The sequence below is a fragment of the Talpa occidentalis genome, unplaced genomic scaffold, assembly GCF_014898055.3.
Source record: "Talpa occidentalis isolate TD23 unplaced genomic scaffold, MPIMG_talOcc4v2.1 talOcc4.13, whole genome shotgun sequence".
NCBI lineage: Eukaryota > Metazoa > Chordata > Mammalia > Eulipotyphla > Talpidae > Talpa > Talpa occidentalis.
Window position 1 is genome coordinate 49,050,458 of NW_023601322.1, and position 144,179 is coordinate 49,194,636.

Here is a 144,179-nt window from a genome sequence, read left to right on the forward strand (position 1 = left end):
GCCATAGGACATTAAAAACTTTCAGATATCGGGCCTTCCCGGTGGCACAGCGGTTGAGCACTGGGTTGCGAAGCTGCCCGCAGCCTCTGCAGCACTGGTTTGATTCCCGGCTGCTCCCTGGCCACCAGAGGAGGGTCCCACATGGTGCACAGACCTCTCCTGCCGCCCTCTGCTCCCCTCAGCAGTGTACTTCGGTCCTTCTGCCTGCTCTGCTCCCCTCTCTGGCTCTGGTGAATTCTCTCACCCTCCCGCACTTCTGACTGTACCCAGTGCTTGTATAAATTAATAAATAAACTTTAAAAAAAAACTTTTAGATATCGTACATATTTAAGGTGTTACTGTTATTTTATTCAGCTCAGAAAACTCGACTCATATTTACTAGAACTTATGTGTGAACTTCTCCCACCTTTTACGTTTAGAAGATTGTTTTTGAATTTACTGGGCTGAAATGTGTTTGTTTAAAACTTAGTTTCAAAAAAATAATAAAAACCAGAACAATATAAACCACCTTGATACTGCATTTTTTTTTTTTTACTTTCCAATATGATTGTATCCATTTGTCTCCTGTCAGTTAATTGCCATTTTATCAAATTAATTTTTCCTCAGGTGTATGTAGAGAACACACTGGAAATGTGAAACGTCTCTAAAAGTCCATTCAAGTGTTATTCTTCTAACCCTATTTTTCTCATAATTTAACCAGAATGTTGATGTTTTTCTAGAAGAAATCAAGGGAAGTAAAATAAAACTGCAGGGCAATTACCCAAAAATCTAGTGAAGCAAGAGGAACCAAAAAAAAATAACAAATTTTTGTAACTTTTCATAACTTAGTATCTACTATGGTCTCTGGCACCAACACACAGGGATTCCAGGAGTGGGCGATAAGAAAGAGCATCCCGGGAAAGCTATCAGGGAACTTTGTATTCTTAGAGACTCCTGGAACTCAAAGATACTGAAAGTGGATGATTTACTTAAAGGTCAATGAGGAAAGCAGCAAAAGGAAATTTTTCTCAGGAAGTCTCCACATATTCCTTTGTTGATTCTACATCTTCTTTTTACATTGATATATGTTGAGAATTCCCAGATTTATATGTTATACCCAGATTTCTCTCCTTGGCTTTATTCTTGCTAACTGAATAGTTCTACTTGGATTTCTATAAGCTCAAACTCAACATGTCAGTACTGAACTTACCCAAAGACCTATATCTCTCCACTTACTTCCTCCTGTTGTCCCTACTACCAACCATTGAGTCCTCAAGCTAAACGACCTACAAGTCCTCTTTGACTGCTCCTTTTTTATCCTTAATCTCCTGTATTTTTAGACCCCCATCCCCTCTACTCCCTCCTACATCTTACACCATTTTAACAGTGATTTCCTTTTTTAATTCCTTGTCTAATATCTTGTATATCCATTCTTCATGTACCACAATGTGCTGTAAGACCTTTTTAGTGATTCCTCTAATGTGTTTATATCTGTTCTATACCTTGCTAATGAAATACATTCTCTGGGCCTCCCTGGTGGCCTAGGGCTTAAGTTTCAGCACTATCACTGCTCTGACCTGAGTTGGATTCCCCCGCCAGAGAGCTAACCTCTGCTCTCTGGCCACCACTCCCCTAATCCAGTAGATCTGCCTGTTGTGCTCCCCACTCTGTTTCTGGTGAATCCTCTAACCTCCCCTACCCTCACCTCTGACTTGCACCCCACTTCTTCTATGTATAAATAAATAAATCTTTTTTAAAAATCTTCTAAAAAAATAAAATGTATCTCTGTAGTAAGTAATTTCCTTAGTCCTAATGTGCTCTTTTAATTTTCCTCAGAATTAAAACATTGTTTGCTGGAGTGTTCTAATATGGTTCATCCATTATGTTTCAAACCACTGAAATTGAGAAATAATGATCAGTTATATAATTTTTACTATACTATTTAATTCAGAGAACACTAGAATTTATGTTTTCAATGTTACGTACTAAAAAGGTCTTAATAGGACTAGCCCATTATTGTAAATAAAACCTAGTAATTTTAATTATGGGTTTTTTTTAAATTAGATTACACCGCCTCCTTCACTGTCAGATCCACTTAAAGAGCTTTTTCGACAACAGGAAGTTGTAAGGATGAAACTACGTTTGCAACACAGTATTGAAAGGGTAAGAATCGTTTAAATTTGCTTTTATACTTTAACTATTTCAATAATAGATTATAATGGCCTACAGTTTCTTATTAATAGATTTTTCTTAGAACCATTTTGGGAAATAGTTTGATTTTGCTATCTTCTGGTTATGTAATAGATGGAGAATTTTTAAGCCTGTTGTAGGATCGCTTCTCCCATGTTCTGTGGATACAGGTCTGTCTTAGATGTGGTTTCCAGTGATTAGTCTTGGTATAAAATGACAGGAAAAAATAACTTAAATCATTATTTAGAGAGAGCATAAAAAACATTTCGTTTGAATTGACAAATTGACACATTCTTAATCTTTGGGAAGGGCCAAAGGTTTTTGAAAATATGACCTAAGCTATTATCCTTCTTCATAGATATACACATATCCATCTATAAACAAAACCTTGTATTCAGTTTATTTAGTTCATATATGATTGATTCCCTAGGGCAGAGGTTCTTCAAGTTTTTTGTGCTATGAACCCTAAAACAATCTTGTAAATATGAAACTTTGAATGTTTTTAACTAAGTAAAATTATAACATGATAAAGAGAATAACAGATAAAAGAAAAATTCACTGGTAAAAAACTTACCATCAGTGACAGTTTAAGAGTAGTAAGAAGTTAAATGATATAATACATAGCAATAGCAATTGCAACCAACAGACATGTTTGAAGTTACCTGACATATATTCATTCATCTATGTAACTATCCATGTTCCAAAACTCTTACCCCCTTACAGTTAAGAGTACCCATTTGAACTTTGCTATTTGCAGAACTTTAACACAGAAAAAAAAATGACTCATTTCCTTCTAAATATTGACCAAATGAATTAAAATTGGAAACTAGTAGGAAGCAACTCTAATGTCTAACCAATGTGAAAACAAATTTACCATTTGGTGCTTATATAAACTACTAATTGCAGAATTGCTTGATAGTTGGCCAGCTGTATTGTACAAGTGTGTCTACATATACACACATATAAAACCCTACAGCTAAGTGTCATATAGCAGCAAGTCTAACAATCATTGGAATTTTAAAGAAGGTATTAGTATAAAAAATTGGAACAGGGCCTCCCCGGTGGTGCAGTGGTTGAGCGCTGGGTTGCAAAGCTGCCCGCAGCCTCTGCAGCGCCGTTTTGATCCTGGGCTGCTCCCCGGCCATTGGAGGAGGATCCCACGTGGCGCGCAGACCTCTCCTGCCGCCCGCTGCTCCCCTCAGCAGTGTACTTCGGTCCTTCTGCCTGCTCTGCTCCCCGCTCTGGCTCTGGTGAATTCTCTCACCCTCCCGCGCTTCTGATTGTACCCAGTGCTTTTATGTATCAATCAATCAATCAATAAATAAATCTTTAAAGAAAAAAAATTGGGACAATAGCTGTGACAACTGTAATGTAAATTGAAAATATGTGTAATTTTTCAATTCCAGTGACAGAGTTGCAGATGCTTCTGATATAACTGTGATTTGTGGCCTACATTCATAATTTAAACAAATGCCAGTAGGAGGTTAGTGAAAATAAAGATATATAATTTTTTCCTATCCAAGTTCACAGTCATTTAGTCCTCTGCCCCACTCTATCATAGGTTTCTGGGAGGATGAAGTCCTCAGGTTAAGGACCTCTGTCCAAGGGTACTTTTTCACAGAAAATTACAGCATTTGAATGAATGTGATAGAAAATAAATGTACCAGCCACAATCACTGCTTGGTTACCTCAGAACTATATAGTGACGCATTCTACCAATCCAAGGAGTAAGAGGAAGCAATACTTTGGGACTCCCATAACCCATTCTCAGAAGACATTGAGAGATTCTGTTATAGAAGTTCACAGACACAAGATAAAAAATTATGATCTAAAGTTTAATATTTGGACTCATTTTAGCAGCATATCTTATTAATTATTTTAGGGAGGACGTATATCATTTAAAAGTGTACTTTCTCAAATGGTGTTTGCTTTTTAAGGGATTTTTGATTATTGATGTTAATCTCTACAGGACTATAATCAATCAACTTTTTAGGAAAACTTTTCATCTTTTTTTTCCTAAAGTATATGATCATTTAAAGTTGCATTTTAAACTTGTACTTAAATTAATAAACAACAAGTATTAGACTTAGCACTTTGAAGTGTCATTTGTCACATAAGAATTTATAAGATGGACCTTCCCGGTGGCGCAGCAGTTGAGCACTGGGTTGCGAAGCTGCCCGCAGCCTCTGCAGTGCTGGTTCAATCCCCGGCTGCTCCCCAGCCACCAGAGGGGGGTCCCACATGGCACGCAGACCTCTCCTGATGCCCGCTGCTCCCCTCAGCAGTGTACTTCGGTCCTTCTGCCTGCTCTGCTCCCCGCTCTGGCTCTGGTGAATTCTCTCACCCTCCCGCGCTTCTGACTGTACCCAGTGCTTGTATAAATAAATAAATAAATAAATCTTAAAAGAAATTATAAGATTAAATAGGACAAGGTTTTTGACTTTTTACTATATTTACAATACAGCAAAATTGCAGTAACGCATGTTTGCATATGATGTGAACTGCATTCTCCATCAGGAAAAGAATAAAATTTTTGTCAGTTGAGGGCAAACTGGGAAACATGGTAGGCAAAAGAAGTCCATCTAAGGTCTCCCTGGTGGCCTAGGGGTTAAGTCTCAGGCGCTCCCGTGCTTTGGCCTATGTTCGATCCCCAGCCAGGAAGCTAACCCACATAAGGCATAGCAGACCTCTCCTGTCTCGCCTGTTGCTTCCCTTAGCAGTGTGTTTCAGTAAAGCTGCCTGTTCTGCTCTCCACTCTCTCTGGTGAGTTCTCTTACCACCACTTCCCAACTTCCACACCTCTGGCTTACAACCCAGTTATTCTATGCCAATAAAAAAAAAAGTCCAGTCACATCCTTGTATTCTCCTAGCCAAGCCTTCCATGCAAATTCAACAAAATGATAAACTTCATGTAACTAAGGGATTCCTGGAATCAATACCTTTGTGTTTGAAGTTCTAATGGTCATGGGTCTCAGGGTTGGTCTCCATTGATGTTTAAGCCAAAAAAGATAGTTACACCACCAGATGGCACAAGTCTAATAACTAGAATGAGGATAGACTGAGATCTGTAGCTGGACTCTAGGAATTCACAGTCTGCTAAATATTGAAGTTTGCCTAGATCATTGCATTAGCCTTATGATAGGGTGACTCTGTATATTACATAATTCAACGTTTTGGTCCTTACGTATAAAGGCAGGGTTGTCCTGTGATTATCAGAGGTTTACAGGTAGTTTGCATCAGAGTAGAGTGTGTTCGTTTCTATAAAAGCTGCTACCATATGAGAAATAAAAAAAAAATATCCAAACAAAAACTTGAGCATGAGTGTTCATTGCAGCATTATTCACGGAAGGCCAAAGGTACAAATAATCCATAAGTTCATCAGCTGGTAAATAGATAAATAAAATGTGGTATATAGACATACCTTGACATGTTATTCATCCATGAAAAGGAATGAACTATGAAATGTTCATAATAGGTCAATCCATAGTAACAAAAAATAAATTAGTGGTACGAGGGGAAAAGGTGGGAATTGAGGGGTTGACTGCTGAAGGGTGTGTAGTTCCTTTCTGGAATGATGAAAATGTTCTAGAACTAGAGGGCAGTAATGGTTGAACATCGTGATGAATATGCTAAAAACCACCATTGTACACTTCAAAATTTTTAAAGAGTGCCAATTTTAGATAGGGAATTTATTCTGTGACAATAGTTGGAGTTCTCAGATTTCTGAGGCTTACTGTAAAGAAAAAAACTGACATCTAGATTCTTTAGCACATTTTAAGTGATTTTTTTTTTTTATCTGAAAAGCAAGTGGTTGATGAATTGATTTTTTTTTTCCCCCCTCAATTCTTTGCTCAACCAGGAAAAACTCATTGTATCCAATGAACAGGAAGTTTTACGAGTTCATTACAGGGCTGCAAGAACGCTGGCAAATCAAACCCTGCCATTTAGCGCATGCACTGTTTTACTGGACGCGGAAGTATACAGTGTGCCACTGGATGCTCAGGTAAAGTGTTAGAGTTAGAATGCTCTTAAATGCAACTTGTGGGTGCTTTTGTAATCTATTTCCAAAGAAGAAACTTGAATTAAATCAGTAAGACTCAAAGAAGAGATCTCTTTCAGACCAATGATCACCTGGTCCTCTGTTTTCTGAAGTCCTCTAAACATTAGTTTTATATTATAAAAGCAGATAATCACAATATAGTTATATGTTTTAGATGACATAATTTGTTTCCAGAGTGGATGTTTGTCCATTCATTTCCAACCTGCAAGCAACTCGAAGTTACTATATAAGCTAGAAAACAGTACAGGTAAATTGAACCTAAGTTGCACCAGATTTTTATTTTGATTTTGAATGTTATTGAAATAGATTAATGTAAAAGTATAAATATAGATAATGAAGGATTATCACAAAAAATGAGAAGGAAGCAGTATTTTAAGTCACAAAGTAGTAACACAAAATAGTTTTTACTTTGTTCTCTCTTGGCTTTATTTTTTTCTTCTGTTAAAAAAAAAAGATATAAACTAGATCAGTAGATTCAAACTGTCTTAAGCCACTATATTCAAATAAAAGTATTCAGAAACATCTGAAGAGGCTGTTAAAATGAACAATTTGGGTCTTAAGAAAGAACTAGTTGAAATAGATATTGGAAAAGCCATAGAGAGATACTTCTAGAATTTCCAATTGTAGAGAAATAGATGCTGGAAAGGCCACAGAGACACTTCTAGAATTTCCAACGTTAAAGATTTTAAAATGAAGAATGAATTGTTCTTAATAACTGAAATGAGTATTTAAGCTATGTTATTAACAGTTGGACTAGATTATATAGTATCTTGTGTTTTTCAGTTTCGTGAAATTAATGAGATGAATTTTTGAATAGTATAAATGGAAGTCTACAGTGAAGCTACAAGAAAAATTTCTTGAAGATTTCTAGTTCAGCACGACTGAGTAACACCTATTGGGTTTTTTCTTCTTCCCAGAACTCATTGAAATGACAAAGACATGTAAAAATAAAAACAAATCCATAGCAGAGCTGGAAATTGAGGTGGAAAGTCACTAGATAAGAACATTAAGACATTTCTAATAAAAGACAGATGAGAACATATTGATAGTGATATTCAGTGGAGTTGAGAAATCCTTAACCCCAGGTGGACTATAGAAGACATCAAAAATAAGTGAATTTTCTGAGTGAACCCACAAAATGATCCCCAGCTCAGAGACTAAAGAGGATCAGGGGCCTCCCTGGTGGCGCAAGGGGTTAAGACGCAACCTATGAGGCAATCCACAGCCACTGCAGCACGAGTTTGATCCCCAGCCATGGAGATACCCACATGGCACAGCAGACCTCTCCTGACTAGCCCACTACTCCCCTCGGCAGTGTATTTCAGTCAGTCTGCCTGTTCTGTTCCCCACTCTGTCTCTGGTGAATCTCTCACCCCCCACACCTCCGGCCTGTACCCCAGTTCTTGTATGCATAAATAAATAAATCCTTAAAAAAAATAAAGAGGATCAGGCCACAGTCAGCCTAGTAATTAAAGAACAAGAACAACTTAGTCATTCTTTTGAGGAAAAATGTGGAATTGTTATCTACCCTTTTACAGCTGCCTTTACAGTAGGCAGTCTTCTGACTTAATAGCAGGCTTAGTTTGTATGAGAAGAGCTTCTGAGAAATTAAGGAAAAGAAAATAAATCTTTGTTATGAACTTGAATCATCCATTAGCCTACTCTCTACCATACCGCTTACTTTTTAAAATAAATAAACTTAAAATATTTTAAAAATTAAACAATAAAATCAGGGAGGAACTGATAACTACTAAAAATTTGGTAGTATGTTTGTAGGGCTACCTTACGCCCAGATGTCACTTCATTAGCACTGGTAGTAACAGTAGTAGGGGTAGGAGTAGTAGTCACGATGAATGTCTATTGGATTGAGGGCTTCCTGTATACCCAAGCATTTATTATAAGGGCTTTAAACTCTCAAAACAAAATGAAAAGAGGTATTCTTATCCATTTACAGAGTAGAAAATTGAAATTATATATAAAGTTTACATAGTAAGCTTCAAAGCTGAAATTTAAGGATAGCCTATCTTAACTCCAAAACTGGTATTCTAAAGAGTTGATAAAAAATTTCTTTATGAGGGCCTCCCCAGTGGCGCAGTGGTTGAGCGCTGGGCTGCGAAGCTGCCCACAGCTTCTGCAGCACTGGTTCAATCCCCAGCCCCCGGCGAGGGGTCCCACATGGCACACAGGCCTCTCCTGCCGCCCACTGCTCCCCTCAGCAGTGTACTTCATCAGTCTGCCTGTTCTGCTCTCTGCTCTGGCTCTGGTGAATTCTCTCACCCTCCCGTGCTTCTGACTGTACCCAGTGCTTATATAAATAAATAAATAAATAAATAAATCTTAAAAAAAAAAAAAAAGTTCATTCTTTGAAAAAAAAAAATTTCTTTATGAGTAAGTACTTAAGCGTATTGGCCTGAAAAAAATGTTGGCCTGTCTTCCATCTTTATGCTTTTTTTCCCTATATATGATAAATTTAACATTAACATTGATTATATGCTAACAAGAATGTCATAAGCATAGTACTTCATATGACTTGCCATTTTTGAGAAACATTCTTGACTCAACAAAGCAGCAGTAGAGTTATATTTAATAGCTAAACCCAGCATCTTAAGACTTCTAATAATTTATCTGTTTATTCAATATGGGAAAAACAGTATTCAACTTATATTTTGTCCTTATTTGAAATACATTTCCATGTTCCTTAGAGTATAACATAAAAATACAATGGCATACAGATTTTTAAATGGGTTAGTTTGTTTTATAATATTCAACTGTCAATGTTCTCTTTCAGTCTGATGACAGTAAAACTTCTGTGAGGGATCGTTTCAATGCAAGACAATTCATGTCTTGGTTACAAGATGTGGATGATAAATTTGACAAATTAAAGGTATGTATTCTTAGAAGCTCAATTTAAAAGGTTGCTTTCCCATTTATAAACAAAAGTTGATGCCATTATTAGAGATGGATGATTAAGAAATGTAGTATTTGACCCTTACACTGGATCGCAGCTAGAGAAGGTAAAGGAAAATAAAGCCATTTTCCAGAACTGTACTAATACAGAAAATGAAACAGTTTCTAGTAGTAATAGAGAAGATGAAGTAGTTTCTAATAGTGATCTGCATGTTTATTTTCCAATCTGCAAATCTGCTTATAATTCTAACATTTGAAGAATGGAAGAAAAATATAAGAAGGAATATATGTTATAAATACTGTTAAGAAAATTATATGGTTTGAAATATTGTGTCATTTCAAAAATCTCTTCTTAGATTTGCACAATTCTTTTGATCATTTAAATCTCATTATTCGAAAGAACAGTTTTGAATTAAAGTCTGTAAAATGGTTGTGAAGTTGCAGACCTGGCAATAGTTGGCATATAGATATAGACAAGGCAAAATAGAAATAGATGTGTATTTCAAAAGAAAAAAAATTAAAAAAGAAACGTGTATTTCAAAAACTTTTGTACCACTTATGTGTTTATCTTAATCCCTTTAAAAGCTATGGATGAGTTGAATTTTTAAAGAAAGCATATTTAATAGGATAATCAATTCTTCTCTTTTTAAAAATAGACCTGTCTTTTAATGAGGCAACAACATGAAGCTGCAGCTTTAAATGCTGTCCAGAGATTAGAATGGCAGCTCAAACTCCAGGAACTTGATCCCGCCACCTATAAGTCTATCAGCATTTATGAAATCCAAGAGTTTTATGTTCCCCTTGTTGATGTTAATGATGACTTTGAATTGACTCCTATATAGCAGCCATAATTTCCTGATGGTATCATTGTACAAATGATGAAGCTCAAGAGTGTTATATTATAGGAAACTGCCTTTTGACAAAAATACTGATATTATGCCTTTACAACTGTTAGTAAAGTTCAGCAAAAAGTTGGTTGTGTAGTAAACACTGTCATTTTATAAAAAATGAAAAAAGTTATTTTGGATCTTAGATCCAAATTGTTTCTAACTGAAAAACTATTATTTATATTGGTGAAATGTAACTTTACTTTAAAGCATGTTAGCAGACTGTGGTAGATATTTAAAAAGTTGAGAATCTGCTAACAGCGCTGGAAGTTGTTAGCTCTCTAAGAAAGAAAATAACCACTAGTATTCAAATCTTTCAAGTTTTATTAAAATATATCAGTAAACTAAAAGTTTCAATTCCTACCAAATAGTTTCTAATGTGGAAGAAAAACTTGGCACAAAATTTCTTCAGTTTATTATCTGTAAATTAATTGTATAGTTTTCTTTTCAAAAGTTTTAATATTGTCTTCCTTTTTAATAACTTATTTTATACATATTGTGCAGTTGTAAATCTTGTAATTAATGGTCAAAATGTATACAAAAGAATTGTTAGTCAAACATGTACAAAGAAATAATTGTAAAACTGTTTTGTCTAATGTTTTATTGGACCAAAGTTGTAGTTTGTATGAAGTGTAGTAGTAGTGTGTTCAGGAAGCAAAACTTTTAAATAAGGCATGCATGTGTTTGAGTTAGCTTGTTTTCATCACCATATCTATAAAGATTGTGACTTAGTTATATTGCATGCTTTCTATAATTTAACTCTCTCCATAATTGATGCCTAAAGTGGAGTGTAAGGTGTTTCATACTAGTCTCCTGGGATTGTACCTGTGACCTACTACGTTGGACATATTATTTAGAATTAATCATACAAAGAAACAGCTTTTTTCATCTCACAGTAGAATCTATTTCCCCTCTCCCCCCCAAAAATGCCTTTGAATGAAAATTCTGAAATGTAAATGTCTATTTTAATACTCAAGTATGAAAGAATCTGTGAATATATGTAAATATGTTTAATAAATTTTATTGGTCATGTTAAATCATTGTAAAACTTTTTTACATTGCTTAAATATAATGTTTTAAGCTTAATAACCTTTGCACTTTTAAAATAAAAACTGAGTACTCAAATCAAAAAAGAGGTATTTGGTAGTTAAAATAAGTAAAAGGAACAGACATTCTGATCAATCTGCAATGTTTATGAAAAAAATTGATCAATATGTTGTATTTTTTCTTGTATCATAATATAAAAAATATAATTTTCAGAATTTTGTAATTGAAATAAGATTTGGTATGCTGTTTTTAATAATTAGCTATGTGCTTAGAAAAAGTCCAGTTTCTCCTATAATATAGACCAAATAATCAGAAATATTTCAGATTCGAAACCAGTGACTGAACATATGAAACATTTTTGAAGGGAAAATTAGGTTAGTATAAGGTTGATCATCAGTGTATGAGATAAACATTTATAAAACTCTCCACAATAGTTTCTTGAATTATATTCTTGAAAGTTTTTTTATTGTGATAGAGAAAAGTACAAGGATTATATGAGGAATGAAATGTTTTAAATTCAGCTTGCACGCTGGAAATTATAACCAATGGGAGAGAATGTGAAAATTGAAACTTTTGAGTGCAAAGGTATATATTAAGCTTAGGGACTTTTGAATTTTTACACCAATTTATATTTTAATTCATACTGTACCTGGCATGCGCAATAAAGCAGCACTTGTTTAAAAAAAAAAAAAAACAGTGCAAGGACTTTATTATAAAAATTGGATGTAATATTCCTTAGAAATTTACATGAGAGATTTTGGCCTTTTATATTGGATAAATGGGGCCAAGAAAGGCAGGGTAGATTTTAAAGCACTGGTTTTGTTGAAGTTAGGTTTATTGTTAAGTCTGGGAACATTAAAAACTAATAAAAGCAATACTTTTTAATATGAAAAACTTAATGCAAATTTTGTTTATTCTTTTGCCTGAAAATGAAAAACCAGATTATTGAGCATTGAAGTTACAGAAAATAGGAGGATAAATTTGTACAACATTTGTTCTGATGGTCCAACCAGAAAGAAAGAGCAAAAAAAAAAACAAAAAACAATCACTGTTTGACCAAACAGAACAAGCTGCAGAAGAGAAAAAGCAAGCAATCAAGAATCTGGCATACTTTAGTCATCCCAACTTTGTAATACTAACCACAGTTCTCACCTTCTTCAATTGTATCTCAAGGAGCTGGACCCTCTCTGCCATGATTCTGCTTCTGCAGATTTTACTTTGTAAAGTAACTCAAAGCTAATTGGGATAGCTTAAAAAAAAAAAAAAGTGAATACCTTTTCAATGGGAATTTAAAGAGCTAAGGGCTTTTGATAGTACATTCTGAAGCTCTGAAATGATAGAAAAAGCTTAGATTGAGGTATTTGGCTTAAAAAGATGTAGGATTCTGAAAGAAGGATGGTTAGTTTAATCTGATTTTTTTTTTAACTATTCAAATATCATGAACAAGATACTAAATTGTACCGAAGGGATTTGTATTTCTTTAAATCTTGTTCTAAATCATATCTGTTTAATAAATGACTAGTTGAATATTTGTGCATGTTATTTAATAAAGAGTTATATTTTTATAGAAAAAATAAGAGTGAAATGTGTGCTAAATGTGTTTTTTAATTTCTCACTCCTATATGACTAAGCCAAACACCAATGTTTACTTGGCAAAATTGCAAAAATAATTTTGGGAAAATAGCAGAACTAACCTTTCAAGTTCAAATCTATTCAGTTATGAGGTCTCAAAAGTGAATTTTAAATATTAGACATGTAGCAAACTTCATAACTGTAAAAATCTCATGCAAAGACCCCATGAAGTTCATCTTAATTGAACTTAAGAATTGCATTGTTCTAGGAATTGAGAGAACTAGATATGTATTTCTATTAGTTATCCAAAATGTTAGTGATCTTTTATATTCGCTCTGATACCCTGACAGAGAAGAACACAAAATTTCATATAGAGGAAAATTACATTTAAAATTTCTTAGTCTTGAGCTTTTGTATATTAAAGAAAACATTTTCTTGATTTTTTTTTAAATATAGCTTTTCAAACATTTAAGTCAAAAATATTGTTACAAAAGATATTACTCTTGGGAAGTATTGAGAAGTGTAATTGGTTAAAAGATCTTGTAATTGATGATTTTCTTAGTGACTTCTTGGGACTGTCGTCTCCTTCATACCTAAAATGGAGTTTTCTTTTTGGCCTCCACTGAGGTGATTACCCCAAAATATTTCTAGTCAGTAAGAGCAGGATTCACAGAAAAACTTGAGACATTTAAACAATTCCATTAATCAAAATGTCTAAAATTCATCTAAAATTACAAGTATTAGCATAAAAACCACGAGAAACACATTTAGATTGAGTGATTAAATGTTAAATGCTACCCATATCTGCAAATAAATTTTTCACACGTGCAGTGTCTCCAAAGAAAAAGCATACTTACCTAAAGATAAACACAGTCTTTATTTGCATGGAGATTTCATTTTATTGGCTGGATTAGTTACTCAGAATTTAAGATTATATATGAACTAAATATTTAACAATTGATGAATTTTTAGAAGTATTTTTTAAAGAACTATGTTGTGTCTAAATATCTGAGTAGCAGTAGGTAAAAAAAAATCATCTAGATATTCCTGTGTTCCAAACTACTTAAAGAAGATTTTGCTGTTGATATATAGAAGGAGTCAAATACAGCATATGTTTGCAGGTTAAAAAAAGCCACCTGTGTGCCCATCACCCAGCTTAAAATATTATTACCTTTCTCTTCAGTTTTCTTTTAGGTGTATAATATTTTAGTTTGAGAAGGCCTAACCAATGCATACACTCATGTTACCATCACCCAATTCTAGATGTTATTAAACCTTTCCATCTCCTAGAAAGTCCCCTCTGCCCCTTTCAGTTATTACTCCTTACCCTACAGGCAACCACTGTGTTGATTCCCGTCGTGTATTTTAGTTGTACCTGTTCTTGGGCTTCATATAAATGAAATCAAACTATATCCTTTTTTGCGTCTGCCTTTTTTCCATTCACGGTCTGGAATTCATGTTGCATATCTCAGTAATCTGTTCTTTATTAACAAGTAGTATATTGTACAAACTTGTTTTATTCATTCTCCTGTTGGTAGACATTTGGATTGTTTCCAGCCTGAGGCTTTTGTGAATAAAACTACTATGAATAAGCAAGTCATTTTTTGTGGGCATAATTCATTTCTCTTGGGTACATGCCTTGAGGCATAATTACTAAGTTATAGGGTGTAAGTGTGTGCTTAACTTTATAGGAACTGATAGTTCTCCAAAGTGGTTGTACTATTTTATACCACTACTAGCAATCTAGGAAAGGCCCAGTTGCTCTGAATCCTCCTTTCATTTTGTTAATCTTTAATTTTGGCAATTTTGGTGAATTATAGTAAGTTGTGCTTTTAATTTGCATTTCTCTAAAGAGGTTGAGCATAACTTCATATACTTGTTACCCATTTGTATATCATATTTTGTGACATGTCTTCAAGTATTTTGCTCATTTTTTATTGGATTGTCTTTATTGATTTGTAGGAATTCTTTATTCTGCATACAGCTGTTTTGTTGGGTACTTGTATTTGTCAAGAACGTTTTACCCAGGTTGTTGCCTGTCTTCCCATTTTTCTAATGACTGGTTTCCTCACCTTTTAATAATACATTTACACTGTCATGACTTTCTCAGGGTGTTTAGTGGATTTCTGAACACCTACCCCCAACCCCAGTTTCTCTTACTCATATCTATGAGTTGACATGGGTATACAACCATAAATTTTTAAAACTAATTACCTCTGTTAGTTTTAATACCATTCAGTACTTCAAGAAATTTTGAAAGCCCTTTCCTGAATAATCTATTATTTTCTGGACATCCTTTATAATCTGGGTTGTGGAATTACTCTTTACGTAGTTTCTCATGCTGTTTGTTTCTTAAACAAGGTATAGTTGATCTTGGAAAATAACCTAGTACTGTAAGTGAATTTTCTGAACTATGTCTTGTGTACATAGTTTCCAGTTACTCTGCAGGGTCACATTTATCCATGAACTCACAGACAAGTGAGTACATGTGCTGAACCAAGGACTGTTTCATCTGGAGATTTACCCATGTCATTGGTTCTCAGACTCTTTGGTTGCAGGACCCCTATGGACTCTTAAAAGTACTTTGAAATATTTTGTTTTTGTGACTTACAGGTTGGCATAGTAGAGACGGATTTTTTAAAAAACATTTATTAATAGGCCCATTTTTTTTGGGCCTCCCCGGTGGTGCAGTGGCTGAGCGCTGAGCTGCAAAGCTGCCTGCAGCCTCTGCAATGCCGGGTTCAATCCCTGGCCACCGGCGAGGGTCCCACATGGCACGCAGACCTCTCCTGCCTTGCCTGCTGCTCCCCTCAGCAGTGTGTTTTGTCAGTCTGCCTGTTCTGTTCCCTGCTCTGGCTCTGGTGAATTCTCTCGCCCTCCTGCGCTTCTGACTGTACCCAGTGCTTGTATAAATAAATAATCTTTAAAAAAAAAAAAAAGGCCCATTTTTGTTTATTTTTATGAAGCTATGTATTTCCAAAAATGAAATTAAGAAAAATGCATTTATAATTTTTGCAACACATTTTCTGGCCAAATAGAAGACAGCTAGAATTTCACATTTGTTTCTATACTCAGTGGGTTGAATCTTATTTTTGGTTTTGGTTTGGTTTAGTTTAGTTTAAAGAAAGCCTGGTATTACATAAATATGGAGTAGGGAAAAAAGATCTCAATAAATTTCAGGTAATCTTATGCATTATTCTTTGATTCCACATCAAATCACAAGAACTAGTAACTTCTAGAAGTTTAGTTGCCTTACAGAATCTGAAAGTGCATCAGTGGACTTTTCCCACATTACATTAAAATCCATCGATCTGCTTTGCACCTTAAATGATTCAGTAATAAATGACTTTGTAACATTGATTATTTGGAAATTATTGGCCCATTGGGTTGTGTATGTCTTCCAAATGTTGACACATTTTACTATATAGTACAGGAAGTTCACACTAGCTAACATCATTGATTTCATCAGAAATGTCTCTTAACTGTGAAGAAACTGAGAAGCTCATTTCCAAAATTCTCATTTTAACCTGAAAGCTTAAATATTATTGGCAAAAGTTGTTTGTCTTAAAGAGACATATTCATTACAATGATAGAGAAAATATATGCTGAAGAGCCAAGTCTGAATATTGTCATTTTTTTTTCAAGTTAAAAGTGTTTCATAAAAAAAAAAAATCCCAGGCTTGCACCTCAATCCAAATACTTTTCCTCCAATCATTGTAGGCCTCCCTCAAAACTTTCTGATAGGCTTTTCCCAAAATAACCAGAGCAGGCTTTTTTCATTGGCTTGTGGAGCTAAGCTTAATCAAGGCCCTGCAGGCTTCAAAACCCAGATTTAAGGGTCCTCGCCAGAAGTAACCTTTTAATCAGAGAAACTGATTTTATGGCAGGGCAAACATCTGTTTTGGTTATGTGTGTCACCTTATCATGTGAAATCCCCTCGACACCCCAGATCCCTATCCCACTCTCAGTGTACTTTGACCTATTTACTCTAGAATTTACAGCCTTGTAATTTCTCCATATGTATATAATTAAACTTGTTCTTTTCTCATACCAATCTGTCTGATGTTAATTTGTTTGCTTGACCAGCCTGAAAAGAACCTCAGAGGGGCAAAGGAAATACTCTCCTGTACCCCTGCACAACAAAAGTGTATTATAATGCATTCTCCCAACAAGAGTTGAGATTTAATAAGATCTTTTTTTTTTTTTTTTTTTTTTTACAAATAACCCTATCAAAAAATGGGCAAAAGAACTAAACAGACACCTCTTCAAAGACAACATTAGAATGGCCAACAGGCACATGAAAAAAATGTTCACAATCATTTAGCAGAAAAATGCAAATCAATACCACAATGTGATGCCCTCTCATACCTGTGAGAATGGCCCCTATGGAAAAGACCAGAAACACCAAGTGGTGAGGACATGGAGAAAAGGGAAACCATCGATACTGCCGGTGGGAATGCAAACTGGTTTTTTTGGTGGTGGGTTTTTTTCCACTGCTTTATCAAGGACATTTTTAAGTGAAGGCAGCTTTTTTTTTTTTTTTTTTTAACTGCTTGGCAGTTACTACTAGTACAGTTGGGTACAGCTACCTCAATTTACACTAAGGAACCAATTACTATTGTTGCTTTAGTGCAAATGGCAACACAGTTAAAAAGGCAAATGATATCTCAACATTATGAAAGTGGTTTTGACCCCACAGGTCCCTTCGGGTCCCCTTGGACCACACTTTGAGAATGGTTCACCTATATTGAGACATCTATATAATAAAGGTGAGTTAAAAATGAATATGCTATACACTTGCACAATGATTTACTGTATGAATGTAATAGGAGGGAAAGCAACTAGAGTATGTGGTTGGCTGGTCTTTGCAAAATGAAAATAGAAACCTAAATTTACCCCATACCAATTCCCTGATGACTGCTGGTGTTTATATGAAAATTAAATCCACTTCTGAGTTTCTGACTTAAGAAATCTGTCTTTGCTTTAATGCTTTACATGTGGCACCCCATTCCTAAATTATTTCTGGACAGCTTTAGACTACTAAAAATCTTTTGAAAAAGCCTAACCACACCACCCCCAACCGACTCCTGATGTCAATACTATTCTCTGGATAAACACTTTTAGTAAGAGAATAGTCTGTGTTTCAGTGTTCTCTCTGATTTTCTGTGCTAACATCAAATTACTTTTATTTTCTGTAACATTTCAATACTATTAGAAAATGTTCTTAAATATTTAGACTGCAAGGTATTAAAATCAACTTGTAAAGGTTTAAAAAGCTACACTGGATTGATGAAAGTTCATAAGCAGCCTCCTCCTACAAAAAGAAATACAAATTTTACATGAAAATAAGAAAAATAAATAAATGAAGTGTTCCATCATAAATATAATAGTCATTCCTGAGAGTTAATGTAAAAGAAGAGAAGATACTTTTTCAAAAGAAAAAAAAAATTCTCTTTAACTTAATAAATATCTGAGCATTCAAGTCTATAGGATCTAAGTGTCAAATGAGAATAATGCAAAAGATACACACTTAGACCAATCCTGGTGACATTTTTTTTTTTCTTAAAAAAAAAAGATTTATTTTATTAATGCATATAATAGCTGGGGAGTAGGCCAGAGGTTTTGGGGGTGAGAGGATTCACCAGAGACAGAGTAGAGAGCAGAACAGGTAGATCTACTGAAATATGCTGCAGAGGGGAGCATCGGGCAAGACAGGAGAGGTCTGCTGTGCCATGTGAGTCAACTCCCTGGCGGGGAATGGGGGATCCAACTCATGCTGCAGTGGCTGTGGATAGCTTCATAGTTGTGGATTTCTTCATAGTTCTGAAAGTGGGGCCTCCCCAGTGGCGCAGCTGTTGAGCGCTGGGTTGCGAAGCTGCCTGCAGCCTCTGCAGCGCCGGTTCGATCCCTGGCCGCCGGGTGAGGGTCCCACATGGTGCGCAGACCTCTCCTGCCGCCCTCTGCTCCCCTCAGCAGTGTACTGCATTAGTCTGCCTGCTCTACTCTCTGCTCTGACTCTGGTGAATTCTTTCACCCGTGCTTCTGACTCTACCCAGTGCTTGTACAAATCAATCAATCAATCAAAAAAAAAAAATTCTGAAAGTGTATAAGGAGAAAAAGTAGATGAACTTCAAAGAATGAGGACGAAATCAGTTACTAGATTCCCACTGAAAACAATCTAAAAGGCGATAGGATATGTGTTTTTGTGTGTGTGTGTGTGTGTGTGTGTGTGTATTATATGTAACAGAGTGGTCCCCAGAAAAAGGGTAGGTTCCAGGTTCCCTGGCCCCCCCCCCCAAGAAACGGTGGAGCTAAGCAGGGAGAAGCTGGAGAGGAAACTTAGATAGGAAGGAAGCAAGATGGGGAGCCAGACAGAGACCTGGAGGAGGCACATGGAGCAGAGATGTGAAGAAGCTGCACTTGCTCCTTGACCTGGGACTGGTTGAAACATACATGGGTGAGAGACCCGTGGGGAGGTTAAAAATAACAGCTTTTATCTTGATTTTGATTTTGCTCTTTTCCTCCCAGACTTGTCTGGCTGTTTCTGAGCCTTTTTTTTTTTTTTTTAAGATTTATTTATTTATGCATGTAAGAATTGGGGTACAGGTCAGAGGTGTGGGGGGTGAGAGGATTCACCAGCAACAGAATGGGGAGCAGAACAGGCAGATTGACTGAAATACATTCCGATGGGAGCAGTGAGCAAGTCAGGAGAGGTCTGCTGCGCCATGTGGGTAGCTCCCTGGCCAGCCGGGGATCGAACTTGTGCTGCAGTGGCTGCAGACAGCTTCATAGGTTGCATCTTAACCACTTGTGCCACCAGGGAGGCCCAAGTTTCTGACCCTTTTCTAATGGGTCCCTGCTGGAACATGCCTTAGACTTGTGGCAGTTTTCAGGCCTCAGTGGCCCTGCCTTTGAGCCAAACACGTTTGACTGGGCATTTATCCATGAGGGGATGGATAACTTTGGGCACTTGATTTGGAAACTTTATGCTTTCCCATTCTTCCCCTTTTCTATATTGCACACTAATTGTATTAAAGTTCCTTTCCATTGAAGGTCTTACACACTAGAGTATGTTTTGTCTTGATGTGATGGATGGCAGAACCTATTTAGAATGGGCAGGTTTGGGGGTTCTGGAGTGCCCCTCTCCCAGACCTGTAATGTTTGCTATTATGTATTTATATCTATATATAAAACAGATCACATATATATAATACCAGGCACTAGTCTTTGTATTTATTTTATCCTCATAATAAAAATATGAGGTATGAGTACCTTGTTTTATTGTGCTTTGCTCTATTGCACTTTGCAGATACTGCATTTTTTACAATACTCTCCACCAACAAAAAGATTATGACTGACTGAAGGCTAAGATAGCTGATGGTTAGCATTTTTTAGCAATAAAGTATTTTTTTAAGATTTATTTATTTATGCGTACAAGAGCAGGGGTACAGGCCAGAGGCACAGGGGTTGTGAGGATTCACCAGAGACAGAGCAGGGAACAGAACAGGCAGAGCGACGGAAGTACACTGCTGAGGGGAGCAGCGAGCGAGACAGGAGAGGTCTGCCTCATCATATGGGTTACTCCCTGGCCAGCAGGGATCGAACTTGTGCTGCAAAGGCTGCAGACAGCTTCACAGGCTGCGTCTTAACCCCTTGTGCCACCAGGGAGGCCCAGCAATAAAGTTATTTTTAATTAAAATATATACATTCTTTAGACATAATGCTATTGCACATTTAATAGACTATAGCATACTCTAAGAATAACTGGGAAACCAAAAAGTTCATGTGACTTGTTTTATTGTGATAGTTCCTTTATTGCAATGGTCTGGAACCCAACCTACAATATCTCTGAGGTATGGCATGCCTGTATTATAATTGTCACCCTATTTTACAACTAAGGAAATTGAGGCACAGGGGGTTAAATAGCTTGTTGGTTATGTTAGCTTTCCAAAGCTAATAATGACAAAGCTGGATTCATCTTGCTCCAGAATATATTATCATAACTACTATGCCTTACTGCCTCCACTAAGAAGTCTCCAAGGTTCCTACAGAAATGCTTTGTATATTAGTTTCCTCTTACAGCTATACTAGCATTAAATACTACATCAAATTATTAATAACAAATTACTATAGACTGCAAAACGGAAGCAACCAAAAAGGGGGGAGTGGTGGGATGGAAGTGGGGAGAATTGGGAGCCCAGTGGGTTATGGTGAAGGATTACTGGGCACTAATGATGGACATGCTGTGAAACATACATTTTAGAGATTTAAACATATAAGCCACAAAGCAGATACAATGAGGTAAACCAATTTTACCTCAATAAACATAAAAAAATCATAACATATTAGAAAATTACTATAAATTCAGCAGCTGAAAACAACTCCCTGTTCTGCGGGTGGGAAGTCCAGCATGGTAAAACTGGGTTTCCTGCTCAGGGCCTTTCAAAGTCAAAATCAAGGGGTCAGTCTGACTGAGCTCTTGTGTAGAGGTTCTAAAGAAAGCTCATTCCTGGTGACAGAATTCAGACCCTTGCAGCTGTCGGACTGAGGTCACCTCTGCCATCAGGCAAGAGTCACTCTGACTCCTGCAAAACACGACCCAGCCTCACACTGAAACAACTGTGTCTATTTACAAGCAAAAAATTGGGAGAGGTAAGGTAAAGGGAATTTCTGAGGGCACAAGTGGCCATGTGTCCTGCCTCAGGGAGTGTTTACAGTATCCGGTAGCTGCTCATGCAGTATGGTACTGTCCTTTCAATGAGAGACTGGGGCTGGTGGCACGCCAATAAATGATGGATCAGGACCCAACTCATGGTGTCCATTGGAGGTAGTCACAGGTGGCACTGCCAAGGAAGCACCGTGCCAAGCAGCACCTATCCAGAGGCCAGGTGGGCAGCATCAGAGGCAGCAGCAATAGGAGGTGGTGCTGGTCATGCTGGAGACAGGAGCAGCAGTCAGGCAGTGGTGCCAGAGGATCAGAAGCAGAGGTGAGCTCTGAGAGGTGGCCAGACACAGCTCAGCAACATCAGGCAGCCCTGGTCAGCAGGCCGTGATGTGGAGATCAGGCAGCAGGCACAGGCCAGTAGTAGTCAGCTCTAGAGATGCCAGGCACAGGCTAGTGGTGCCCAGAGGATCAGGCACCAGCAGTCAGGTGGCGGTTAAAAGTAAATATCAAATGTCATCTGGTATGTATGCACAATAGAACACTACTCAGCTGTGTAAAAAAAAGAATCCTCTCACCTCCCACACCTCTGGCCTGTACCCCAGTTCTTGTATGCATAAATAAATAAATCTTAAAAAAAAAAAAGGATGAAGTCATTTGCAACGAATGGATGGAACTGGAGGGGATTATGCTAAGTGAAATAAATCAGAAGGAGAAAGACAAATGCTGGAAGACTATTGCTATGGAATATAAAAAAACAGAATAAAAAAAGGAACTTGAAGAAACCTGTCCTTAACATCACTAATTTTCAATATCTGGAGATCAAATTTGATGCCTTGGGTACTCTTTCTACCAGTGTTCAAAGTTCTGTATGTGAACTCAAATTAATCTTCGCCATGGTGAACCTGAATTCTTCTACAAGTTCCTGGGATTATTTCAGTACTATCTCATTGTTACAGAGCAACCCCAATATAAAATGGATTGCCTGACTGGGTCTTCACCCGTGCCATTAGAGGGCACTTATTAATGCTAAACTGCAGGCATACACAAAAGGTTAATAAAAGGTTTATTTCCAGAGGAAGGGGAAATGGAGAAATGAATAACTCACAGAGAAAAAGAGGGAGATAAGTTGGTAAATGCGTCCTACCCCTTCCGCTGACCTGGAATCCCAATGACCCACCCAGCTGGCGGAAAAACTATGGGCTGTCAGGCCAAGAGAGAGACTCCCTGGCCACATGGCTGGTTAAATGTTCAAAACAGAGAACATGGCTACTTAACTCTGCCCTCAGGTCCTCACAACCTTCCTTTTGGTGACCATGGGATTTGTAGTTCCCAGTGTCTTGCTGGAGTAGGACTGGAGTCCACAAAGCCAGTATGGAGTTTGCTCAGGACATCCTTTTCCCCTAACATCATGAATTGTTTATACAAAGCATATTCAGGGCCTCCCTGGTGGCGCAAGGGGTTAAGATGCAATCTATGAAGCTCACTGCAGCCGCTGCAGCATGAGTTCAATCCCCAGCCAGGGAGCTACCCACATGGTGCAGCAGATCCCTCCTGACTTGACTGCTGCTCTCCTCAGCAGTGTATTTCAGTGAATCTGACTGTTTTGTTCTGGTGAATCCTCTCACCCCCCACAACTCTGGCCCAGTTCTTGTATGTATAAAATAAATAAATCTTTTAAAAAACATATTCCAAGAAGGTTAAATATAATAAGCTCAACTTTGATAACTTGACTGCCCAGATCTTGAGAGAAAATAAAGCAAACGATCTCCTTTATACACCCATTCAGAACAACATAATACAATGGCATCAGTATTTCTCCCTAATTAACAATTTCTGGAAAACAGGGCCTCCCTGGTGGTGCAGGGATTAAAAACAGAGCTATCAAGCTATTGGCAGTGACTGCAACAAGAGTTCCATCCCTGCTGGCCAGGGAGCTACCCCATGGGAGCTACCTCTCCTGTCTCGCCTGCTGCTCCCCTCAGCAGTGAATTTCAGTCATCCTGCCTGCCTGTTCTGTTCCCCACTCTGTCTCTCTGGTGAATCCTCTCACCCCACACTTCTGGTCTAGACCCCAGAGTTCTACAACTAAGACACCAGTTCCATCCCTTCTTTACCAAACTTTTCTCAAGCAACATCCCTTGAAACTACGTTGCACAGAAAAGAACTCCTTTCAACATTTCTTGTAGGGTAGGTTTGGTGGTGGTAAACTCTTACAGCTTCTGTTTGTTTGGGAAAGCCTTTATTTCACCTTCATATTTGAATAATTTTATAGAATATTTTTGGCTCAGTTTTTGTCTTTCATGATTGTGAACACTTATTCCACTTTTTCCTTGACTGAAGAGCAAATTTGGTGCAAAATTTGATGAAAATCTGATTTTGATGTCTTTGAATGTTACCTTCTTCCTAGCAGTTGTCAATACTTTTTTTTTAGACTTTGATTTTTGGTAATTTAACATGACTTGTCTTGGTGAAGGATGTTTTGCATTTAGAAATTGGAGTGTCCTTTCTGTTTCCTGGACATCGTGCTTATTTCTTTCCTTAGATTCTGGCAGTTTCTAGCTATTATTTCTTTCGTGGGGTCTTTGTGCCCTTCTTTCTCACTTCACCTTCTAAAATACCCATTATTGTTATGTTTCCTCATTTGATTGAGTCTGGTATTTCTTGTGTAGTTTCTTCATTTTCCCTAAATCTTGTTCCTCTCTCTTTTTCAGTTTGGGGATTTGTACATTTGAGAGTTCTATTTCTGAAACTTTCTCTTCTGCCAGCTAAATTCTATTTAATACACTTTCTATATTTGTCCTTATTTCATTCAGTTTCTTTGTGTGTTCTTTTTAATATCTTCAGTCACTTCAGTGAAGAATTCATTTTGTTCTTAAATTTCCTTTCTGTGATCCTGTACCTGCCTTTCAGCATTTGACTGACCTTCCAGTACTTCATTTAGCAATAAAATTTTTTAGAATTTAGTCTTTGTCTGCTAGGTCCTCTATTTCTATATATGTCTTAGACTTCTGTTCTCCTTCTGCTTTTCTATCTTGTGTTCAGATGTTCCTTGCGTCCTAGGCATGCGTGTTGCCTTATTTGCTCTTTTGCCATTTGGAGTGTTTCAAGTTTAGTTTTGATTCTCTTCTTCGTTTACTTTGGCACGAGGTGAAGGGAGAGGTTTGGACTTAAATATTCAGTCTCAGCCTTGGTCAGGAGTGAAGTGTAGCTTCAGGTGAATAGATCATCTCTGCCTCTTCTCTTTCCAAAGCAAGCTCCAATCAGGCTTCAAGGATCCTAAATTTTTGCCCTACCTCCTTCCTGTTTCATTCTGTGACAGGCCATGTGTCACCTAGTTGAGTCATCTGACAAGGGAAGCTAGGTATGGTACACAGGGTACAAACTGTGGGACACAGCTGGCCTTGTAATGCCAGGCAGGGAGTACCCCCATGCAGGCTGCGTGCCTTGTGACGCCCAGCACTGGCTGACACTGGACTGGTGCACCAGGCTAGGGACTACAATCTGCTGTGATGCACTCACTTGGCTCTTTCCAAGGGAAGGGGAGAGAGTGCTCCAGCATATTCTGTCCACTGCCAGTTTCTCCTCAACTTAGACCAGTATGATTCTATCTGGAGTCTTTTTGTTCTCTTTGCACTGTGGGGTGGGGAGGATGGGAAGGTTTTCTTTGACCGCACGGGCCAAGCAATCCACCTGGGCCAGCCCTATGCATGTGTGCATTCCCTTTCTGAAAAGTCCCTGTCCCAGGAAGCAGGGTTTCTGCTGCCCTCACTGTGACCCCTTTCACTTCCTCCCTCACCATCCCACCACAGCAGGCCACCAACCTCACATAAAAACCATTGGTGGCAATCCTCTGCATCTTCCTTTGAGCATATACGTACATATGTTTAGGGGACATGATCCAAACCTCTCTATTCTGCCATGTTGTAGGTAGAGAGCCAAATGGAGGGTTTTTTTTTTTTTAAAGATTTATTTTATTTACGCATATAAGAACCAGGATACAGGCCAGAGGTGCAGGGGGTGAGAGGACTCACCAGAGACAGAGTGGGAAACAGAACCGGCAGAGTGACTGAAATATACTGCTGAGGGTAGCAGTGGGCAAGTCAGGAGAGGTCTGCAGCACCATGTGGGTAGCTCCCTGGCCAGGGATCAAACTCGTGCTGCAGAGGCTGCAGATAGATTCACAGTGCTGTGCTCAACCCCTTGAGCCACGAGGGAGGCCCCAGGAGGTTTTGTTTTTTTTTTTTAATTGAGGTAAAATTGGTTTACCACACTTTATATGATGCAGGTGTATAGGAAAACACCTTCAGATGTTACCAAACCACACCCACCACCAAGACATGCACAGTCTCCACCGTAGTCCATTGAGCCCCCTCCATACTTTGCCAGATGTAGGTTTTTAGTGAAGATGGAACACGCAGGCCTCTTGTCTCACAGCAGCCACAACTAGATTAGAGAACTGGACCACATTCTCTCCTTTATTATTGGTTAATAGCTATATGTTTATAGCTCTCTCTCTTCTTGTTGCAGTTCCGCCTATCTTTTGTTCCACCTATTTTTTAGCTGTGCTAAACACACAGCTCAATGAATGCATGCTGAGTGAATACAACAACATTAGGAGTGCACTGCCCACTCCTCCTCCCTTCTACCCCCCAACTCCCAGGGTTTTCACTCCCTCGGTTGAGCAGTGATGGGGGTGGACTGCTTAGTCTCTAGAGGCCCATTAGTTCTCATGTGCTTGGAAATGCCCCATTTTGAAATTGGGGTTGTTGCTCACCATGGTTCTCCTCTCATGACTTATGCTCAGGCACTCCCGACCCCTCTCACACACTCTTCAGGCAGTGCTGCTTTTCCTGTTTTCATGAGATCGCTTCAAAACTACTCCTTTTCATCTGGTTACCTTTTGGTTGGAAACATCATTAGTGTACATGCATGTTTGTTAGTATTTGGATTGGAGTCAAACAATTGCTTGTTTTATCCTGGGGATAAAATGTCCAATATCACATTGCTGTTATCAGGAGTATACCTACTAGTATGCAGTTCTCAAGTGATATTCAGATGGACTCATCAACTGTAATTGTAGGTGACCAGAGTCCTAGCCACACGTGGATAATTAGGGCCACATTTGTGATGACCACAACAAGCAAAAAGAGATGAGTAGGAGTAGCTGTCCACATAACTGCCACTAGCTTATGTTCACTTACTGCCTTTTCAATTTTGCCCCATGTAGACAGGGGTTTTAAAAAAATAATTAGCCTGTAATGAGCTAAGGAACTGACCTTTAGGAAGTGGGTGACTCAAGTGTAGAGAATTGGATCATTTGAGCCACATTATTTTGGTCTCATAGAAAGGCTATACTCCCTATGATGGTTAATTTTATGTGTCAGATTCATTGGTCTAACTGATGCCCAGAGAGCTGGCAAAACATTATTTCTGGGTATGAGAGTAAGAGTGTTTTGGGAAGAGATTAGTATTTTATTCAGTAGGCTAAGTAAAGAAGATACAATCTACCTTCACCAAAATGGACGGCATCATCCAATTCATGGGCTGGGGATGGGTGGTGATGGGGTAGGGTGGCAAAGAATAAAAAGGCAAAGGAAATGCAAATTTTCACTCCCTTCCTCCTTGCCTCCCTCCTATCCACACCCCTCTCTCTGTCTCAGGCTTTTGGAATCACACTGCATCACACCACTGGCTTTCAGCCTCCATAACAAGATAAGCCATTTTTTATGATGAATTATTTTCTGATCTATCAGTATAGCTATATCTATATATTCTATATATCCCTCTGTCTGTCATCTGCCTGTCTTTCTATGGTTCTGTTTCTCTGGAGAATCCTGACTAGTTAGGAATGCTTTCATATTTTAGGCATGGAGCCAAGGACACAGTCTACTACACCACGCAAGGACCAACAGCATTGTTCCCTTTCCTTTCCTCCTACTTTTCTAATTTTCCATCCAGCTTACATTTTAGAGTTCCCCAAGGCAAACTCTTACTTTATTCTCTTTCTTGACCTCATCCATTTGCATGAATTTTAATGTCATTGACAAGGTAATTACGCCTAATTTTTATTTTTTTAATTATTTTTTAAAAAAGATTTATTTATTTATACAAGAACTGGGATACAGTCAGAGGCGCGGGAGGGTGAGCGAATTCATCAGAGACAGAGCAGAGATCAGAACAGGCAGATGGGCCAAAGGAACTACTGAGGGGAGCAGCTGGCAAAACAGGAGAGGTCTGCTGCGCTATGTGGGATTCTCGCCGGCCCGCTGGTATTGATCCCGCGCTGCAGAGGCTGCGGACAGCTTCATAGCGTGGCGCTCAACCCGCTGCGCCACCGGGGAGGCCCTACTCCTAATTTTTAAATCACTAGCAATAACTTTGTCTCTGAGCAATAAACACCATTATCTATCAACCTGATTGACTTTTTTTTTTAAAGATTTATTTATTTGTTTGTTTATACATATAAGCACTGGGTACAGTCAGAAGCGCGGGAGGGTGAGAGAATTCACCAGAGCCAGAGCGGGGAGCAGAGCAGGCAGAAGGACCGAAGTACACTGCTGAGGGGAGCAGCGGGCGGCAGGACAGGTCTGCGCGCCATGTGGGACCCTCCTCTGGTGGCCGGGGAGCAGCCGGGGATGGAACCGGCGCTGCGGAGGCTGCGGGCAGCTACACAACCCAGCGCTCAACCGCTGCGCCACCGGGGAGGCCCCTGATTGACATTTTTAATTGTATGCCTAACAGACATCTCAAACTTGATGTGACCCATACTCTTGGTTTCTCTCTCCAAACCCCTTTTTCTCCAGTTCACTAAATGGCACCACCCATAGTTTGAATGAGAAACCAGAGACATCCCTGATCCATCCTCTTCCTCATTCCTACATCTTCCCGCATCTATTGATATTTTGTCACCAAGCCTTATGGTTTCTATCCATCTCCACTGCTTAACTGGACTCCTGCTCCAGCCTTGCCTACGACAGACCTAGTGGACCCTCTTTCCTTCCATTTCCAATGTTATGCACAGTGCCAGGCAGTCCCTGAGGGTGAAGCGAATTTTAGTGAACAGCTGATGAAAATTCAGCAGACTCTACTACTGCGGATCCTTAGTCAGTAGACCTGACATAGATCTGGAAACCTGCATTTTGCATGGATCCTGCCTCACGTCAAAGAGCAAGGGTTCAGGTGTCCGCTCAGCTGCTTAACAGGCTCGCTTGTTCAGGCGCCGGAGCCGCAGCCTCAGTGCTGCATCGCTGCAATGCCCTCACCGGGCTGCAGCAGCTGTCAGGCACCTCCTGCACGGCGTGTCCTCACCCTGTGACTGCACATGAGGGGTCTTGAATCACCAGTGCGCGTTGACCTGAAAGCTCTTCAGAAGGAACCCAGAGAATGGGCCTGACCGGAGGGTCTGCTGGAGCCTGTGGCAGGAGGACAAAGGGAGCGGGCTGGGGCGGGGGGAGGCTGAGCAGAAGCGCGCGTGGGCGACGGGGTGGGTGTGCCGCTGGGGCTGGGGCGGGGGTGCGGCTGGTGGGCGTGACCGGAGGGCGACCCGGGGTGCGGCCTCCACGCCGGGCAGGCGAGGCCGCAGCTCGAGGTGGGCGGGGGCGGGCCGGGCCGGGCGGGGGCGGGCCGGGCGGGGGCGGGGGGCAGGCCTCGGCCGGGGAGGGCGGGGGCGGGGCCTGGTCGGGGTCGGGGCCGAGACCTGGCGGGGGCGGGCCCTCGGCGGGGGCGGAGCCGGGCCGGGGCGGGGGCCGCTCGCGGGCGGGGGGCGTGTGCTGACGCGAGCGCTGGGGGAGTGAGAGACGCCTCCCGGCGGGAGCTGCGGCGGCCGGGACCCCAGCGAGGGCGGAGGGAGAGCGGGGAGTCGGGAGCCGGGAGGAGGCCGCGGGCGGGCCTGTGTCTTTAAGGCGCCCGGGGCTCGCGGGCGCTGCTCGGAGGGGCGGCCGGGGGCGCGGCCTGCCTCCTCGCACAGCCTCGCGGCGCGCCCGGGGCTCCGCGGACCCGCCGGGGAACGAACGGGAGGCGGCGCCGCGGCTCACGGTGAGCGGGACCAGGCGGGGGCAGCCTCTGCGGCCGGGGAGGGGCCGGGCCCGAGCTGGGGCCTCTTGAAAGCCGAGGCCGCGGCCCCGCGGACTTCGCGGGGCCGGGAGAGCCGCGCTGCCCGCGGGAGGCCAGGGCCCCGCCCACGCGGGAGCGACGTGGGGGCCGCCGCGGGTGGGTGCTGGGCGCGGGCCCAGGCGGGGGCGGCGGGGGGCGGCGAGCGGGCGGCACCTCCGTGGGGCGAAGACCCGCCCGGTGCCGCCGGCGCCTCCGCCTCCCGGCCGGGCGGCGCGGGCTCCCCGGCGCGGCACAAAGGCTGCTGCTGGCACTGCCCGCCCGGCGCCCGCGGGGGCCCGGCCCGGAGAGCCGCGCGGCGGGACGCGGGGGTCTGTCAGGCTCCTCAGTCAGGAGGGACGCGCTTTCGGTCGTTTAGTTACCTGAGTTGTGCTTGCCCGTCTTAACTCAAATGCTTTTTCCAGTTGGATTTCGGGAGCGGGATGGTTTATTAAATATGTCAGGAAACAGCCGTAAGACTTGAAGAAAATCCCCCCTTTTAGTTGTGGTAGGATGAAAACCAGTCTGGCAAATTTGGCTTTCAAGTGCCGCTTTTGGCCTCCACATACTGGTGGCTTCAGAAATCAACTGAATTGGTATTTGTTGTTCAATAAATGGGAAAACTGGGTTGCTCACAGTCTTTAGGGAATAGTTTGTGGGCCTCAGAGACAATCATCAGGGCTTTCTTTTTCAAAATTGAGTCATGCCTATTATAAAGCCTTTTATTCTCACCTGCTTTATTGTACTTCGTAATATTCATATTGTGCTTAATAAAACTTTACGGTAATCATAAAGGCCCATAAACCCAGTTTTCATCCCTCTACATCAGTAGTCGTTTATTTAAATTAATTCTCTTTTGGGGGTATTTTTTAACCCCAAGCAATTTATCTTCTCTTTTTTGAAAGTGTAATAACCATGTTGGTTGTTTAACCACTGTCAGAATTTCTGCTGGTCTTTTTTCCTTTTTCTTTTTGAACTGCCATATTAGCAACTTTGAATCTATGGTATCAATAGACTTAGAATAATATCTCCAGATTTTAGTAAGTTACCCAAAGTTATTAATGTAATTATTTGCTGCCCCCCCCCTTTTTTGGTAAAATTTTTAAAGAATGACTGTCCACTCCTTTCTTTGAGGTACTTTATTCTAGCTAATTAAGTTAAATGACAAAATAAGATAATCATAATCACTAGAATAATTTGCATTTTATATATTTGTATTAATTCTAACAATTAAAATTTTGTTAACTTCTTGAATTATAATATAATATTGCTTATTTTTATATGGGTTAAAAGTTGAATTATGGCCTAAAAGTAACGTTGAATAGTGGCAGTGTAGTATTGAAACTAGTTACTTGTTTGATATACTCTCAGGTTACTGAGGGTTTATATACATGAATATACATATATAAAGAACATATTATGTTCTAATATGTAGTATTTATAAGTGAATTGTGTGTATTTTCACTTTAACTCGTATAGCCCCATTTTGGGGTGGTTGGAGGATTTCATTCTAGATCTTGGAAGATGACTAATGAGACAAATATATAGGATTGTAGTTTTTTTAAAAATGTTTAATCTTCCGGGCCTCCCCGGTGGCGCAGCGGTTGAGCGCTGGGTTGCGAAGCTGCCCGCGGCCTCTGCGGCGCCAGTTCGATCCCCGGCTGCTTCCCGGCCACCGGAGGAGGGTCCCACATGGCGCGCAGACCTCTCCTGCCGCCCGCTGCTCCCCTCAGCAGTGTACTTCGGTCCTTCTGCCTGTTCTGCTCCCCGCTCTGGCTCTGGTGGATTCTCTCACCCTCCCGCGCTTCTGACTGTACCCAGTGCTTGTATAAACAAAACAAACAAATAAATAAATAAATAAAAGACTGTCACTTTAAAAAAAAAAAAAAATGTTTAATCTTCCATTAGAATGATCATTAGATGATCATTCGAAAGTCTTTTAAACACAGTGAGTCTTCATTTACTTGTTCTTTATTTTTCTATTTGTTTTTATTCTAACATTTGCCTTTAAAGTTTTTTTTTTCTTTTCCCTTTTTTGTTTGTTTAGCTTCCTGGAAGTTGCATTTTTGAAGAAACATGAAGTCATACTCTGTTATTATGCTTACTCTAGCCATCCTGGTGTTCCTGACTTGGGTCCCTGTGTCACTGAGTTGTAACAAAGCACTTTGTGCTAGTGATGTGAGCAAATGCCTCATTCAGGTAGGACTAAGTGTACTTTTTATTAATACTAATATATTTAGTAGAGCAAATATAGAACACACACATATAGAGAGAGCATATATGTAATATAGTGTAAAGCTTGAATATTAGGTCTGGGCTTGAGGTACTGAACCACATGATGCACTGGTTTGGAGTTTTGCCCCCACAAATTGTTTGCATACAAGCAGGTTCTAATTCAAGAAGTTCAGTACCAAAATAATATCCTGCTTTATAAACATGCCATCACAAAGTGATGAGCACTCAGATAATTTGAAGGACTCTCTTGTATAAGCTAGTTTACATAGCAAAGAGGGTTCATTACTATATTTAGAAGAAAAATTAGCTAAGTGGTGAATGAATTGTATCATAAGTATAATATGGTAGTTGTCTATTCTGTGTAACAAATTACTCCCAAAAGTAGCAACTTAGTGCAGTAAACATTATTTCACACAGAAAACTTTTCTATTTTTAAAAAAAGTTTTATTGCAGTAACATTGGTTTACAGCATTATGTACATTTCTCTTGTACATTATAATTCAACATATGTCTACATCATAATCACTACTAGAAGTCTAGTTTCCATCCATCACCATACAATTGACCTTTGTGTTTCACCCACCCTCATTCCTTACTCTTCAGTTCTCCGCTAATCTGTTCTAAGGGTCCATTTTTTTATTTTGTGAGAGTTGGGAATCTGGGAGCAGTTGAGCTGGGTGCTTCTGGCTCAAATCTATATCCAGATTGCAGTCAAGTTATTGATTGGGACAAGGGAATCTGTGTTCAAGATACTTGACAATTATTTTTTTCAGTCATAAAGGCCAGATCAATGATGTAGCTACTGCCCTGCCCTCATATTTCTGAGGAGGAAAGTAAAGTAACTTGACTAGATTCATATAGTTAATCAGTGGCTATGAAACGTTGTCTGTGTTTGACTGAAATGTATAAGCCTTTCTACTAAACATACAGGTTATTACGCCCTATAAAGTTGTGTTAATTAGTGGTGAACCTCATGTATTATATAGTGTTTCTCTCTTCCCATCCTGTTAGATCATTAGCAGTCTTGTGCCTTTTGTGTGTCTGTCTTTATTAAGCTCCCTTCTAGTTATTGACTGTTGGCCAAGAACTTCACAGTAACCAAACATACTAGAATTCTCTGTGAAGTATGAGTCAGCTATTTCTTGATTAATCCTGACATGAGAGTAATTATGTATATATACTGGACATGGTCATGATTTTTATAGTTCAGAGGTATTTTGTGCTTATTTGTGACATTTTGGTCCTTCATTAATCACTGAAATTCTAGGAGGTGCGACCTTTATGTTGGTGTAGTTTGCCACCATCTCTTATTTTGTATTTCAGAGCAAATATTTGACGAGATTTGGTTGGTTGATTAGTTTTTAATTTTTTTTTCTATAGATGTTTTCAGTATAAATAGAAGAGAGCAGAGTATAATGAACTACTCATCAGCAGTTACAGCAATTGTTACCTCATCATTACTCCCCTGCTGTCCACCCGAGCTCTGTTTTAATTTCAAGAAAATTCCTGCTGGGCCTCCTTGGTGGCTGGGGTTAAGTCTCAGCGCTATCACCTCCACAGTCTGAGTCAATCCCTGTCCAGGGAGCTAACCCCCATACCGGGTAGCAGTCCTCTCCTATCTTGCTCACTGCTCCCCTTAGTGGTATATTTCAGTAGATCTGCCTGTTTTGCTCCTCATTCTGTCTCTGGTGAATCCTTTTCCCCCACCACACCTTGCCTATACCCGAGTTCTTCTATGTATAAATAAATAATTCTAAAAAGAAAAAAAATTCCTGCTACTGCTTAATCAAAGTTTGATTATCTGTGCCCTAGCTTAAAGATAAGAACTCTTTAAAACATAGTTATTAGCAATTTTAAAATTAACTAATTTTTTAATATTGTCTAATTTTATATATGGGAGTTTTGGTTTGGCACATCTGCTTAGCCTTGAGCTTCCTGAAAGTTTGATGATTTTCATATGAAGTCCATCTTTGGGCTATGATCATATGGGAATCTGTGCTACTTCCCAGATTGTTTTAGTGTAGCTTCATTATTCATTATTACAAATAAAGTCTTTTAGCAGATGCTATATTCATGTTTATGTGGAAATTCACTTAAATTCCAAATGGTTTTTGATTCTCCAAATCTATAATTTCCATTAGTTCAAATAATTAAAAATTGGATTTATTTAAAGTATCTTACTTTCTAAGGGAGAATTTAAAAGAGAAAACTTTGGTTAATAATTGTTCTTGGTTTCACTTTTTAGTTAAAAATATTTTAAAGACTGACAAAACACTTGGAGAAAAAAGTATAAAAATTGTAACGTCAAGTGAATCACCTGTTAAATGATTATTCTAGTAAACTCATTGAAAAGAAGCTGGGACTTCTTTTTAACCATTAATTATCTGATGCTAATATTTTTCACATTCCTGTTATTCTTTCAATAGGAATCATCAAATCTTTTCCTAGAGTAGTAGAGACAACTCTTTTGGTACAAAGTAGCATAGTATTTGAGGATAAAAATATCAATGGCTCAAGTATTGAGGATTTTCCTGTTTGCTTGTTCACAAATGCTTATCGGATGTGGAAGTAAAGTGTGATTAGTTCCACCATTTGACTAGTTTATGGACTCCAGAACCCCAACCGATTACTGCACATTCTTAGCTGTACTTTCCTTGTGTTTCTTTTGCTATGGTTAGGTAGCAAACCATCCCAAAAATCAGTGACTGAAAATAACATTTATTTTGCTCATGAATTTTCATTCTATTTGGGGCTCAGTGGGATAGCTTGTCTCTTCACCACACATTGACTGCATTGGGGCTGGTCTGGGTTGGGGAAGGCGGGGAGTTTGAAGGCTGGGATAGAATTAGCTGAAGCAATGTTATTCACTAGAACTTTCTCTGATGATAAAAATGGTCTCTATTTTCTCTGTCCAGTATAGTAGAAATTGTACGCAGGGCTATGGTGCACTTGAAATACTACTGATGTGATCAAGAAACAGCTTTCTAAATCTTATTAAATTTTAATTATTTTAAGTTTAAACAATTACATGTCACTCATGGCTACCATATTGGACATCACAAATCCGAAGACTCACCAATAGGTCTACCACCTGAACTTGGAAGTTTCTTCAGTTCGTTCATATTCTCTTTCTCTATCCTCTGCTCCCCCTCTCTCCTTTTTCTCTCCCTCTCCTCTCTTCTCCTCTCTTGTCCTCTCCCCCCCTCCTTCTTTCTTTCTGTGGTCTCTTCATATTGACCTTTCCTGCATGCTACCTTAAGACTAGATGGGTTTCTTGTATGTTGGCTCAGGGCTTCCTTCTTATTCTGTATTCTGGGAAATTTCCTTGACTTTACCTTTGAACCCTTTCTATTAAATTTTAAAATTTTGGTGATAAATGTCAGGACCTCTTGTTTTAAGCTTATTAATTTTTCATATTAACACTTGTTTTGGATGCCCATTTTCTTTCTTTCTTTTTTTAAGATTTATGCATGCATGCAAGAACTGGGGTGTAGGCCAGAGGTGTGGGCATGGCGGGGAGGGTGAGAAGATTCACCAGAGAGAGTGGGGAGCAGAACAGGCAGATGTACTGAAATACACTGCTGAGGGAAGCAGCAGGCAAGATAGGAGAGGTCTGCTGCACCATGTGAGTTAGCTCCCTGGCTCTACTGGGGTCGAAGTCATGCAGTAGTGGCTGGTAGTAGTTTGATAGCACTGTCTTTAACCCCTGTGCCACCAGGGAGGCCCCTGGATGCCCATTTTCTTAGCTATTTCTGCGAATACTTATTGGAAGTTTTATAGGTAGAGGCACAGATGTGTTTTCCCCCTGTTCCATTACCTAGATTCTTTCTTTCTTCCAAGACTTTTTTTTTTTAATTTATGTTTCTTTCATGTGACAGCCTTTCCTCAAATGTATAACATTCCTTAAGAGATGTTATCATTAACAATGAGGCAATAATAACCTGGTTACAGATGTGTGCATGTGAGCAGGGAAACCCTTGATAGAGTGTATCTAACCTCTGCTCTAAGGCTGATCTTTTTCCTGAAGAGAAGATTGTGGTTTGCTTGTTTTGACTGGTTGATTTTCTTGTTGTGGTGGTGGTGGGTGGTGGTGGGTGGTGGATACATGGCTGGTTTTTGTCTTTTTGTTGTAGTGTTGTTACAGGACAGGGAGAGGGGAAGCCCAAACCCCTCAAACCTGCCTATTCTAAATGGGTTCTGCCATCCGCCACATCAACACAAAACATATGAGACTTTAATGGGAAGGAACTTTAATAAAACTAGGAAACAATACAGGAAAGGCAAAGAATCTAGTTTCTAAATGAAGCACCCAAAGTTACCCATCCCCTCGTGGGTCCCATCCATAGGGGATCGGCCCAGAGCAAGGCCCCAAAGCCTGCCACAAGTCTAAAGCATCTTCCAGTGGGGACCCACAGAAAAGGGTCAGAAACAACCAGACAAGCCCGGAAGGAAAAGATCAAAATCAAGATAAAAGCTGCCATTGTCACCTCCCCACAGGTCTCACCCACATCTGTGTCACCCAGTCCGCGACCAAAAGACAAGCACAGTTTCTTCATGTGTCTCTAGGCTCCATGTGCCTCCTCCAGGTCTCCTTCTGGCTCCATCCTGCTTCCTTTCTCAGTCTCCTGCAGCTTCTTCTCTCCCTGCTCAGCTCCACCCTCCCTTGGGTGGGGCAGGAAACCTGGAACCTCCCCCTTTCCTGGGGACCACCCTGTTACAGTGTGGTAGGCGACCAGATTGATTCAGCTGGAAACTTGAACTTGAAAGCCCTTTTTTTAGTCTCATTCTCTTCAGTTGGCTAAGGACTTCGGGAGATTCCCCAGAATTACATTAAAAAATATATATGTACTGTTTTCTGGAGGAAAAGTCCTAAGTTTTTAAGAGGTTCTCCAAGTGGTTGATAATCCGGAAGACATTAAGACTTGGTGGGCTTTGCTTTCCATTACACATACTAATTTGTCATTAAAACTCTGCTTTTACATTCAACAAAACAGAAGAGTCATTCACATTTTATTTATTTTTTTAAAGAATTATTTCTTTATTGTAAGATTTTTAATTTATTTTTGCATAGAAGAATTGGGGTATAGGCCAGGGGTGTAGGGAGTGAGAGGATTCACCAGAGACAGAGTGGGGAGCCGAACAGGCAGATCCACTGAAATACACTGCTAAAGGGAGCAGTGGGCCAAACAGGAGAGGTATGCGGCACTATGTGGGTTAGCTCCCTGGTTGGGATTGAACTCAGGGTGCTTTGCCGCTGGAGGGCTAAGAGGGTAGTAGCCCTGAGACTTATTCACTAGGCTACCAGGGAGGCCACTATTGACATTTTATATAACAATAATATCCTTTCTTTTTATACTTATAAAAGAACATGTATAGAAATGAAGGGGGGACATACTTTTTAAAAGGCAATCCTATAGAAGTTTCAAGAAAACTGCTACTCTCTTTTTGGGGGAATTTAGATTTCTTTTGTTATTTGGTTTGAACATCTATAGTGTTGAAATGATGTACTAAGAGGACAAGTTGGAACATTTGTTTATATTGAGCCATCTCTGTACTTGTGAAATAACTAAGTATTAGAAAAGTGTTCTCTGGAAGCTCATAGTTATGTAAATATTTTTTACCAGCATGGTCTCAAGGCAGCACAGTCATTCCTACCACTACTACAAGCTGCTATGAGTAAGGGTGGTCCCTATATAAATGTTTATTTTGTGTTTCTGACAGGAAAAAAAGTCTAACTTCAAACATAAAGTAAAATTGCTGCCTTGGTGTACTCCTTGCTCATATAATAAGTGATTTAGATGTCCAATTTCAGGAAGCAAAAATCAGTAACAAAGGAGTTTGCTTTTAACAAGATTGTTACTTGTTTTTTTCCTGCATTTGTGAAAAGAACTTTTAAAATTTGGATCAGTACTCATCTCTCCGAGAAATCTCAAGAGCCACTTTGTACTAAGAATTGAAAAACCAGGGTCTCCCTGGTGGCGCAAGGGGTTAAGTCTCAGCAATCCACAGCTACTGCAGCAGGAGTTCAGTCCCCCCCAGCCAGGGAGCTAACCCACATGGCACAGTAGACCTCTCCTGTCTTGCCGGCTGCTCCCCTCAGCAGTGTATTTCAGTAGATCTGCCTGTTCTGCTCCCCACTCTGTCTCTGGAGAATCCTCTTACCCTCTGGCACCTCTGGCCTACACCCCGGCTCTTGTATGCACAAATAAATGAATCCTTAAAAAAAAAAAAAATAGAAAAACCTTTTATTTGTGGGTACTTTTGGCTAATTTTATGGTCATATTTAGGATGAGGTAGGCTTTCTATTTCATGAAAATATTTGAACCTAGGTTTCTGGATCATTAATCTCTGAATCATTAATGTATCATTTTAGCACTTACCTGGGTATCTGAATGTTTATTTAGCATTTTATGTGCTAAATATATAGTCTTTCTCTAAAAAATCAATTTAACTATTAAATCTTAGATGATCTGAAATTAGTATTTCAAAATAGGTTATTTCTTACAATTATAGTTTAAAAGTGTATTTTGTCTTAAGTTAGAAATAGAATTAACTCAGGGCCTCCCCAGTGGCGCAGTGGTTGAGCGCTGGGTTGCGAAGCTGCCCATAGCCTCTGCAGCGCCAGTTGGATCCCCGGCCACAAGAGGAGGGTCCCACATGGCGCGCAGACCTCTCCTGCCGCCCGCTGCTCCCCTCAGCAGTGTACTTCGGTCCTTCTGCCTGTTCTGCTCCCTGCTCTGGCTCTGGTGAATTCTCTCACCTTCCCGCGCTTCTGACTGTACCCAGTGCTTGTATAAATAAATAAATAAATCTTAAAAAAAAAAATAGAATTAACTCAGCTAACTTCAGGGCTTTATTAATCATGGTAATCTAAAAATAAACTTCTCTTCCTTTTTTCCTTAATGGTGCTAACTAAATTTTACATAAGTCTCTTTCTACAGTTACCTTGATTGTAACTGTACTGGTGATATTTTGATTTATGGTGTACAGTGTTTCCTCTTCCCTTTTATGACATTGTTTTCTTGTAGTGTTTTTTCATCTTCATTCTGCTTCCCGGCTCTTAAAAGTTGTGGCTGTACTCAGGTCCTGTTTTACTTCAGTTAATTCTCATGAAAATCTTTGAAATTAATGTCCAAAAGTAATGAGATAGGCCTGATGTAATTTTTAAGTAAGTAGGATTTAACTTTTGTTGTTAGATTTTTGTAAGAAATGGGTGACATTTGATATACTTTGGTAGTTGGTGTATTGGTTGATTTGTTTAACCATGGATAAATTCTGTTTTCATTACTGTTTCACTTAAGTATGTTATTTTCAGGACAAACGTTTATGAATCAGCTAGAATATAAAGAACAACATGAGTTTGGTTGGTATTTCTGAGTTTGAAAGTGTGTCTGATTTCTTCCTTAAAGAGTATTAATATGTCAAGATAGATGTGTTATAACCGAATTATAATTATGTTTATCCTTTGAAATAAAGCCTAATTGTTCGAAGATGTTTCATTTTATTTATTTGTTTTAAAATACCTATGATACCAAAGTAGTATCAGTGCAGGTACAATTTTTTTGTTGATTACTGATGTTTACACAATATGCATTAAAACTTATATAGCTTTGTTCTTATAGTACCAACAAAATAGGTTTATTGAGAAACAGCAACAAAAAGGCAATTTGCAAAGTACAGTCGCATGTTCTGCACCCCTCACTTCTTAGAATAAAAACCAGAACAAACTTACATGGATTTCATAGGGGTTGTAATCACAGGGTTAATTGGAGGAAACTGGGAGTTTGATGTTTGCTGCCTTCTCATTCATTTGTTTATGGCATTCTCCCATTGGCTGAACTGTTGCTGGGCAAAGAAAAACCTCTTTTCCCTGGGGATAAAAACAACCTCATTGCCCACTGGAAATGCAGGGCGTGTTGGGCCCTGTAGTTTACTGGTTGCATTTGAGTGAGAACTCATTTAAATAGGGATTTTCTGTATTAATTTGCACACTCACTGGTTTTATAAGTAAGAATTTACTTTAATATTGAAGAACCTCAGTTTGTGCTTTTTAAAACTTTCTTTAATTGCGCAAACATTAAACTGGATCTTAAGAAATTATACTACCCAAATAAATTAAAAATGTTTGCCACTATAGAACTATTTTATACTCAAAATTCATAACATACAGAAAAGTAAAAAAAAGGAAAGTAAATATTCATACTCCTATTATTGATACACAGATTACTCTTAATGTTTTGATACAGTCCTTTTTTTTATCTATTTTACCCAGTCTTTTTATTCTGGTTAGATGATTTCTAGCAATTTTCTATTATATAATCTCTTTGGTATTCTGCATTTTTCATTTACATTGCTTTATGAGGCAGCTTTGTTAAAATGTGTATATTAGTTTAGAGTTTAGTTTTAGCTGGAAAGTAAAATAGTAAGATATGTTTTAAGTTGAAAGAAGTATCTTCTTCACTGCTTTCATTAGTACCAGACTGAACTTATATAATATCTTATATTTTTCAGTTCAGGTTTATTAAAATAATTTATGGAGATAACATAGTTTACTGGTCTTTCAAAGATGAAGTAAGGTATTACCTGATCTTCTGCAGCATTTTGTGATTCAGATTTATTGAGATGTAATTCACATATAATACATCTCAATCTAGGTGTATAGTTCTGTATTTTTTTTTTATGAAGATGCATTCATGTAATTATCTCCAAAGTCAAAATAGGAAATACTTTCATCACTCTAAAAAGTTCCCTCATGCCCTTTTATAGTCAAAACTAACCTCCTCCCTAATTTTGGTGCCCAGTAAGCAAACACTGCTTTAGTTTTTGTCCTCATAGTTTGCCTTTCCAGACTGTCTTAACGTTATATAATGCATTTGCGATTCATCCGTGTTGTTGTGTGTATCAGGTACTTCTCTCCCTAATATTGCAGAATAGTATTCTGTTGTATGGATATATGCATTCACTTGTGAATGGATATTGGGTTGTTTCTAGTTTCTGATGATTATGAATAAAATTGATATTTACTTCCACATATATGTTTTTGTGTGAACATATTTTCATTTCTTTTGCGTAAACAAGTACTAGGAGTGGAATGGTTGATCACGAAAGCATTTTGATAGTCATTATTTCATTTGGATGCCAAAGTCTGTAAGGGCAATTCCATCCCTGTTAATGACCAAGAAACTGAGACTTGATGTTATTTACTGCAGCTTATGGGATAGAACTTGAAACCAGATTTTCTAAGTCCAAGTCATTTGCTTTCTGCGAGACTGTAATGTTTTCAGTGTTTCCTTGTTTTAACAACAGTGCTAACAGATCTTTCAGATCTTGGCAACAGTTAGGGAATGGAAATATTTATCAGTAAGTGAGCCTTAAAATATAAATAAGGTTCTTTCTCAAGTTACTAGTTTCCAACTGGCCTGGAAAATTGGAAGTTCCTAAAATAAATTTTAATTCTCAAAGTCTAGCCTTAGTTTTAGATGAATAATTAACAGAACCTCCTGTTTATTCTGAATAGAGGATTGACACTTCACCAAAACTTTAGTTGGAAAATGCTGGAAGATGTTGAGACACATAAAGAACTATATTATGACATACTGATAAGGGAAAATAATGTGACAGAGGCTTGAGGAACCATTCCAACTCTTTCTAGTCCTATGGTCCAGGTGCACAGCCTGGACACAGATGTTCTTATTCTTCCTGGCTCTAGAACAGAGAGATGAAATGACAAGCTCCTCCCCAAGCAGTGACCCGGCCAGGCAAAACCATGTCCTGGAACACAACTCTAAATGGTTATTTCCAGAATCTTCATGAGGCAGGTTAAATTGCCTTGGGGAGAACACCATCTGCTGTAGTCAATAGTAATTGCCTTCTGTGGATGCCTGCCCTGCTGGGGACTGCTCTGCTCCCTTCACCAGACCTCACTGGCTTCTCTCTGGAGGGGAAAAAGTAGAAGGCCTCTCTTTGGGCTTTGCAAACTTTCTGTTTCACTAATTGAGGTGAACAAGTGTACATTCTATGAAATTTTTTTATGGTAATTGCATATTTAAGTATTTCTTTTAGGGAACAAAAATTTTTTTTAACTCCTAAAATGTAGAGTAGTTCAAGGTCTAGTCAACCTTATTTTATTATTTAAAAGGTTTTTTTCCATAAAACATAAAGTGGTATAAAATTTTTAACACCACAAGGTTCCATTTCATTTTTTTCAATCTTTAAAGATTTTTTCTACTAAGAAACAGATCAGACACATACCACAAAAGTTTAGAAGTATAATACCTTGTACCATTACCTAGAATTTCCAAATTTACACTGGATTTATCCATCTGTATTGTTGCTGCTCTCTCCAAAGTGTTGTAAAACAATTTCCAGACTTCTTATCATAACCTTATCAATGTCCAAATACATCTATGAAAAATATGATCTCTTATATAGCCACAATTACCATATTTACATCTAACAAAATTAACAATTTCAGTTGCTTGGTATCATCTGGCATTGTCATTATCATTCATCATATCAGTATGAAATTGTTTTGAATAGTCTAGTGGTTTTTTTTTAATCATCTTGTCACTTTCCCTTCTCCCTCCCTCTTAACCTCAGAATCCTTATGATGTTTATTGATGTCTACTGGTTTTTTTAAAAAAGATTTATTTTTGCACAGAAGAACTGAGGTATAGGCAGAGGTACAGGGGCAGGAGGTAAGAAGATTGACCAGAGAGAGTGGGGAGCAGAACAGGCAGATTTACTGAAATCCACTGCCGGGAGAGCAGTGGGCAAGACAGGAGAGGTCTGCTGAGCCATACATAGGTTAGCTCCTTGGCCTGGGACCTTGATAGCGCTGAGACTTAACCCCTAGGCTACTAGAGAGGCCCCTGACGTCTACTGGTTATTGAAAGTGTTTTATATTATTTTATGAAGTGTCTTATGTTAAGCAAAATTTTTATCATTCTGATCTGCTTTGCTACACATGATTCTCTCAAGTTCCCACCGTTTTGTTGAATATGGCTGCATTTCATCCTTATGGTTATATAGTACTTGATGGTGGCGTTATACCACATTTTCTTGATTTAGTTGTCCATTCATAGATATTTAGGCTGCTTCCATGTCCTAACTGTTGCAGATAATGCTGCTATAAACGTTGTAGAACATGTGGTTTTTTTTGTATAGATGGTTTCATATTTTTTGGCTATACGCTCAAGAGTGAGATTTCTGGGTCATATGGTGTTTCCATTTTATTTTTTTAAGATAAATCCTGATTACTTTCTATAATGGTTGCACCAGTTTGCATTTCTGTCAATGGTGTAATAGGGCTCCTCTTTCTTGTCATCCTCTCTAGTACTTGTTGGAGGTCTTTTTAGTATGTGCTATTCTCCTAGGCATGAAATGGTATATTGTTGTGGTTTTAACCTACACATCTCTAATTAGAAGTGACAATGAACATTTTTTATGTCTTTTGGCCATCTGGATAGTGAGTTATCTGTTCATATATGCTGCCCATTTATTAGTTTGTTAATTTTTTTATTGTTGAATTGTATGAATTTTTTATATGACTTTGATATTAATTTCTTATCAGTCACATATTGTGTAAATACTTTCTCCCATTCTTTTTTTTTTTCTTTTTTTAAAGATTTATTTGTTTGTGCATATAAGAACTGGGGTACAGGCCAGAGGGGGTGTGTGTGTGAGAGGATTCACCAGAGACATAGTGGGGAACAGAACAGGCAGACTGACTGAAATACACTGCTGAGGGGAGCAGCAGGCGAGACAGGAGAGGTCTGCTGCGCCATGTGGGTCAGCTCCCTGCCCGGGGATCGAACTTGTGCTGCGGTGGCTGCGCATAGCTCCATAGTTTGCGTCTTCACCCCTTGTGCCACCAGGGAGGCCCCTCAGTAGGGTTTCTTATTAATCATCTGGTGTTTTCTTTTGTGTACAGAAAGTTTTTAATTTGAGATAATCGCTATTTGTGTTTTAGTTCCCTTGCCATGGGGTTTGAGTCACCAAAATACCTTTTAACTTTGAGCTCATGGAATGTATTGCCAATGTTTTCTTCTTTGTATTTTATTGTTGCAGGTCATATATCTAAATATTTAATACATTTGGAATTTATTTTGTGTAGGTGGTTAGCAGATTTAGTACTGTTGAGTTTTGGGGTTTTTTTGTTTTTTGTTTTTTTTTTAAGATTTATTTATTTATTTATACAAGCACTGGGTACAGTCAGAAGCGCGGGAGGGTGAGAGAATTCACCAGAGCCAGAGCAGGGAACAGAACAGGCAGACTGATGAAATACACTGCTGACGGGAGAAGCAAGCACGGCAGGAGAGGTCTGCGCCCCATGTGGGATGGGACCCTCACCTGCAGCCGAGGATCAAACCGGCGCAGCAGAGCCTAAGGGCAGCTTCGCAGCCCAGTGCTCAACTCCTGTGCCACCGGGGAGGCCCTAGTTCTGTTGTTTTATAGTAAAGTTTGAAGTCAGGTAATGTGATAACTCCATTTCTCCCCTTTTTTTCTCAGTGTTCCTTTTGTAATTCCAGACCTTTTGTGTTTCTGTATAAATTTCAGTATTTTTCAATTTCTTATATTTTGGTGGGGATTTTGTTGATTTATATGTCATTTTGGAGAGGACCATCATTTTGACTATATTGATTCTTCCCATCCATGAACATGGGATAGCCTTCTATCTTCATGTCGCTAAGTCCTTTAAATAACGTCTTATAAATTTCGTTGTATTGTTCTTTTACCTCCTTAGTTAGATTGATTCCAAGGAATTTAATTTTTTGAAACAAATATAAATGGAGTATTTTCTTAATTTTTTCCTTTTGTGTGTTTGTATATAAAAAGGTGTGGATTTTTGTATATTGATTTTGTAACCTGCTACTTTGCTGTACTCTTCTGTTTTTCCTAATAACTTCTTGATGGAGTCTTTAAGATTTTCTGTATAAATATTATATCATCTGCAAATAGTGATATTTTCACCTTTTCTTTTCCTGTTTGGATTCCCTTTATTTCCTGTGTCTGATAATTCTGGTCAAAACCTCTAATACTAAGTTAAATAGAAGTGACAGGGGGCATCTTTGTCTTATGCTGGATCTTATGGGAAAAGATTAGTTTTCATCATTGAGTATTATAGAGGTTGTTGATTTGTGCTACATGACTTTTACTATATTGAAGTAGGTTCCTTCTATTCCCGTTTTGTGTAGGATTTTTATCATAAATGGATGCTAAGTCTTATGAAATGCTTTCTCTGCATCTATTAATAATAGCAGTGATTTTTACCTTTCCTTTTGTTGATATAATGCATTACATTGATTTGTATATATGGAACTGTTGTTGCATCCCTGGGATACCTCCCACTTGATCATGGTATATCATCCTTGTGACAATATATGTTGAATTTGATTTGCTTGCATTTTGTTCAAGATTTTTATGTTGGTATTCATCAGAGATATTGGTCTATAATTTTCATGTGCTGTCCTTGTCTGGTTTTGATATTATGGTAATATTGGCATTGTAAAATGTATTAGGGAGCAGTACTTCTTATATTTTTAAAAACAATTTGGACAAGATGGGCATTGATTCTTAGGGAGTTTGATAAATTTACTTGTAAATCTTGCCCTAGGCTTTTGTTTTTTAGAAGATTTTTTTATTGCTGTTTAAATTTCTGTGCTTGTGATTGGTTTATTCAACTAATCTGTTTCTTCCTGAAAGACTATATTGATCTAGAATTTACGTATTTCCTCAGGTTGTCAAATACATTGGCATATAGTTGTTCATAGTAAATTCTTAAGATTCTTTTTATGTCTGTTCTGTGTGGTGATTTTTTCTGTTTCATTTGCGATTCTGTTCATTAATGATTTCTCTCTTGTTTTTTTTTATTAGCCTAGCTAGAGTTTTATTATGTATTTTATCTTCTCAAAGAACCAGCTCTTAGTTTCATTGATTTTTTTTGTATGTTCTTTGTGATCTCTATTTCTATTTCATTGATTTTGTCTCTTATTTTTTTTTTTAATATTTTGAATTTTTTTTTTCATTTATTTGTTTGTTTGTTTGTTTTTGTTTATACAAGCACTGGGTACAGTCAGAAGCACGGGAGGGCGAGAGAATTCACCAGAGCCAGATCGGGGAGCAGAGTAGGCAGAAGGACCTAAGTACACTGCTGAGGGGAGCAGCGGGCGGCAGGAGAGGTCTGCGCGCCATGTGGGACCCACCTCCGGTGGCCGGGGAGCGGCCAGGGATCGAACCAGCGCCGCAGAGGCCGCGGGCAGCTTCGCAACCCAGTGCTCAACTGCTGCGCCACCGGGGAGGCCCCATGTCTCTTATTTTTATGCTATCCTTCCAGTGGCCCCATGTCTTTTATTTTTATGCTATCCTTCCTTCTACTAACTTTGGGTCTTGTTCCTCTTTTTCAGTTGCTTTAGGTGTAGTATTAGATTGTTTATTTAAGATTTTTCTTTCTTTTTAATGTAGGCCTATATTGTGATTATCTTTTCCCTTAAGACTACTTTTGTTAGGGCTCATGGATTCTGGTAGCTTGTGTCATCATTTTTGTTCATCTCAGGAATTTTTTTAATTCTACTTTGACTTCCACTTTTATCCGATAGCTATTAAGCAGTGTGATATTTAGTCTTCATGTATTCATGTATTTTTTTTTCTTGTTATAACCTTATTGTCAGAGATAATGCTGGGTATAGTTTTGACCTTTGTAGTTTTTTTGACATTTAATCTGTCCCAACATGTGCTCTATTCTTGAAAATATTCCATATGTACTTGAAAAAAATGTGCAAGTAGTGTTCTTTGGAGATGTCTGTTAGACATATTTGGTCTAGCCCCTCATTTAAAGCTATTGTTTCCTTATTCTTTTTCCTCTAGGTTGTTCTTTTTTGTGTGTTTTCTACAAACAAGTTCATTAATTCTTTCTATTGCTTTTGTTTGTCTGCTCTTTTTGGCCCCTCAATTGTATTTTTTTTTTTAAAGACTGTTATTTCACTTTTGATTATTTATTTATACATACAAGAACTGGGGTGTAGACCAGAGGTATGGGGGGAGGGTGAGAGGATTCACCAGAGACAGAGTGGGGAACCAGAACAGGTGGATCCACTGAAATACACTGCTGAGGGGAGCAGTGGGCAAAACAGGAGAGGTCTGCTGCGCCATATGGGCTGGCTCCCTGGCTAGGAATCGAACTCAGGTCACAGCAGTGATAGCATTTTGATAACACTGAGACTTAACCCCTGTGCCACCAGGGAGTCCCCTCCCTCAATTGTATTTTTTCATTTTATTATTTTTTAAAATTTTTTTAAAAATTGTATATTTCTTACATCATTGTTCATTTTTAAACAATATTTGCTTCCCCCCACCCCTTCAGGTGTAGCCCCCATAGAATTTCCTTCACCAGTGCATCTGTGCACCATCACCACTGTCCCCTGTGCTCCTCCCTTCCTCCCTCTGATCCCTCTTCCTCCTCCTCCCCTGCAGGATATCTCTGATTTGTAATTGTCTGTTTTTGCTTTGTTGTGTTTTGAATTGTTATTATTTTTGTATACTGATGTCTTATTTGGTTTCCCTATATTCCTGCTATAAGTGAAACCATCTGATATTTTTCTTTTTCCTTCTGCCTTATTTCACTGAGCATTATTCCTTCTAGCTCCATCCATGTTGCTGCAAATGGCATGAGTTTATCTTTTTGATTGCTGAATAATATTCCATTGTGTATATATGCCACATCTTCTTGATCGAGTCCTCTATTTTGGGGCATTTGGGTTGTTTACAGGTTTTACCTATTGTAAATAATGCTGCAGTAAGCATAGGGGTACAGGTGTTCTTTTGAATCAATGTTTTTGTGTCCTTTGGGTAGCTCCCTAGGAGTGGAATTGCCGGGTCTTATGGTAGCTCCATTTTTTTTTTAATAATAAATTTTATTTTTATATTCCCCATACATTTGCAACCCCCCCATTCTGACCCCAAACCCTCCCCTCCCGCCCCCCACTCCCCAAAAACTGTCTCTGGTTCATAGTTTTTTGTTGATTTTGATTTTCACTTTCTTATAGTTATTCATTTTCCTGGTCCCTTATTTAAGTTCTCTAGATTCCTGCTATGAGTGAGACCATCCGGTATTTTTCTTTTTCTTTCTGGCTTATTTCGCTGAGCATGATCCCTTCCAGCACCATCCATGTTGCTGCAAATTGCATGTGTTTATCTTTTTTGAATGCTGAGTAATATTCCATGGTGTATATGTACCACATCATCTTGATCCAGTCATCTATTTTTGGGCATTTGGGCTGTTTCCAAAGCTTAGGTAGCTCCATTTTAAGTAGACTGAGGAAACTCCAGACAACTTTCCATAGTGGTTGGACCAGTTTGCACTCCCACCAGCAATGTAGGCGAGTTCCTTTTTCTCCACATCCTCACCTACTTTTGTTGTTGCTTGTTTTTTTTTTGATATGTGCCATTCTTATTGGTGTAAGGTGGTATCTCATTGTGGTTTTGATTTGCATTTCCCTGATTATAAGTGATGTTGGACATTTTTTCATATGCCGGTTGGCCATTTGCATTTCCTCTTTGGAGAAATGTCTTTTAAGTTCTTCTGCCCATTTCTTGACTGGATTGTTTATGATCAGTCCCTTATCAGTTGTATGGAGTGCAGAAATTTTTTCCCAATCAGTAGGGTGTCTCTTTGTTTTGGTTAATGTCTCTTTTGATGTACAGAATCTTTTCAGTTTGATGTAATCCCAAGTGTTTATCTTTTCCTTGCTTTGGGTGATGAGTCTTCAAAGATGTTACTGAGATGTATGTCTTGTAGTGTGTTACCTATATTATCTCCTATATATTTTATGGTTTCAGGTCTTATGTCCAGTTTTTTTTTTAATCCATTTTGAGTTGATTTTTGCGCACAGTGAGAGGTAGTGGTCTAGTTTCATTCTTTTGCAGGTGGTCCAGTTTTCCCAGCACCATTTATTGAACAAACTGTCCATGTTCCATCGCATATTCTTTGCTCCTTTGTCAAAGATTAGTTGTCCATATTACTTTTATTTCTGGGCTCTCTATCCATCAATTGTACTTTTTAAATCAGCTCTATTTTCTTAGTTCCTTTACCTCTTTATTCTGTTGCCTTTTTATATCCTTTGTTATTTATTTATTTTGAGTTCCGTAAGTGTTGGTACAACTTTTACTTGAACACCTCCTAAGTCACTTTCTGCATTTCTGCTGGATTGAGTTTCCTCTAAGGGGGCTTTTGTTTGTTTTTGTTGCAGCATTTGTGTTTTGTTCTTCTGTCTCCCAATTTTGTATTTTTATAGGTTGTAATAGGGATAGACTTCAGACTTGTCATTGCACTTGTTGAATAAATCTGAAGACTGGTACTAGTGAAAGATAGTAGGTATAAAAGAGGGCCAGGGCAGTAGGGCACCAAAGTAAACTCAAGGGTTCAGTTTTCCTATTGTGCTGTGGTTACCTGAATAATGTACTGAAGATTTATAGCGATCCTCTTCTGTAGGCCAACTCCTCTGGCTTACAGTCTTTTATAGTCTCATGTTGGCTTCAACTCTAGGCTAATTTTAAGCCCTACGTGCAGCACTGGAGATGAATTGTAGTTGAGACTGGGTCACAGACAAGGTTTGTTCTGTTTTCCAGCACGGTCTTATCCTGGAATATTTGCTTGTTTTGTTAACAGAGGCTTCAGGCATTCCTTTGTTTTGGTTTTAGCCCTGGGTATGGGATGACAGTTGTTTTGAATGTCCCAGTCAGAGATTAGAGTAGTAATCTTCTTTATAAGGAGATCTAGGTGTGCTTTACCTGCTTTTCCCTGCCAATTTAGGCTCTAGTTGTTCTATATTGAAAGACTCAAACTGAAGCTAGCAGTCCTCATTTTGCACCTCCACCTCCACCTCTGCATCTCTCCAACAGCGTACCCTCTGTCCTGGCTGCTGCATCATACACCTCCTTATCCAGTGTAGTCCTGGGTCTCAGGAGCCCCTGATGCTGGCATGTGTCTGAGTCACAGCTGTATGGTGCCCTGCACAACAGCTGCCCCTCCCTCTTGTGGGTTGTACTGTTCTGTTATCATTATAAAGAGAGTTCACTTCCAAGTTTTTCCTATTCCTTTGCACTGGACTCTTGTTTCTAGTATGTGCTGTGTTCATCTGTTTTACCCTGGGAGCAAGGGGAAGGCTGTTTTTTTACTCCATTATATTTGTGAGTATATAGAAGAGGCGTGCCCAGTGTCTTCATTCTGCCACCATCTTACCAGACTCTCTCCTAAAACTTTCATCCTGCCAGATTTTCATTTTATATAAACTTTTAAATCAATTTGCCAGATTCTTTCTAAATACTCATCCTGGTTAATAGTGGACACCCTAAACATAAATTTCAGTTTTCTATTTAGTACAAAAAGTTTTGTGCTTTTTCCATCATTAAATTATTGAACAATGTGATCAGCAAATTTTAAAAACATCTAGCATAGCATTTCACACAGACAACAGATACCTTATTCCATAAAACCAGACTCTAGCAATGCAAAAGCAGAAATGACAGAAACAAACGACTCAGAAGTCCTGATGTTAAAGCTCCTGTCATGTGACTCAAATGAGTCACTTAGTCTAGTCCCTTTCAGCCATTTGTAGAAGGAATAACACCATACTTTCTCTGAGATTTTCAGAGTAGGGAAGCAGCTAATATACTCATTAACTGACTGAAACAGTGAAAGAATTAAGTATTAAATTACAACTCACTGGTTTTGCAACTTTTAGCCAATGATACTTACTTTACCTTTACAAACAGTGATTAAACTTGGGCAATAGCACTTCTAATTGATTTCAGGTACTGAGAGTGAAAGATATAATAAGGCCTTTGATTGGCAACCTAGAAGATAACCTAAGTTGAATTATGGGTTCATTCTCTCTAAGAAAATAATCATTATAATTATTGAAATGCTAAATTAATGAGAAATAAGCTTTTTATTTCTCACTCTAATATTTAAAAGCAGGAATATCTAACCAAAACTGGAGTCAAATCTTAATCACTTACCAATTGCATGATGTACAAATTTCATCACTTCATTTGAAAAAATGAAGATAGTAACTACCTTGATAGGGACTTTATGAGATTGAAGGTAATGCATATAAAACATAGCATAACTAAAACTCACTTAGGAACTCTGGGGAAGTGGTCATAGTAAATAACTGGAGCATTGACTCAGTCTTTATTTTGGACTTCTGTGAACTTCGTGTTTGGTTGTGCTCACATGTTCCATTCAACTGAGTAGTTCTCAAATTCAGTCACAGTTTAGTAAAATATATAAATAGCCACTCCAAACAGAAAATTCCACACCTCAACTCAACAGAAAATTCCACACCTCAACTCAACAGAAAATTCCACACCTCAACTCAACCATATTTTCTATTTAGAAGTTCAGACTTTGAAATAATGATCAAGTGAAAGATGATAATGATGTTTTTGATGGTGATGATAAAAGATGAGAAAGTGACTAAGGTCTGAAAAGAACCAAGAATTTAAGGCTTGTGCCTGAATTTTGGTACATAGAATTTATTGTTGTTATGCAGCTTTTAAATTATGTAGATAGACTTTTCCAATAGGAAAAGGATAATTTTTTTTTTTAATCAAGAGAACATATAATCATTTTGTTAGAAATGCATAGGATTTTACCAAGCTTGGAGGAATTTGGGTGTTTTTTTCTTCTAGTAGATATTTTTCAATATTTAATTTTTTTTTCAAGCCATTCATGTTATCTTGTATTCACTATTTAGCAAAGCCTTTCTGGTTATAGAAGATTTGTTTATGTCCTTATGACTAAAACAAATAAAGGTAGATTTATTTTTTAGTGTCCTGAATTAAAGATTCTGCTTACTTTAAGTGGAATATCACTTAAATGTTTTTCTTGATTCATCTCAGAGAGTTACATTTTGGGTTTTTTTCCTTTTGTATTTCCAATACTTAGGCTCAAAGTACTTTAGAAATGTTTTTCACAGAAACATTCATCTTAGCAACAGTTCGTTTGATGTCAAAAAAATTAAAGCATACATTTCAAATATGTTTATGACCAAATGTTATTCATAATACAATTTTGGAAGACATGAAAAGTGAACAAAAAAGAGTGACTTATTTGATGTGCTACACATGGCTGTTACTCATAATTATTTACATGTAGAAATGTATTGTTTCCATTTTTTTAGTAACTTACAAACAATAGTCATAAAGCAAATGATTTCCATAGTTTTGCTCTATTGATTTGCATTGATGTTGTCTATTAAATTTGCCTGTATAGTATTTTTCTCCTGAAAAGTGAAGAGTTAAGTATGTTTATGAGAATTGTATAGTCACTATGAATACCAACTAAAAAGTTGGCTTGACGATCTCATTCTTATTTCCCAGTTTTTTTAATAAGAAATCTACATAAGTTATCAGGAATATAGGTTATTTGATATTTTGAGACTTAGTTACTATGTAAAATTTCATAAATTATATGGCTATTTTATTAATACAAATTTTCACTCTTTTCTGTAGTAAGAGAAAAGAAGGGAAAATATTAACTATCATATTATTACTTGACATTGAGCCACTTTTCACAGTAATTTTTACTGTTAAAATCTTAACCTGAATTTTATCTTTTTAATAATAATACAGTAATAAAGCTTTTCATTAAATCATTTCCCCTGAGGAAAAAAATAATAACAAAAAAATTAACAGGCAGCTATAAATTAGAGACATTCTGCAGGGGGCGGGTAGGGAAGAACACAAAGGACTGTGGTCAGGGTGCATGGGTGAACTAGTGGTGGAATTCTATGGGGACTACACCTGAGAGGAGAAAGCAAACATTGTACAAAAATGAACAATGATGTAAAATATGTATAAATAAATAAATTATATTAAAAAAAATCATTTCCCCTGAGTCTTGGCTTCCTGAAGGTTTTCACTTTATATTCTACAGGTAAATTAAAAATCACTAAGTATATTATACTATTCTATCACATTGAAATGTGAAAGTATAGCACAGACATTTATTAAGAGGATATGAAATCCATTTAATCTTGAGGGCTCCATAATCTAGGTAATTTCAAGCAATTTTTTAATAGTCTCAGTTTTCACCTTCCATTACTCAACAGTAATTTTACCATTCTACCCATCCTTTCATTCCAGTTTAAATTCTTCACAAATACCTGACAGTGAAAGTCATAATGAATGCTTTAAAAACTTAGAATTTTTCTAATGGAAGCTATTTAAATTTATATTCATTTAAAAATTATTTAGCACTTAACATATAGTAATTAACAAGTTACATTTAGATGCTGCAATAGATAGGAAAAAGGTGAGGCTTATTCATTGAATAAATTAGTTAACTTTTTAAATTTATTTCTCCTGAATTAAGTAGATGGTGTAAATATAAGCAACTAAGACAGTTGAGGATTTTTTTTTTTAAAGATTTATTTTTTTATTTATGCAAGCACTGGGTACAGTCAGAAGCGCGGGAGGGTGAGAGGATTCACCAGAGCCAGAGCTGGGAACAGAGCAGGCAGACCAACGAAATACACTGCTGAGGGGAGCAGCGGGTGTGGCAGGAGAGGTCTGTCACTCTATGTGGGACCCTTGCTGGTGGCCAGGGATTGAACCGGCGCTGCAGAGGCTGCGGGCAGCTTTGCAGCCCAGCGCTCAACCGCTGCGTCACCAGGGATATTTTCTATGTATAATATAAATTAAAATTTAAAAGAACATAATTTTTATGACTAAATGGCAACTTTTACAAAGCTAAAAAGACCAAAAAAAAAAAAAATCAATATCCTTAACTCTTATAGTGGTTTTAAAAATGTAAACTATTCTCTCACTTTAAATGCACACAGAAATTAAAGATAAGCTTTATCACCATACTGTTATCTAAGACAGGACAGATAGGCCTTTTTAATGAAGAAACAATTAAAAAAATACAGCTTTGACAACCTTGTTTTTCTAGATTTCCAAATAAGTTTGAGCTTCTTTGAATCAGGCGTAAGGTAAGGAGGAATATATCCCTTGTCCTCTTAAGGTCTTCTTGGTATGATCAAGCAAAATAATTAACATTAAACAAATTAGTAAGAGAAAAATAACAAATTTAATTCATACATATGACAAATTTATGCCGCTGTAAATTCTAGAGTAAATGAGGCAGACTTATATTCTTGAACTAGTGAATCAATTAGAGGCCTGAGGCTGCAAAGAGAGGAGTGTCTCATCTAACAAGGAAAGGATAACATATATGACAAAACCAGGTGTTTTAGATATTTGCCCTGCCATAAGATAGGTTTCTTAATAAAAAAAGATTGTTTCTGAAAATTACTCTTCATGTGGGTAATCTTGTTCTTCAACATAATGGTAATCAGTGGTTTCTCTTGAAGCACACAGGCCATCTATTGACCACATTTCAAGGAGACACATTTTAGAAAAAGTCCACCCTGGGCATCTTGGAAAAAGCCTATCTGAGCATTTTATAGATGGGTTATTCTTCACAAATAGCACTAATTTTACAGTGAAGCATCTCTACTTCTCAGGAAGCCTTTATCATTTTAGTCCCTCTTTTCCTTACTGGCCTAGGAAACTTACCTAAGGCCTATACAATACTACATGAATATGGCCTGACTATACAGAGTTCCACACCACCAAAACATCATAGCTTATATATATATAAGGTCACAGATAGACATTGACATAAAACTAATGAATCAGTTAGAAAATAGCACAACTGTAGTTTCTTTAAAATGTTATGTAATAACTAGAGAATGTTTGGAGAAGAAAAAGGCAAGAAATTAAGTATTAGTGTTGCAAAAAGTCATGTCACTAGACTGATTAAACTGACACCAATAGTCTAGAAATATAATAATTTAATAAGGGTAAATGTTATATGCTCTGTTTAAGTTTTTTAAATATGTACAGTCTTCAAAAAGAATCAGATACCTCAGAATTGACCTAAGGAGGACATATACAAGAACTATAAGATATTGTTAAAGGACTTACTTAGATAGTGACATAAGGAGGTAGAGGGATAACCTGTGCTCATGGATGGGGTGAATCAATATAATCAAAATTATTATCCTGTCTAATACAATATAGAAACGTAACACAATACCCATACACCATCCATGTACACCAATAATATTTTTCAAAGAAATTGAACAAAAAAATGAAATTCATATGAATAACAAAAGACCTTGAAAATTAAAAGCAGTCCTGAGAAAAAAGAAGAGAAATGGAGGTATCCTTTACCTGACTTCAAAATTTACTATAAAGCAACAGTATTAAAAACAGTAAAACAGAGGAATGGCTCAGTGGAACAGAATTGAAAGCCTAGAAGTTCTAGGTACATATCAATATCTATGTAATCTATGGTAAAGCAACCGTGACCATATAGTGGGAAAAAGAGTCTTTAATAAAAAGGTGCAGAGAGAACTGGAAAGCCACACATGGAAGAATGAAGTTGGACCTCTCTCTAACACCATACATAAATATAAATTCCAAATGGAATAGAGATTTAGGCATAATGCCTACAACAGTAAAATAAGTAGAAGAAAATATTGGTGATCCATTCCATGGATAAACAATAAAGGTATTTGTTGAGACTTGACCTGTATGGCAAGGGAAATAATTGGAATTACCACCAGTTAAAAAACTTTTATAAAGAGAAAAATACAAGAAGATTGAAAAGACATCCTACTGAGTAGGAGAAAATATTCACATAATATATAGTCAATAAGGGGTTAATAACCAAAATACGTTAAAAGCTTATACAATTTAACTATAGAAAAACAACCCAGTAACATATGGGCAGCAGATATGAACAGACAGTTCATCAAAGAGAATATCCAGATGGCTAATAGATATATTAAAAAAATTCATCACTTCTAGTAAGAGAGATGCAGGTTAAAACCACAGTGAGATATAATCTCACTCTAGTGAGAATGGCACATATAAAAGAAATCCTGGAGAGGATGTAAAGGAAGAGGAACCTTATTACATTGCTGGGGGGAATGTAAGCTGGTATGTCCATTATGGAAAGTGATTTGGATTCATCTTAAAAATATCAAAATGGGACCTCTCCGGTGGCGCAGCGGTTGAGCGCTGGGTTGCGAAGCTGCCCGCAGCCTCTGCAGCGCTGGTTCGATCCCCTGCTGCTCCCCGGCCACTGGAGGAGGGTCCCGCATGGCGTGTGGACCTCTCCTGCTGCCCGCTGCTCCCCTCAGCAGTGTACTTTGGTCCTTCTGTCTGCTCTGCTCCCTGCTCTGGCTCTGGTGAATTCTCTCACCCTTCCGCACTTCTGACTGTGCCCAGTGCTTGTATAAATAAATAAATAAAAGATTTTTTTTAAAAAAAAAAACCAAAATGGAAATACCACATGACCCAGCAATCCTACTCTTAGGCATCTACCCAAACAACATGAGTCATCAATACGAAAATCTATGTGCGGCCTCCCCTTGTGGCGCAGTGGTTGATTGCTGGGCTGTGAAGCTGCCTGCAGCCTCTGCAGTGCTGGTTCCATCCCTGGCCACGGGCGAGGGTCCCACATAGCACAACAGACCTCTCCTGCCGCCCGCTGCTCCCCTCAGCAGTGTACTTCGGTCCTTCTGCCTGCTCTGCTCCCTGCTCTGGCTCTGGTGAATTCTCTCACCCTCCCGCGCTTCTGACTGTACCCAGTGCTTGTATAAATAAATAAATAAATAAATCTTTTTTTAAAAAAAAAAAATCTATGTGGTCTGCAGTGTTTACCACAGCACTTTTTACAATAGCTTGGACATGGAAGGAATCTAAATGCTCATCAATAGGTAGTTGGATCAAGAATGTGATATAGTCACTCAATAAAATACTACTTAGCCATAAGGAAAGAAGAAATACAGCCATTTACAGCCAAATGAAAGGAATTTGAGGGCGTTATGTATAGTAAAGCAAGTAGGAATGACAAGTACTGAATATTTACATAACTAATGATTTGCAAAATACTTACAAAAACTAGTGGATGTTAATAAACATGGATCTCTGAGATTAAGAAGGAGGGGGAAGGAGACAAGGACAAGAGGATAAACGTGATGATGGTGGGGAACAAAAGTTAAATGAAAAGTACATATGGTATCTCATAAACCAGGGAAAGCCCAACAGACAAATGGTAACTACAGAATTTCCCCTTAAACTGGGTTTGTTAAGGAGTGACTGTCTGGTGGCAAGGGAAGGGGCAGAGGCGAAGGCCAAAAGAATTACCTTTAAATTTCATGTATGAAGTAAGCTCTGTTAATTAGCTTTTCAGAGTAAGAAACTGCCCCAGTGTTTAGTAGCTAAAAACATAACCATTTATTTAGCTCTTGCTTCTGTGAGTTAGTTGACAATTTGGGCCTATATCAGCTGGGTGGTTTTTCTGCACTCACTCCTGTGTCTTATCAGCTCGTGGGGAGTTGGAGCTTGTGAGCTAGAATGGCTTCAGATGGATCAACTTGTCCACGTCTTCTCCCAGGCTTCACACTGCAGCCTGGCCAAGTTCTAAGGCTTCTTAAGGCTAGACTCAAAACTAACTTTGTATCACTCCCTCTGAATTCTGTTGACCAAGTCAAATCTCAAGATCACCTACATGTAATGGGTCTGGATATAGGGTCTGTCCCTATATTAGAGGAACTGCAAAGTTACATTACTAAGATGGGGAATAATTGCTTTCTTTGTAAACAGTCTGCCAAGTACAATGTTTTAATAATTGTAGGTCTAGGGCCTCCCTGGTGGTACAGGCAGTTGAGCGCTGCACTATGAAGCTATTCGCAGCCTCTGCAGCGCCCGCAGGCTGGCGAGAATCCCACATGGCGAAGCAGACCTCTCTTGTCTTGCCTGCTGCTCCCCTTAGCAGTGTATTTCTTCAGTCTGCCTGTTCTGCTCCCCAATCTGTCTCCGGTGACTCCTCTCACCCTCCCGCGCATCTGGCCTGTACCCCAATTTTGTATAAAAATAAATAAAAATCTAAAAAAAAAATTTAGGTCTATAAAAGTAGCAGTTTTTAAGTGATGTTTTCATTCACAGTTTACATACTGAGAAACCTCAGCTCCCACTAAGTTGACTATTTACTTTTGTTAATTTGGACAATAACTAATAACTACAAAGATTTTGTTCTACTGAATTATTTGTCAAGACATAGGTAAAATTATGGGTTATAATGTAAACTGTTTTCTTTGTTTCAAAATTAGACAAAAACATCTAAAATGTTCACTGTGTCCCAAAAAAAGTATAAATTTGACATAACAATGTTCTACAAATAGTTAGATGTTGAATAAAAAATTTTGTTAAATAAATTACTAAAAATAAAATATTGTGGAGATTTAATTTTAAATATAGCTATTTGGAATTTTAAGCTTGAACCTTTGTCTTATTTCTAGGAGCTCTGCCAGTGCCGACCTGGAGAGGGAAATTGTTCCTGCTGCAAGGAATGTATGCTGTGTCTTGGCACCCTTTGGGATGAGTGCTGTGATTGTGTTGGTATGTTGACATGCAGTAAAAACTTCTTAGTATTTCTTACCACATACCACAGAATCCTTGACTTTAAGAGACTTTAATGAATATAGATGTATTTTATGACTAGACTAGTATGTGTATAAGACATAGTGGATATATAGAACATTATATATGCTGTGTTTGCTTATATTTGAAGAGTATTTACATACATATTTTTTACTTTTATAGAAAAAGATATAGAAAAAAATTTAAAGGATAGGGAAGTAGGAATAGAGGAACAATGGGGGGAAGTTTACTTTTTATTTAAAATTTTTATATATTGTTAAAATGCTTTTTTAAAGTTTTTTTTTTTTTAATTTATTTATGAATACAAGAACTGGGGTGTAGGCCAGAGGTGCGGAGGGTGGGAGGATTCACCAGAGATAGAGTGGGGAGCAGAAAAGGTGGCTCTACTGAAATACACTGCTGAGGGGAGCAGTGGGCCAGACTGGAAAAGTTTGCTTCCCCACGTGGGTAAACTCCCTGGTTGGGGGATCGACCTTAGCTTGCAGTGGCTGGCAATAGCTTGATCATGCTGAAACTTTAATCCCTGCATCACCAGGGAGGCCCTGTTAAAATATTTTTATAGGAAGCATATATTAAGATTATAAGTAAAAAATAGGCACTTAGCATCTTGATAAATAAGATTATTTTCCTTCTTTATATAAGACTTCTGAAGGAATGCAGGGTATTATTTTCCCCCACCCCTCTCTTAGTTCTTCTCAGGCTCCTTGAGCAACCAAATTAACATCAGATTAGTAGGGGAAAAATAACAAATTTAATGACATACATATGGAGAATGAGTAGATAGAACAAACTGGAGGCTTTTATCCTAGGCTAATGAATGGGATAGGGGGCTGGGGCATCAAGAAAGGTGGGGGTTCTCACATGATAAGGAAAGAGTGTCAGGACAAAATGAGATTTTGTAGATGTTTGCCCTGCCATAGATAGGTTTGTTCAATAAAAGCTATTTCTGGAGATGATCCTAAATTTAAGGGTAGTGTAGGACAGGAATGACCACTGAGCAGGTTTTCTGATCTCATGAAGACTGGGTAAAGGAGGAGTCAGAGTCCTCAGTGGTTTTCTGCAGGCTTTTACTGGGATTTACCCGGTACACAGCAGGCAAGGGTGCTGGGGGGCCGGGAGGCTGGCAGTCCTCCCAGCCCCCAGCAAATCCTCACTCCATCTGGGCTCTCTGGCATTCTCTCTACTTTTCTTCTCTCGACTTCAGTTCATTCTTGGCTTCTACTGGCATCCCCGTGACACCGCCCTTAAAAGCCCAGTCTCAGCCCAGGTGAATCCCATCTTCCTATGCCCACACCCTACTCCAGGTGCCCGCCATCAGGCATGCATTCAAGACAGTGGTGGGAGGGCAGAAAAGCCTGATGCTTTTTACCTTACCCTACAGGTAGTCTTAATTCTTTAAGGTAAAGGAAACAGTTTCTCTTGAAACCCACAGAGCAATAATTATGGACCCATGTCACATTTTTTTTTTTTAAGATTTATTCATTTACACAAGAACCAGGGTACAGGTCAGATGTGCAGGAGGATGAGAGGATTCACCAGGGGCAGAGTAGGGAACAGAACAGTCAGACTGGCGAAATACACTGCTGAGGGGAGCAGTGGGCGAGATAGGAGAGGTCTGCCGCGCCATGTGGGACCCTCACTGGCCAGCCGGAATTGAACCACCACTGCAGAGGCTGCTGACAGCGTCACAGTGCGGCGCTCAACTGCCTGTGCCACCAGGGGAGGCCCCCCATGTCACAATTTTAAATTGCTGCTTATTCAGAAGTCTCTAAAGTTGTCATAAAAACAAATTTGAGGATTACATTATGAGTATATTTTTTTAAAGATTTATTTTTTTATTTATGCATACAACAACTGGGGTGTAGGCCAGAGGTACAGGGGGTGAGAGGATTCACTTGAGACTCAGAGTGTGGAGCAGAACAGGTGGATCCACTGAAATACAGCACTGAGGGGAGCAGTGGGTAAGATAAGAGTGGTCTGCTGAACCATGTGGGTCAGCTATGAGGGGTGGAACCCATACCACTGTGGCTGCTGATAGTTTGATAGCGCTGACTTTAACCCCTGTGGGGACTGATCTCATCAGTCAAGAAATATTTTGTGAAAACAATGGCTAAATGCTTATATAGCATCTCTTATGTTCCAAGCATTTTCCATATAAATGCATTCATCTGTTTTTATAGATGAGGAAACTGAGACCAAAAAGTTTGCATGTCCATACTCTGTGGCTCATTATATTACACAGATTCTTGAGTGTTATTCAGCATCTTGTGTAGATGAAGGTGTGGATAGTGTCATTTGAAAATCAAAGCATTGTAGATTTCATTTGTAGCCATTATAACTCTTAAGCTACTAAATGCTATTGACTTTAATAACTATTTATAACTTGATTTTTCATGATCTTCATAAAGATAATTGGTATTAGACACAAAGCTGTATTCCGTGAACACAAATTTTTCTTTGAATTTAACTAGACCCTCTTAAAATAGTGTATTTAGACTGCATTGTTGTGACTCTTCCTAAAATTGCCTCTGCCCAGCTATGCTTGGCATTATGCACCGACTCTGCATTGAAAGGCATTGTATAACTGTGACAATTCATGAGAGGACAGATGGTGTTGAGATTTTATGTTTGTGAAAGTAGGGCACAGGTTTTAAAAGATTAAGGAAAGCTACTCTAGACAATGGCATGTCCCTATTTCTTAGTGGCTTTATTTGCCTCAGCAATCTTTTTTCCTATCACTGCATCTTCTACAAATTTTTCTTTAAATTTGTAAGTTTGAAAATAATAGGATCTTCAATTTCAGAAAAAGACAGTTGTTGTATTAATTTGATTTATTTTTATAACTATATTTACCTGCTGGAAATTCTGATTTACTCCATGTATAAATGCTGAGGTAACTAAGAGCCAGAGATGAAAACTTTCATCCACTCTGATAGCTCTTTCAAAACGAGATCTCTGATTACATGTTCTGAATCCCATTGCTTGCTTTTCCTGGGTAGCTGTAGGGCATTTTCTGCCTTAAGATCTCTACAGTGGCTTCAGTCTTTTAACCATTTGTTCTTCTAATGTAGCTGCTCTTAAATTTTTTAAAATCTAGGCCCTCTTTGTACTCTAAAATATTAAATCTTTAGATCTGATCCAGCATCACATAGCTATGAAATGGGGCAGGGGGGAAGGGGAAGAAGAGTATTTTAATAGCTTTTTCAGATAATTGTGTATGTTCTTTTTTCCTACTATATCAGTAAACAAGTGGTGATTTCTTAAAAGTTAGTTACAAAGCAGAATCTTAAACCAGATTCTGAAACCTTCTTCATACTCTGTTACATGTAAAACTCATTTGTCTGTCTTGAATTTTAAATGACTTTTACCCATGCAAAATTTGGTAACATATCTTGCCTTGGTCACTTGAAAATTAAGAGTTCACTAAGTTATACCGATATTACAAATATTGACACATTCATTACACAATATTTTTTATTTTATTTTATTATTTTTTTTAATAATAAATTTTATTTTTATATTCCCCATACAATTGCAGCCCCCCATTCTGACCCCAATCCCTCCCCTCCCACCCCCGCCCCCTAAAAGTGTCTCTGATTCGTAGTTTTTTGTTGATTTTGCTTTTCACTTTCTTATAGTTATTCGTTTTCCTGGTCCCTTATTTAAGTTTTCTAGATTCCTGCTATGAGTGAGACCATCCGGTATTTTTCTTTTTCTTTTTGGCTTATTTCGCTGAGCATGATCCCTTCCAGTGCCATCCATGTTGCTGCAAATTGCATGTTTTTATCTTTTTTGAATGCTGAGTAATATTCCATGGTATATATGTACCACATCTTCTTGATCCAGTCATCTATTTTTGGGCATTTGGGTTGTTTCCAAAGCTTAGCTATTGTAAACAGTGCTGCTATAAACATAGGGGTGCAGGTGCTCTTTGGAATTGATGTTTCTGTGTCCTTTGGGTAAATACCTAGGAGTGGAATTGCTGGATCATATGGAAGTTTTATGTTTAGTAGGTCCAGAAATCTCCACACACCTTTCCATAGTGGTTGGACCAGTTTGCACTCCCACCAACAGTGCAGAAGAGTTCCTTTTTCTCCACACCCTCGCCAACATTTGTTGTTGCTAGTTTTTTTAATATGTGCCATTCTCACTGGTGTAAGATGGTATCTCATGGTAGTTTTGATTTGCATTTCCCTGATGACAAGTGATGTTGAACATTTTTCATATGCCTGTTGGCCATTTGCATTTCCTCTTCAGAGAAGTTTCTTTTTAGCTCTTCTGCCCATTTTTTGACTGGATTCTTTTCTTTGTTGTTGTTAAGTCTCATCAGCTCTTTGCAGATTTTTGTGATCAGTCCTTTATCATTACTGTTGGGTGCAAAAATGTTCCCCCAGTTGGTGGGGTTTCTCTTTGTTTTTGTTATTGTCTCTTTTGCTGTGCAGAAGCTCTTTAATTTGATGTAGTCCCAGCTGTTTATCTTCGCCTTCACTATCACTGCTTTGGGTGATGTGTCTGTAAAGATGTCTTTGATGTGCAAATCACGTAGTGTTTCGCCTATATTTCCTTCTATATATTTTATGGTTTCAGGTCTTATGTCTAGTTCTTTAATCCATTTTGAGTTGATTTTTGTGTATGGTGTGAGGTAGTGGTCAAGCTTCATTCTTTTGCATGTAGCGACCCAGTTTTCCCAGCACCATTTATTGAACAAACTTTCTTTGCTCCAATGCATAGTCTTTGCTCCTTTGTCAAAGATTAGTTGACCATAAATCTGTGGGTTTATTTCTGGATTTTCTATTCGATTCCATTGGTCTGTATGTCTGTTCTTGTTCCAATACCATGCAGTTTTGATGATTATGGCTTTGTAGTAGAGTTTGAAGTCTGGGAGTGTGATGCCTCCATTCCCTTCTTTTTTTTTCAGGAGAGCTTTGGCTATTCGGGGTTTTTGGTGATTCCAAATGAATTTCATCAATAATTGTTCTATTTCTTTGAAGAATGACATTGAAATTTTGATTGGAATAGCATTGAATCTGTATATTGCTTTTGGTAGGATGGCCATTTTAATAATGTTTATTCTTCCAATCCATGAGCAGGGGATGTCTTTCCATTTCATTGTGTCTTCTTCTATTTCTTTTAACAGTGTTTTATAGTTTTCTTTGTATAGGTCCTTTACCTCTTTTGTTAGATTTATTCCCAAATATTTGATTTTTTTTGTTTCAATAAAAAAAGGGATGGTTTTTTTGATTTCTTCTTCTTCAGATTTATTGTTTGTGTATAGGAAGTCTACTGATTTTGCGTGTTGATTTTTTTTTTTTTCTTGAGTATTTCAAGAGGTCTTTATTCCCTGGTAAAAACAAAAGTAGGGCTGTAATGACTGATTCAAAGTATAAAATTTACAAACTTTGGAAAGGTTCTCCTCATCCAAATAACAAAGTACTCAGCAGTCTCATTTTTAAATTCTTATCAGTATTTGATGCCTTTTCATTGACATTCTAAATAAATGCTCTTTATTTTCCTTCTGATGGGAGGACCAAAAGTATTCTCAATCGACTAAATCAGAAAGACCTTTGGAGCTATCTTTGCTTGGTAACATCAGGCAGATTTCTCACTATAGAACTGTCTTTGACATTTGTCTTGATACATACTTCAAAGTGCCTGGTCTATAATATCTTAAAATTCTCTTGACTAATAATAGAAACCAAAATGGAACAGAGCTGAATGTTGATGGAGACTAAATAGATTCAGCCATGAGTTTTGGCAGTAGTGAGGAATCAGGTCGATTCTAATAGTCAGGTATTTTTCATTTCCAATTTAGCCAGTTCATCCTGTTACTTGAAAAGCGACTGATTGATTTTGTATCCTTGGTGCCACCCACAAATTAGACTGATATGTATTTGGGAAAATATTATTTATGTACATTAACATTAATCATATTTTCAGTTTATCTTGTACAGTCTGGATTTTCTTTTTTTTTTTTTTTTTTAAATATTAAATTTTATTTTTATATTCCCCCATACAATTGCAAACGCCCCATTCTGACCCCAATCCTTCCCCTCCCGCCCCCCACCCCCCAAAAAGTGTCTCTGGTTCATAGTTTTTTGTTGATTTGATTTTCACTTTCTTATATTCATTTTCCTGGTCCCTTATTTAAGTTTTCTAGATTCCTGCTATGAGTGAGACCATCCGGTATTTTTCTTTTTCTTTTTGGCTTATTTCGCTGAGCATGATCCCTTCCAGTGCCATCCATGTTGCTGCAAATTGCATGTGTTTATCTTTTTTGAATGCTGAGTAATATTCCATGGTATATATGTACCACATCTTCTTGATCCAGTCATCTATTTTTGGGCATTTGGGTTGTTTCCAAAGCTTAGCTATTGTAAACAGTGCTGCTGTAAACATAGGAGTGCAGGTGCTCTTTGGAATTGATGTTTCTGTGTCCTTTGGGTAAATACCTAGGAGTGGAATTGCTGGATCATATGGAAGCTCTATGTTTAGTAGGTCCAGAAATCTCCACACAGCTCTCCATAGTGGTTGGACCAGTTTGCACTCCCACCAACAGTGCACAAGAGTTCCTTTTTCTCCACATCCTCGCCAACATTTGTTGTTGCTAGTTTTTTTAATATGTGCCATTCTCACTGGTGTGAGATGGTATCTCATGGTAGTTTTGATTTGCATTTCCCTGATTACAAGTGATGTTGAACATTTTTTCATATGTCTGTTGGCCATTTGCATTTCCTCTTCAGAGAAGTTTCTTTTTAGCTCTTTTGCCCATTTTTTGACTGGATTATTTTCTTTGTTGTTGCTGAGTCTCATCAGCTCTTTGCAGATTTTTGTGATCAGTCCTTTATCATTAGTGTTGGGTGCAAAATGTTCTCCCAGTTGGTGGGGTTTCTCTTTGTTTTTGTTATTGTCTCTTTTGCTGTGCAGAAGCTCTTTAATTTGATGTAGTCCCAGCTGTTTATCTTTGCCTTCACTATCACTGCTTTGGGTGATGTGTCTGTAAAGATGTCTTTGATGTGCAAATCCCGTAGTGTTTCGCCTATATTTCCTTCTATGTATTTTATGGTTTCAGGTCTTATGTCTAGTTCTTTAATCCATTTTGAGTTGATTTTTGTGTATGGTGTGAGGTAGTGGTCAAGCTTCATTCTTTGCATGTAGCGACCCAGTTTCCCAGCACCATTTATTGAACAAACTTTCTTTGCTCCAATGCATAGTCTTTGCTCCTTTGTCAAAGATTAGTTGACCATAAATCTGTGGGTTTATTTCTGGATTTTCTATTCGATTCCATTGGTCTGTATGTCTGTTCTTGTTCCAATACCATGCAGTTTTGATGATTATGGCTTTGTAGTATAGTTTGAAGTCTGGGAGTGTGATGCCTCCATTTCCTTCTTTTTTTTTCAGTAGAGCTTTGGCTATTCGGGGTTTTTGGTGATTCCATATGAATTTCATCAATAATTGTTCTATTTCTTTGAAGAATGCCATTGAGATTTTGATTGGAATAGCATTGAATCTGTATATTGCTTTTGGTAGGATGGCCATTTTAATAATGTTTATTCTTCCAATCCATGAGCAGGGGATGTCTTTCCATTTCTTTGTGTCTTCTTCTATTTCTTTTAACAGTGTTTTATAGTTTTCTTTGTATAGGTCCTTTACCTCTTTTGTTAGATTTATTCCCAAATATTTGATTTTTTTTGTTTCGATAATAAAAGGGGTGGTTTTTTTGATTTCTTCTTCTTCAGATTTATTGTTTGTGTATAGGAAGGCTACTGACTTTTGCGTGTTGATTTTGTATCCTGCCACTTTACTGAATTGATTGATGAGTTGAATTAGTTTTTCTGTGGAGATTTTGGGGTTCTCTATGTATATTATCATATCATCTGCAAATAGTGATAGTTTGACTTCTTCTTTTCCTATTTGGATTCCTTGGATGTCTTTCTCTTGTCTTATTGCTCTGGCTAGGACTTCCAGTATTATATTGAAAAGCAGTGGTGAGAGTGGACATCCTTGTCTTGTTCCAGATCTTAATGGAATTGCTTTCAGCTTTTCACCATTGAGAATGATACTGGCTGTTGGCTTGTCATAGATGGCCTTTATGATGTTGAGGTATGTTCCTTGTATCCCAAGAATTTCAAGGGCTTTTATCATGAATGGGTGTTGCACTTTGTCGAAAGCTTTCTCAGCATCTATTGATATTATCATATGGTTTTTATATTTCTTTTTGTTGATGTGTTGGATAACGTTGATTGATTTTCGGATGTTAAACCATCCTTGTGCCCCTGGAATGAATCCAACTTGGTCGTGGTGAATTATCTTATGGATACATTGTTGGATTCTGATAGCTAAAATTTTATTGAGGATTTTTGCATCAGTGTTCATTAGGGAGATTGGCCTGTAGTTTTCCTTTTTTGTGTTGTCCTTATTCGGTTTTGGTATTAGTGTAATATTGGCTTCATAGAACGTGTTTGGTATTGTCCCTTCCTTCTCAATTTTTTGGAAGAGTTTGTGAAGGATAGGCACTAATTCGTCTCTGAATGTTTGGTAGAATTCATTTGTAAATCCATCAGGTCCTGGGCTTTTGTTTTTGGGGAGGTTTTTGATTACCATTTCAATTTCGCTGCTTGTAATTGGTCTGTTTAGGTGTTCTATTTCTTCTTTATCTAGCTTTGGGTGATTGTAGAGTTGTAGGAATTTGTCCATCTCCTCTAGATTGTTAAACTTGTTTCCATATAACTGTTCATAGTAGTTACTGATTATTCTTTTGATTTCTGCTGTGTCCGTTGTGATTTCTCCTCTTTCATTGATGATCCTGTTTATTTGTGCTTTCTCCCTTTTTTCCTTTGTGAGCCTGGCTAGGGGTTTGTCTATTTATTGATTTTTTCAAAGAACAGCTCTTGGTTTCATTGATCTTTTGCCTTTTTTTTTAGTTTCAATTTCATTTATTTCTGCTTTGGTTTTTATTATTTCTTTTCTTCTACTGGTTTTGGGGTTTTTTTGTTGTTCTTTTTCTAGATCTTTGAGCTTCGAGATTAGGTTGTTTCTTTGAGTTCTTTCTTGTTTCTTGATGTGAGCTTCTATTACTATATATTTTCCTCTTATTACTGCTTTTGCTGCATCCCATACATTTAGGATATTGGTGTCCTCCTTGTCATTCAATTCAAAAAAATTTTTAATTTCTTCTTTCATCTCCTCATTAGTCCAGTGGTCTTCCAGTAGTGTGGTTTTTAATCTCCATGAGGTAGGAAAGTTCCTTGCCTTCTTTTTATGGTTTATTTCTAGTTTGATGCCTTCATGGTCAGAAAAGATGGTTGATATGATTTCAATCTTGGTGTATCTGTTGATGTTTGTCTTGTGCCCCAGTATGTGATCGATCCTGGAGAATGATCCGTGTGCGCTTGAGAAAAAAGTGTACTCCGTTTTTTTGGGGTTTAGTGTTCTATAGATGTCTGTTAAGCCCAATTGCTCTAGGTCCTTATTTAGAGCTTTGGTTTCTTTACTTATTTTTTGTCTTGTTGATCTATCCATTGTTGATAGTGGTGTGTTGAAGTCTCCCACTACGTATGTGTTTTCTCTGATGTCTGTTTTCAGAGAGGACAACAGTTGTCTGATATATTTTGGTGCTCCTTCGTTTGGTGAGTATATGTTAATGAGTGTTATTTCTTCTTGAAGTATTGTCCCCTTGATCATAATGTAGTGACCATTGGGGTCTCTTTTTATCTTTTTGAGTTTGAAATCTGTTTTATCTGATATAAGTATAGCTGTTCCTGCTTTCTTTTTTGGTCCATTTGCTTGTAGGATTGTTTTCCATCCTTTAACTTTGAGCCTATTTTTATCTTTTGTAGCTAAATGTGTTTCCTGGAGACAGCAAAAGGTTGGGTTTTGTTTCTTAATCCAGGCTGCCACTCTGTGTCTTTTTATTGAAGAGTTTAGTCCATTTACATTTAGAGTTAATATTGATATGTTAGCATCTGTATTTGCCATTGTGTTTGTCTTTCCTTTGATTTTATTTATTTATTCTTTTAATAACTTTTTTTTTTTTTGCCCTTCTTCATTGTTATTCGTCCCTCTGAGGTTCTGGCTTTAGGACTCCTTGTAGTATTTTTTGGAGTGGGGGTTTAGTTGCAATGAAATTCCGGAGTTTCTGTTTGTCTGGGAAGGTCCATATTCTTTCTTCAAAGAGAAAGGAGAGCTTTGCGGGATAGAGAATTCTTGGTTGGCATCTGTTTTCTTGGAGTCTGTTGACTATGTCCCTCCATTCTCTCCTTGCCCGTAGTGTTTCTTCGGAGAAGTCTGATGTCAGCCTGATTGGCTTTCCTTTGAATGTTATCTGTTTCTTCCCTCTTGCCAGCTTCATTATTTTTTCCTTGTCCTGGATTCTTGGGAGCTTTACTATTATGTGTCTTGCTGTATTTTTCCTTTCGTCGTGGAAGTTTGGTGTTCTTCTTGCTTCTTGTATATCAATTTTCAGCTCCTTCTTCACATTTGGGAAGTTCTCTTCAATTATCTCTTTGAATATTTTCTCTGTTCCTACATCTCTCTCCTCTCCTTCTGGTATTCCTATAACTCTTATATTTCCTTTCCTCATGGAGTCAGATAGTTCCCGAAGTCTTTCTTCGTTCTTTTTCCTTCGTACTTCTCTTTCCTTTTCTGTTTTGGTTCTTTTTATTTCTGTGTCTTCAAGAGTACTTATTCGTTCTTCCATTTCATCTATTCTGCTTTCATTGCTTTTCCCAGAATTCTTTAGTTCTTCCATTAATTCTTTGATCTCCTGCATTTCTTTTACTTCCCTCTTTAGGGACTCAATTTCATTCTTCTGACCATTGTTTTCCCTCTCTAGGGACTCAATTGCATTCTTCTGATCGTTGATTATTTTTCCCTTATCATTGTTTTCCTTTATGACTTCTGTCAGTTTTTTAATCACGGCAATTTTAAATTCTCTTTCTGGAAGGCTCAGAAGTTCTTCCAAGTTACTGTCATTGCAATCTGGGGGCTGCTTTTCTTTTTGTGGTGTGCTTTTTCCCTGGGGAGTTGCTAGGTTGCGTGTGGTTCTTCTCCTCCCTACTGTCTGTTTTCTAATTTGCCGTATGCGTTGGGACACTGTGTAGTTGGGACTGGCCGGCATCTTGGGTGAGCTTCTCTGCTCTCCTCTGGTTCCTCCAGGAGTCATCTGTCAGTTTCAAGCAGTCTTTACTGGAGAAAGGTCCCTGTTCTAAAATGCCGATGTGGGGACACACTCCCCTGTGCGCCTGGTCTGCCCTGGCGGTGGGTTCCTGCTCCCCCTCTGGGCTTGGACTGCAGGCCAGAGGGGGTCTGGCGTGGGCGAACTTCCTCCGCTCACCTCTGGCTCCTGAGGAAGCCTTCTGCAGGTAGTCTTTACTGAAGAAATGTCCCTGTTCTAAGATGGTGATGTGGGACACACTCCCTGTGCGTCCGGTCTCAGGCACACTCTTCTGCTCGCCTGGTCTGCCCCGGCTGTGGGTGCTCGCTCCCCCTGTGGGCTCAGACTACTGGTCGGAAGGGGCCCGGCGTGGGCTAACTCCCCAGCTGGCCACTGGCTCCTCTAGGCGCCTCTGCTGGCTTCAAGTCGCTAGGTGGCGCCAGAGATCTCTCCTGGAGCCCTTGGGGAGCTGATTTTCCACCCCGTGAGACAGGGAATAGAGCGGGAATGGTAGGGTACACCTCAACGGCTTTGGGGTGCTGTGTCTGCCTTGTGCCCCACCATCGTGGGGAACCCACGCCCCTAGTTTCGTGCCCCGGGTGTCAGTTCCAAAGCCCTCAGTTCCAGGACTCAGGCTGTAGCCCAGTTCAGTGGCGCGGGAATGGCGCCTTTTGAATCCCGCTCCCGTGCCTGGGCGCCTGGGCCTGCTCACTCAGTGAGGGCCTCCGCGCGTCTCCCCGCAAGCCTAGGTCGCAGGCGCAGGGACCTGGGCAGCTGCGATCTGGATCCGCGTTTGCTTTTCAACTGCACTGCTTTTCCGCGCGCGATCCCGATTCCGATCCGCACTTGGTTTTCCAGCGCGCCGCTGTTCCGCGCAATCCTGACCGCGATCCGCGCCTGTTTTTCCAGCGCGCCACCTTTCCGGGCAAGCTTACTGGGCAGCCCGGGGCTGTGTGCTGGTGCTGGCCTCCTCCCCGGGGGCGGGGTCTCTCTTCAATGTTGCCCGGAGCCGTTCGCTCACCTCAGGCGGATCCTGCGGGGTTCTCCACAGCTCCCGTTCACGGGGTGTGGTGGCTGCAATAGTTCCTTTCCACTCACAGGCCTGCTTGCTGCGTCGTTTGTTCTTGTTGGTCGTTTTGGTTTGTTGTTTTCCTCCTCTCTGCTGGTCGGAGAGTGCCGCCTCTGTGGGCGGGGGAGGGGAGCAGGGTTCTGCGCTTCCCTCCCTTCTAGTCCTTTTTTATGGCCACTTTCTTCTTCGGGCAGTTCGCTGGCGTCACCAGTTTATCTTCCGTGTCCCAGTTCTCACTGGGACCTGCCGCTTTTCCTCCCTATTAACTTTTTTTAATGGGAGATCTTACTCGCAGCGTCTCCTCGCCGCCATGTTGCTCCGCCCCCTACACAATATTTTTTAAAAAACACTTTAGTTAATTCTACCACCATCATCAGAAAAGCATGTTAAGTGTTGGTAAACTATCAAGTCATGGTAGAAGGTATAAGTTTTAAAAATTCTAATTTTTACTTGAAAAATTGCATTTTATTGTCAACAGCAAATACCATGAGTGTATTTTTTTCTTTGACTAAATGTATAGATTTTCTGAAAAGATCTGGTAGACTCAAGGATTCTGCAGTTCACACCTTGAGAATTACTCATCTTGATCATGTCTTTTTTGACCTAATTTACCATCAACTGACTCCCTCCACTTTCATAAGTATTTTAAAATTGCTTTTGACAAAGGTTTGTCCCATTTTTATATTTCTAACCCTTTATTATTTTCCTCACCACCATCTCATACCCATTTCACCTTTTCTCCCTCTTCCCTCCTTCTTAACCTCAGAAAACTTACTTTGTTTATTAGTGTCTGCTAGTTTTTTTTTAAAGATTTATTTATTAATGCATATTAGAGCTGGGGTGCAGGCCAGAGATGTGGGGGATGAGAGGATTCACCAGAGACAGAGTGGGGAGCAGAACAGGCAGATGTACTGAAAAACACTGCTGAGGGGAGCAGTGGGAGAGTCAGGAGAAGTCTGCTGCACCATGTGGGTTGCTTCCTGGCCAGGGATCGAACTCATGATTCAGTGGCTGCGGATAGCTTCATAGGTTGCATCTATTTTTTTTTTTTTTAAGATTTATTTATTTATACAAGAACCGGGGTACAGACCAGATGCGCGGGAGGGCGAGAGGATTCACCAGAGACAGAGTGGGGAACAGAACAGGCAGAGCAACTGAAATGCATTGCTGGCCGGCAGGTGAGACTCCCACATAGGTTGCATCTTAATAATCCCTTGCACCACCAGGGAGGCCCAGTATCTGCCAGTTTTTATAAATATTTTGCTTTGTTGAATCATCACTATGTAAGTGTCCAGTATTTGTGCCTGTAGTTCAGACTTCTTTGCTATGTATAATTTCCTCAAATAACTCTCCATTTTGCTATAAAATGGCAACTTTTTATTTTTCTCAGTGGCTGAATAGTACTCCATTGTGTGGATATACTACATTATCTTGATCTTATCAACTGTCAGTGGGCACTTCAGATGATATATGTCCTAGTTTTTGTAAATTGTGCTCCACTAAACATTGTAGAGTATAATTTTTTGAGTTGATGATTTCTTGATGTGAGATTACTGGGTCATATGGTTATTTCCACTTTCAGTTTTTTAAAGGTAAGTCTAGGTCATTTTGCAAAATGGCCAGACAGACATTTACATTCTTACCAACAGACTAATAGGGTTCTTTCGCTGCATCTTCTCCAACTCTTAATTGTGGTCTTTTTTAATATGTGCCATTCTCACAGGTATGTTTTTTAAGATTTATTTTTATTTATTTATGCATACAAGAACTGGGGTACAAGCCAGCAGTATAGAGGGTGAGAGGATTCACCAGAGACATAGTGGGGAGCAGAACAGGCAAACGGACTGAAATACACTGCTAGGAGAGCAGCAGGAGAGACAGGAGAGGTCTGCTGCTTCATGTCAGTTAGCTCCTGGGCCGGCCAAGGGATCAAACTCGTGCTTTAGAGGCTGCGGATACCTTAACAGAGCTGTGCTTAACCCCTTGCACCACCAGGGAGGCCCACAGATAGGGTTTTGACCTGCATCTTCCTCATTAAAAGTGATGATGAACTTTTGCTACATGTTTGTCTTCTGGATAGCCTCTTTAGATGAATTGTCTGTTCATATCTACTGCCTATTGGTTAACTAGAGCTTTTTCAATTGTTAAGTTGTATAAGTTTTTTAAAAACATATATTGGATATTAACCCCTTGTCAGTTATGTATGTGTAATTATTTTTTCCCACTCAGTGGGATGTCTTTTTAATCTATATTTTGTATTTTCTCATATCCTTATATTTTCTTCCTCTTTCTCTGTGTAAAAGCTTTTAATTTGAAGTGATCCCAATTGTTTCTTTTTGCTTTATTTTTCTTGTTTTTGGGGTCAAGTCTCTAAAAACATCTTTATTGTTGATACCATGAAACATATCGCCAATGTTTTCTTCCATATATTTATTGTTGCAGGTCTTATACATTAATCTTTAATGCATCTTGAATTTGCTTTTGTGAATGGAGTTAGAGAGTGATCCAACTACATTATTTGATATGATGTATTGCATTGATTGATGTATGTATATTAAACCATACTTGTTTCCTTGCGATAAATCCCACTTGATCATAATACATAATCCTTGTAATGTATTGTCAAATTCAATTGCTAATATTTTGTTGAAGATTTTTGGATTCTTATTCATGAGGGATATTGGGCTATAGTTTTCCTATACTACCTTTACCTGATTTCAGTATTACAGTGATACTGGCATCATAAAATGTATTCAGGAGTATTTCTTCTTGAATTTTTAGAAATAATTTGAACAAGATGGGTATAATTTCTTCTTTAAAGGTTTGATAGCACTCATTTATAAAGCCTTGTGGCCCTGGCTGTAAATAAATTTTCTACGCATTTCTCTTTCTTTTCTCCTTTTCCTATATGGTGTCTTGTCCTGGGGCTCCTGTTAATGAGATGCAGGTGCTTCAGCTTTGGTTCGTGTCTGGGTTGGTGTCTGGGTTTGGGCCCTCGTTGGGGATAGAGCACACAACCTCAGGCTACCAATCATAGCCTCTTCTTTGAGGAGGCACAGCTGATTCAAACTAGCTCTCTCTGCTGGGGCTACAACTGTTCTAGACTGCAAACCTTGGACTAAAGCTAATAATCATCACCCTGTACCTTACTACTATAATTCTTTAATATTGCACCTACTCTGCTGCACACCAACTCTGCGGACCCCCTTCTCTGGTGCAGTGCTGGGTCTCCAAAGATCCTGATGTGCCCCTGAGTCAACAACAGCAGAGGGACTCTGTGCAGTAGCCACCTCTCCCACTAGTGGGTTGCACTGCCCTGGTTTCACAGCAAACACAGTTTAATTACAGTTTTTCTACACCTTTCTACTGCACTTGCCCCTGATACATATGGTAGTCACCATTTATCTTTCAGGGGTTGTTGACTGTTCTGTTGTAATTTAGTTCTGAATATGTAAAGGAGGCAAGTCTAGTATCTTTAGTCTGCTACCATCTGCTGGATTCCTGTGAGTGTATTCTTTCTTTCTTTTTTAAATATACTCTTCCAGGTACCTGACCAGTGTCTTTTTACAGATATGTAAATAAAGCACTTATTTGTTCATCATTTTCTTTTATTTATTTATTTTTCCCCACCATTATCTCTTATATCCCCTTGTCCCTTCCTCTCCCCACTTCCCTGTTAACTCCAGAGTCCCCAGAATGTTAATTGATGTCCACTGGCTTTTGAAAGTATTTTATATCATCAAGTTGTCTGCTGTGTAAATATCCAGTACTTGTTTCTATCATTCTAACTTTGCTATGCCTAATCCTCTCAAATTCCCCCCATTTTGTTGAAAATGACTGCATTTCATACCTTCTTGTGGTTATGTAATATTCCATGATGTGGACTGTAGGTTAAGGAAAAAATGTCAGGCTTTTCTGCCCTCCCGCCATCAGGATAGATGATGGATCCTTGCAGTCCTGAATGCATGCCTGATGGCGGGCACCTGGTGTAGGCATAGGTAGATGAGATCCACCTGGGCTAAGACTGTGCTTTTTAAGGGTGCCGTGACGGGGACATCAGCAGAAGCCAAGAACGAAGAGAAGCCAAGAGAGAAGCAAAGAAGCAGCAGCAGAGATCACCAGAGAGCCCAGATAGAGTGAAGACTTTCTGGGGGCTGGGAGGCCTGCCAGCCTCCTGGCCGGCCCCCAGCATCCTTGCCTGCTATGTACCTGGTAATCTAAATAAAAAGCCTGCAAAAGCCACTGAGGACTCTGACTCTTCCTTTACCCGGTCTGCATGGGGTCCTAGAAAACCTGCCAGTGCCCTGTTCCTGCCCTTACAATTGGCATAAGTCGGCAAGATGATCCATGCAGACAAGTATTGGAGCCCTCCGAAGACCTGGAAGGACTAAGGAGTAACAGACTGTGTTTGCCTGTAACGACGCTGGAGGCGCCATGGCGGCACAGAAGGTGGACACAGTCCGGGAGCTGTGGGACGAGACCTCAGCTGCAGGTGGAGACGCCTGAGAGGACCAGCCAACGACCCCTGAGGCAGCAAGAATTGTTGGGAAGAGAGGGCCACGATTTGGAGCTCGCCAATGCTGATAGCAGGGAGAGGCCTAATGGACTTGGACTGACAATCCCACCAGAAGGCAGAGGACCTTGGCAGGTTGTTTTTTTGGGAATCTGGGGGTGGCCAGTGGGCCTTGATGGCCAAAAGCAGCCTGTGTATACCCAGCAGCTAGGTGGAGGAGAAAAGCCAACTGAGAAGGCAAAAGCTGGTGCTGATGCTAAGTTGAGAAGCCCTGAGCAGCTGTCAAACAGCCTGAGTATGCTGAAGACCAGTGAGTCTCTTAAAATCACCTGTGGGTGATGCTCTGCTCGTTGTTGAGTGAGAGTGAGGAGCTGAGGAACCCGTCCTTGGGGGACGGGTGTGGAACGTGGCTTGGGGTGGAGCCCAAGCCTAATGTAGAGTTGGATCCACAACCCATGTGCTTGTGCAGTGGGTTGGCCTGAGTGCAGGGGTCTGCGAGTCACATTGGTGGCTATGAAAGCAAAGTGTTGGAGTGACTGTAGACAGAAACCCTGAGGGCTGGCGATCACCCCCAACAGTATGGAATCGCCAATCCCAGAGTGAGTGCATCCTGGGGGTGGATGCTGTGTGTGGCTTGTAGCGAGACTACAGCCAGACTACAGCCAGAGAAGGCCAGGAAGCCTGACGGCTCCTGGTGTGTTACAGTAGATGCCGTGAGTGGTTCCCCTCCCTCGTATGAGCAGTGCCTTCGGCAGCAGATTTGGTGGCTCATCTGCTGGTACTAATAATTGTCTTTTGCCACTAGGTTGGGGCCCTGCCTGGACTTATTTGTGTTCTGCTGTATTTTGTTGTGATGTATTTGCTTTTGTGGGCCATGGCTGCATTGTTTATGTTTGTTAAGGAAAATTGTATTATGAAGACTATATGGCAGAAAACCCTGAGGGGGTGGACTGTAGGGTAAGGAAAAAATGTCAGGCTTTTCTGCCCTCCCGCCATCAGGATAGATGATGAATCCTTGCAGTCCTGAATGCATGACTGATGGCAGGCACCTGGTATAGGGTGTAGGCATAGGTAGATGAGATCCACCTGGGCTAAGACTGTGCTTCTAAGGGCGGCATCACGGGGACGCCAGTAGAAGCCAAGAACGAAGAGAAACCGAGAGAGAAGCAAAGAAGCAGCAGCAGAGATCACCAGAGAGCCCAGATAGAGTGAAGACTTTCTGGGGGAGGCCTGCCAGCCTCCCGGTCCCTCCCCAGCATCCCTGCCTGCTGTGTACCTGGTAATCTAAATAAAAAGCCTGCAAAAGCCACTGAGGACTCTGACTCTTCCTTTACCTGGTCTGCATGGGATCCTAGAAAACCTGCTCAATGCCTTGTTCCTGCCCTTACATGGACATACCATATTTTCTTGATCCAATCATCTGTCTATAGATATTTAGGCTGTTTTCATGCCCTAGCTGTTGTAAATAATGCTGCTATAAACATAGGGGATTTTGTGTTAATGGTTTCATATTCTGTGGATATATACCAACAGTGTGATAGTTGGGTCATAAGGTATTTCCATTTTTAGTTTTTAAAGTAGGTCCACATTGTTTTCCTTAATGGTTGTACCAGTTTGCATTCCCATCAACTCTGTAATAGAGTTCTTTTTCTCTACATTGTCTCCAACATTTGTTGGTGGTGTTTTGAATATGTGGTATTTTCACTGGTGGCAATAAAATATATAGCAGAAAACTATGTGTGAATTATATCTCATTGTGGTTTTATATTTTTAAAGATTTATTTATTTATTTATACAAGCACTGGGTACAGTCAGAAGCACAGGAGGGTGAGAGAATTCACCAGAGCCAGAGGGGAGAGCAGAGCAGGAAAACTGACGAAGTACACTGCTGAGGGGAGCAGCGGGCGGCAGGATAGGTCTGCGTGCCATGTGGGACCCTCGCCGGGCGGCCGGGAATCAAACCGATGCTGCAGAGGCTGCGGGCAGCTTCGCAACCCAGCACTCAACCGCTGCACCACCAGGGAGGCCCTCATTGTGGTTTTAACCTGCATTTCTCTTATTAGGAGCTATGATGAACATTTTTTCATGTCTTTTGGTCTTTTGGATATCTTCTGGTGAATTGACTGTTCATAGGTGCTGCCCATTTATATATTGGATTATTTGTATTTTTATTGTTGAATTGTATTCTCATATATGTTGGGTATTATTGCTGTATCAGTTATAATTTTGTAAATATTTTTTTCTAATTCAGTAGGGAGTTTTTAATTGTCTTGTGTTTTCTTGCTCTATATAGAAACTTTCAGCTTGAGGGAATCTCAATTGTTCTTTTTAATTCCCTGCCATAGGGGTCAAGTCACCAAAAATATTTATTATTGATATCCTGGAACATATTGGCAATATTTTCTTCTATGTATTTTATTGCCTCAAGTCTTGTTTCTGAATTTTTAGCCCATTTGGAAATTTGTTGGTTGTATGGAGTTAGAGCAGTCTTTTATGTGTGACTTTCCAATTTTTCCAACAACATTTATTAAAGAGACTGCCCTTTCTGCATTTTTTTGATTATAGCCTTTTTATCATAGATTAGGTGCTGATATGTATGTGGATGCACTTCTGGACTTTCCCTTTTTGCTGATCTAGCCATCTATTTTGTGCCAATATCGTAGTGTTTTCAGTACTGTTTCTTTATGGTAAAGTTTCAAAGCAGGTAACACGATACCTCCACATCTCTCCTTTATTCTCAAAATTCCTTTTGTAATTCGAGACCTTTTGTCATTATTTTATGTTTAAATTTCCAAGAAAAATATTGCTGTTATTTTGATGGAGGTTTCATGAAATCATTTTAAGCTGGATATTCATTTTGATTCTATTGATTCCTCCCTCCATGAGTTTGGGTTACCCTTCCACCTCTTTATTTCACTGTCGAAATCTTTTAATAACATCTTGTAATATTCTTTGTATAGGTTTTTTACTTCCTTAGGTTGACCCACGGTATTTAATTATTTTGTTTTTCATTTTTATTGAAGTAGCATTGGTTTACAACACTGTGCATGTTCCAGAAGTATAGGATCACACCCTTCAAATGTATGTCACCACACCATCCCCACAACCAAGGCCCTCTGTAGTCTTACACCAAACCTTTTGAGCTGCCTTCACACTTTCCTCTTCACTTTCCCCCTCTAATCTTAAGTCTATAGAAAGATTTCTGGGATTTGTTATTTGGTTGGTTTTGATTGACCCTTTGTCTTGTTTCTTTATATTCCATATATTAGTGAAACTTTGTGATGTTTCTTTTTCCTTCAGTCTTATTTCACTTAGCAATATCCCCTCCATCCATGTTGTCACAGATAATGAGAGTTCATCTTTTTTTTTAATCACCTGGTAGTATTTGTTTAGGTATATAGACTACATCTTTTTAAACCACTCCTCTGTCCTTAGGCACTTAGGTTGTTTTTGTAACTCCACTAATGTAAATAGTGCTGCAGTGAATGTAGGAGTGCATATGTATGTCTCCAGGTATACACCTAAGAATGGAATTACTGAACCATATAGTAGATCTGTTTCAAAATTTTGAAAAACCTCCACACTTTTCTATAAGGATGAAACCAGCTTGCATTCCCACCAACAGTATATGTAAGTTCCTTTTTCTCCACACCTTCATCAGCACTTTTCTGGATTCATTATGATTTTCATTTGCATTTCTCTGATGATAAATGATTTGAACATTTTTTCAATGTGCCTGTTGGCCGTCTTCGGAGATGACTTCTTTTTTTAAATTTTATTTATATCTTACATCAGTCTTCCTTTTTGTACAATGTATGCTTTCTCCTCTCAGGTATAGTCCCTGTAAAATTCCCACCACCAATTCACCCGTGCACCATCACCATAGTCCCTTGTGCTCTTCCCTCCTTGTTTTGATCCCTCTACCTCCCCTCCCCTGCAGAAAGTCTCTGATTTATAGTTGCCTGTTAATTTTTTTTTATTTATTATAATTGTTTTTCTCTGATCCCTTATTTGGTTCCCCTACATTCCTCCTGTAAGTGAAACCATCTGCTATTTTTCTTCTTTTTTTTTCCTGGCTTATTTCACTGAACATAATTCCTTCCAGCTCCATCCATGTTGCTGCCAGTGTTTATCTTTCTTTTTGATAGCTGAGTAACTTTCCATTATGTGTATGTACCATATCTTCTTGATCCAGTCTTCTACTTTTGGGCCTTTGGGTTGTTTCCATATCTTACCTATTGTAAATAGTGCTGCAGTAAACAGGAGTGCAGGTAACCTTTTGAATGAATGTCTTTGTGTCCTTTAGGTAGATTCTTACGAGTGGAATTGCTGGGTCATATGGAAGCTCTAGTTTTAATAGTTTGAGGAACCTCCACACAGCTTTCCATAGTGGTTGGACCAGTTTGCACTCCCACTAGCAGTGTAGGAGAGTTCCTTTTTCTCCACATCCTTGCCTACATTTGTTGTTGCCTGTTTTTTAATATGTGCCATTCTCACTGGTGTTAGATGGTATCTCATTGTGGTTTTGATTTGTATTTCCCTGATTATAAGGGGTGTTGAACATATTTTCATATACCTGTTGGCTATTTGCATTTCCTCTTTGGTGACGTGTCTTTTTAGCTCTTCTGCCTTTTTTTTTTTTTTTTTAAGATTTATTTATTTATTTATAGCAGTACTGGGTATGGTCAGAAGTGCGGGAGGGTGAGAGAATTCACTAGAGCCAGAGCGGGCAGACTGACAAGCGGACGCGGCAGGAGAGGTCTGCGCACCATGTGGGACCCTCGCCCAGTGGCCGGGGATCAAACCTGCGCTGCAGAGTTCTGCAGGCAGCTTCACAGCCCAGGGCTCAACTGCTGTGTCACCAGGGAGGCCCTTCTGCCCATTTTTTCACTGGATTGTTTACTTTGTTTTTGTTGAGTTGTGTGAGCTCTTTGTAGATCTTTGTGATCAGTCCCTTAACAGTTGTATTGTGTGGAAAAATTTTCTCACAATAAGTAGGGTATCTCTGCGTCTTGGTTAATATCTCTTTTGCCGTACAGAAGCTTTTTAGTTTGATGTAATCCCAGGTGTTCATCTTTTCCTTGACTTTCTTTGCTTTGGGGGATGTGTCTTTAAAGATATTACTGAGATGTATGTCGTGTAGTGTTTTGCCTGTATTTTATGGTTTCAGGTCTTTTGTTCAGTTCTTTTATCCTTTTGAATTGGTTTTGTGCATGGTGTGAGGTAGTAATCTAGCTTCATTGTTTTTGCATGTATCAGTCCAGTTTCACAGCACCATTTATTGAACAAACTGTCCTTGTTCTGTTGCATACTGCTTTAGAGAAATACGTTTATCTTTTCTGACCAATTTTTGATTGTCTTTGTTTTATTTTTGTTGAGCTGTATGAATTCTTTAGAGATCTTGGTTGCAAATGTTTTCTCCCACTCAGTAGGATGTCTTTCTGTTTTTTCTTTTGCTGTGCACAAACTTTTTAGTTTCATTTAGTCCCATTTGTTTATATTCACTTTTGTTTCTCTTGCAGCTGGAGATGAATACAGAAAGACTTCATTGAAGTCAATGTCATGGTGTGTTTGCCTGTGTTTTCCATTGTTTCGTCTTCTATCCATATCTTTAATCCATTCTGAGTTATTTTTATAGAAGGTGTGATCTAGTTTCATTCCTTTTTTTTAAGATTTATTTATTTATGTATACAAGAACTGAGGTACAGGACAGAGGTGGGAGGTGAGAGGATTCACCAAAGACAAGAGTGGGCAACAGAACAGGTGGGTTGACTGAAATACATAGCTGAGGGGAGCAACAGGCGAGTTAGGAGGTCTGTGGGTCAGCTCCCTGGCCAGGGATCGAACTCACGTGGCTGTGGATAGCTTCATAGTGCTGTGTCTTAACCCTTTGCGCCACCAGGGAGACTCCTAGTTTCATTCTTGTGCATGCAGCTGTCCAGTTTTTTCAACACCAGTTGTTGAGGAGACATTCCTTTCTCCAGTGTATACGCTTTTCTCCTTTGTTGTAGATTAACTGACCATGTAAATGTGTGGGTTTATTTCTGGGCTCTCAAATTTGTTCCATTGGTCTATGTGTCTGTTTTTATTCTAGTTCCATACTGTTTTGGTTACTACTGCTTTGTATAGTTTGAAGTCTGGGACAGTGATACCACCACTCTTCTTTTTTTGGTCAGGATTGCTTTGGTTATTTGGGGTCTTTTGTGTTCCCATATGAATTTCAGTAATGTTTATTTTATTTCTTAGAAAAATGCTATTGGAGCCTTAATAGTGAGTGCCTCCATATTTTTATATTGCTTTGGGTAAGATAATCATTTTGACAATGCTAATTCTTCCAATCTATGAACATGGAATATCTTTCCATTTCATTGTCTTCTATATCTTTTAGTATCACCTTATAGTTTTCATTGTATAGGGCCTTCATCTCCTTGTTAAAGGAGATGCAAACTCTTGTTTGCATGGAAACACAGCTGATTTTTTAAATTGACTTTGTAACATACCACTTTACAGTTTTGATTTATTATATTAATTATTTTTAGTGGCATCTTTAGGATTTTCTATGTATATAATCATATCATTTGCAAATAGTGATAGTTTTACTACTTCCTTCCCAATTTAAATTCCTTTTATATCTTTTCTAATTGCTCTAGCTAGGACTTCCAATGCTATGTTGAATAGTAGAGGTGAAAGTGAGCAGCCTTCTCTTAGACTGGATCTTAGAGGAAAAGCTTTCAGTCTCTCTCCATTGAGAATGATGTTAGCTTGGAGCTTGTCATACATAGTCTCTCTTATGTTGAGGTATGTCACATTTATCTCCAGTTTTTTGAGGGTTAATATAAATGTATGTTCAATTTTATCAAATGCTTTCTTTGCATCTATAAATATAATATGGATTTTATCTTTCCTTTTGTTGATGTGCTGAATTATGTTGATCAATTTTTAGCTGTTGATCCATCAGTAATAAATCCTACTTGGTTGTGATATATGATCCTGTTGATGTATTATTGAGTTTGATTTGCGAAGATTTTCTTCAGTATTTTTGCATCTGTGGTATCAGGGATATTGGTCTTTATTTTTCTTTTTCTGTGATGTTCTTGGTTGCTTTTGGTATCAGAGTAATGTTGACCTCTTGTGTATGTTTGGAGGCATTCTCCTCAATTTTTGGGAAAAGTTTGACAAGTATAGCTTTTGTTATATGTTTGAAAGTTTGGTAAAACTACTGAAACCATCTTGACTTGGGCTTTTGTTTTTTGAGAGACTTTAAATACTGTTTCAATTTACATACTTGTAGTGAGTCTGTCCAGGTTTTTTATATCTTCCTGATTCAGTCGCAGATGGTTGTAAATTTCTAAGAATTAATCCATTTCATCTAAGTTATTCAATTTACGGGCATGCAAATGTTCGTAATAAACTCTCTCTGATCCCTGTATTTCTAAAATGTCTTGTCTGTTGTAATTTCTCTTTTTTCTTCTTTTTATTTTTTAAAGATAATAGCTTCTTTTCCTTTTTTTTTTTTTAACAGATTTGTTTATTTATTTATACAAGCACTGGGTACAGTCAGAAGCACGGGAGGGTGAGAGAATTCACCAGAGCCAGAGCAGGGAGCAGAACAGACAGACTGACGAAATACACTGCTGAGGGGAACAGCAGGCGGCAGGAGAGGTCTGTGCGCCATGTGGGACCCTAACCCGGTGGCCGAGGATCAAACCGGCACTGCAGAGGCTGCGGGCAGCTCCGTAACCCAGCATTCAACCGCTGCACCACCAGGGAGGCCCATTTTCTCTTTTTTCACTTCCAATTCTATATATTCTCCCTTTTATTCGTAGTGAGCCAAGCCTCAGGATTATCTGTTGCTTTTTTTTTCTCAAAGAATAGCTTTTGGTTTTACCAATCTTTTGGACTGTGCTGCTTGGTGTTGGTGTTAAAAATTCTTTTAGTTTCTGCTTTATAGTGAAGCTCCTTACTCTTCTATCTTGACTGTTAATCTTGCTGGTTGAAAAAGGATTCTGTACTTGAAGTCTTTTTCTATAAGTACCTTCCTGGCCTTTCTTGCTTGTAATGTTTGTCTTGAAAAATCTGCTGAGAGTCTGTTTAGCGTTCCTTTATAGGTTACCCCCTTTTCTTCTTGCTTTTTTAATATTTTGTCCTTATTGATTTTCAATAGCTTTATAATAATGTGTCTTGGTGTGTGTCTGTCTGGTATTATTTTGTTTGGAACTCTTTGGACCTCTTGGATCACAACATCTATTTCATTTCCCATTAATAAATTGAGATGATTTTCAATAATTACATCTTTAAATACATTTTCTCTGCCTTTCTCTTCCTCTCTTTCTGGGTCTCTCTACAGAAATTATTTCCCTTTAAGTTGCCCCCAAAGTGCTCTTCACTATTTTCATTTTTTTAATTTTTTTCCGACATTGTTTTATTTGTGTGTTCTCCAACATTGTGTTTTAGAGTTCCTCTGTTGTATTTTTTAAATCAGCTATAATGTTTCTCAGGTCTGTTATTTCTAATTGTAGCTATCTAATATTTTCTTTATTCTGTTGTTTTCTACTTTTGTTTTTTTGAGATCCATTAGTGTTGTTAGAACTTCTCGAACTCCTCTTCAGTCATGTTCTGCAATTCTTATGGGCTGGAGCTCCTCTGAGGGTTTTTTTGATTTTTGCTCCAGCATTTGTGTTAGGTTCTCCTGTCTCATTTAAAAAAAAAATTTTAATAATTAAAAAAAAATTTTAATATTTATTTATTCATGCATACAAGAACCGGGGTACAGGTCAAATACACAGGAGGATACGAGGATTCACCAGAGATGGAGTGGGAAACAGAACAGGCAGCCTGACTGAAATACACTGCTGAGGGGAGCAGCGGGCGAGACAGGAGAGGTCGACCATGCCTATTTTAAAATTTTTATGGGTTGTAAAAATATTTTCAAACTTTTGTATTTGCACTTGTTGCCATAGTCTGAGGGCTGGTGGCTGGTACTAGCACTACCAGGGGTAGTAGGTATAAAAGAGGACCAGGTCAGTAGGACACCTGTAAGGAGCAGGAACGGCACAGTGTAGGATCTCTATGATCCAAGCACACCGGGTGAAGGAGAGAGAGTCCTGGAGCCCTCGGTGGCTTTTACAGGCTTTTATTGGGATTTACCAGGCACATGGCAGGCAGGGGTGCTAGGGGGCCAGGAGGCTGGCAGGCCTCCCAGCCCCCAGCAAGTCTTCACTGTCTGGGCTCTCTGGCGTTTTCTCGTGTTCTCTCTGCTCTCATTCGTTCTGCTCTCTGCTTTTCTTGTGGTTCTTCTTTTCGTTCTGCTGTGGCGTCCCCATGACGCTGCCCTTGGTGTATCCCATCTACATATGCTCACATCCAGGTGGCCGCCATCAGGCATGCATTCAGGATCGCAAGGATCCATCATCAGTCCTAATGGGAGGACAGAAAAGCCTGATATTTTTTTATTTACCCTACAACACCACAGTAAGTTCAGGAATTTGAACTTCCTACCTTGTTGTGGGTGCCAGAGTTGTATGGTAGTGTAACAGGGTGGTCCCCAGGAAAGGGGGAGGTTCCCTGCCCCACCCAAGGGAGGGTGGAGCTGAGCAGGAAGAAGAGAAGCAGCAGAAGAGACTGAGGAAGGAAGGAGCAGGATGGAGCCAGGAGACCTGGAGGAGGCGCATGGAGCCTAGAGACACGTGAAGAAACTGCGCTTGTCTTTTGGTCGTGGACTGGGTGACACAGATGTGGGTGAGACCCATGGGGAGGTGACAATGGCAGCTTTTATCTTGATTTTGATTTTGCTCTTTTCCTTCCGGGTTTGTCTGGTTGTTTCTGACCCTTTTCTGAGGGTCCCCACTGGAAGATGTTTTAGACTTGTGGCAGGCCTTGGGGCCTTGTTTTGGGCCAATCCCATTTGGATGGACTTTTACCCACAAGGGGACGGGTAACTTTGGGTGCTTCATTTAGAAACTAGACTCTTTGCCTTACCTGTATTGTTTCCTAGTTTTATTAACGTTCCTTTCCATTAAAGTCTCATATGTTTTGTGTTGATGCGGCGGATGGCAGAACCCATTTAGAGTAGGCAGGTTTGTGGTGTTTGGGCTGCCCCTCTCCCTGACCTATAACAGATTTGGCACCCAACGTGATTTAGGACAGAGCCATCCGTGGTTAGTCAGCCCCATGGTGATATCCTCCACTAGGACAACTCCTGTTTTAATATCTGATAGTCTTGTCTCTCACCACTTCTACTCTAGGTTATTTTTAAGCAAGATGCAGTGCTGAGCACAGATTGTAGTTGATATGGGTCACAAAGTGGGAGTGTTCTCTTTCTCTTCCAACACAGAGCCTTACTTATCCTGGGATATTTGCTTTTTTATGGACAGATGCTTGACATTTTGTTTGTTCAAGTGTTTCTTTGTTGTGGTCTTAACGCTGAGCAGGGGACCGGAGGTGCCAAGTGTTCTGAATATCTCAGCCTGAGTGTCTAGTCGTAGCTTAGTTTGTGAGGAGACCCATGTGTTCTGACCTGCTTCTCCCCGCTGATCGAGGCTCCAGCTGTTCTTTATTAGGAGACTCAGCCTTAAACCAGTAATCCTCGCTCTGCACCCCACCCCCTGTAACTACCCTGGCTAACAGTCATGCACCTACTTGTCCAGTATAGTGCTGGGTCTCAGGAGTCCCCATATTGCTGTGTGCCTCAGTCAATATCTGTAGAGGGCTCTGCACAGCTGCTGTTCCTCCCTCTTTGAATTGTACTGCCAAATTATCACGATAAACAAAGTTGACAAAGTTTTCCTACTCCTGGAGCCAGACCATTGGCCTAGTATATGCCTTCTTCTTCCATTTTTCCCTCAGAGGTTTTTTGACTTTGTTTCACTAAGTTTAGTTGTGAGTATTTGGAGGAGCTGAACAAGTATTTTCTTTGTACTTTTCAGTTCATCAGACAGAATATTAAAAAGGCATGTGTTCAAACATCTGCACTTAATGAAGCTAATAATTGTTACTGCTTGTAGCGGCAGGAATGGCCACTGAGCAGGTTTTCTATGATTCAGCAGACTGGGTAAAGGAGGAATCAGAGTCCTTAGTGGCTTTTGCAGGTCTTTTATTGGGGTTCACCAGGCATATGGCAGGCAGGGGTGCTGGGGGGCCGGGAGGCTGGCAGGCCTTCCAACCCCCAGCAAGTCTTCACTCTGTCCGGGCTCTCCGGCCTTCTTTGCTTCTTTCTCTGCTCCTGCTGCTTTTTTCTTGGCTTCTCTTTCGGCTTCTGCTTGCGTTTCCATGACGCCACCCTTATATGTCCAGTCTTAGCCCATGTGAATCTCATCTACATATGCCCACACCCTATTCCAGGTGCCCGCCATCAGGCATGCATTCAGGACCGCAGGGTTTCGTCATCTATCCTGATGGCAGGAGGGCAGAAAAGCCTGATACCTTTTACCTTAACCTACACTGCTTTACTAGGCATTACTTTAATACCTGTGGCATTAAATTTTTTAAATTTTAAAGAGAACTGGGGACTCCCTGGTGGCACAAGGAGTTAAGTGTCAGCTCTATAAAGCAATCTGCAACTACTGCAGCATGAGTTCGATTCCCTGCCAGGGAGGTGACCCACATGGCGCAGCAGACCTTTCCTGTCTCGCCCTCTACTCCCCTCAGCAGTGTATTTCTGTCAGTCCACCTGTTCTGCTCTCCACTCTGTCTCTGGTGAATCCTCTCACCCCTCCCCCACCTCTGGCCTACACCCCAGTTCATGTATGCTGTAAAGGGCAGAACTGGACATGGTGCAGGTTTTCTGATCCCATGCAGACCGGGTAAAGGAGGAGTCAGAGTCCTCAGTGGTTTTTTGCAGGTCTTTTATTGGGGTTCACCAGACATACGGCAGGCAGGGGTGCTGGCTGGGGGGCTGGGAGGCTGGCAGGCCTGCCCCCAGCAAGTCTTCACTCTATCTGGGCTCTCTGGCGTTTGTTCTGCTGCTTCTCGGCCTCTCTTTCGGCTTCTGCTGCTGCTGGCGTCCCCGTGACGCCGCCCTTAAAAGCACAGTCTTAGCCCAGGTGAATCCCATCTACCTATGCCCACACCCTACTCCAGGTGCCCGCCATCAGGCATGCATTCAGGACCGCAAGGATCCATCATCTATCCTGATGGCGGGAGTGCAGAAAAGCCTGACATTTTTCCTTACCCTATATATGCATAAATAAATCAATCTTAAAAAATTTAAAAAAAAAACTACTAATGAATTGAAATTATGTAAGAGGTGGCTGAAGCCAAAAGACTGTTAGAGGTGGTGCCCCCTGGAGGGGGGTTGCTGGTGAGGATAGATAGCCCCAAGGAAAATGCTAAAAGTGGAGTAGAGCCATGAATAAGTGATATAAGTGACTGCAGAAGAGGGTGTGAGGGGAGTCTTCATGATTCAGTCTTCGTGATTCAGGGTTTCAGGATTTAGCATGGGGCGGTCAGTGGATTTGGGCCTCTACCGCGCCTACCTTCTAGAAGGTTGTTGTGGGTCTGAAGGTAGAGGCCTCCAGCAGCCAACATCAGAGAAAAAAAGTTTAAAGGCTTTGCAAGTAGACGAGCAGCTAAAACTGCGGTTTTTCTGCTATTCGGCCTGAGGGAAAAGGTGAAGACCTGGGAGCTAGGTGTCTTACTGAGCTGTGGTCTGAGTGTGGTCGTCATTCGACCATTTTAGCTGCTGTTTTGATAGGCAAAGTTTGGAGACTTTGCAAGTAGCCAAGCCACTGTAACTGTTTTTCAGTTTTGCTGCTGTTGTGGCCTGGCAGAGAAGGAGACGACTCGGAGCCAGGCATCTTGCTGAGATGCATTGAGTGTGGCCGCCTGTCGGGTTATTACATTGCCGCTGTTTTGAGTATCGCTGTTTTGAGCTGGGGCTTCCCGACAGCTCATAGAGCATCCCCTTTTGTATCTTCTGTTGTCTTTGTGAGTCGGAACCTGGCCTATAGCCTGGCTGCCGTGTGTCCACAGTGGCAGGAAGACGCCATCTTAGACATGTGGCCTATTGTTTGGGAGAGGAACTCTGCGTTCTCCATGACAGGAAGACACCATTTTAACTGTTTTTGTGCAGGACTGAGAAACACTGGACACGGCTTTGGGTGAGGTAAAGACCATTATTGGCCTCAGTAACTCTGTTTTTCCCTAGTTTGTTAAATAAATCCCTTTGTTGTTTTCTGAGCCTATGTAGTCTAGCAATTGTACGCGGGGTTAAGGAACTCAGACAGTGACCAGTAAACTATTTGGGTAGTGTCTTTGGCCCATTTAGTGCCCCTTGCTGCCCTGTATCAAAAGCATCGTGTTGAATTTTAGGACAATGTAGAAAAGAAGGACCTCCAGTATCTACTATTAGTAGAATGTATTTTTCTTTAAAATAAAATTTTAAAATGAAAATTACTATTGGGCCTCCCGCATGGCGCAGCAGGTTGAGTGCAGTGCTGTGAAGCTGTCCGTAGCCTCTGCAGCACGAGTTCAATCCCCGGCTGGCCAGCAAGATGCCCACATGGCTCAGCAGACCTCTCCAGTCTCGCCTGCTGCTCCCCTCAGCAGTGTATTTCCGTCTGTCTGCCTGTTCTGCTCCCTGCTCTGTCTCTGGTGAGTCCTTTCACCCTCTCGTGCCTCTGACCTATACCCCAGTTCTTGTATAAAAATAAATAAATCTTTAAAAAAAAAAAAGAAAATTACTATTCAGACATTACAGGAAGTTATATATAAAATGAAATATCTCCCTTCCTATACCCCCATTCCTCTCCCTAAAGTTGTGTATCTCATACATATTTCCCGTAAAGTGGCACTTACTTTTCATACTATTTATTGTATAAAACATCAGATTCTTAAATATCTTTAGAATAACTTTATTTTTACTTAAATCATAAGACATCTTTTTAAAATATATATACACATATATTTCACTTAGAGAAAATTCTTATATGAATCATACATCTTATCACTTTGTATTCTCCTTTAGTCAGTACTGGAAAGTTCTCACTTTTGGCAGAGTTCACAAAAGTATCTCCAACAAACTCTAGAAATCAGTAACTTTAGTTAACAAACAACTACATAAAAAGATTGCTGTGACCCACTTAATACAAAATGTGTTTTAAGTACAATGGCTAAAAATCCAAATTTGAAGAAAAAAAGATCGATCAGTGTTGAAACAGGGCCATAGGGGAGGCTATAGCCATCCATGTACAGTGACTGGGTAAAGGACAGATGTCTGTGAGTTCTTTTCCAGTGCACACAATTGCAAGACCACTCAGGCCCAGAGAACAACCACAACGGGGTTTATTTAACAAACGGGAAACAGAGACCTGAAGGCAACATGCAGCCAGCTATCTCACCCCAGTTAGTGTTCATAGTGTCCAGAGGTCCTAAACAAAAGCTGCTCACCTAAGATGGCCTGTCCCATCAATGAAGGCCTGGAGCTTGCGGCCACAGTCCAACTCTCTGTAGCTGGAGGTGCTCACGGGCAGGGCCACCTAGATGACGCTGTAGTAGCCCACAGCAGCAGTCTGAAAGCCAGGATGGACAGCACCAGATGTTGGACCAGAGAGCAACGAAGGCAACAAACAGCACCAGGAGATGCTGCCAGACAATCAGTAGCTCTTGGAGGTGACCCAGGCATGGAGTGTCTGTCTCCTATAACAGTGTTGGACAGCACTGGCTAGTAGTGCCAGCCACTACCAGTCACTAGCGTTATAGCTCTTTGTGAGTTGTTGGCCCACACCTACAACAAATAGCACTTTGAGACACTAGGCCTAAGGCCTGGTGCTCCTTTCAGAGGATGTCAGAGGCAGGCCGGAGGTAAAGTTCTTGACCTCTGCAAAGTTCTTCAGCTTCTCTGTGAAGCTTTTTGGCTGCTCTTCTTCCTTCAGAGGTTGGTTGCTGGATGCTTCTAAGAGCAACCAGTCCAAGCAAGTAAGTCAGTGTGTCCAAGTGAGCAAGTCTCAGAGAGTATGGTATAATAGGGTGGTCCCCAGGGAAAGGGGAGGTTCCAGGTACCCTGCCCGACCCAAGGAAGGGTAGAGCTCACCAGGGGAGAAGAAACTGGAGAGGAGACTGGAGAAGAAAGAAGAAGGATGGAGCAGAAGAAGCACGTGTAGCAGAGAGACATGAAGAAGCTGCACTTGCTTTTTGGTCCTGCACTGGTTGAAACAGATGTGGGTGAGAGACCTGTGGGGAAGTTAACGATGGCAGCTTTGATTTTGATTTTGCTCTTTTCCTTCTACACGTGCTGGGTCCCTTGTGACCCTTTTCTGTGGGTCCTCCGCAGGAAAAGGGGAGGTTCCAGTTTCCTACTCTACCCTTCTTTGGGACCACCCTGTTACAGTAGGAGTGCAGGAGCCCAGTCTGAAAAAGTCTGAGGGTCCAGGAGTGCAGGAGTCCGAGCAAGTCTAGTCTGAGTGAGGCAGTCCAAGAAATCCCAAGCTGGCTTCTGTCCTCCCTTATTTCCTCTTTCAGGGTCTTCCACCTCCCAGTCTGATTGAACCAGTGTCAATACTATGGCTGATTGGACCTTTTACCATTCACCTCCTAGCTCACATCTGATCAGTCCATTCCATGATCCAGGCACCAAATCCATGGGTCTCTCCACTACCTGCAGCTGGAGGTAGCCACAGCATTGGAGCTGGCCCTGTGGGGCCCCAGGGGCTGTATGCCCTGGGGTGGCATAGTAAGGGAATTGCTTCTGTCTGCTATCACTACTGGCCTTTGCCAGCAGCCTGTGCCCCAGTAGTGCCACTTGCACTTGCACCACAAGCAGTGCTTTAGGGCCAAGTGACAGAGCCCCGAGGCTGAGGGTTGTGGGGAGTATCCCTGGTTTCAGTATGGCTATATGTTAATTTAAAAAGAGGAAGGGTAGAGGGCCTCCCCTGTGGCGCAGCAGTTGAGTGCTGGGCTGCAAAGCTGCCCGCAGCCTCTGCAGCGACGGTTCAATCCCTGGCCGCTGGTTGAGGGTCCCACATGGCGCGTAGACCTCTCCTGCCGCCCACTGCTCCCCTCAGCAGTGTATTTCGTCAGTCTGCCTGTTCTGCTCTCCCCGCTCTGGCTCTGGTGAATTCTCTCACCCTCCCAAGCTTCTGACTGTACCCAGTGCTTGTATAAATAAATGAATGAATGAATGAATAAATGAATCTAAAAAAAAATAAAAAATAAAAAAAAAGAAAGGGTAGAGATGAGTAAAGAGAGGTTGGACAGACCTTGGGGCTGTGGAAAGGATTATATCCTAAGTGTAATGGAGATATAAAGTGATGATCTCTGATTTATATTTTTAAGTGATCATTCTGGCTAATATGTTGAAGATGGACATTAGGATACAAAAAAAAGATACAGAGGGATCAGTTAGGAGGTAGTTGAGGTAGTTCACACAAAACCACTAGAACTAGGATTGGGCTAGGATTTTTGATAGTGGAAATGGTATAACTCAGATTCAGGAGATGTTTTGGAGGAAAATTGTCAGGGTTTGATTTAAACTGGATGTAGGGTATGAGGAAAGAGAAAAATTAAGGATTGACCTATGTAAAAGGAAAAATTAAGGATTGACTGAGGATTGAATGATTTAAAAATCATGAGTAAGAAGGTGGAGAAACAAAAGGCTAGGAATCATCAATGCAAGTATTAAAATTGTCAGTGGTAGTTCTAGTGGTGGAAATGAGGTGATGATACAGGTATTAATTTAAGAAATGACTGAGTATTCAAAAATGATAGCCAGTAGGAAGGACATGAGATATTAAAATCAAAAGCATGCATTTTAAAGGAGCTGGCGTTTCTGTAAGAGACCAGAGATAGAATTTAAAATCCATCAAATATGATGGTTCCATGTCCAGTCAAAATGTGATGGGCTTGGTCTACGGTAATAATAGCAAAGGAGATGACGAGATATGGCCTCATTGGAAAATAATTAGAAGGTTAAATTTGACCAGATGTGGTGGCAGTTTAGAAATGGATATTGAGGAGAGATGGTAGCCAAAAATAGCCTCTAAATTTCCAGCTTGTCTAACTGGATAAATTGTGATAAGGAACCATGATAGCCGCTGACTTAAGGACAAACAAGGTATGTTAGGGAAGATGATTGGAACAGTAGGGTTTGAGGTATCTGTAAGGTTCTTTAGTGGAGATGTCCTGTAGAAATTTGGATACAAATATCTGGGGGTTTTGAGGGAGAGATAGAAGGAAGAAAGGAAAGAAAGTAGAAAGAGGGAAAGTGAAAGATAACTAGATAATAGTTCATCATATTTTCAAACTCATTAAAGTAAATGTGACTTCTGGTTTAATATAACCTAAATTCATACATTTTCTTCTCTTTCATTTAAATCTCCAATACAAGGAATTAATTAACACAACTGAAAATTCTAACAACAAAGAGAAAGGAAGGAATTATAATTGGAGAAATATCTAAAAGGAAAAATGAAGAAGCTTGCTATTTAGTGAATAGATTGGAAGAAACATCAAAATAATTTACAGACAAGGAGGTTATGGTGGGATTAGAAATGACCTTCCCAACTAAATTCCCAAAGAGTGTCAGGCTCAGCTTTATCACTTGTAGTACATAGTGTGTAGTAGGAAATAGATCTGAAAACAGCAAGGTTATTTGAAGACCTGTATATAGAACAAATGCATGATTTGATACCCTATACTCTTCCTTCTTCAGAAAAAGTTCCAAATAATTTAGGAAAAAATGGGAGAGATTCTCTGTAGAGAAATTGATGGAATTAAGTGGAAAGAACTAAGGTCACTAGTCTGTTATTGGTATCCCAGAGGCAAAGGCTCCACATTCAGGCATTGCACAGGAGGTATCTTCAGTCTAATAACCACACATGCAAGAAAAACAAAACAAGTACCTTTAAAGAAAGTACCTGTAAAAATCACAGACCAACTGATCATGGAAGAAATCTTTAGGAGATAAATCTTTAAGAAAATTGATTTACTATCTTTTAGAGAAATTAGAGAGAATATTATATCAATATTATAAAAAGCAGTGAATGGACAAATTTAAAATTTGATTATAAAGTGGATAAATTAAGAGGGGTTGAAAACAGAATGTCATAAAATATAAATAGACAGATGGAAAGTTAAGAAATAGACACTCAGAAAAGAATGAAAAATAGGAAGAATTTATAAGAAAATATTAGAAGCAAATTTCCCAAAGCTGAGAAAACATGAATCCTTAGATTGAAAGCATCTACAAAATGCTGAGCAAGATTAATGAAAAAAGACCCACATCTAGACACCTCCTAGTTAAATTTTTTAATTGCCAAATTAAAGAATGTTCTGAAAGCTGTGAGAAAACAATAAAATTCATGTACAGGGAATGAGAATCACACTGTTGTCAGTCTTTTCTCATCAGCCACTGGGTCAGTAACTTAAGTGGTCTGTGGATAAAATTATTTTGACCTGACAAATGATTGATCAAGAATGTATGGATACAGAGCCTCCCCGGTGGCGCAGCGGTTGAGCGCTGGGCTGCGAAACTGCCCCCAGCCTCTGCAGCGCCGGTTCTGGTGAGGGTCCCACGGCTCCCCTCAGCAGTGTACTTCGGTCCTTCTGCCTGCTCTGCTCCCCACTCTGGCTCTGGTGAATTCTCTCACCCTCCCTCCAGTGCTTGTATAAATTAAAAAAAAAAAAAAAATGCGTGGATACAAAATTAAAAAAAAAAAGTTTAGACAAGCAAGAACTCAAAGTGCACTTTTCATATCATGTTTGAATGATGTAATAGAGTATCAAACAAAATAGGACAGAAGACCAAGTTAAAGAAAAAATTTGTCGAAGGAAGTGATAGCTTTAACTGGGAATTAAAGATGATCATAGGGTGATAACTACACTAGAAGCTGTCACCTTTTATTTCATGTGAGTTCGGGCAGGTAAGGCCACAGAGGAGACAAAGAAGAGACTCAGGAAACCATTCATTGTATTCACAGATTTCAAAGATGGAGTCGCTGTATTCTATGAAGAGTCATGAGGTAAACACCTATGGTCAAGAGGCAAAAGTCAGTCCAGGCCAGAGCCTTCAAATGGGTAAAGGCAAGGCAAAGAAGAGCAAACAGTTTAGGTAGTGTGAATAATTCCAGTGACCTCTGGGGTATGGGTGTTGTCTCCATTTGCCTGATACCTGGCTGTGGGTTGATTAAGGCAGAGGACTCTTCGGCGATACACCATTCTGGGGCATCCTAGCAGAATAAATGTGGTAGGGCTCTGGATTACTGAGCTTGCATATCAAGTCATGCTCTTCCCTGAGCCCTTGGCTCTCATCCAGGAATACTCTCCCCAACTAGAAAGGTTTTTACATGATCTCTAAGCATCATAATATATATGAAAAATATTAAATATAAATAGTACAGAGACCTAGGAGCTGTAGGGGCACGGGAAAAATTCTCCCAGCCCTCTGGGTCTTAAAGAGTTGGTCAGCCAAACAAATTAACATCCAACAAATTAGTAGAAGAAAAAGAGCAATTTTAATTACATACATATGAAGAATTTATGTGGCTGTGAATTTTTGAGTAGTAAGATAAACAGGGTTTTTATCCTGTGCTAAGGAATGGGATGAGGCCTGGGGCATTAAGGAGAGAAAAGGAGCTTTCACACAACAAGGAGAGGGTGACTCATATGATAAACAGATGCTCTCTGTTCCATTTTAAGATAGGTTTCTCCAATAAAAAGATTATTTCTATAAAACACCCTAAATATGGGAGGTATTTTGGTAGTATATATTCATTCTCTAAGATAATTGTACCGGTTTCTCTTGAAGCCACAGGGTCTCCATTGACCTTAGCTCCACTGATTTTTTTTAAAGTTTATTTATTTATGCATACAAGTACTGGGGTACAGGCCAGAGGTGTGGGGGGTGAGAGGATTCACCAGAGATGGAGTGGGGAACAGAACAGGCAGACTGAAGTACATTGCTGAGGGGAGCAGCAAGCGAGTCAGGAGAGGTCTGCTGTGCCATGTGGGTAGCTCCCTGGTGGGGGATCCTAACTCATTGCAGAGGCTGCGGATAGCCTCATAGGTTGCGTCTTAACCCCCTGCACCACCAGGGAAGCCCAGCTCCACTGATCTTAGACAAGGTAACACATATCGGGAAAAGCCTGCTCTGAACATTGTGGGAAAAGGCTGTCTAAACATTTAGAGGGAAGCCTGTCCTTCAGAGTTATTAGTTCTCACTGAACTAATAAGTGAGGGCACTAGCAGCATCTCTCTAAGAAGAAACCCTGTTTCATATATTATCGGGGCTATTATTGAGAAGCAGAATAAAATTTCACTGTATTCTGGAAGCTTATCTGTGGTTCACAAGAAAAATATATGCCTTGTGCCCCACAGCAGCTCATGTAGCTGTGCTGTGGTCTCCCTCATTGTGCAGCTCTGGCTGTGGAACCGCCTCACTGATGGCTACCGGCAGGTCCAGGAGGTGTTGCCTCACACATGGCATTTTCGAGGGCAGAAGAACTCACTTAGATGTCCAAGGAGTGGCTATAACCCTTTGTGAAATGCACGAAAGCCTGACACCTGAAGAAAGAAACAAGAATACTCTGGATTTCAGCTGTCTCCCAGGAACACTGCCTGAATCACCCAGCGTTCACTGGCAATTCAGTTAAATGCAAGGTGGAGCTCAATGGAAAATGCTTGTGGACCTCACCACAAACCTAAATTTTAGAAATCTTTGGCAGCTTTGGCCAAAAGGAGAGAGGAAGAATTTGCTGCTGTCTTGAGGACATGGAAGGAACCCGAGTATTTTCCAGAGTGGCACAGTACTTCTGAGGGAGGCCACACTGCTTGTCCTGTGCAGCCGTGTCTCACAAAAAAGCATTCCTCTGATGAGGCTTGCTAACATCGGTGCCAAAGTTAAAAAAGAAAAAATTCTAAGAAAATCTTAAGCATAGAAATCCTAAGAAAAAGCAAAAGCTAAGAAGAAAATATTAAACTATAAAGGAATTAAATATGGAAAATAAAGTCTACTATAAAAATGATTACATATATCCAGAAGTGGAGTGAATAGCCTAATGAATTTCCTGTATACCCATCACCTAGATTCAACAGTTATCAAGAATATGCCAAGTTTGCTTCATCTATACTTTTCCCTTATTCTTTCTTTGCAGAAGTATTTACAAGCAAATTATAGAAGCAAATAATTTTGCCACTGCATTCATGCATCAACATCAATCTCTTAAGTAAATATTGACATTTACTTTTTCAATCATCATGCCACATGACACCTAACAAAATTAAGAGAATTTCTTGGTACAATCTAGAATCCATTATTCAATTGTATTTGAAAAGTATTTTTATAATTGATTTGAAAAATTTAAACACCGTCCTTGTAGTGCATCTGTTGTTATATCCTTTAGTCCTCCTTTAATCCAGAATGTCTCCCCATCTTTTGTTCAAATACCATTTGATATGTTAAAGAAACAGTATCAGTTGACCTATAGAATATCCCACATAGAAAATTTGACTTTACTTCCTTGAGGTATCATTTAACTTGTTCCTCCAGCCCTCTGTATTTACAATAATTTGAGGCCAGTTGTAAAAGTTTGATTAGAGTCAGGCTTACTATCTTTGGCAAGAAGACCTCAGTAATAGTGTATGAAATGTAGCATGGTTTTCAATGTTTTATGGTGTTAAAGGAAAATTTCATTTTATCTTGAAATTAGACTGGATGAGGAAATCCAATCATACTATCTGTTCTGTTATGAATGGTATTCATAGGGTTATTTTAAAGTAACTGCTGTTTACTAGTTTTTAATTTTTGGAATCAATGTTTAGTAAGATAATATTCATTGTAGTTACAAAGTTTGTCGATGCAAAAGTAAGGAGAAGTTAGATGAAGATTTGCAATATTCGTATCTGCAAATGAGGGATGCAAGTGATATAGAATAAAATAAAATAAAAAACTTAAGATTACAAATAATAACAGTAGAAAACACAACAAAGCAAAAGCAGACAATTATAAATCGGAGACATACTGCAGGGGAGGAGGAGGGAGAGGGATCAGGGAGGAAGGAAGGAGCACAGGGGACTGTGGTGATAGTGCATGGGTGCACTGGTGAAGGAAATTCTATGGGGACCACACCGGAGGGGATGGAGAGAAGCAAATATTGTTTAAAAGTGAACAATGATGTAAAAACTAAAAAATTTAAAATAAAAATCATTTTTTATAACAGACAAAACCTAGAATCAAGCCCAATGGTCATCAAATGGTGGATGAATCAACACTGTGGTACATCCATACAGAGGAATACTACTGAGCAACAAAGAGAAATGGATGAATTTTAAAATATCATCCTGAATGAAAGAAACCAAAAAAAATAACTATGCACTGTGTAATTTAACTTAATTTTATGAAACTTGAGGAAAGGCAAAACCAGAGAGGCAGAGAATAAGTGTTTGAACTGAGGAGGAACAAGTAATTAACATATTTTAAGTGATAAAATTATTCTAAAATTGGCTTGTGGTGTTTGTACAACTATATGAATTTCCTTAAACAACTACTTGCTCTTTTAAAATGGGTAAATTTCAAACTGCATGTGTTTATTTTTTTTTGATTGCTGATTACTATTCCATGGTATATATGTACCACATCTTCTTGATCCAGTCATCTATTTTTGGATATTTGGGTTGTTTCCATAGCTTAGCTATTGTAGATAGTGCTGCTATAAACATAGGGGTGCAGCTGCCCTTTTGTATTAATGTTTCTGTGTCATTTGGGTAAATACCTAGGAGTGGAATTGCTGGATCATATGGAAGCTCTATGTTTAGTAGGTCAAGAAATTTCCACATAGCTCTCCATAGTGGTTGGACCAGTTTGCACTCCCACCAGCAATGCAGGAGAGTTCCTTTTTAGCTAGAAGGGATCATGCTCAGCGAAATAAGTCAGAAAGTAAAAGAAAAATACCAGATGGTCTCACTAATAGCAGGAATTTAGAAAACCTAAATAAGGGACCAAGAAAAAAACTAATTAATACAAAGTAAAAATGAAAATCAACAAGCAACTATAAACCAGAGACACACTATGTGGGGGGGTGGGGAGAGGAAGGACTAGGGTCAAAATAAGGGGCGGTGCAATTGTATGGGGAATATAACCAAAATGAAAATGCATACACTGTGCAAACATGAAAAATGATGTAAGAATTATATAAAATAAAATATTAAAAAATAAAATAAAGTGGGTAATTTCATAGCATGTAAATAATCATTCAGTAAAATTGTTTAAAATTAAAAAAACTTAAAATTACAAAGGAAGGGCCTCTCCAGTGGCGCAGCGGTTGAGCGCTGGGTTGCGAAGCTGCCCTCAGCCTCTGCAGCGCCGGTTTGATCCCCAGCTGCTCCCTGGCCACTGGAGGAGGGTCCCACATGGTGCGCAGACCTCTCCTGCCGCCCGCTGCTCCCCTTAGCAGTATACTTCGTCAGTCTGCCTGTTCTGCTCCCTGCTCTGGCTCTGGTGAATTTTCTCACCCTCCCGCGCTTCTGACTGTACCCAGTGCTTGTATAAATAAATAAATACATCTTTAAAAAAAAAAGATTACAAAGGAAACAAATTGTATTAGAATAGTAAAATTATTAGAAATATGGGAGATACATGGAATTAATATTAGTGTACTTAATCTTCCACATAAGAAGATTAATAGGTAATATAAAAAGATGATTTTACTGCTACTTGTAAGCTTTCTGTTTTTACTTGTATTCTTGTGGTAACTGCTAGAGAAACTTGTGAACAGGCTTTTAAGGTATCTGGGGAGTGGAATGGGGTGGAGGAATGCAAAGGAATATTGCTTTTCACTGTAAGTTCTGGAATATTTGCTATTGTTTAACCATGCATATTCATTAAGAAAGTAATAACTTTTTTCTTCTTAGTCTTAATTTCTACCTCAAAATGTGGCTGCATGGAGTAAACTCTATTTTAACATATCCTTAGTTTTCAAATATCTGACAGATATTTATATTTAGTAGTTGTAGATCAGGAGCACAACATTAGTGAATTTTGGCTTGCTGAAAGAAATAATACCAAAATTCTATACACTTAAGGGATTTGAAATGCTTGCCTTTTAATTGTTCCCATTTGTTTCGCAGTGTTTGGCCTTTTCTAATTGTCATTTACAGAACCACTTTCTTTAACTTATTTAGTATAATTAGTATTTAAATTTTGATGTAGAATGTTGTAAAGTAACAAAGTATGTCAGGAAAATGATTATGGGAAGAGATGAGAGCTCCCAAAATAACTTCTATAATCAACTAAAGAACAATTTTCTTAACAAGATAAACCTCAGGATAATGGTGAGGTACATCACAGAAAAGTTTTACAATTGAATTTAAACTCTGGGAGGTTATTAACTTTCCATCCAGAAGCTAATCCATTGTGTTGTACATAATGAATATGGACAACTAAAGAATTTCCAGAAATGTCAAAAGGTTACTTTTCCTGAAGAGGGCATAATTCCCACATATCACTGGAAGAGCAGATTCTGTAGGTCACAATGCTGAAAGTATGCAGAATTTGATGAGTGCTTAAGGCAGGAACAAAGGGTCAAATTCAGCATTGCTTAAGAAGGGTATCTTGAGATGATCTCTTTGAATATAATCCTAATTCAAAAGAGAAGATAGATGAAAACTTCATAATGATACCATGACAAAATATTCCCTAGCAAGCATTTACTTCATTTGCTGGTTTGTGACTTAAACAACGAACATTTATTTCACACAGTTCTGAAGGCTAAGTTCAACATCAAGGCACTGACATACTCTGTCTGGCGAGGACTTCTGCCTGTTTCATAGATAACAGTATTCTCACTGTGTTCTCACATGGTGGAAAAGGAAAGAAAGCTCTCTGGGGTCTCTTCATTTAAGACCATGAATCCCTTTCATAAGGGCTCCACCCTAAGGACCTAATCACCTAATCATATATTCGCACACATACAAATATATGTATTTGTAGTGAAATCTTAATTGTAAGCACTGAAGTTTCTTTAAAGTCTTTGTAGATGTTGAGTTTAGCTCTTCTAACCTTTGGACTCAGGTCTTTATCTTTCCATTTCTCATTATAGAATCTGGCAGAAAAATATATTTATTTGTATAATGCAAGTGTTCTAAGTATTTTATGCTTTTCAGTGCCATAAAAGATTATTTATGAAATGAAGTTATTAGAAAGAGCAGTGGATATGAAATCAGACTCAATCATAATCTTTGATATAATCCTAGATGTAACACTGGACCAATCATTTAACTATCTGGGCCTGTTCCTTCTCTTATGAATAAAGTCTTATGAATCTCAACATTCAGTCTGTGACTGCCACACAATCTAAATCATTAAAGTTCAGACATATTAAAGGTTTTGCAGCGCATGCATAGCCTTGTTTTACTCAGCACTTGCCATATTCTTTAAGCTAACAAAATGTGGAAAACTCATAAGGTGGTTTTTCTTGAGATAATTATTTCCTTCTTCCTAAACTCATATTTACAAAATATAAATTTATAAATTTGGTTTAACTTTTCAAATTTTTAATCTAGGGGAAAAGAAAAACTCCATATTTGATCTAATAAATGCTAAACAAAAATGAAACATAATTAGCTTTTAAAAGTATAATGTTTTACCCCCAAAGTTATGGAAATCCAAATGGTTCTATTTCAGTTATTATTGCTAGTAAACAACATACCCCAAAACATAGTGGCTTAAAGCAGTAACAATCTTATTAGTTCATGAACCTATATTTGGAACAGGGTTCTGTGAGGGTATCTTCTTTCTGTTCCATGTGGTGTCAGCTAGTACAGATCAAAAGGTGGGACTGAAACATTTTCTCCACTCTCCCCTTTGTAGCAAAATCCCTTGAAAACATTTTCTATAGACATTATCTCTGATTCTCCTCTGCCATTTTTTCCTTTTAAAAATTCTTTTAATAATTCATTTTGAAATAATTTTAAATGTAGAGAATATTTTCCAGAAGTATAAAAAGACTCTTGTGTCCCCTCACCCAGACTCCCCAGTTGGTAACATTTTGTCAAATGTATTCCATTGCTCAGTATCCCTTCCTCTAGCCCTCTGCCTACTGTACACACACACACACACACCCATGATTATTCATCTTTTTTTTTGAATGTTTAGAAAACAGGCTTTACAAATAATGTCCCATCATTACATATATTCCAGTCTGTATTTTCCAGCAACAGGGATTTTTTCCTATGTAACTAGCATACAACTCTCCAAGTCAGGAACACACAGTGGCACAACACAGCCACCCATTCAACAAACCGCATTCATATTTCACCATCTGTCTCAACAGTGCATCTTGTTCCTTGTTCTTCCAAAATTCCATCTAGAAATAAATAATGTATTTTGTTGTCATTTTTCTTTAGACTCATCCAATCTGAAACAGTCCCTTAGTCTTTTCCTTGTTAGTTTTAATGAGTACAGATCTTATATAGGATGACCCTCATCCTTGATCTACCTGATGTTGACTGATGACCACACATAAATCATGCATTATTGGTACCAGCATCACTGAAATGAAGCTATGCTGTATATCAGGTGATGTAGAACATCTCCCTCTTCCATCAGTGACCACGCTGATTACCTGGTCACATTAGTATCTGCCAGATGCCAGGTTTTCCACATTACAGTCATCATTAACTCCATTGTAATTGAGTGGTATTTTTTAGAGTTTTCCAAGAGTCCATCAGTATGTTTATCATCAAACCTCTCCCCACCAGCATTGAGACTCCCATCTGAAACAAACACCTATAAGATGGTTTCCAAATGGTAATTTTCTATTTCTTTCATTCCTTCTATATTTATTAGTTGACACTTTACTGAAATGAAGCATTTACTTTTCTCCATTTATTTAGTAACTTGTTTATAAGGATTCATCAGTTTCCATTTTTATTCACAGAATGATAGTCCATTATTTTTTTTTAAAGATTTTATTTATTTATGCATACAAGAGCTAGGGTACAGACCAGAGATGTGGGGGGTAAGAGGATTCACCAGAGACAGAGCAGGGAACAGAACAGGCAGACTGATGAAATACACTGCTGAGGGGAGCAGCGGGCGAGACATGAGAGGTCTGCTGCGCCATGTGGGTTGCTCCCTGGCCAGCCGGGGATCGAACTCATTCTGCAGAGGCTGCAGATTGCTTCATAGTGCAGTGCTTTACCCCTTGCGCCACCAGGGAGGCCCCATTATTATTATTACTTATTGTTAAAATTGTTGATTTGGCCAGTGGTACCCTGTTTTTTGACGTTTTAGTATTCATTGAGCACTTTCTTACTTTCTGACTAAATAAAATAAATAATAAATAAACAAACAAACAAATAAATAAAATGTTCCAGGTTCATTTTATACTTTCCCTGGCCTCTCCGTGGAATCAGTCCTTTCTCCAAGAAGCTCTGGTTCCTCTCCGTGAAGATAGGTATTTAAAAAACAAGAGCTGGGCACTCAGTGTGCTTGGTACTGTTGGATTGTCGTCACTTTTAGTACTTCTCAGCAAAAAAAAAATCTTGGAAAATATCTATAGATAATGTTAGAAGTTATATAACTTTAGTATGTTGGTGCTTTGATTACAGGGCAATAGCAATATCTTCTTATGAGATTCTAGTCAGTGAGATAAACTTTTTCTCTTTGCCCTTCTTCTCCAGGTATGTGTAATCCTCGAAACTATAGTGACACACCTCCGACTTCAAAGAGTACAGTGGAGGAGCTTCATGAGCCAATCCCTTCTCTCTTCCGGGCACTCACAGAAGGAGATACTCAGTTGAACTGGAACATTGTTTCCTTTCCTGTTGCAGAAGAACTCTCACATCATGAGAATCTGGTTTCATTTTTAGAAACTGTGAACCAGCCACACCACCAAAATGTGTCTGTTCCCAGCAATAATGTTCATGCACCTTATTCCAGTGACAAAGGTAACTCCCAACAAATGACTCTTTTCTGTTCTGCCCTCTCACTTTCTAGGTAATCAGTGACATATATTAAGATTATCTTTTAGGGCAGTTGTTTGGCTTTGAGTTTGTATAGTCTTAAATTAATTATGGACTTTAATATCCTCAGTCTCTGAGTAGGGAAGGAGACATGTCAAGCATCTTGTCACAACTCCTTATATCCCCTCTTGGGATAGAGGCTCTGTTGTAAGATAGATAACCCATTCTTAATTTTGATTTGTATTAGGCTTTAATTTTTATTTTCATTGCTGATTACCTAATATTGTTAATCATCAAGTAACACTCAGAGTGTCCTATGAAGTCAAGTTTTTATAGTATCATTGGTACCACAAGTGATGGCAAACTCATCAGCTAAATCTCTTTAAGAGCAAGTTAATATTGGGCCTCCCCGGTGGCGCAGTGGTTGAACGCTGGGCTGTGAAGCTGCCCGCAGCCTCTGCAGCGCCGGTTCGATCCCCAGATGCCAGTGAGGGTCCCACATGGCGCACAGACCTCTCCTGCTGCGCCCGCTGCTCCCCTCAGCAGTGTACTTTGTCAGTCTGCCTGTTCTGCTCCCCACTCTGGCTCTGGTGAATTCTCTCACCCTCCCATGCTTCTGACTGTACCCAGTGCTTAAATAAATAAATAAATAAATAAATAAATAGATAGATAAATAGATAAATAAATGAATGAATGAATCTTAAAAAAAAAAGAGCAAGTTAATATTTCAGAAATCTAATTTCAAGGTATAAACCAACCTCAGCTAGTTCTCTGCAAATGAATGTTATTGTTCAGAACTAAATGAGAGAAGGACTTGGACAACTCTGAAAAACACAGTAAAGAACATTTAATAGTGAAGATAGGTCATACCGTAATTTGGAATGTAAAAGGCATGTAACTTTTATAAACTCTGCAATATTTTCAAATAAAAAGCTCCACACAATTTTATTGCGGAAGAATATGATAATTACGGAAATTGCAGTTATTTCTTAAAATATGAGATGAATTATACATTAATTTATACTTTTATTCGACTTTTCCTTGTGCCCTACATTAAAACCTTGCCTGCCTAATGTGCGAACTCTTTATCAATACTGAAAACAGCTTTAGTTAATGATAACCAGAGTAAGAATTCTTCTTTCCTTTTAGGTTAAAGCTCTTTATAAGACAAATTTTAGATTTTGGAAAGCCTCAGAAATACATTGACTTTGTCTATATAAGGTGTTTTGTACCATTTCCCCTATTATTAAATTGCAAATATGCAACATGTACCTAATAATTATTCATGAAATTTGCTCAAAGATTATTTAAATTCATAAAATAAATGGTAGGATACTAATATCTGGAAATATCAACTATCCTCTAAGATAGAGCTAAAATTTCTACTCCATGACACTTTTTCTGGTGCCCCTTCCTCTAGGTAGGGCTATCCATTCTTACCCCTTCTCCCTGCATTTGTAGTTTGATTTGTATCTGCTTTAAACATAGAGGTCTACCTTTTCTTTCAACTTAATTCCCTGGACTCACTAATTACTCTTTGGGTCTCTAATGGTTGGTTCACAGTAGATATTCAATAAATACTTGTTGAATAAATAAATGAAGTGGATTTGGTAGGTGCCAATCACAGATTCAGATGCTCCCCTATTTAATGCCAACCCTTCTTGTCTACCTGGTCTAGTGCTCTGCCTATTTCCCTCTTTAACCAGATCACATTTTAGTATACCCAGTGGTGGTTCTGCTGTTTCCTGATACTAACCACCCACTGCAGTCAGACTAACCTCCACTCCATCCCCCATGTACACTGAACCCATTTCCATGACTTTCCTTATATAATCTTGTAAATACAAGTCCAGCTTTATTTCCCTTTAAGCCTTCCCTTATGCAGATCCCTAGTGATTTATCAACCCCTTAAATGCCCTGTATATTAGTAACTTAGCCTTTTAATCATATATTCAATGGTTTTTATTGTCCTTTATTTCATATACTGTGTCGTTCTAACTAGTTGTTATATGAGGTTAACCACCAGGAGCACTAAAATTGAAACAATTAAAAGTGATCAGAGGACTAGAAATGCTATTAATTATAATAAAACTATGTTCTAATGATAAGACTATGTTCTATGTTGAGCTTTGTGCTCAACTTTGCTAGCCACTTTGTGTCGTTTGAATTACTTGTTTTATTTTATTATAAATTCTCAGTATAACTTTAGAATAGTATTTTTCAAACTTCTCCTCATAGGAATGAAGTGTAACTTTAAAGAGCACAGCTTTAAGTATAACAAGTGTTGTTAAATCCAGTAATCTAGCTTTTTCAGATCAAAGCCTAAAATCTAATAAATTTACTAAGAAAGCTCTTTCCCTTCTTGAGCTGGAGTAGACTTTGACTTCCTTCTCAACACAATTGACAAATATTTCCTTTTTTCCTATTTCTCATCCATTGTCTTGTGCAGATTAGCAATTAGTAAACCAAAATAAACAACTGTTAATGATTTTTAACTAGGCATTAAAGCATTTCCTCTTTCTTGCTCTGAAATCTTAATTTTTTATTTTTTTAGAACACATGTGTACTGTGGTTTATTTTGATGACTGCATGTCCATACACCAGTGTAAAATATCCTGTGAGTCCATGGGGGCATCCAAGTACCGGTGGTTCCATAACGCCTGCTGCGAGTGCATTGGTCCAGAATGTATCGACTACGGTAGCAAAACTGTCAAATGTATGAACTGCATGTTTTAAAGAAGGAAAAGAACATGCAAATAAAAGCTATTTAGTTAAAAAGAAAGGTATAGGAAGCTATTCAGTGAGGTCTACTGGTTCCATCACAATGCCAACAGGTTGAGAAGACGTAAAGCATTTGAACTGAGTTCTTTTGACAAACTCATGACAAATCTAATAATGTATTAAATTATGATTATAACTGCTCTTATTCATTTTACTGCCTGCTAGTAATAAGCCTTAAAAACATGTACATCTTTGGTCACATGAGAACTAAGTGCATAGAGAATTCTTGGAAAGGGCTGATGTTTCTAACATAAAGTCTGATGTCATTTTCTTCTAGTGTTCCAAAAGTTTTGTTTTGAAAGTGTTAGAACATGTTAATGTAATTTATGATTTCTTTATGTGCTTCTCCCAGGACACTGATTTTTTTATTATATGCCTTTCTTCACTGTGCCTTGTATTGTTCATCTGTTCTGTAATTAGGGTAGATATTCAAATATATCATCATGAGAACTCATATAAATCATCAAAAGCTAAATTTCAAACCTTCTTATCTTGGTTTTATAAAGTAAATGCTCACTATATTTTACAATTTAAAATTTGCATAGTAGAATTCATCCTATAGTACACATGCTGACAGAGCTTTAAGAAAAGCTTCTCTTTCTCTTCCATCCCATTGCCCAAAGTGCTGATGTCAGTAGTGATGAAGAATTGTTACTGAGAATTTCCGGGATACCTGAGACTGGGTTAAGTACATTGCTATGGTACGTAATTACTAAGTTAAAGCATTTCTCTGAAGAGCTCTAGGAATGGGAATTGACTGCCGTCTCACTCCACTTAAAGCACCAGGGAAACAAACCTGTCCCCTTCTCTGGAAATGTTGAAGCTGAAAGATGAAGTTGTGTCCACTAGACAAGAGCATGAGCTCCATAGGCCTTAGCACAGGCAGAGCCATGTTCCTCCGTGGACAAATGATTAGAGGGGGTAAAGAATAATACTTGGCAGTATGAACAGTAAAGGTTGAAAATGCTGGCAATCCCAGTGGGAAACTAACTTAAAACTACATTGTTTTGTTATTTTGTATCAAGTGTTATTATTAAACAAGTATAATCATGTAGTAGAAGGCTAAGAATATGAAACAAAAATCTCTGTTCAAGATAATGTAAACTCCAAATACACCACAGATTATTTTGTCAGCTTTTTATATAATGTTTCAATAAAAATAAATTTAAGTTCTGTGTTCTTCATAGTAATAAAATTTTTATCTCAAGCATGAATCTAAAACATTTATATTAGAGACTTAAATTTATAAAATTATTAATTTCTCTAGTGCATATTTGAATTGAAAGGAACATTGTAGGAGTACCTCTTATATCTAAATATTATAGTATATAAAAATAATGATCTTAGATATCTTGTATTCAATATATGAACAGTAGTTGGCTATAAGATCATATGTAATATTGTGATTAACTATCATAAAATTTAAAGCTTTATACTTTTTGTTCTTTCCAGTAACTAATGAATGCTCAAGGTAATTTAACCTTTTAAAAGTTAAAATTTATGTCATTGGGCCTCCCTGGTGGCGCAGCGGTTGAGCGCTGGGTTGCGAAGTTGCCCGCAGCCTCTGCAGCACTGGTTCGATCCCCGGCTGCTCCCCAGGCACCAGCGAGGGTCCCATATGGCGCGCAGACCTCTCCTGCCACCAGCTGCTCCCCTTAGCAGTGTGCCTTGGTCCCTCTGCCTGCTCTGCTCCCTGCTCTGGCTCTGGTGAATTCTCTCACCTTCCCACGCTTCTGACTGTACCCAGTGCTTGTATAAATAAATAAATAAATCTTTTAAAAAACAAAAAAAATTTATGTCATGGATACAGTTTTTTATTAGGAAAACATTGAGATAAACTTTCCTACTTTTACTTAAAATGCCTCTTTAAAAAGTGCCTTGAAAACATTTTAGCTCCCCTTCTTCATTAGTAACTATAAACTTTGAAGATTTTTTTGAGTTTAAGAAAGGATCGTTTTAAAGGAATCAGCATCAGTTGCTTTGTTTCAATATTGCTGTTTTTCAAAATAGTTTCATACCTATGAATAGAAGAATGCTGTTATTTTTATTGATAACAGGCTTAATAAGTTCCCTTAAATATGTCAACATTCTTTAATTGCATTTATCATCTTTTTTTAGGTCATCATTATTAAATGTAAAAAATAATATCTTGTACTTTATCACCCCTTCAGGAGGAGGGTAATTTCTTGAACCATATAGTGTTTTAACTGATTTTCCTTACCTCTCTCTCTTCCAGTGGAAATTATCCCTAAATGTAGTGGTCTTTTAAATTCAAATTTTGCTGGATTTTTCCTTATGAAGGGGTTGATAGAAAGAATTCCCCTAAGAGGTTCCACTTCCAGTTCTATAATGTCTTTCAGGTTTGAGTAACAATATTTTCCTAAATTAAAAGTCTAACATTTGGGAAATCAGTAGCCCCACTAACATTTAGGCTTTCTTAGCTATGTAAACACAATTCACTTTTATATTTAAGCTCTGGTAAAAATTCTTTTTAAAATAAATTGCTACCCTTTTATAACTATATCAAAAAAAAAACACTAAATTTTAAATCAGTAGTTATTACAAAGCCGTATGTAAGTTTCTTTCCTATCAAAAGACATGTCCTTACTAACAGATTTTTCTGTCTTCCCCCATATCATCTAATTTTTCTGAAACTACTCACAGTAGTGCTACCAAATCAAATAATTCCAATAAAATTTAGTATTTACATAGAATGTTATAAAAGAGAGGCCCTTCATTTAGACTATGCTTTCTAATGTTTCAGAAAACAAAAGTAATTGAATACTTGAATAGTTACTTATAAACCAAATTTGCATCAGAAAGAAGAAAACAAACTAAAACTATTGGAAAATGAGGTAAATATAAATAAACCACATATTTAAATTTTTATAATGAAAGTCTCTCTGAAGATTTTTTAGAAATCTTTTCTGCATTCCCAGGAGTCTATGTTTATTGTATTTTATATGGTCTACAACATATATGTGTATTTTCCTTTGGTTGTCCCAATTTAAAAAAATGTTTTAATAAAAAACTGAAATGATGTGTCATGTTTTCTGTTAATTTTAGCATAGAACATGAAAATTAGTTTGACATTTCTGTCTTCTGAAGTTAATCAGACAAGCAAGTCCCTTCTCTTTGAATGTCCCTACAGTTTCCTCTCTGCTTTCCCTGTGCTTCATGCGAATAAGGGAGATCTTTAAAATGAGATACTTAACCATTCTCCTTGCTCTGTGGAACTTACCATGCCAATCAGCCTCACAAGAACTATTTGATGGTTAGGCGTTATAGGAATATTAAGGTAGGAAAATACTATCCCCAACTCATGCACTCCTATGTTCATAGCAACATTATCATAATAGCAAAGTCATGCCCAATGACAGATGATTGGATAAATTGTGGTATACTCAATGGGATACTACTCAGCTATTAAAAATGCAAGCTTTTGGTCCAAAATGGATGGATCTTGAGGTGATTATGAAAAGGGGCAGAAAAGGGGCACTTAACCGGCCCCGGAAACAACCTGAATAGTTTTCCGATCACTGAGTTCCTTCCCGAGCCCACAATTGTAAGACTACTTAGGCTCAGGAAACAACGCAAAGGGATTTATTTAACAAGCCAGGAAAAAAGAGTTACTGTGGCCAAAAATGGCCTTTACCGTAGCCAAAGCCAGTGTTACTCAGTCCTGCACAAAAGCAGTTAAAATGGCGTCTTCCCGCCACTGAGAACACAGTTTCCTCTCCCAAACAATAGGCCATGTGTCTAAGATGGCATCTTCCTGCCACTGGACACATGGCAGCCAGACTATAAACCAGGTTCCCAATCACGAAGACAGCAGAAAACACAACAGGATGCTCCGTGAGCTGTTGGGATGCCTCGGCAACGCACAAGTAACACTCATTAGTGGTCGAACAACCCAACAAACAGCTACACTCACGCATCAGCAAGACGCCTGGCTCAGGGTCTCCCGTCTTCTCTGCCAGGCCACAGCTCAGTGAGACACCTGGTTCCCGGGTCTCTTGTCTTCTTTGCCAGGTCACATCTGCCTGGCAAAAGAGCGGCGCGGTGGTGGCCCAAATCCGCTAACCCCAAATGCTGAATTACCAAGACTGTCTCACCTCTGAAACACTAAATCCCGACAAAGACTTTTCTCTCTCAGCCCCCTTCTGTAGTTAGCTTCACCCCATTTTTAGCATTTTCCTCAGGGCTATCTATCTTTACCAGCAACCCCCTCCAGGGGGCACCACCTGTAACAGTCTATAGCTCTAGCCACCCATTGCCACCTGTTGCAATTATGTTAATAGTGCTGCAATAAGCACAGGGGTACAGGTGGTCTTTTGAATCAATGTTTCTGTGCCCTTTGGGTAGATCCCTAGGAGTGGAATTGCCGGGTCCTATGGTAGCTCCATTTTTAGTAGACTGAGGAACCTCCAGATAGCTTTCCACAGTGGTTGGACCAATTTGCAATGTAGACCACAATGGTTGGTCCACAATGGTTGGCCCACCAGCAATGTAGGCGAGTTCCTTTTTCTCCGCATCCTCACCAACATTTGTTGTTGCTTTTTTTTTTTTTTTAATATGTGCCATTCTTACTGGTGAAAGGTGGTATCGCAAAATGGTTTTGATTTGCATTTCCCTGATTATAAGGGATGTTGAACATATTTTCAGATGCCTGTTGGCCATTTGCATTTCCTCTTTGGAAAAATGTCTCTTAAGTTCTTCTGCCCATTTCTTGACTGGATTGTTTATTTTGTTTTTGTTGAGTCATGTGAGTTCTTCATATATAGTTGTGATCAGTCCCTTATCAGTTGAATAGGTAAAATCTGGAAACAACCCAAATGCTCAAAAATAGATGACTCAATCAAGAAGATGTGGTACATATACACAATGGAATATTATTTAGCAATCAAAAAAGATAAACTCATGCCATTTGCAGCAACGTGTATGGAGCTAGAAGGAATTGTGCTCAGTGAAATAAGCCAGAAGGAAAAAGAAAAATATCGGATGGTTTCACTTATAGCAGGAATATAGGGGAACCAAATAGGACATCAGTATATAAAAAAAAAGAGTACAACACATAACAAAGCAAAAACAGACAATTATAAATCAGAGCCATCCTGCAGGGGAGGAGGCAGGAGAGGGATCAGAGGGAGGGAGGAGCACAGGGGACTGAGGTGATGGTGCACGGGTGCTTTGGTGAAGGAAACTATGAGGACTACACCTGAAGGGGGTGGGGGGAAGAAATAGTGTTTAAAAATGAACAATGATGAAAAAAATAAAAAATAATAATAAAAAAACAATTATGTAAGTAAAATAACTGAGACTGAAAGACAGTTACCAGATGGTTTTGCTCATCCATGTAATATAAATAGCCAAAAAAAAAAAAACCTAACAAAGTACAGCAAGAATAATTCTTAGACGCTTTGAAAAATATTCGGGTTACCAAAGGGGATGAAGGGAGTAGGATAATCGCACGAGGTCTTTGGTGGAGGGTGAGTGAATCATGTGCACAGTACAGAGGTGTGAAATTGTGCTCCAAAAATTATACAGATATGTAAACTGCTGACCAAAGCAAAGACTATGGGAAAGTAAACACAAGATAATCTTAGCAAATGGAAAGTCCCATGAAATTAATAAACCTGACAATATGGTAGAGAGCAACTAGGGTGTAGTGCCACTTTTTCAAATGAAAGGAATTAAAAAAAAAAAAAACTGAGGGGAGGAGTTTGAGCCAAGACTTAAAAGTTAAGTCATTGAAATGGAATTATATTTATATTTCAGTTTGGGGACAATGAGTATTTTTATGATATTAAATTCTTCCCAACTAAAAAAGAAATTCCCAGCTCTTCCATGATGATTCACACAGCCTGGTATTATAATTGAGAGCCCCAGGCTGTACACTCATGGGAGACTATTCAGATTCTACCTTTTGATGGCCCGTGTAGATATGGGGAACATCTAAGAGGACAGGGTGCCAGCCTAAGTAACTTAATGGAATGATAAGCATCTGGGAAATTTGGGAGATAGATCCAAGGGAAGAGAGTACATTGAAAGGAGGAAATTTGTTCTTTTGCTGAAGGTGTTCCTGTGGCAGTTAGTCATGTGGAGCTATAAGGCAGAGATCTGGAGATGCAGAGTTGGGAGGGACTCTTGACATGTGAGCAAACAGCAGAGAGGCTGTTCCACACCCAACACCTTTTGAGTTCACTTTGCCAGGCAAACAACTCCCTTAGCTTGTGGTTGTTGGCAATTATGGCTCTTAGACCTTTAAGATAGTCCTAAATGAAAAATAAATTCCCTTGGTATCCTTTAATTTTGAAGTCTGTGTTTGAAGGCTGGATCAGGAACAATTCTAAGGTCTGGTTGTTGAGATGAGAATTCTCAGTGCAGAAGCAAAGAGAAAAAGATTTCTGCTCTCCCACAGTTGTGCTGTGACTCACAGGATGTTGCCTGGAATAGTGCAGAGCCCCCACCAGTCAGGGAGGCACTCCCCCATTTGATTAAAGGCAGCTCCTGAAGTTAGACGTGGTGACCCCAGAAATAGCTTTACAACAAACACGATAGCGTTTCCTGTCATTCTGATTTACCTGCTGCATACTGTAGCCAGAGTGAAGGTTCTGAAACTTGTGAAACACATGTCCAGCTAATTACTACCTGAACCCCATTTCAACTTCAGAGCAAATAGCAAGGCCTTTGTGCTCCTTAGCCTCAGAGGGTTAGAATTACCCTGTAGGAAGTAGGAGTAACACTGACAACCTGCCTTTTGTTTTCCAGAAGCCTCACCTGCTTCTTGAGGGGATTGAGCTGGCGGGAGGGATGAGAATTAGTGCCTTTGAGGTGCTGAGAGAAGGCAGGGAAGAGTCTTGGTCTCCCTGCCCCAGGCCTTACATAGACTGGGGCTCTAGGACTGGCCCTGCGGCTCAAGGAGGCCTGACTACACAGTCGACAGTGGGCTCTTTCTAGTTTCCAACATGAATACGTGTTACAGAACCCCCAACCCCAAAATGTGGATCTTTGGTCCTCTGGAGAAAGAATTCACCAGAGGGCACTAGGAATAGCTGACCATGCAAGCCTTTATTAGAATAGATTCATACAAGAGGGAATCGGTGCCAGAAAGGAGAATTTAGCCTGTTCCTCACAGGGAGTTAGAAGATATTCAGAAGGTAGGTCTATGAGGCAGAAAGGAGAACAGCCTCTGGCTTGGGCTATGTCGGGGCATGCGCAGATGGGTTACATTCCAACTGCATGTGGGCGCTCAGCCTTTTCCTTCCAGGAAATTGTGAAAAAAAATTATTAGTCAGAATCTAACACTTTTTGTCTATCGTGGTGTCTCAGAATGAGTGTGGTGGTTGAATTGCTTCGATAGGTCTAGCCAGTCTGTTATTTAGCCCACCTGTTCAAACAGGACTTGGAACAATTCTTATCCTACTAGCTTAAAATTCCTTTTACCTGGGCTGTCTGATTGGCACCCCGCCCTCACTGTCCTGAGCCTTCCAAATGTGCCGCTAGGATCTCATGAGATTCAAGATAGATGACAGAGCCCCCCTCATGACAAACATTGGATGGGGAGGGGTGTAGTGGCAGGAGGACACGGAGCAGGATCTCCATGGTGACCCGAGCAGACGGGTGAAGGAGGAGTCCTGGAGCCCTCGGTGAATTTTCAGGCTTTTATTGAGTTTACCAGGTACATGGCAGGCAGGGGTGCAGGCCTCCCGGCCCCCAGCGAATCTTCACTCTTTCTGTGCTCTTCGGCACTCTCTCATGGCCTCTGCCACGCTGCTGGCTTTCCTCTTCTGGTATTTCTTTTGCTCTGCTGGCCTCCCGCACCATCGCAGCTCCGGTGAATCCCATCTACGCATGCCCACACCCTAGTCCAGGTGCCCGCCGGCAGGCATGCGTTCAGGACGCCAGGGATTCACCATCAATCCCAAGGCAGGAGGGCAGAAAAGTCTGACAACTATTTACCCTACAAGGGAGTTCAGTCAGATTTTTTTTAATGTAAAGGAAATAATGAAATGTGAGGATTTGCATCTCCAGGTGTGTGAAATGGCACTTTTATTCCCCAGCCTCCTTAACATGCAACCTCAGCTTTGTTACATGCCACACTGTGTTCCTCACTCTTCTCGCTGCTGGCTTTGCCTTCCCTAAAACACTCCAAGTTCTTTCCACTCTTGGAGTTTTGCATGAGTTGTGTCCTCTACTGTATCTGCTTTTTATGCAGATTTTGGTTTTATGCAGAGCTTCACCACCCCAGTCACCCAATCCTGTTACTTTGTGTTACTTTCTTAACAGCAGGTAACTCTTCAAAAAGTATTTATTCTTAAGTGCTTATCATCTGTTCTCCTCTACTAATGCACGAAACCCATGAAGAGAGTTATAAGGTAAGTGATTATCAGGCTTTTCTGCCGTCCCACCATTAGGATGGATCTGCGGCCCCGAATGCATGCCTGATGGCGGGCACCTGGAGTAGGGTGTGGGCATACGTAGGTGGGTACACCTGGCCTGAGACTGGCTTATAAAGGCAGCGTCACGGGGAACGGAACCAGCAGAAGAAAGAGAAGGAGACCAGAGAGAACTCTGGGGAGCCAAGGAAGAGAAAATTCGCGAGGCTGGGAAGCCGGCCAGCCTCCTGCCCCCACCCCCGCCCCGCCCCCGCCTGCCGTGCACCTGGTAAAATCGCAATAAAACCCTGAAAAAGCCACCGAGGGCTCCAGGACTCTCCTTTACCTATTTGCTCCAATCGTGGAGATCCTGAACTGTGCCCTTCCTGCCACTACAGGAGGGAATCTTGCTTTATTTGTTTATCAATATTTATCAACTGCCTGAAACGCAGTTCTAGTACCCCAAGTGTCTGGCACATTACAGGCACAAACTGTTTTATGGATGAGCGGATTGTTGAGGTAACATTTACTGTGGTTAAAAACAGCCCCCCCTCCTTGCCCAGCTGGCGAGTTTGGGAGGCGATAATAGATAAAGCAATCGATAAGGTTGCCACGGAAATCAGGCTGGAAGACAGACCACCCCACCGTGACCGGAAAAACCAGGCCAGCTCCAGGAATGTAGAGCAGAACCAGGACACATTTCTGTGTCAAAGGCCAGCACCTGAGACCAGACATCCCAGCAGAAAACTGCTGCAAACTGGCGCCTCCATTAGAAAGCCTGCGAAAGTGCGGAAAGAGCCGCAAAGCTTTCCCATGCAGACCCATAACCACCCGGCCCCTGCTCCCTTGCAGGATGGTTCAATAAATCTGCCTTTTCTGTTCTCCACTCTCTCCGGTGAATTCTTCCACCCCCATGCCTCTGGCCTCACCCCAGCATGACACCACAGCCTACCCTGCTACACTTCTGCTTTAAACAGTCAGGCCCACCTCAGACCTCTGCACCTCGCAATCCCCACTGCGGTTCCGTGGAGCTGCACCCACACCCTTGGAAATGTTTCCTCAGTATAGGACCCTTTGCCCCCTGTGCCCACCCCTCATCCCTTCCACTGAAGGACCCAGCTTGGCCTTTATTTTTTTTTAATTTTTAATTTTTTTAAACAAGATTTGCTTCCCCCCACCCCCTCAGGTGTAGTCCCCATAGAGTTTCCTTCCCCAAGGCACCTGTGCACCATCACCTCAGTCCCCTGTGCTCCTCCCTCCCTCCTTCTCATCCCTCTCCCGCCTTCTCCCCTGCAGGATGTCTCTGGTTTATAATTGTCTGGTTTTGCTCTGTTGTGTTTTGTACTGTTACTATTTTTTTTTTTTTTACACTGATGTCTTATTTGGTTCTCCTATATTCCTGCTTTAAGTGAAACCATCTGATATTTTTCTTTTTCCTTCTGCCTTATTTCACTGAGCATAATTCCATCTAGCTCCATCCATGTTACTGCAAATGGCATGAGTTTATCTTTTTTGATTGCTGAATAGTATCCCATTGTGTATATGTACCACATCTTCTTGATCTAGTCATCAGCTTGGCCTTTAACCACAGGGAATCTCTCAGCACCATCTCAACAGGAGTTGCAACCAGGTGCTGTGAATTGACAGACTGGTGTCCACCTGGTGTCCAGGATTTGAGTGAGCCATTTGTGTCACAAGTGTAGGTTAAGGTCTTTCTAGATTGCTGGGCATCTTGGGGAACTTCTCTAGCAACCTAGCAAGGAGACCATATGCATGTTGTTGATGTGAATTTTTTGGTCCTTGAGGGCAATTTTTGTTTGCAGAAAAGACTATTCAGAAAGTAATATTTACTTAAAATTAATGTTTCATGTTTGAGTTACAAAATCAAATGTCTAATTCTTCCATAGATTTTTAAAAAGTTTACAAATATTTCTGTTTTTCAATCTTAACAAATCTATATAAGTATATATATGTATTTACACTCACAGCACCCTCATTCAATGTTTGCTGAGTACTTAAACAACTAATAAATAAACTTACTAGTGAAGCATCCCTGTTGAAAGTTCCAGTTCTGCCCATAAACTTAGGAATATTTCAACTTAAAGTCAAGTGTAATTAGTGTAATTCAATTTCTCAATGATGCACTTTAAATTGGATTGATGAGGTCATATTCTAGTAAGCCAAATCCTCTACAACATTCAAATATACCAATTCTTAACACAAAAACACTAATAATATGGTTTTAACCCTCTTATCCTAGATTTTCTAAATCATTCCAAGGTTGCAAAACAGGTTCCTATTAAGCAAGGCAGTTAACTGTGGTTTCCTATGACCTCAGTAAATGGATTTCAGAGAACTTAAAGACCAATAGAAGCCAGATTAGAGAACAAGATGAGCTGATATTTAACCAGACATGCCCCCCAACAAAGCATGATTAAAACATTGTCATTAGTGATTGTCATTCTCCAGCCCCTCCCCACAACCCCTGAGCTGGTGAAGCTGACAGTGCCAGCCTCTTAACCACAGGGTTGGTCCCTCTGCAACCAGCCTCCCTCTTTAGGGCCTTCCAAGAGTCACCTCATTAATAACTATGGCTGAAAGTAGCTTGTTATGAATAGCAAAGATACTGTCATCCTGTTACTATTTAGGAAATTCAAGGATTTTAAGACCAAATATATATATTTCTTATTATAAATCACAATGTCATATCCCTCCTTTGTGATGTTATTGTCATACACATTACCTTCTATGCCCACCGACACAGATTTTTTTAAAAAAGATTTATTTATTGGGGCCTCCCTGGTGGTGCAGGCAGTTGAGTGCTGCGCTGTGAAGCTGTCCGCAGCCTCTGCAGTGCTGGTTCGATCCCTGCCGGCCTCGGAGCAGCCCACATGGCGAGCAGACCTCTCCCGTCTCACCCCGCTGCTCCCCTCAGCAGTGCATTTCATCAGTCTGCCTGTTCTGTTCTCCACTCTGTCTCTGGTGAATCCTCTCACCCTCCCGTGCATCTGGCCTGTACCCCTGCTCTTGTATAAATATATATATATATATATATTTATTTATTTATGCATACAAGAACCAGAGTACAGGCCAGCGATGTGTGTGTGTGTGTGTGTGTGTGTGTGTGTGTGTGTGTGTGTAAGAGGATTCACCAGAGACAGAGTGGGGAACAGAACAGGCAAAGTGACTGAAATACACTGCTGAGGGGAGCAGCGGGCGAGTCAGGAGAGGTCTGCTGTGCCATGTGGGTAGCTCCCTGGCCAGGGATCAAACTCATGCTGTAGTGGCTGCAGAGAGCTTCATAGGTTGTGTGAAGCCTTGGCCACAGGGAGGCCCCTGACACAGATTTTTGATTATTTCTTTATGCAGCTGTATTTTAAATCAGACAGAAGGAAAAAAAGTTACAAGTGAAAAAATACATTGTGCTAATTTTTCATATTTGCCCCTGGTTTCCTGGTAGTCTATTTCTTCCTGTGGATCCAAGTCACCCTCTAATATCCTTTCATTTCAGCCTAAAGACTCCCTTCAGTATTTCTTACAGAGCAGGTTAAGTTACAAATAGCAGAAACCCAATTTTCCAGTTCAAGCAAATAAAAAAATGGGGGAGTCACAAACCAGAAAAGCTCCCAGATACCATGGCTTCGGGCCTGGCCACATACAGGAACTATCTCTTCATTCTTGCAGCTCACTGGCACTCGGTGCTGGGCTGGCGCTGCCCTGGGACCCTCCCCACCAGTCCAGCTCACTCCTCCCATTGGTAGTGCCAGCAGGGTGTGCAGAGCACTCCGTTTTTGGGGGGACAGGAGGAGCTTGATTCTTCTTTTGCTTTTAACTTCTAATATAGTGAGATACATTTGGTAAAGATAGCATTAAAAAACAAGTTGTTGGGCCTCCCCGGTGGCGCAGCTGTTGAGCGCTGGCTTACGAAGCTGCGTGTGGCCTTTGCAGCGCCGGTTCGATCCCTGGCTGCTCCCCGGCCACCGGAGGAGGGTCCCACATGGCGCGCAGACCTCTCCTGCCGCCCGCTGCTCCCCTCAGCAGTGTACTTCGGTCCTTCTGCCTGCTCTGCTCCCCCTCTGGCTCTGGTGAATTCTCTCACCCTCCCGCACTTCTGACTGTACCCAGTGCTTGTATAAATAAATAAATAAATCTTTAAAAAAAAAAAAAGACAAGTCTTCATTTAAAAAAAAAAAAACAAGTTGTATCTAAACTAGCTAAAGAATTGTTTTAGTCATGCTCTCAAAGACTATTGTGAATTGCTAGCTGCCTCTTCTATTTGCCTTATCTCGGTAAATGTTTGGTTGTGACAGCAGGAGAGATGACTTTGATCATGGCAGGTGTTGCCAGCTGATATGCTATCGTTTTCTAGTAAAGTGTGTGATCTGGCCTTCCCCCTCACACTTCCAATAAATTGTGTTGCAATATTGCCTATCAAATCTATATATGTAGCTGTTATCCACTGTTCTAAGACCACCCTATCTATTCAACACTATGTAGACCATTACGTAGCTAAGATTTATATAATAATGTAAATCTTTTTAAAGATTTATTTATTTATGCATACAAGCGCTGGGGTATAGACCAGAGGAGTGGAGGTTGAGAGGATTCACCAGAGATAGAGTGGGGAACAGAACAGGCAGATCAACAGAAGTACACTGCTGAGGGGAGCAGCGGGTGAGATAGGAGAGGTCTGCTGCACCATGTGGGTTGCTCCCTGGCTGGCCGGGGATCAAACTCGCACTGCAGAGACTGCAGACAGCTTCACAGGCTGCATCTTAATCCCTTGTGCCACCAGGGAGGCCCTAATTATATAAATCTTATATATATTTTATAATATAAAAATGAGAGTATAGTATTGGTCAAAATCAAATTGTCAAACCAGAGAGTTATTTTATCTTTTATACAAAAATTGCCTTATGGTCAGTTAATTTTGCAGGAAAATGCACAGGCAAAGAACTCACCCAGGCAAAGAACTCACCCAAACACACACAGATAAAGGCTCAACACTGGTGCAGGGCATCCCTTACAGCACAAGTCTACGATGATTGGATATAAGTCCTTCGCCCAGTGGGGAGGTAGTGGGTTTCCAAAGAGGGTGCAAAACTTACCCTAAAAAGGGCTTTGGGTGAAGTGCAAATGAAATCTAAAGGTCTCCCCTAGGTCTGCTTCAGGAAGTTTCAGCTTTATTAAGTTGTTTTCCTGACAAAACTACTCCTATGCAAGACTTTAGAAGGCTGAAAAATCCACGTGTGCAAATATTTAAATCCCTGTTTCATTGGAGGCCCAGCAATTAATTTTTTTTCTTGCCTGGACATGTTAAAAATTCTTACTAAGGTAAATCAGTCAAGAAGTATTCCTTTAGCTGAAGTATGAAAAGAACTTCTGTGAGGGCCAATTCGAATCTCAAGTATGTGGTATATTTACTGAGGATAAAAATATAGATTTTGAATTATAATAAAGGGAATTATAAACATCCCTCTACAACTTATTGTTCAGTTGCTACATATTGTTGTATTGTTGTTTTAAGCTTATTCATTAATCATAAAGGGGTAATAATTTGTTATGCTATTTTATTTCCTTTATCCAGATATATTATAGGCACTAAAAATGGGCAGCCAAAAAATTAAGAACTTCATCAGATCCAATGCTTCAGCTGCAGAGAACCCAGGGGGGAGAAGATACTTATTTTTAAGTCCTCAGTGCAGAGTACAAGCAACTGTGCTGAATGTTCCTTCGATTTGATGTGAGCCTAATTGCGTATTCATGGCCTTTGGATAAAGTCCAAGATCGTGTTCTGTATTTTCTTAGCTATTTTGGATTTGCCTCTTGCTTCAGCAATCCCTCCCTCCGCTGATGGTGGCTGAAATTATCTCCTAGATACTGCTAGTATATTCTTCAGGGTTTTTTGTGTTGTTTTTTTTTTTTTTAAGAGACTAAATTGGATATTGCTAATTAAAATTTTAAAACTCATGTCTATTGGTATTTGGGGAATAAAGTGCACACTGGCAGAATAGATAAATAAACTTGTTATAGGGTACAGACAATAGTTGACAGGAACCAGAGCTTCTGAACATTTTAGCTGTGGGGCAGTTCCATTGGGGCGCTCTCTCAGTGTTTATTAGTTGGATGGCAAAGGCAGTGGACAATCAGAAAGGCAGTTTGGTACCCACAGAGAGTTATCATAGATAAAGATTTGGCCAGAGTAGCATTCAGATGTATTTAGTAACAATGGTTAAACTTGTATGTCTAATTCACTGCTGGGTGGACTATTTCTGCTTATGTTTTACACTTTTGGAGTATAAGTTTTGTGCCATCCTAAACCCTAGATTGTTGAGATATTCTTTCTGGGAAGATTTTGTTCATTTCTGCAGCTTCTCCAAGGGGCTTACCCAGAAACACTTTTTGTGAATATCTTGACTTACATGAATACGCATGAATAGGTCATAGATATTTGAACTCCAGCAAAGCCTGAAGGCACACTCATGATCATGAAATCTTAGGGACACATCTGCCCCCCACAGAGCATGACCAACATAGCCAGCTATTCTCTCGTCCTCTGTTTTCCTGTTACCACAGGGAGAATTTTTCCCAATCCATACTTTTGCCAAGGTTGTGCCCTTTCAAGAGTCTTATCTTTCTGGATGGTGGGAGAGAACTCCCAATGTAGAACCCCAATGTTGTGTGGGTCCACACGTCACCTTCTTCTTGCCCTGTGAAAGCTCAAGTCTATTGGTTCCTGGGATCAGCTAACATCCCCACATTAGAAGTTTGAATGTTTATTTTTCAAAAATGTATATATTAGGAGCACCATGAATTCCAAAAAGGATTGCAACAAGAATTCAAATGTGCAATAGACATTAACTGGGGTAACTTCCCAGTCACAGTTGATTGATTCTGGGATCAAGACACCTGCTCTAAGCTCCATCTCTAGCTCAAGAACATGAACCTTGAAGACAATGATCCAGAAACCCAGTCACACTAGTGACACCTCTGTGGAAAGAAGCTCAACCACTGGAGTCTCTGGAGTTGACCTAATGTCTTTACCAATTTTATTTTTCGAGCTGCCAGTTGAGTGCTTTTTATTGCTTAAGGATCTATTTCTGGGTCTCTCTGGTGGCCTAAAGGTAAGTCTCAGTGCTATCACCACTATGGCCTGAGTTCAAACCCCAACCAGGAAGCTAACCCACATGGCGAAGCAGACCTTTCCTGTGTCTACTGCTGCTCCCCTCAGCAGTATGTTTTAGTAGATCTGCCTGTTCTGCTCCCCACTCTGTCTCTGATGAATACTCTCAAACCTCTCCGTCTGCCCCACATCTCTGGCCTACACCCCAGTTCTTCTTCACAAAAAATAAACAAAAAATTTTAAAAAGAATTATTTCTGTTTCTTGCATCAAAGGAATACCAACTGATACTAAGTTATTTACAAAATGCATTTAAAATCATGGTAGGGATATTGAAACATGTTATCAATGACTAAGTAATTAAATTATGTGGTTCTGGTATATTGACAGGCTATAGTGCAGATTAGTCCAAGATCAGTATAAGATCAAAGATGTTTTTGCATCTTTGGGGAATTGCTAATAACCGAATAGCTAATAACTGTCAGTTAATTCTGCTATATAATAACTGTAGACATTAATTATAAACAACAGACATTAATTCTCTCACAGGGTGCCAGCATGGTCAGAACTGGGGTGTAGGTCAGAGGTGGGGAGAGTGAGAGGATTCACCACAGACAGAGTGGGGAGCAGAACAGGCAGACTGACTGAAATACACTGCTGAGGGGAGCAGCGGGCAAGACAGGAGAGGTCTGCTGTGCCGTGTGTGGGTTAGCTCCCTGAGACTTAAGCACTAGGCCACCAGGGAGACCCAGTCAACAATTTTCATCTATGAAACTGACATTAATCAAAAAGTCATATAGAGGAGGCTGTGGGAAACTAGTCATACACTGTGGGGATGCAGCTTCTATGACCTCTATAGGGATGGGGGGGTGAACTTGGTGCATAAGCACTGGCCTAGCTATTTCATGTCTAGGAGTTTATTCTACAGATTCTGAACACAAATATAGTACAAGGACATCCAGTCAGCTTTGTTGTGCAAAATATTGGACCTAAGTGTCTAACTAAACTAAATCATGGTATACTCTTATAATGGAATACTATGTAGAATGACAGATAATTTCTTTTTTTTTTAAGATTTATTTTTATACAAGAACTGGGGTACAGATCAGAGGCATGAGAGGGTGAGAGGATTCACCAGAGACAGAGCGGGGAGCAGAACAGGCAGACAAACCGAAATACACTGCTGAGGGGAGCAGAGGGTGAGACAGGAGAGGCCTGCCATGCCATGTGGGTATCTCCCTGGCCAGCCAGGAATTGAACCTGTGCTGCAGAGGCTGTGGACAGCTTCACAGTGCTGTGCTCAACCCACTGTACCACCAGGGAGGCTCAGATAATTTCTAAGATACATTTTCAATGGAAAAATATCTGTGAAACTATTTGTAATGGTCTAGATTTTATTTGAAACTTAGAAAAATTTATATGCATTATACATTTTATGTACTCTATAAATGTAGCAACAGATGCAAGCCATTGGTTAATGTGTATGCAAATAAAATATCTGAAAGGAAATAAAATGCTTGTCTACAAGTAAAATATCTGAAAGTATTCCCAAGAACGTGGAAACATTGCGTGCTAGGTAAGGAGTAGGAGAGTTACATGGTACACTTTTTTATATCTTTTATATCTTTGAGCCATAAGAAAGTATTACTTATTCGAAACACAAATAGCTAAAATTTGAATTATTTTGGAAGAGATATACCAATTTTAAAGTCCATTAAGTTACACAAAAATCTAGGAAAAATTAGATCTGTAGAGAAGAAGTAAATGAAGAGTAATAAGAGGTCAACAAAAATTTAAATTTGGATTACTTTCCATGACACTAGGGTGAAAACCACTTCCAAGAGCACACTGTACCTGGCTTCAAAGTAGCTCACTGGCCGAAGCCACCATAAAATTAAGGTGTTTAGCCTCCTGTCTCCTCTGTTGGTTCTCGACAAAGCCTTCGAGGGCCTTGAGGAAGGAGATGTATTTCTGGTGCTCCAGGCTGCGCTGAGCTCCACCAACTTGTCTGCAGAAATGGCGTCCGCCCGCTGGCCCACAGTTATGTGCCACCCAGCCTGTGCAGGGAATCCGTGTTGATGGTGTCATTTGTGTCCTTCCCCTCAGACTGCCCTGGGGACTGAACGCTCACGTCCCTGAGGAAGAAAATGTCTCTCTCTCTTCTTGTCCAAACCCATCATCTGGATAGTGACAATCGAGCACAAGGGCCTCGTGCCATCATTTTGTCACTTCAACCCCGATATTGGGAGTGTTGGTCAATTCAGGCTCCTTCTCTCCAAACTTCTGCCCTCGGGACCACTCCTCCACGAGAAACGTGGCTGGGATGCTATTGTGAAGAAGTTAAAAGTAGCTTTTCTCCAGCAACTTTCTGCACTTCATCTCCAGCTCCCAATCGCAGGCATCTTGGGGAGGGACTTAAGCTTCTGTATTCTTCTTTTCCTCCTTATCGTCATCATTCAGAAATTCATCCAAAGCTTTTTCCCTTGTGTGCAGCACCCTCAGGCACACAGCCCTCAAAGCGCCACAAGGCCCCAAAAGTCCCCACGCCAACCCTAAGTGCTGGGTGAGCCGCCACCAGAGGGTCCTGGTCACCACCAGCCAGGCCCACAGCGGCGAGGAGGGCGCCGTTGCAGACCAGCCAGGGCTGGGCCCGGGTCCTGGGTGGCCGGAGCCGCCTGGCGCATGCGCCGTGTTGCGCATGCGCGAGATGAGTTAGGTTTCCATTTACTGTTTCGCCTTCTGAGAAACCCCTGCGTTTTCCTGTAGATCACGTGGGACTGGGAGGTCCGATGGGAGGAGCCACGAGGGTATAAGAAGGGAACCACGGGAGAGCGTGGGGAGACTGCGTAGAGGATAAGGAGGGGAGACTGCGTAGAGACTTGGAGAGAGGCTACTGCGGGAGGTTACTGCGAGAGGAGCAGGGAGAAGGCCCGGGAAGGTAGAAAGACAGGGAAAAGAAAGACATGGAAAAGTAAGAGAAGGAAAAGGAAAACTAAAGAAGCAACCGCTAGCGGCAAGTCGTCTCAAGCCCTCATTTCAACCCTCAGCCCTTCTCTTTTCGCGCCTCCGAATCCCGCGGGCCGGGACACTGGGCACGCAGCTCTTCAGAGACAGCATCCTAGTCGCTGACAAGGGCAGAAGTGATAACATCAGAATGTGAAAAAACAGAAACAAATATTTTTCCTTTAAAAAACTTCACTTTTGCAGCTCCTTGGCTATGAGTACCTACAAATGGGTTTCTGTGCGCAACCAGTGCCACAGTCTCTGGTAAAAATATTAACATAAGATGCGACCAAAATGCGTGTCCCTGGAGGTCTTGACCTTAATGAAAACGACACCATTGCTCTAGTCCTGTTCTTGGTAGGCAAGAACTCAAGTCTCAAATTTTAATAGTTTTCAAATAGGATCATAGATCTGAAAGGTAAGGTTTAGGACAGATAGTCTTACGGTTTGGGCTGTGTGGACTTCTACCACTGAGGGATTTACTTCAAGGCTATCATTTCGGTCCATAGATTTCAGTGAAATAGCTGCATTCCTATATCCTTACACTATTCAGAACCAATAAAAGTACCAGAAGAGAGTCCAAACCTTGATTCTTAAATTCCACGAGAATGATTTTTAAGAAGAATGTATTCCCAACCACGTGGAACATGCCAGCCAGCCGCTCACATCTGTTGCTCCGTTTATCATCTGGGAAAACACCGCCTTTATTGGCTTTTCTACGTCCCCTCGTCCTCCTCCATTACGTTCTTGAGTTGGAATTTCCGAGATCTTGCCAGTTTTATAAAGAGCTCAGTTCACTTGGCAAGACCCAGAGCACCTAGTGGGGAGGAGGAAGCACAGGTATAATCATTTTATAGTCAGGTTACTAAAGTAAACCTTGTGTGTCTGAGAGTTTACAGCTCTCCCTTTTACACAGACCACATTTCCTTCGGGGGACGTTTTCACGCAAGAGCAAGACTCAGAACAAAGAGGTGACCCCAGTGGCAGGATGCCCAGTGTGCTCCAGCTCCGGGCTCCAGCATTGGGCCTGACCTCTCAAAATAACACATTTTCTTACTGATTAGGAATCTTGACTGAAATTCAAGAGGTGCAGGTTTTCAGCAGTCCTGGAGATGAAATTCAGACTGAGCCTCTGCCTTTCCAGCATTTCTGCATGTGGACCACCAACACCTGTGCTCTTCAAAGACTCTCCCCATTTTTTTTCTCTCTTTGATTTCTGGATAAAAAGAAAAATCACATCCACTGAAAGTGGGGGAAAAGAGAAAATGTTTGCATTTAGTACTTAATTTCCAGATAAAATGGATTCATAACACATTGAAAAAGCAACCATACACAACTCAGTCATTTTCAAGTGTGGTTATTTCTGCTGGGAGGCAGGAGCTCTGAGTGGACAGGGCTGAGAGTCAGGGCTCAGGGTTCATCTCTGGATGTGTGAAGTTCTTGAGACAGCAGTGGAAAGCTCCCATCCCTGCACATTCTGACAGATGTGGGGTGCGTAAGGGCATACCTACTGGATGTAGAATCAAGTAGCAAGACTACACTGAGTCTCTGTTCTTAGGACCATAAAACCCAAGCAATACAATGTTTTAGTCTTCTTTTTTTGGCTACACAAATGTATCCATAAAATTTTTCTTATGAAACAGAATCAGACTGAAATGTTATTTTTCCCTTGGCAGTAAAGGCATACTTCGCATACTTTGCTTTATTGCATTTTGAGGATACCCTGTTTTTACGAAACAAAGGTTTGGGGCAACCGTTCACTGGGCAAGTCTATAGGGACCATTTTTTAACAGCATGTGCTCACTGTGTGTCTCTGTGTCACTTTAATTAAGATATTGTATGGGTTTTTAAAAAATTTATTTAGTTATGTATACAAGAGCTGGGGTGAAGGCCGGAGATGTAGCAGGTGAGAGGATTCACCAGAGACAGAGTGTGGAGCAGAACAGGCGGATTGACTGAAACACACTGCTGAGGGGAAAGAAGGTGAGACAGGAGAGGTCTGCTGCACCATGTGATTAGCTCCCTGGCCAGGAATTGAACTTGTGCCACAGAGGCTGTCGATGGCTTCATAGTGCTGCATCTTAACCCTTGTGCTACCAGGGAGGAGCTGTGTGGTTTTGTTTTGGTTTTGGGGACATCATGCTGTTGCACGTTTAATAGACAGCAATATAGTGTAAACATAACTTTTTTTTTTTTTTTTAAAGATTTATTTTTATTTATTTATTTATACAAGCACTGGGTACAGTCAGAAGCACGGGAGGGTGAGAGAATTCACCAGAGCCAGAGCGGGGAGCAGAGCAGGCAGAAGGACCGAAGTACACTGCTGAGGGGAGCAGCGGGCGGCGGAAGAGGTCTGCACGCCATGTGGGACCCTCCTCCAGTGGCCGGGGAGCAGCCGGGGATCGAACCGGCACCACAGAGTCTGCGGGAAGCTTCGCAACCCAGCGCTCAACCGCTGCGCCACCGGGGAGGCCCTGTAAACATAACTTTTATATGCAATGCGAAACAAAAAAATTCACGTGGCTCACTTGATTGTAGCAGCCTGAAACCAAACTCAGTGTCTCCAAGGTGTGCGTGTCTGTTGCAATTCTCTTAAATATCACTAAAACTATTCAGAATTTCCTTGTGAATTACCTAACCTTTTGAATGGCTCTCATCACAATGCAAAACCCAATTTGCTGCCATCCCACATCCCACTTAAAAATGATGCTCAGCCACAGAAACCCATGTAGGTGAGTGAAGCCCTTTTCAGAACTGCCTTCCTTCGAGTCCCACCAGCTCCAGCACTTGGGTATTTCCAGCCTCCCTAACAGCCTCCCTGGTGTGTTCTAGCAACAGTTCTCACTTTCTCAGTCCAAAAGCAATTTTTCAATAGCAGAAACATATTGGAACTGTCAGAAGAACAAGGAATGAGCCACAAAAAAGTAGGAAGCATAACTTATAGTTCTATTTGTTCTGTGACATTTTAAAAACAGCAAATCTGTCATCAAGATAAAAAAAAGAGAAGCCAAAACTCTGAGCACTCTGGCAGAACTCAAGTGAAGACGACCCTGCACTTGAACCATCCCAGAGAGCTATCAGGAAAATGGGCCTTCAGACAACACTTAGTCGCCTTCTGCCTACAACTTTCACGATCATATAGCTTTATTTTCTTTTTTTTTTAAAGATTTATTTATGCATGTAAGAGCTGGGATACAAGCCAGAGGTTTGGGGGGTGAGAGGATTCACCAGAGACTAAGTGGGGAACAGAACAGGCAGATTGACCGAAGCACACTGCTGAGGGGAACAGCGGGCGAGACAGGAGAGGTCTGCTGTGCCATATGGGCTGCAACCTGGCCGGCCCAGGATCGAACTCGTGCCGCAGAGGCCGCGGACTGCCCCATAGGTTGTGTCTCAACCCCTTGCACCACAAGGGAAGCCCAATCTTACAGCTTTATTTATTTTTTTTTAAAGATTTATTTTTATTTATTTATACAAGCACTGGATACAATCAGAAGCATGGGAGGGTGAGCGAATTCACCAGAGCCAGAGCGGGGAGCAGAGCAGGCAGAAGGACCGAAGTACACTGCTGAGGGGAGCAGCGGGCGGCAGGAGAGGTCTGCGGCCATGTGGGACCCTCCTTCAATGGCCGGGGAGCAGCCGGGGATCGAACCGGCGCAGGAGAGGCTGTGGGCAGCTTCGCAACCCAGCGCTCAACCGCCGCGCCACTGGGAGGCCCAGCTGATCTTACAGCTTTAAACATCTGCTCCTAAAACAATGTTTGCTTAGCAGCTGTATCCAGGGGTGCACTCTTATCACTCAGACTTGGATCTTAGGACTCACACACAGGAAGCCCAAGGACCCTTTGGGGCCCCAGAAGAGGCCTGTGTGTCCCTCAAGCCCTCCAGGGCCTCTCCTTGTGATCTTTGTTGAGCTGGGAGAAACTCTGGCTTGGTGGCTCTTTCGTGGGGTCCCTGAAGGGGCTGGGTCACTTCCTGAGAGGTCCTCCCGGGAGCACTCTGGGGTGTACACTGTGAACAGGGCGTGTCCAGGAAATGCCTGTTGGCCTGTGGCCATTCACTGTTGGCAGCTCAGGGGCTGCCTACCTTGGCCTCGCCTAAGGACCCCACCTGCTGAGGTGCAGTTTCTCCATTATTCCCACTTCATGCTTGGTTGTAAGGCTTCGCTGGAAGCACTTAATGCCACAATACTTGACAGGTGGCAACACCATGTTTGTTCCCCTCCCTTCTCCCATTATGATATGTCTAGAGTTATCCAGTGATTGGAAAAAATTAAGTGCTCAGAAGGCTGTAAAGGTGGCTTTGTTCTGTGGCAACCCCTCTTATGGCAGGAAAAAGAATACACTTGTCACAGTGTTCATACCTGGAGTTATCTGTCAGCCACTGCCCTGGTGGTCACTTGGGGTAGACAACTGTCTAAACCCACCTGGCTCAACATGTTAACACCAGTGCAGTTGGTTGTATGTTTATTATTGCTTTATTATGGCTTCCTTTAAATAAAAAAGCCAAACCAGAGCACAATGCCATATCCTGCACTATGACATTAGGAGAGGGTGCGAATAAACTGGCCTTTCCTTCATGGTCTCTGAGTTGGACCTGGGGCATCACCTCTCTGCCCTCTCCAATTTCCACCACCTCTCACCTGGCTGAGGTGCGTCTTGCCAGGTGGTCCTTTTGCCTTTCATCTTGGCACTTTGAGTCCACTCTACTCATGGCCACTTGAATGGCCTTTGTAAAATGTAAGTATTTTGATATGACTTCTTGCTTAAAATCCTCACTCTCATCTGTTAGAGGGTAAAGTCCACAATCTTCACCGTGCCTAACACTTCCTCTGTGAGAGAGCTCTGCCTACTCTTCTGGCTTCCCTGCCAGAAATACCCTTTCCAAAATTGCTAAATTAAATTTGGTGTTAAGACCAAGACATGTTGTGCTTCTGGTCTTCAAAGCAGTGGTCAAGTTTATATATTCTAATTCAGCAGGACATGAACATGGTTTGTTCATGAATCAGCTGTGATGTGATGGAGCACTGGGCTGCATTCCAGGCCACCAGTGAAGTCCTTACTGCCTCTTACAGACAGGTGGTTGGGCTTGTCCCTGAGGAAGTCTGAATCTTATTTGCTTTTACCTAAAACTAAGATTGCAAATACCTGCCTTACAAGAGAAGAAACACATGAACTGTTGGATGTAAGGGAGTTTTGTGAACTCTTCAGCACAGCACAAAGTCTGTAGATGGCCTGGGAGCAGAGAGCAGAGGAAGGAGCAGAGTCCATTGTGGGACTTAGCAATGTTTTATTAGATGGGTTCTGTTCGAGATTGTTGTGAATCCTGGGAAGAATTTTCTATGGCCAGAATTTTCTATGGCAAAACACACTACTGGCTGTTCTGTCAAATACCTTAAAGATTTCTCCTCCAAGGGCAAACTTAAAAAGCATGCAACATCTGCCCCACATTATGGGTATTGACAGCTGTAACATGGGCATGGCCTGCTCCAACATGCACAGGCTGCGTGAGAACTGTGGGGACACGGTGGACACAGCAGACACAGTGCCTACGCCGAGAGCCGCGTTCTGTCCCTTCTCGGTCACTGGCTTGACCTTCATGTCTCCAACTTCTCACCTCCTGAGCTTGATTAAATCACTCCCAAGGCCTCTTCTGGTTCTTACATTCTTTGTATGGTCAAGATAGAGTGGTGCAAAATGGGTGCCTTTAAAACCGGGTTTTGCAGAACATCCATCTTTAGGTCTCTCTAGGATCAATTATACCATAAATATCACTTGATGTGGTCAGTACACAGTCCAACATGGCCATTATCACCAAAGGCTTCACCTATGAAATAAACAAGGATAGCTCCATTCACCTACTCAGACTCTGGTTTCTTGGAAATAGCCTTTATGTGGGATTAAGCAGTGAGTGCCTCTGGGGAGGGAGGCTTAACTGGAGGGGACAGGGAATTATGAATTCTTTCTAACTGCTTTAAATGTTATGCTCTCTGTTTAGCTACTCTTTAAAATAATCACTTATTTACTGATGAAATGTTATGGTATCTGGAACTTGCTTTCAAATACTCTAGTTGTATGGGGGTAGGGAGGAAGATGAAATTGGATCAGTATGTACTGTTTATTGTTCAAGCAGGCTCATGGCTACATGGGGTTCCTTATTCTGTTCTGTCTACTTTTGCATATGTTTGGAGTGCCCACAATGAACTAATTAAAAAATAGGCATTTTAATTTGTTAAAAAGTACACTTAAGACCGGGCACACTGGGAGTGCGTCCCCACATCGCCACTTTAGAACAGGGACATTTCTTCAGTAAAGACTGCTTGAAACCAGCAGAAGACTCCCGGAGGAGCCAGAGGTGAGCTGGGAAGTTCGCCCACACCAGGCCCCTTCTGGCCTGCAGTCCGAGCCCAGAGGGGGAGCAGGCACCCAAGACCGGGCCAGACCGGGCATGCAGAGGAGTGCAAACCCGCATTGCCTTTTTAGAACAGGGACCTGTCTTCAGTAAAGCCTGATTGAAATCGGCAGATGGCTCCTGGGGGAGCCAGAGGTGAGCTGGGAAGTTCACCCAAGATACCGGCCAGTACCAGCAACACAGTGTCCAAATGCATATGGCAAATTAGAAAACAGACAGTAGGGACTAGAAAAACCACATGCAAACCAGCAACTCCTCAGGAAAAAAGCACACCACAAAAAGAAAACCAACCCCCAGATTGCAATGACAGTAACTTGGAAGAACTTCTGACCCTTCCAGAAAGAGAATTTAAAATTGCCATGATTAAAAAGCTGACAGAAGTCATAAAGGAAAACAATGATAAGGGAAAAATAATTAACGATCAGAAGAATGAATCTGAGTCCCTAAAGAGGGAAGTAAAAGAAATGCAGGAGATCAAAGAATTAATGGAAGAGCTAAAGAACTCTGGGAAAAGCAATGAAAGCAGAATAGATGAAATGGAAGAACGAATAAGTACTCTTGAAGACACAGAAATAAAAAGAACCAAAACAGAAAAGGAAAGAGAAGTATGAAGGAAAAAGACCAAAGAAAGACTTCGGGACCTATCTGACTCCATGAGGAAAGGAAATATAAGAGTTATAGGAATCCCAGAAGGAGAGGAGAGAGATGTAGGAACAGAGAAAATATTCAAGGAGATAATTGAAGAGAACTTCCCAAACGTGAAGAAGGAGCTGAAAATTGATATACAAGAAGCAAGAAGAACACCAAACTTCCATGTCGAAAGGAAAAATACAGCAAGACACATAATAGTAAAGCTCCCAAGAATCCAGGACAAGGAAAAAATAATGAAGCTCACAAGAGGGAAGAAACAGATAACATTCAAAGGAAAACCAATCAGACTGACATCAGACTTCTACGAAGAAACACTACAGGCAAGGAGAGAGTGGAGGGACATAGTCAACAGACTCCAAGAAAACAGATGCCAACCAAGAATACTCTATCCTGCAAAGCTCTCCTTCCTCTATGAAGAAAGAATAAGGACCTTCCCAGACAAACAGAAACTCTGGAATTTCATTACAACTAAACCCCTACTCCAAAAAATACTACAAGGAGTCCTAAAGCCAGAACCTCAGAGGGACGAATAACAACGAAAGAAGGCCGGAAAAAAAAAGTTATTAAAAGAATAAATAAACAAAATCAAAGGAAAGACAAACACAATGGCAAATACAGATACTAACATATCAATATTAACTCTAAATGTAAATGGATTAACTCTCCAATAAAAAGACACAGAGTCGTAGGCTGGATTAAGAAACAAAACCCAACCTTTTGCTGTTCCCAGGAAACATATTTAGCTACAAAAGATAAAAATAGACTCAAAGTTAAAGGATGGAAAACAATCCTACAAGCAAATGGACCAAAAAAGAAAGCAGGAACAGCTATACTTATATCAGATAAAACAGATTTCAAACTCAAAAAGATAAAAAGAGACCCCAACGGTCACTACATTATGATCAAGGGGACAATACTTCAAGAATAAATAACACTCATTAACATATATTCACCAAACGAAGGAGCACCAAAATATATCAGACAACTATTGTCATCTCTGAAAACAGACATCAGAGAAAACACATACGTAGTGGGAGACTTCAACACACCACTATCAACAATGGATAGATCAACAAGACAAAAAATAAGTAAAGACACTAAAGCTCTAAATAAGGATCTAGAGTGCCTGGGCTTAACAGACATCTATAGAACACTAAACCCAAAAAAACCTGAGTACACATTCTTCTCAAGGCACACAGATCATTCTCCAGGATCGATCACATACTGGGACACAAGACAAACAGCAACAGATACACCAAGATTGAAATCATTCCAAATATCTTTTCTGACCATGAAGGCATCAAACTAGAAATAAACCATAAAAAGAAGGCAAGGAACCCTCCTGCCTCATGGAGATTGAAAACCACACTTCTGGAAGACCACTGGACTAATGAGGAGATCCAAGAAGAAATTAAAAAATTCTTTGAATTGAATGACAAGGAGGACACAAATTTCCTAAATGTATGGGATGCAGCAAAAGCAGTAATAAGAGGAAAATATATAGCAATAGAGGTTCACATCAAGAAACAAGAAAGAACTCAAAGAAACAACCTAATCTTGAAGCTCAAAGATCTAGAAAAAGAAAAACAAAAAAACCCCAAAACCAGTAGAAGAAAAGAAATAATAAAAACCAAAGCAGAAATAAATGAAATCAAAACTAGAAAAACAATCCAAAAGATCAATGAAACCAAGAGCTGGTTCTTCGAAAAAATAAATAAAATAGAAAACCCCCTAGCCAGATTCACAAAGGAAAAAAAGGGAGAAAGCACAAATAAACAGGATCATAAATGAAAGAGGAGAAATCACAACGGACACAGCAGAAATCAAAAGAATAATCAGTAACTACTATGAACAGTTATATGGAAACAAGTTCAACAATCTAGAGGAGATGGACAAATTCCTACAACTCTACAATCACCCAAAGCTAGATAAAGAAGAAATAGAACACCTAAACAGACCAATCACAAGCAGCGAAATTGAAATGGTAATCAAAAATCTCCCCAAAAACAAAAGTCCAGGACCTGATGGATTTACAAATGAATTCTACCAAACATTCAGAGATGAATTAGTGCCTATCCTTCACAAACTCTTTCTGCTATCCTTGATAGTTACATATTCTAAAATGAAAGTGACATTTTAGATTTGTGTTTTGGAAATGGAATATTTTTATTTGTGAAAGAAATACAAAGATTAATAAGTCTTTTGATGCCTAGAAGACATGTTTATAGTTGTATGAAGATAACATTCTACAAAGAGAATAGGAACTACAGGTTATGTTTGAGAATAACCATTATATGGAGAGAGAGAGATCTATAAATGAAGAATAGTTTATTTGCCTATATTATTGGAATTTAATTTAGCCTGAAGGAGTAATAAAAGTTTACTTTTTTTTTTTTTTTTTTTTAAATATTAAATTTTATTTTTATATTCCCCCATACAATTGCAAACGCCCCATTCTGACCCCAATCCTTCCCCTCCCGCCCCCCCCCCCAAAAAGTGTCTCTGGTTCATAGTTTTTTGTTGATTTTGATTTTCACTTTCTTATATTCATTTTCCTGGTCCCTTATTTAAGTTTTCTAGATTCCTGCTATGAGTGAGACCATCCGGTATTTTTCTTTTTCTTTTTGGCTTATTTCGCTGAGCATGATCCCTTCCAGTGCCATCCATGTTGCTGCAAATTGCATGTGTTTATCTTTTTTGAATGCTGAGTAATATTCCATGGTATATATGTACCACATCTTCTTGATCCAGTCATCTATTTTTGGGCATTTGGGTTGTTTCCAAAGCTTAGCTATTGTAAACAGTGCTGCTATAAACATAGGAGTGCAGGTGCTCTTTGGAATTGATGTTTCTGTGTCCTTTGGGTAAATACCTAGGAGTGGAATTGCTGGATCATATGGAAGCTCTATGTTTAGTAGGTCCAGAAATCTCCACACAGCTCTCCATAGTGGTTGGACCAGTTTGCACTCCCACCAACAGTGCACAAGAGTTCCTTTTTCTCCACATCCTCGCCAACATTTGTTGTTGCTAGTTTTTTTAATATGTGCCATTCTCACTGGTGTGAGATGGTATCTCATGGTAGTTTTGATTTGCATTTCCCTGATTACAAGTGATGTTGAACATTTTTTCATATGTCTGTTGGCCATTTGCATTTCCTCTTCAGAGAAGTTTCTTTTTAGCTCTTCTGCCCATTTTTTGACTGGATTATATTCTTTGTTGTTGCTGAGTCTCATCAGCTCTTTGCAGATTTTTGTGATCAGTCCTTTATCATTAGTGTTGGGTGCAAAAATGTTCTCCCAGTTGGTGGGGTTTCTCTTTGTTTTTGTTATTGTCTCTTTTGCTGTGCAGAAGCTCTTTAATTTGATGTAGTCCCAGCTGTTGATCTTTCTCTTCACTATCACTGCTTTGGGTGATGTGTCTGTAAAGATGTCTTTGATGTGCAAATCCCGTAGTGTTTCGCCTATATTTCCTTCTATGTATTTTATGGTTTCAGGTCTTATGTCTAGTTCTTTAATCCATTTTGAGTTGATTTTTGTGTATGGTGTGAGGTAGTGGTCAAGCTTCATTCTTTCGCATGTAGCGACCCAGTTTTCCCAGCACCATTTATTGAACAAACTTTCTTTGCTCCAATGCATAGTCTTTGCTCCTTTGTCAAAGATTAGTTGACCATAAATCTGTGGGTTTATTTCTGGACTTTCTATTCGATTCCATTGGTCTGTATGTCTGTTCTTGTTCCAATACCATGCAGTTTTGATGATTATGGCTTTGTAGTATAGTTTGAAGTCTGGGAGTGTGATGCCTCCATTTCCTTCTTTTTTTTTCAGTAGAGCTTTGGCTATTCGGGTTTTTGGTGATTCCATATGAATTTCATCAATAATTGTTCTATTTCTTTGAAGAATGCCATTGAGATTTTGATTGGAATAGCATTGAATCTGTATATTGCTTTGGTAGGATGGCCATTTTAATAATGTTTATTCTTCCAATCCATGAGCAGGGGATGTCTTTCCATTTCTTTGTGTCTTCTTCTATTTCTTTTAACAGTGTTTTATAGTTTTCTTTGTATAGGTCCTTTACCTCTTTTGTTAGATTTATTCCCAAATATTTGATTTTTTTTGTTTCGATAATAAAAGGGGTGGTTTTTTGGTTTCTTCTTCTTCAGATTTATTGTTTGTGTATAGGAAGGCTACTGACTTTTGCGTGTTGATTTTGTATCCTGCCACTTTACTGAATTGATTGATGAGTTGAATTAGTTTTTCTGTGGAGTTTTTGGGGTTCTCTATGTATATTATCATATCATCTGCAAATAGTGATAGTTTGACTTCTTCTTTTCCTATTTGGATTCCTTGGATGTCTTTCTCTTGTCTTATTGCTCTGGCTAGGACTTCCAGTATTATATTGAAAAGCAGTGGTGAGAGTGGACATCCTTGTCTTGTTCCAGATCTTAATGGAATTGCTTTCAGCTTTTCACCATTGAGAATGATACTGGCTGTTGGCTTGTCATAGATGGCCTTTATGATGTTGAGGTATGTTCCTTGTATCCCAAGAATTTCAAGGGCTTTTATCATGAATGGGTGTTGCACTTTGTCGAAAGCTTTCTCAGCATCTATTGATATTATCATATGGTTTTTATATTTCTTTTTGTTGATGTGTTGGATAACGTTGATTGATTTTCGGATGTTAAACCATCCTTGTGCCCCTGGAATGAATCCAACTTGGTCGTGGTGAATTATCTTATGGATACATTGTTGGATTCTGATAGCTAAAATTTTATTGAGGATTTTTGCATCAGTGTTCATTAGGGAGATTGGCCTATAGTTTTCCTTTTTTGTGTTGTCCTTATTCGGTTTTGGTATTAGTGTAATATTGGCTTCATAGAACGTGTTTGGTATTGTCCCTTCCTTCTCAATTTTTGGAAGAGTTTGTGAAGGATAGGCACTAATTCGTCTCTGAATGTTTGGTAGAATTCATTTGTAAATCCATCAGGTCCTGGGCTTTTGTTTTGGGGAGGTTTTTAATTACCATTTCAATTTCGCTCCTTGTAATTGGTCTGTTTAGGTGTTCTATTTCTTCTTTATCTAGCTTTGGGTGATTGTAGAGTTGTAGGAATTTGTCCATCTCCTCTAGATTGTTGAACTTGTTTCCATATAACTGTTCATAGTAGTTACTGATTATTCTTTTGATTTCTGCTGTGTCCGTTGTGATTTCTCCTCTTTCATTTATGATTCTGTGTATTTGTGCTTTCTCCCTTTTTTCCTTTGTGAGCCTGGCTAGGGGTTTGTCTATTTTATTTATTTTTTCAAAGAACCAGCTCTTGGTTTCATTGATCTTTTGGATTGTTTTTTAGTTTCAATTTCATTTATTTCTGCTTTGGTTTTTATTATTTCTTTTCTTCTACTGGTTCTGGGGTTTTTTTGTTGTTCTTTTTCTAGATCTTTGAGCTTCGAGATTAGGTTGTTTCTTTGAGTTCTTTCTTGTTTTTTGATGTGAGCTTCTATTGCTATATATTTTCCTCTTATTACTGCTTTTGCTGCATCCCATACATTTAGGATATTGGTGTCCTCCTTGTCATTCAATTCAAAGAATTTTTTAATTTCTTCTTTGATCTCCTCGTTAGTCCAGTGGTCTTCCAGTAGTGTGGCTTTTAATCTCCATGAGGTAGGATAGTTCCTTGCCTTCTTTTTATGATTTATTTCTAGTTTGATGCCTTCGTGGTCAGAAAAGATGGTTGGTATGATTTCAATCTTGGTGTATCTGTTGATGTTTGTCTTGTGCCCCAGTATGTGATCGATCCTGGAGAATGATCCATGTGCGCTTGAGAAAAATGTGTACTCCGTTTTTTTTGGGTTTAGTGTTCTATAGATGTCTGTTAAGCCCAAATGCTCTAGGTCCTTATTTAGAGCTTTAGTTTCTTTACTTATTTTTTGTCTTGTTGATCTATCCACTGTTGATAGTGGTGTGTTGAAGTCTCCCACTACATATGTGTTTTCTCTGATGTCTGTTTTCAGAGAGGACAACAGTTGTCTGATATATTTTGGTGCTCTTTCGTTTGGTGAGTATATGTTAATGAGTGTTATTTCTTCTTGAAGTATTGTCCCCTTAATCATAATGTAGTGACCATTGGGGTCTCTTTTTATTTTTTTGAGTTTGAAGTCTGTTTTATCTGATATAAGTATAGCTGTTCCTGCTTTCTTTTTTGGCCCATTTGCTTGCAGGATTGTTTTCCATCCTTTGACTTTGAGCCTATTTTTATCTTTTGTAGCTAAATGTGTTTCCTGGAGACAGCAAAAGGTTGGGTTTTGTTTCTTAATCCAGGCTGCAACTCTGTGTCTTTTTATTGAAGAGTTTAGTCCATTTACATTTAGAGTTAATATTGATATGTTAGCATCTGTATTTGCCATTATGTTTGTCTTTCCTTTGATTTTATTTATTTATTCTTTTAATAACTTTTTTTTTTTTTTGGTCTTCTTTCGTTGTTATTCGTCCCTCTGAGGTTCTGGCTTTAGGATTCCTTGTAGTATTTTTTGGAGTGGGGGTTTAGTCGCAATGAAATTCCGGAGTTTCTCTTTGTCTGGGAAGGTCCATATTCTTTCTTCATGGAGGAAAGAGAGCTTTGCGGGATAGAGTATTCTTGGTTGGCATCTGTTTTCTTGGAGTCTGTTGACTATGTCCCTCCACTCTCTCCTTGCCCGTAGTGTTTCTTCAGAGAAGTCTGATGTCAGCCTGATTGGTTTTCCTTTGAATGTTATCTGTTTCTTCCCTCTTGTCAGCTTCATTATTTTTCCTTGTCCTGGATTCTTGGGAGCTTTACTATTATGTGTCTTGCTGTGTTTTTCCTTTCGTCGTGGAAGTTTGGTGTTCTTCTTGCTTCTTGTATATCAATTTTCAGCTCCTTCTTCTCATTTGGGAAGTTCTCTTCAATTATATCCATGAATATTTTCTCTGTTCCTACATCTCTCTCCTCTCCTTCTGGAATTCCTATAACTCTTATATTTCCTTTCCTCATGGAGTCAGATAGTTCCCGAAGTCTTTCTTCATTCTTTTTCCTTCGTACTTCTCTTTCCTTTTCTGTTTTGGTTCTTTTTATTTCTGTGTCTTCAAGATTACTTATTCGTTCTTCCATTTCATCTATTCTGCTTTCATTGCTTTTCCCAGAGTTCTTTAGTTCCTCCATTAATTCTTTGATCTCCTGCATTTCTCTTACTTCCCTCTTTAGGGACTCAATTTCCTTCTTCTGATCTATCACTTTTTTAATCATGGCAATTTTAAATTCTCTTTCTGGAAGGCTCAGAAGTTCTTCCAAGTTGCTGTCGTTGCAATCTGGGGAGTGGTTTTCTTTTTGTGGTGTGCTTCTTTCCTGAGGAGTTTTTAGGTTGCGTGTGGTTCTTCTACTCCCTACTGTCTGTTTTCTAATTTGTCGTATGCGTTGGGACACTGTGTTGCTCGGACTGACTGACATCTTGGTGAACTTCTCCGCTCCCCTCTGGCTCTTCCAGGAGCCATCTCTGTCTTCTGGGGGAGCTTTCTGCTGGATTTAGGCAGTTTTTACTGAAGAAATGTCCCTGTTCTCAAATGGCGAAGCGGGATGTAGTCCCTGCGCCTCCGGTTTCAGGCACACTCTTCTGCGCACCCGGTCTGCCCCGGACGTGGGTGCCTGCTCCCTCTGTGGGCTCAGACTGCTGGTCGGAAGGGGCCTGGCGTGGAATAACTTCCCGGCTGGCCACTGGGTCCTCCAGAAACCTGCCCTTTTCAAGCAGTCTTAAGAAATGTCCTGTTTTATAGGGTGTTAGTGACTTTTTTTTTCCTGGTCGCTAGGTGGCGCCAGAGATCTCTCTTATTGTCCTTGGGGGGCTGTTTTTCGCCTCCCCCACCCCGTGGGACAGAGAACAGAGCAGGAATGGTAGGGTACACCTCAACAGCTTTGGGGTGCTGTGTCTGCCTTGTGCCCCACCGTCGTGGAGAAACCACGCCCCGAATTTTCGTGCCCCGGGTCTCAGTTCAAAGCCCTCAGTTCCAGGACGCGGGCTGTAGCCCAGTTCAGTGGCGCGGGAATGGCGCCTTTTGCACCGCTCCCGTGCCTGGGCGCCTGGTTCCTGCTCACTCAGGGAGGGACCTTCACCTCAGTGAGGACCTCCGCGCGTCTCCCCGCAAGCCTAGGTCGTCTCCCCGCAAGCCTAGGTCGCAGGCGCGGGGACCTGGGCAGCCACGATCCCGGTCTGCACTTGCTTTTCAAGCGCGCCGAGCGCGCCGCGTTTCCGCGCAGGCTTACCGGCAGCCCGGGCTGTGTGCGCGTCTCCCGGGGTCTTTGTTCTTCTCTAATGGCGCCCGGAGCCGTTCGCTCACCGCCGCGGTGGATCCTGCAGGGTTCGCCTCAGCTCCCGTTCACGGGGTGTGGTGGCTGCAATAGTTCCTTTCCACTCACAGTCCCGCTTGCTGCGTCGTTTGTTCTTGTGGGTCGTTTTGGTTTGTTGTTTCCTCCTCTCTGCCGGTCGGAGAGTGCCGCCTCTGTGGGCGGGGGAGGGGAGCAGGGTTCTGCGCTTCCCTCCCTTCTAGTCCTCTTTTATGGCCAGTTTCTTCTTCGGGCAGTTCGCTGGCGTCACCTGTTTATCTTCCGTGTCCCAGTTCTCACTGGGACCTGCCGCTTTTCCTCCCTATTCACTTTTTTTTAATGGGAGATCTTACTCGCAGCGTCTCCTCACCGCCATGTTGCTCCGCCCCCTCCTCGTGAACCTGAATCTCTCCTGTGACAAAGGACATCTGTGTCCCAGGTCCTTCTGCCTGTGGCTGTAGTGGGAGCAGATGAATACCCTCTTCCAGTGACTGACAGACTATTCTCCACTGCAGGTGTGATTTCTCCACATACTGTGTCCTGGGAGGAACTCCTTCTTCCCAGCAGCAGGCAACACGAGGGCTGTGGGAAACGTAGCCTCCAAAAGTTTACTTTTTTATTAAGTCTAAGATGAAGAAGGGAAAACTGAATTTTTTACTTAAATTTACTTAAATTTTTTACTTAAACTTAAATTTTTTACTAAGAAGTCACTATAACACAAAACAACACTTTGGATTAAATATAATTACTTGTAAGCTCATCATTCTACAGCAAAGTATTCATTTTTAAATAAATGCATTTTATAATTATAACTATTCTAGTTAGAATGCATTATGTCTCATTGTAGGATGAATTTGCATTTCCCTAAGGATGCAACTAAAGATGTTCATCATTTTTTTCTTATATTTATCACCCATTCATTTATATCCTTCACCAAGTGATTTTTGTTAAAATATCTAAAATCTTTTGCTAATTTTTTAGTTTAATTATGTGACTTTTAAAAATACTAAGTTGTAAGAGTTCTTTATGTATCACGGATATTAAGACCTTCATCAGATGTATACTTTGCAAATATTTTTCCTAATGTGATGTGTCATTTCATTTTCTTATTAGTGACTTTTGATGTGCATAAGCTCAATTTTCTCTCATGGACTGTGCTTTTGTTATTCTACCTAAAAACACTTTACTTATTCAAGATCATGAAAACTCAATCCTATATTTGCTTCTACAAGTTTCAGGCTTAAACTTAGGCTTATGAACTATTTTGAGTCACTTTCTGTGTGTGTCGTGAGATAAGGGGGTCCAAAACTCTTTTTTGGCAGATATCCAATTGTTCAGATCCCATTTATTGGGGAAAAAAATGTCCTTTTTCTTTTCAATTGTCTTGGTATCTATGTCAAAAAATCAGTAGCTCATAAATGTAAAAATTTATTTTTGGACTAGTAATTTGGTTTCATTGTTCTATCGGTTCATCCTTTATGAATATCATATTGTCTTATTTATAGTGATATTTTTTAAGTTCTAAAATCAGATGTATCAGTTCTCCAAATTTTTCCTTTTTCCACCTAGTTTGGCTATTGTAGGTCATCTGTATTTTCAATATTAAGGCCAACTTGACATTTTCTACCAGTCACGCTGAAACTGATAAGGATCACACTGAATTTATGGAAAAACTTGGGAGAACAGCCAGCCCTGTTGACAATACTCAGGGCTCTTTTTAGATTTTCTTTACTATTAGCAATGTTTTATAGATTTCAGTTTATAAATCTCCCACTTCCTTTTGTTCAATTTGTTCTAACTAGATTCTTTTTGATACTATTGTGAATGGAAATGTCCTCTTAATTTCAACTTGTGATTGCTGACATACAGAAATATAATTGATTTTGTACACTGAACTTCTGTCTTGTGACTACTCAACTTGTTTATAAGTTCTAGTAGTAACATGTGTCTGCTGTCTTTGGGATTTTCTACATAAAGTATATAATCTGTGAATAGGACAGTTCAGGATACCTTTATTTCATTTTCTTTCTAATTGTCTTGGCTAGAATCTCCAGTAAACACTGAATATAAATGCTGAAAAGAAAGCTTGTCCTTATCTTACTGCTAATCCCAGGGGCAACACATCAGTCTTTCTCCATTAAGAATATTAGTCATGGGCCTCCCTGGTGGAGCAGGGGAAATGCAAATGGCCAACAGGCATATGAAAAAATGTTCAACATCACTTGTAATCAGGGAAATGAAAATCAAAACTACCATGAGATACCATCTTACACCAGTGAGAATGGCACATATTAAAAAAACTAGCAACAACAAATGTTGGCGAGGTTGTGGAGAAAAAGGAACTCTCCTGCACTGTTGGTGGGAGTGCAAACTGGTCCAACCACTATGGAGAGCTGTGTGGAGATTTCTGGACCTACTAAACATAGCGCTTCCATATGATCCAGCAATTCCACTCCTAGGTATTTACCCAAAGGACACAGAAACATCAATTCCAAAGAGCACCTGCACCCCTATGTTTATAGCAGCACTATTTACAATAGCTAAGCTTTGGAAACAACCCAAATGCCCAAAAATAGATGACTGGATCAAGAAGATGTGGTACATATACACCATGGAATATTACTCAGCATTCAAAAAAGACAAACACATGCAATTTGCAGCAACATGGATGGAGCTGGAAGGGATCATGCTCAGCAAAATAAGCCAGAAAGAAAAAGAAAAATACCGGATGGTCTCACTCATAGCAGGAATCTAGAAAACCTAAATAAGGAACCAGGAAAAAGAATAACTATAAGAAAGAAAATATCAAAATCAACAAACAACTATGAACCAGAGACACTCAATGGGGGTTGGGGGGCAGGGAAAGGAGGGATTGGGGTCAAAATAAGGGGGTTGTAATTATATGGGGACTATAAAAATAAAATTTAAATTAAAAAAAAGATGCAACCTATGAAGCAATCCGCAGCCACTGCAGCATGAGTTCCATTTTCAGCTGACCAGGGAGAAACGTACATATCGGGACAGACCTCTCCTCTCTCACCTGCTGTTTCCCTCAGCAGTGTACTTCAGTCCATCTGCCTGTTCTGTTCCCTGCTCTGTCTCTGGTGAATCCTCTCACCACCCCCGCAACTCCGCATCTCTGTCCTATACCCCAATTCTTGTATAAAAAATAAATAAATCTTTTAAAAAAAGTATTAGTGGGCCTCCCCGGTGGTGCAGCAGTTGAGCGCTGGGTTGCAAAGCTGCCAGCAGCTTCTGGCAGCCGGTTTGACCACCGGCTGCTCCCCAGCCACCGGAGGAGGGTCCCACATGGCGCGCAGACCTCTCCTGCCGCCCGCTGCTCCCCTCAGCAGTGTACCCCGGTCCTTCTGCCTGCTCTGCTCCCCGCTCTGGCTCTGGTGAATTCTCTCACCCTCCCGCGCTTCTGACTGCACCCAGTGCTTGTATAAATAAATAAATAAATCTTAAAAAAAAAGAATATTTTTTAAAAAAAATAAAAAAATAAAAATTAAAAAAATATTAGTCATGTGTTTTTTAAAGATGCCATTTATCAGGTTAAGGAATGTCCCTGAAATTAGTAGTTTTAATGTTTTTATCAAGAAAAAGTATGGGATTTTGTCTTTTGCCTTTTCTGCATCTATTTAGAATATCTTGTGGTCTTTACCACCTTTATTCTATTAATATGATATAGTAAATGGATTGGTTTTCAAATTTTAAATTATCCTTGAATTCCTGAGATGCATATCATTTGGTCACGGGTAACCCTGTATTGTGCTCCTAGATTCAGTTTGCTGGTGTTTTGTTTAGGGTTTTTGTATCCATGAACATAAAAGATATTTTTCCATAGTTTTCTTGTCTGCAAGACCAAGTTTTGGTCTTGTTTGGTCATGGAATCAGGGTAATACTGGTCTTACAGAATAAGTAGGGAAGTTTTCACTCTTCTATTTTTTGAGAAGTGTTTGTGAAGGATTGCTTTCTTTGTTTGCTAAACAACCCTTTTAAAACTATTAAACTGTACAGTATAAAAGGGTGAATTTTATGATATATGAAGGGATTGATATGAGTCTATAATCCATGAAAGGGCTTAATCTATTTCTGGTGTACCTTTAGTCCTAGGGTGCAGCACTGCTGAGTTTACCAAGTAATCCCTACCATGGCAGTCCTTCAACTCCAGTCTCTATCTTTCTGCTCCCATGGAGCTCTGTAAAGCATCATTCTCATTCTATCAATCACTGATCCCCCTAGAAACAGCAAACAAACACCCTTTTCGATGGCCCCGCACTTCAGGCTCACTTTCTTGGATTTCTCTCATCCTCATCCAACTAGATCTTATACTGGTAACTCTGAGCAGTTTAAAGAGCTTGTTAGTACTTCAATAGCTTCAAGCAGATTTTGTTGTTGTTAATAATTTGTCCAGCTTTCCTCTAGCTACCTTCAGAAGGAATGATGGTGTGAGTTACCTAGTTAATTATTTTTGGATACTTGAATCATACATTTTTTAAAGTTATAAAACAATTACAATTTTACAATTTTGCCAATAATATTTCTAATTTGAAAATATAAAATCTTTCAGAATGCTATAACCGAATCTTAAAACAATTCCTCTAAGCCTGAGAAAAATATGTGCTAACCATTTTGGGCTTAAATTGTGTTATATAAATTTCAATGTTATTATAATTAATTTCACTATTTATGATGGCTCATTTTTACTCTTAAAAATACTCTCACCACCTA

The 144,179-nt window shown here is 39.8% G+C and overlaps 2 protein-coding genes across 9 annotated transcripts in view; both read left to right on the top strand.

The window, feature by feature from the left end:
- Positions 1 to 13,015, top strand: part of ANKRD12 (ankyrin repeat domain 12) — a 102,160-nt gene extending 89,145 nt beyond the window's left edge. For all 8 annotated transcript variants that reach the window (XM_037508834.2, XM_054694207.1, XM_054694208.1 and 5 more), the window contains 4 exons: positions 2,044 to 2,142; positions 6,029 to 6,172; positions 9,018 to 9,113; positions 9,793 to 13,015. In XM_037508834.2, the coding sequence (XP_037364731.1) occupies positions 2,044 to 2,142; positions 6,029 to 6,172; positions 9,018 to 9,113; positions 9,793 to 9,978 (525 nt within the window). In that variant the 3' untranslated portion in view covers positions 9,979 to 13,015. The remainder of the gene's footprint in view (positions 1 to 2,043; positions 2,143 to 6,028; positions 6,173 to 9,017; positions 9,114 to 9,792) is intronic.
- A 16,248-nt stretch (positions 13,016 to 29,263) lies between these two features.
- On the top strand, positions 29,264 to 108,592 carry TWSG1 (twisted gastrulation BMP signaling modulator 1). Its single transcript, XM_037508838.2, has 5 exons — positions 29,264 to 29,341; positions 31,443 to 31,594; positions 58,009 to 58,108; positions 102,494 to 102,760; positions 105,330 to 108,592. Exons 2-5 carry the CDS (start codon positions 31,472 to 31,474, stop codon positions 105,509 to 105,511), a joined length of 672 nt encoding a protein of 223 aa, XP_037364735.1. The 5' UTR covers positions 29,264 to 29,341; positions 31,443 to 31,471; the 3' UTR covers positions 105,512 to 108,592.
- Positions 108,593 to 144,179: the final 35,587 nt, after the last annotated feature.

What these genes read in the sequence shown, in the direction of transcription:
- TWSG1 (XM_037508838.2), top strand. Translation starts at nt 31,472, where the DNA reads ATGAAGTCATACTCTGTTATTATGCTTACTCTAGCCATCCTGGTGTTC. An exon ending in TGAGTGCTGTGATTGTGTTG is followed by an intron (nt 58,109 to 102,493) that starts GTATGTTGACAT and finishes CTTCTTCTCCAG; the next exon opens with GTATGTGTAATCCTCGAAAC. An exon ending in ACCTTATTCCAGTGACAAAG is followed by an intron (nt 102,761 to 105,329) that starts GTAACTCCCAAC and finishes TTATTTTTTTAG; the next exon opens with AACACATGTGTACTGTGGTT.